The sequence below is a fragment of the Populus alba genome, chromosome 5 (genome assembly GCF_005239225.2).
Source record: "Populus alba chromosome 5, ASM523922v2, whole genome shotgun sequence".
Classification (NCBI taxonomy): Eukaryota; Viridiplantae; Streptophyta; class Magnoliopsida; order Malpighiales; family Salicaceae; genus Populus; species Populus alba.
In genome coordinates, this window is record NC_133288.1 from 2,380,112 (window position 1) to 2,513,536 (window position 133,425).

A 133,425-nucleotide genomic window follows, 5' to 3' on the forward strand; every position below is an offset into this window, starting at 1 on the left:
TTTCTTTAAAATTATTCAGAAATAAAATATTAGAGATTTTTGTTCCAAATATGTTTACAGTAGGCTTGGGAATCCTAGATTTATTTATGTTGTGCATGGTGTCATTAAATGCATCTAATCGATTTCTCCGATCTTGGTTTGGATGGTTTGTTTTTTATTGGTATAAAAGAATTGGGATTTAATTTAGCAGTGAAGACTAACTAATGCTAGTTTAAAAAATATGAGTGAAATTAAACTGACTGGAAATTAGTTCGGAAATACAGCTTTCACTATTATAAAATAACTAAAAGATATTAGTAAAATAAAAAACAAACTAAAAGGTATCCGTAAAAATACATTTTACTTTTAATTGGAACAGTGAAACGATGCTTTTATTCTTAACCAGAAAACTAAAGAAGCTGGCAACTGAGGGTATAATTGTTTTTTCCAGAGAATTTATTGCAAAATTGATGGGGCATAAATTAATCAGGAAACTTTTTTTTTTTAATTACAGTGAAATCAGAAATGACTATTTTATTTTGAAAGCTAAAAAAATTAAGCTTTCAATCAAGGTTCTTTTGTCTTCTAAAAAAAAAAAATTGCATAATAAAGTTGCAGTTACATTAATACCTCTAGGAGAAAAAAAAAAGTGAACATGCAAAAGCGTTTTTTTCATCTTTTATATTATTTTAAATAGTAAAATGATAAAATCACCCTTGAAAAAAAAAAGATTTCAAGAGTATTTTAGTTTTTTCATTCTTTTTTGTTGTAATTTTTGGATTTAGTTAGGGGTTGTTTAGTAATTTTAAATGTGACACCTCCCGCATCTTTTGGGCGGTGCGTGCAGGGCCTTATAGTTACCAAAACTCTCCATCCATAACAGTGTTGGGAGTGATACGCCATCCTCTTTTCAACAGTGTAGCGTGTGCTTCTAACGGGGGTCTAGTTGGGTTGCGGTGAAGTTTTTTTCCTTTCCTCTCTCATGCCCTTGAAATTCGCACTAGCCATTCCAAAAAACAATTGTGTCCTCCAATTTGTAATTTATCGATTTTAGCCATCATTCTTTTGATTATTATTTATTTTGCTTTTGATGTTTTTTTTAGCTTTTTTTTTTTCTTCTAAATTTTATCCATGTGCATTTTATTTCTTTTGATTTTTGTATTCAATTTGGTCCTCCTACTTTTGATTACTCTTTTTATGTGTTTTATACTTTTCTTAATTAATTTTCTTTTTTAATTTTGTTCCTTGCCATTTTATTGCTTTTTTTAAAATATAATTTTAGTTCTTATTATTTTAATTGTTATTTTCTTATCATTTTCTTGATTTATCTTTTTTTTTGTCCATCGAAAATTTATTTCATTTAGTTTTTTTCTTATCCAATTTTTGATTCTCATTCTTTCAATCATTTTTTTTTTTATCATTTTCTTAATTTACTTTGTTTTTCAATTTAGCTTTTAATTATTTTCTTTCATTTTGTTTCTATACCGAATTTGGTCCATATTGTTTGGGTTTTAAATTGTTTTACAATTTAAAATTTTACTTTATCATTTTTTCATGATTTCCTTCCTATGGAATAATCTTTGTCTCATCATTCGGGCCCGATTTAAGTTCGGTCTTATTTTGGGGTTGTTTATTAAAAATTGATTTTTTGTCAAATTCATCATTTGACATGTGGTTATTAGGCCTTTAACTTCAATATTTGTTCCACTTTTTTTTTTTTTTTGTTAAACTATCTTGGTCTCTTATCCTAGATAATAGGTTAGTCGAGTTAACCTGGACTGACTAAAATTTTTCTTCCTTGATGTTTTTTTTATGAAATTAATTTTTTCTTCTTCTAATTTCATCCTTGAACATTAAATTATTGGCCCTTGATCTTTGTGATTTTTTTGTTTTTCTTTATGTTAGGGTTTTTTTATGTGCGAGTTAGTCAAGTTAGCCCAAGTTTTCTTTTTCAATATTTTTTCTTTTTGAACCTCCTTTTTTTTGCTAGGTCCTTCTTTGAAAAGTCTATTTTTTATCCTGATCACATGTCGTGGGTGGCAGACTTGTCGAGCTAACCAAGGTTGGCTCGGTTTTTCTCCTTGACATTTTCTTATGACATTGATTTTTTTTTAGCATTAAATTATTAGCCTTTGAGCTTTGTCATTTTCTCTCATTTCTTTTTGTTAAGTTATCTTGAGAGAGGATTAGTAAAGTTAACCTAAATTAGCTTGAGGTTTTTTTTTTTTTATTATTGAACCTTGGTCTTTTTTTACAAGGTCCTTCTTTTGAAATTCTATTTTTTTTATCTCATTCTCATATTACAGGTCGTGGGTTAGTCAAGTTAACCCGGGTTGACTCGAGTTTTTTTTTGCAATGTCATATTTTTTGAAATTATTTTTTGTTTTGTTTCATCATTTGACTTTAAGTTATTAGGCCTGAAGCTTTACAATTTTTTTTTTTACAGATTATTTTGATTTCATATCTTGGATCGTGTGTTAATAATATTAACCTAGATTTGCTCAAATTATCATTGTTTGAGCGTCTTTTTTTACCTTATAAAAAAATTGACCTGATTTATGGTATAACATAGGTAACCTATCTAGGCATACCTAATCGTGATTAGATTAGTGTCGCACCCCAAAAAAATTTCAGATCTTTAGCGCGCGGCATCGGCTGGCGATTTTTCATCGTTGTGGTTGTTTGCTTGAATTTGGTTCGTTGGAGTCGCCACCTAGTAATTTATTGAAGGCTACTAGGAAACCGGATGTACTGGTCTTGTCAGAGATTCACGGGTACGGGACTGGTTGTGGTTAGGGAAGGTATTAGCACCCCTAACAAACCCTACCTGAGGTAAGCTGCTTCGCGAATTTGATGTGTGAAAGAAGTTTTAATAATTGTCTTTTCATCAGAAATTAGAAATATCACTTACGTGTAAGTTAATAATTCTTAACCGAGATCCGATCAAAATATTAAATTCTTCTTTAATATATTTGCAATTTTATCATAAAAAAATATATACAAATAAATAAAACAAAATACAAACACACACACGTACACTTCCACTATTTTTGTTTCTTTTCTTTTTTTCTTTTTTTTCTTTTCTTTTCTTTTCTTTTCTTTTACATCCATATTTACAAAATACAAATAAAATTCAATACTAAAATAAAAATATTACATTTCGAAAATTACAAAATAAAAACCCAAAAATCTACAGTAACTGCAGGGAAGCCCGGAACAGTGCTGGAAGGTTTCTGGGCACCGGAAACAGTGCTCGGGAACAGTGGCGGCGCGTGGGTTCACGCGCCGCCGCAAACCAAAAACAGGAGGTGGGTCAAGCTCGGCTTCTCTCTTCTTCCCACGCCGGCAGGGACACCCACCGTCACCTGCAAACGCACAAAAACGCAAACCACAGCAGTTGATTTTAATTTTTCTCTCCTTTACTGATCTGCGTTTTTATCTCTTCTTCTCCGTTTCGGATCGGCTTCCCTCTGGTTGCAGGTCCGGTTGAGGAGTGTTCGGTGGCGGTGCTGTGGTCGGGTCTGTGGTGTCCGTCGCTGCTGTAGCCTACGGCCGCTGGCGCTGCTGCACGGGGAGCGGATCTGCAAATGGGTCTGTTGGGTTCTCCTTCTCCTCTGCTTCAGGTGGCCGGCGTTTGTTCAAAGAACTGCTGGCGGGTTACTGGCGATGTCCTCGGTGGTGCTGGAGCTGCTGGTTGCGCCGCGGTGGGCGCTGGGTTTCCTCTTCTCCTCTGCTTCGGGTGCGGACGGCGCTGCTGGAGGCCGATCTGGTTTGGGTCCGGTGAGGGAGAAGAGAGAGAAACCGGCTGTGGTGGCTGCTCCGGTTTTGTTGGCTGGAAAAGGTGAAGAAAATGGGGGAACGGCGTGGTAAACTGTGGGATCTGAAATGGTGGGGGTCCTTGGCTCTCTGGTTCTGGGAGAGCAAAATCCAAGGACCCCCGGGGAACAAAAATTCAAAACCAGTAAGGGGGGGCGGCGCCGGCTGATTTTTTTGTGAGTGGAGAGAAAGAGTGTGTTTTTAGGGTTTTTGTGTTTTTTCTGAATGTGTCAAAATTACCCCCCTTGCAAGTGTTGGGAACCAGTATTTATAGGCAAAAAATATTACTAAGTTTTCAACATTGGTCCCTTAACTTTCTTTTTTTTGTAAAATTTGATTTTTCTTGTTTTTTTGTAATTTTTTGAAAATGAGCAATATCAACTTCGACTCGATGCGGAAAATCAATGATTTTAAAAACGACGCGTGAAAAGTCGAACGCGTTTGAAAGACCCTTAAAAATTTTAATTCCTTTTTTAGACGATGTTGAAAATGCTAAAATGACGCAAATATATTAAAAAACATATTTTTTTGGATTTTCATTGTTTTTCTCATTTTTTGGATTTTTTTGAAAATATATCAAAACATGGGTCAAAAATTGGGTAGCAACAGATGCCCCCTCTTTACAATGCTTACGAAGCAAAACTCCTCAAAATTTTGCATAGTAAGCTTTGTAAAGAAAACAAAAGGAAAATGATTTCATTATCTTGGGCGACCTGCCCACACACTCACACTGATCTATTTTCACGGGCGACCTGCCCACACATACTCACTCAAGTCTATTTTCATGGGCGACCGACCCACACGTACTCACTCAAGTCTATTTTCACGGGCGACCGACCCACACATACTCACCCTAGTCTATTTTCACGGGCGACCGACCCACACTCTCCCAATAGTCTATTTTCACGGGCGACCTGCCCACACATTGGGTTTACCTGAGATCCCATCTGGCGACCTCATTCAACTGGAACGAAAATATTGCGTAACTCGGTTAACCTGAAATCCCATCTGGCGATTCCCTTTAACCAAAGCTACATGAGATCCCATCTGGCGACCTCATTCAACTGGAACTAAACTGTGTAACTCGGTTAACCTGAAATCTCATCTGGCGATTCCCTTTAACCAAAGCTACATGAGATCCCATCTGGCGACCTCATTTAACCAAAACAAAAGAATGTGTAAAAAAATGGTCTCATTGTACGGGTGACGAACCCTAGAAAAAAGCTGGTCTCATTGTACGGGTGACGAACCCTAGAAAAAAGCTGGTCTCATTGTACGGGTGACGAACCCTGGTGCTGCTGGTCTCATTGTACGGGTGACGAACCCTAGTGCTGGTCTCATTGTACGGGTGACGAACCCTATGTTGGTCTCATTGTACGGGTGACGAACCCTATGTTGGTCTCATTGTACGGGTGACGAACCCTAGACAAATGCTGGTCTCATTGTATGGGTGACCGACCCAAATGGAAAAAATGTGAAGTGTGTGGTCTCATTGTAATGGGTGACCTACCCACGTGGAAAGAATATGAAAAGGTGGTCTCGTTGTGATGGGCGACCTACCCAAATAGAACGAATGTGATGTGCGGTCTCATTATAATGGGTGACCTACCCAAATGGAAAAAATATGATGAAGTGTGGTCTCATTGTAATGGGTGACCTACCCAGATGGAAAAAATATGATGAAGTGCGGTCTCATTGTCATGGGTGACCTACCTGAAAATGGAAAAAATATGAAGTGGGGTCTCATTGTAATGGGTGACCTACCCAGATGGAAAAAATATGATGAACGGTCTCGTTGTGATGGGCGACCTACCCAAATAGAAAGAATATGAAGTGCGGTCTCATTGTAATGGGTGACCTACCCAAAAATGGAAAAAATATGAAATGTGGTCTCATTGTAATGGGTGACCAACCCAGATGGAAAAAATATGATGAACGGTCTCGTTGTGATGGGCGACCTACCCAAATAGAAAGAATATGAAGTGCGGTCTCATTGTAATGGGTGACCTACCCAAAAATAGAAAAAATATGAAATATGGTCTCATTGTAATGGGTGACCAACCCAGCTGGAAAAAATATGATGAACGGTTTCGTTGTGATGGGCGACCTACCCAAATAGAAAGAATATGAAGTGCGGTCTCATTGTAATGGGTGACCTACCCAAAAATGGAAAAAATATGAAGTGTGGTCTCATTGTAATGGGTGACCAACCCAGATGGAAAAAATATGAAGAACGCGGTCTCATTGTCATGGGTGACCAACCCAGGTGGAAAGAATGTGAAAAAAAAAATGGTCTCATTATGATGGGTGACCTACCCAAGAAAAATGTTGGCGAGGGCTCAAAGGCGCACTCGAAATGAGGTAGGGTTAGAAAACGCGCTACCTGAGAAGTGAGGGCTCAACGGCGCACTCGAAATGAGGTAGGGTTAGAAAAAACGCACTACCCGAGATGATAGCTCAAAGGCGCACACAGAAAGAGGTGAGAGCTCAAAGGCGCACTCAAAATGAGGTAGGGTTAGAAAACCACTACCCAAAAGATGATGATGAAACACCGACCTGACAATGTTAAAAGCAATGCATTATGATCAATATGCATGTATACTTACCTGAGAAAAAAATAGGTCCCCCTTTCTTCATGATGTCTCTTCTTTTCTCAAAAGTTGGAGTGTTGGCAGTGAACTTCGATGGCTTCTTCGCTCTTGCTTACTCGAGTCATCTCTTGTGATTTTTACCTCTAGGAAAGACTTGATATCATCGTACTTCTTTGTCCTCCGCCCCTTTATCTTAAAGGTTGCCAATTTTGCTCGACATTTTCTTAGAATGGGAATCATGAAGCCAGCCCTATCATATGTTTCTTTATTGCCCCCTAGCTTGATCATGCCCCCAAGTGTGGTACTGCTTGATTCATCATGAAGGATTTTCTCTCTTGGCTTCTTCTGAGAATTATCCTCTGATTGATTGTGTGCATCATGCCAATACCCATCAAGATTGTTAATCAGTCATGAACTTGCCTCTAGTTGAAACAATACTCTTCAAGTACATGTCATCATCAGCCTTCTTGGAACTCATTCAGTCATCCAGACATGCATCTCATAGCTTGCAGTACAAAGGCTTATGGTTGTATGCTTAGTGCTCTTCTCATAGATTCCTTTCAACCCTTCTAATCAGATTGTGAAAAGAAATGTCTCAGCCTCATCAATGATGCTGCTTTTTATCCCTCATACTCATGCGGTGAAGCGCTCATCTGGCTTCAGAACAAGTTGTCCCACAATCAGTCTTCGAGGTGGGTGCCTTTCCGACATTCATTCAGTGCAGTTGTGTGATAACATTCGTCTCTAACCATGTTTCAAAGAATGACAATATGAGATTGTCCTTTAAGTGCAGCATTGTTCCACAGTCAGTCTTGGTGGTGTGCATCTTTTCACCATTCAATTACATTCATCTGTGATTGCTAGTCATGTTTCAAAAGATGATGATATGAAAGTGTCCTTCAAGTACATCCTTGTTTCTCCATTGCCGACATGGTTCACTGGAGCATGGGCCATGACATTGCCCCCAGTATGATCTGAATGTGCTCGTTCATTGATTATCTGTCTTTGAACATCATTGTCTTCAGTTCACTGATTCATCATTTAATCATTGCCTCGTAGCTGACCTAAGCACTGCTTGTTTTTCCTTTTCAAGGTCTACTGTATTGCCCCTAGCTGCTCAACTTATCAAGGAGTGTCGAGGACTTCAATGTCATTTCTATCAACGATTTTGCATACTCAGTCAATGTTCTTCTGTGTTTGATAATCTAACTTGTTCTGGAATCAACTCTCATATTTTAAAGATCATGTCTATTCAAAGTCTAGTTTGTTGAAATGAAATCAGAGATGTCTTTTTTTGAAAATCTTTTGAAAATCAAGCTTTTTGATCAAAAACCCAACACACGTTATTCGAAATACACAGTCCTTTGATTGTCTTGTAGTTCGAAAACAGAAATCGACCCGTTGTAGGAATAAAATGGCTTTTTCCCTGGTTCTTTGTATCAATTTGAATCCTTGATATTGGGTATATCATTTGATGGTCTGTGATGAGGTGACATTTTTATGAATTTCAAAAACAAGATGCTCAGGCTTTATCAAGAAAAGTTGTTTCTTTTCTTAACATTTATTTTATCAGCATGCATAATAACCAGTAGCTTAATTCATGAAGTCACGAACCTTATGGAAAAGCTCTTCAAGTTTCGAGAGCGCCATTTATCGGTTCAAGTCGCTTGCTTGATGAAAAAGGACTTTTAAAAGCACGTAATGTAGGCTATGGTTCATGGCTGTAAAAGAAAGGAATTTCAAAGGCTCAAAAGGTGTTTGAGGGTTTCAACGACTTAGGATCAACATTAACTATTCATCGATTCTCTTTCTCTTGTCGTCGTTGTAGAGAAAGTGACATATAACCTTGTTAATCTCAAATATCAGAATTCTCTTAACATAGGTCATAACACAAATCCCACTTTTTCTTTGATGAATAACCAATCTAATTTTGAAGACATTAGAGGCTTTATCCTAGACACACCGAAAGATATGAAGCATCGATTTTTCTAGTGTTGACTTTTGGCATTTATTGTCTTTTCTCAATTGAAAACTGCCTTGCCTCTTTTAGAATTGATATGCATTTTCTTTCCTTTCCATTTTTTTTTTTTTTTTTGCATAGCCTTCCTCAAAGTTTTCCTTGGATGACCCTCAATCTATGGATTTTCTTCTTCTAGCCCTTTCTCAAACATTGGACTTTTGTTCTAAGCTCCTCTTTGATCCATTGATCTTATCCGTGTCTCCAACATATTTCTCATTTGCCCCCAGTGTGGGGTGTGATCCTAGTCAGGGTTTCTTTTTGAAAGAAATATTTCACTAGGCTCAAAATGGGACTGCAAAGGATATAATTTTTAAGAAACGTGAAAGGATAACCAAGATGGCCTTTTCTCATTTCAAGCAAGGTCAGTTAGAACCGATAAATTTTGACCTCATCCAGTGTAATGATTTGGACTTGTAAGAATCATGATTCACGAGTCCATAACTACCGAATCCACTACATGTCATTATGCATACTGCTAAAACTTAGCTAAATGATGTGTGGTTCAATTTCAGGAGGTATGAGTTCAAAATTGTTTAGTCACCTCATGTCATTTTCAAGTATAGAGTCATTTCTGTAATCAAAACACTTTTAATCTTCCGGATTGATTAACCTTTATCGCATGTTGGAGTTTGATCAAAATATTTTGTCAGGATAAAATGCTAAACATTTGTTGATTTCAAAACAACAAAGAGACAAAAGCAAGGCATGTTTCGTTGAAGGATTAGAGGTGATCCCAAAACAAAATGCAGAATTCCAAAACAATATGATTGACTGTTCATCACCATTCTTGAATAAGCTTTTCTAGCAATATTTGCGTTTTGTCAAGCACTTTCGATCAACATGTCATTCTAAAGATGTTCGGGGGACAATATAGCCAGTGACCCCCTCCTTCACGGGACTTCCTTATCTCTTGCTTACCAACTTTCAGACTCAATTCTTGCAATTCTTGCAACTGTTCACTTGAAATAGTTGAGGACCCCATCATGACATCACATCTCTTATCTGGATTATACCACCGAGAAATTGGTGGTTGCATGGGATCTGTCGACGTATAGCAACAGTCTGGAATCTGGCAGATTCTGGTAAATAAACCCACATGGCCACTGCTCAATTAAAATTCTTGCAACTATTCCACTGAAATGGTCGAGGACCCCACCATCACATCGCATATGTTGTCTGGATTACGCCACATGGCAAATGAACTTCTATCTTGGCAAAGACATTGGAGTAGTCAATGATGCTTGAGCGAGACTTGACTAGGCAAAATAACTGAGGTTTCTCAATCGAGAGTCATCTTCTGATTCAACTCCCTTCGCGGTTCTGGAATCCATAACAAAACCTTCAATCCTTCACTTCTTCATAGCTCGCTCAATTCTTTCGATGATCTTCACAACATCATGTCAATCTTCCAATGTTGTTGTGGTTGGTTGAGGATTGTTAGAAAACTTTCTAACAGCTTGGTAATCTTGGCAGCGCCCAGAAACTTGTAGTATCGCCACTACCGACGTGTGGAATCACACATTGTCTCTATTGGAAGAGCACCTGATGAATCTAAAACTCCTTTGTCCCCTCTTCGATTTCTCACTGACAGTGCAGCAAACAAACACCTATAGAGGAAGTCCTGCTCTGTTAAAGTTTCAGTCTTCTTTTCAGTCTAGGCATGTCTCTTCTCTCTACTCTTGCATTTTAATACTGACACTGTTGGAGGAAAATCATAGCTGATCTGAAACTACTGTATTCCTTCTTGGATTTCCCATTTGCGGATCTACAAACAGATTCATGTCGAAAGAGCTCTGCTACGTTGAAGTTTGAAGTCTGCTCGTATTTTTCAGACCAGGTCTAGATCTTCAATGTACTAAGATGTCTCCATGCTGAAACTGATGAGAGAAATATTTGTAGCATATACAACTTATAAATCCCCTCTTGCCTTCCCAATTTGCAGAGCCATAAATTGATTTTTGTAGAGAGAGTTCTGCCACATTGAAGTTCAGTGTTTAATCATTGTTTTTCAGACCATCTTGCTGCTGAAATGGAATTAAGCTCATAATTAGGGCAGCTTCCAAGAAGACTAATGCGCCATGTACAGGAGACCGGTAGTTGTTTGGTTCCATTAGATGATGTGGAGGCGATGAACATTTAACAATGCAACTGGATAAGAACCAGAGTTGTCATTAGTTGATGACTGAAGGCGTTGTTGCTTTTGTTCATGACGAAAAACGAGAGATACAGCTTCAATTAGATATGAACAAGCAGTGTTCCCACAGAAGACTGTGCAGATATTCTCTTTCCATTTGATGCTCAACACTTGTTCGAGCAGATCTGAGTCTAGATACTTCACATTTAATGCTCTCAACCTTAATCTGATAATGAGCCTCTATCTGACATCTTTCTTCACCTCCATCATTTTTCTCCAATCACGTGCAGCACAGCTTGTATAGGGGACCTACCTTTCATTCTGGTGCATGCATGACAAATGTATGAACATGTAATCTATATGGTGAACTCACCCTTCGAGAGGTGACAATATGGTCGTAACTCTTGTATGATGGACAAGAATCGTGATTTTTGCCCAAACTCTACAATGAAAATTTTCGGAGCAACGGCCAATGTGTCACCCATAAGTCTTGAGTTCAAGATGCTTCAAGAAGAGTTTGCCCTTATGCAAAAACGATAGCACATACAACCTAAGGACAGGTTCTATTCATTATGTGAACATGGGTAGGTTTTTTATCTGGTCTCAAAAGGATCTCATATCTGCCCAGTGACGTTCTTCGTAAAGACAGTATGGGGGCGTTGCAAGGAATGGTTAAGGCACGTATACCCACCATTACCAAGCAGGCACTCAGATATGAGTTGGGTGTTTCACGCATCTGAACCCTGACCAATAGTCTTAGGGCAGATCGCTAGTTCCCCACCTAACATAGAAGTTTGTGTGTGCTTTCAAAAATAAATACAGGTGATGCATGAGACAATTCTATAAAATGCATGGAAATAAATATTAACAAAAAAGATAAAAATGCAAAATCTTAAACACATAAAATATACAAAGCTTAGTCCAATAATGTCAGAAACAGTACCTTCCCCAGCGGAGTCGCCATTCTGTCGCACCCCAAAAAAAAATTTCAGATCTTTAGCGCGCGGCATCGGCTGGCGATTTTTCATCGTTGTGGTTGTTTGCTTGAATTTGGTTCGTTGGAGTCGCCACCTAGTAATTTATTGAAGGCTACTAGGAAACCGGATGTACTGGTCTTGTCAGAGATTCACGGGTACGGGACTGGTTGTGGTTAGGGAAGGTATTAACACCCCTAACACACCCTACCTGAGGTAAGCTGCTTCGCGAATTTGATGTGTGAAAGAAGTTTTAATAATTGTCTTTTCATCGGAAATTAGAAATATCACTTACGTGTAAGTTAATAATTCTTAACCGAGATCCGATCAAAATATTAAATTCTTCTTTAATATATTTGCAATTTTATCATAAAAAAATATATACAAATAAATAAAACAAAATACAAACACACACACACGTACACTTCCACTATTTTTGTTTCTTTTTTTTTTTTTTCTTTTCTTTTCTTTTACATCCATATTTACAAAATACAAATAAAATTCAATACTAAAATAAAAATATTACATTTCGAAAATTACAAAATAAAAACCCAAAAATCTACAGTAACTGCAGGGAAGCCGGGAACAGTGCTGGAAGGTTTCTGGGCACCGGAAACAGTGCTCGGGAACAGTGGCGGCGCGTGGGTTCACGCGCCGCCGCAAACCAAAAACAGGAGGTGGGTCAAGCTCGGCTTCTCTCTTCTTCCCACGCCGGCGGGGACACCCACCGTCACCTGCAAACGCACAAAAACGCAAACCACAGCAGTTGATTTTAATTTTTCTCTCCTTTACTGATCTGCGTTTTTATCTCTTCTTCTCCGTTTCGGATCGGCTTCCCTCTGGTTGCAGGTCCGGTTGAGGAGTGTTCGGTGGCGGTGCTGTGGTCGGGTCTGTGGTGTCCGTCGCTGCTGTAGCCTACGGCCGCTGGCGCTGCTGCACGGGGAGCGGATCTGCAAATGGGTCTGTTGGGTTCTCCTTCTCCTCTGCTTCAGGTGGCCGGCGTTTGTTCAAAGAACTGCTGGCGGGTTACTGGCGATGTCCTCGGTGGTGCTGGAGCTGCTGGTTGCGCCGCGGTGGGCGCTGGGTTTCCTCTTCTCCTCTGCTTCGGGTGCGGACGGCGCTGCTGGAGGCCGATCTGGTTTGGGTCCGGTGAGGGAGAAGAAGAGAGAACCGGCTGTGGTGGCTGCTCCGGTTTTGTTGGCTGGAAAAGGTGAAGAAAATGGGGGAACGGCGTGGTAAACTGTGGGATCTGAAATGGTGGGGGTCCTTGGCTCTCTGGTTCTGGGAGAGCAAAATCCAAGGACCCCCGGGGAACAAAAATTCAAAACCAGTAAGGGGGGGGCGGCGCCGGCTGATTTTTTTGTGAGTGGAGAGAAAGAGTGTGTTTTTAGGGTTTTTGTGTTTTTTCTGAATGTGTCAAAATTACCCCCCTTGCAAGTGTTGGGAACCAGTATTTATAGGCAAAAAATATTACCAAGTTTTCAACATTGGTCCCTTAACTTTCTTTTTTTTGTAAAATTTGATTTTTCTTGTTTTTTTGTAATTTTTTGAAAATGAGCAATATCAACTTCGACTCGATGCGGAAAATCAATGATTTTAAAAACGACGCGTGAAAAGTCGAACGCGTTTGAAAGACCCTTAAAAATTTAAATTCCTTTTTTAGACGATGTTGAAAATGCTAAAATGACGCAAATATATTAAAAAACATATTTTTTTGGATTTTCATTGTTTTTCTCATTTTTTGGATTTTTTTGAAAATATATCAAAACATGGGTCAAAAATTGGGTAGCAACAATTAGTATTGATCATGAATTGTGAATCATCGCTAATCACATATCATTACAAGTCATGTTTAAGTGTTTGTTTGGACAAATACAGTAATTGTGTTTGGTGAGTATTTTATAATAGAAAGAACATATATAAGTATGGTGATGAAAACATAAAAATAAATAAGTTAATTTTGTAGTGAATTTTATTTTTTCAAAATAGAAAAACATGAAGATATATCTTATCCATCTTAATTGTCTATGTCTTTTTGTCTTGAAATTATACCCAAACATTGTCTTAAAATTCCCAAGTCAAACAAATGAGCTTGAAATCTATCCATGGGGCATTAAATGTAAAGTGATGATAATTAACATTAAAGAGATGCTTGGAATTCATGTGCATTTCATCCCAAACTAATCATTTCATCAAATTTAACTTGGTGGAAATCTTTTTCAGTTGTCACTCGGCTAAGATATGCTAGCATGGGATACAACACTGATATTGTCGGGCATGTCGAGTAATAACGGGTCTATTTCTTAAGAGGTGAGAAAAAAAAGTTTTGAATATAATTATAAAATTATAATTATAAATTTTAGAAGTCATCATCTAGTATTATGGTTACTAAAAACATATGGTCTATGAGAATTTAGGTAATATAATACATTACCCCTAGTGCATCCTACATAAGATAGACTGCATTGTTTTTTAATTGTTTTTTTTACGTCATGTTTTTATCCATTGGTTTTTTTTTTTTAAAAAAAAAGTCTAAAGTTCATCTGTTTTTCTAGAAAGTCTCTATCTTATTAGGTTAAAACTTAACTGTCCTAAAAACCCGAATGTTAAAATTGCATTTATTTTCCTAAATATAATTAATTCCTAATGTTGAACAAAATAATTGTTATGAGTTTTTTTTTATTATTTTAGTCAAATTTTAATGGATAATCATAAACTGGTTATGATATTCATTTTTGCATATTAAAAACATGAGAAAGATGTAGTTTTTTTTTTTTTTTTATAAAAATATGCTTGGAAAAATTTTAGGATTCGGCGGTTTGCACAAAGAAAAAAACATATATATATATTTTTTTATGTTTTTGAATAGAGGATATTTATTTATTTGAAAATTTTTCAAAATTTCAATTTCTTTTAAAGAAAAGTTTTGGAGAAAAACCGAGTATTTTTAATACCAAGTCTGTATTTTACAATGTAAGTCTACAATATAATATTATAAAAAATAGTTGGAAAACATATAAGAGGCCCATAAATATTTTTTAAAATGTCCTTTGAAAAATTTGAAAAAAACATTTCCTTTCCTTTTCTTTTTTAATATTATTATAAAAAATAAAAAAACTTTATTTTGATGCATTTTCAAGCGAAATTTTTTTTGAAAAGAAATGTTACTACACTCCCAAATACCCCCTTAATTTAGGGGTTTCTTCAAAGTTCAATTTGATCCTCGAACTTTTATTTTTTTTTAATTGCACCTCTAACTGGCCATAAACTCTTAATTTTATACAATTTTTCCCTTGCTGAACTTCAATGTTAGCCTCAAATTTCAATGCTTTTTTCACTTTGTTAATTGGTTTTGGATTTATGCAAATTACCTTTAATTGACAATTAAACTTTTATTTCTCTTTAATTTAACCCTTGATTTCAATCAGTTGGATCCCCGGAGTTTGACACCTTTTACAGAAAGGTTCTTGGCTGAGATTTTTTTCAATTTAACCCCCTAATTGACCTTAAATATTTGATTGTTTTTTGCAATTTTACCTTTCATTTTAATCAATTGACTTGGTAAAAATTAAATTTGATCTCCTAAAATTTCAATTTTCTCAATTAAGCCTAAATTTTGCTCCTAAACTTAGGTTTTTTTTTTACCAATTAAGCCCAAACTAAACTTAATTTAAGAATTAGTTTGACCTATTTAAAATATAATTAAGCCCTTGCACCTAATTGAATCCTTCAATTGGACCCAAATTAATTCTTAAACATAATTAAACCTTAAATTAAGCCAATGATTAAATCAAATTGGCATATTAAAAATCTAATTATGTCCATAAACTTAATTTTTTTGAATATTTGTTCAATAATAATTTAATTTGACATTGAATTTGTATTGTCTCTCTAGTTTTGGGCACAACGGGCCACTATTAGGCTTCCAACTTCGTCCAAAATTGCAACTTCATTTTATGTATACCTGAAGTCCTTTCTCAACCAGTTTTATCCACATTGTCAGTTTCCTTGCTATTATTATTTATTTTTGTTATTTTTTAAAAGGTAAATTTTAGAGAATAATCCAAATATAAATTATGACAGATATCAAATAAGATACGATGAGGCAATGAAGATCTAAACCTCGTATTTCTTGGTCAATAGCACATCATACCTTGCACCAAAGTGAAAGGTCATTGATTCCCCTGATGTAATTACCACCAATGTTTTAGCTCTTAGTCAACTTTCATCAGAAGAACATCATTGATATAATTATGGGATGTGAATGTGCTTGGATGACTTTATTTTATTGCCTTCACCTGTCCAATATTTTAAGCAATCAAGGCTGACATAATCTTGTAATTTCTAACTTGATAATTCAATTCAAAATATTTTTTTCAGCTCTCGATGAACCTTTATTAATTCTTTCTGTGATCTGTATCTTTTCCTTTGGGGTAAGTAATGATCATTTCAACAATGAAATTGATTAAATAGTAAACCGCAATGAGCTACTAGTTGTTTAGTGGTATGAGGTTCATCTTGAACGTTGGATTAAGTGCTATGGTCTCACTCAAAAAATAGATTAAAAATAGGGAGAGAGGTCAGAGATAGAGGATAAAATTTGCTGGTCATTGTGAAAAAAATGGAATGGAAATTTCAAGGGGGATAGAAAATGCAACTGTTGATGATATTGGAGGGAATCAGCTAGAGCCCATCATGAATTACCTTTGCAATAACCATCTTCCCAATTTTTTCTTCTTTTTTTGATAGCCCATTTTATGACCATGATTGTGACATAAAAGATACTTTTAAATTTTAAACTTGTTTTAACTTGATAAGTTAGCTCAGATTATGATATATGCGATAAAAAAATATTGACCAAGCAAAATCTGATTACTCTGATTATGTTTTTCATGATTTGATTGACCTGATCAAAATTGATTGAATTAATACTAATTTTTTTTTAATGAAATAATTGTTTTTTAAGAAAAATAAATGACTTGATAACCTACGAATTAGCTCAATAATCCAATGATATAGATCCCTTTTCAGGTTATTTTTGAATTGGATCTCACAACTGAAGGGAATCTATAATGGAAATTAGCTACATTTGAAAACAATATGTTTAGAATAAATTATAACAGAGTCCTTGTATTTTTAAGAAATTAATAAGTTAGTCTTGTGTTTGTGTGTCACTAAATCACATATTAATTAGTCCTTGTATTTTCGTAACCGCAGAAGTTCCTTTTCCTGAAATAGTATGAAGTGTAAACCATGATGGATATGCTAACATGACTAAACAATATTGATGTTACATATTATAGAAATAAGAATACAATAAAATGGAGTAATTGATGGTGAATTCAAAGACTAATAGATGAAAAATTAGATAATTTTCAGCACTATGCTCCAGGTTAAATTAATTTTTTATTAAATATAGAAAAATATAGTTAGGTGTTAATTAAAAATGTTATCTAGTAGGGTAAAAAAAATTATATAAAAGTTGACCTGATGTTATTTAGTTGACTTTGTAGGTCAGAGACAACACAAATTTGAACGATTGCTAAATATGTAGTTTAACTAAAAAAAAATTAAAATGATATTTAAAAAAAAATTAAGATGACAAATTTTGAATTTACTTGTATTAACTTATGTTAACCTGCCAAATCTCTTACTTAGGTCATGAGACCCTGATAATCATGTAAAAAGCAAATAAAAAAATTATTAAGCCTATTTGCATTTAATCTAATATCGAAAGATACAATTAAAAAATAAAATTCAATTAGAAAAATAAGCCAAGTTAACCTAGATTACCATATCAAACCCAAGTCATGAAACCTAGATAATTTCATAAAAAAAATAAATTATAAAGCTCAATTTTCAGTCAACATGATGTTGTAGGATAACATTGAAAAATTAATTTAAAAAAGGACATAAAAAACCATATGATTCAACCCTAATTAACCGATTAAACCCGTGACCCGAGTTATAAATCAGGATAGCCTCATAAAAAACATTAAGAAGTCTAATTTTCAATCAATTCAATATTGAAGAATGAATTTGAAAATAATAATATGAAGTTTAATTATCAATCAACCTAATATCGAATGATAAAATAGATAAAAAATCAATTTAAAAAAAGAAAAAAAGATAACCTGAGTTAACTTAGATTAACCTAACAAACTCAAGTCATGAGATCAAGATAACTCCATATAAAGTAAATCAAAGCATATTATAAAATCTAATACCTATTAAATACAATGTTAAAGTATAATTTTTTTTTAAAAAAGACTAAGTTTAAACTTAAGAAAAACTCGAGGACTAGATTAAAAAAAAACCTTAATATTTTACTATTTATTACAACAGTGAAATTCCATCGATGGATAGTGTATGTTAATTAATTTTCCATTAACAAGAAAAGTAATAGATAGATATTCTTGTGATGATGAGGATGATTTCATGGTGCATAGTGGGGCTTTACACTTCTTATATTGATCGTAGATGACAAAATCAACAAGGCAACACTAAGAAAGAAGACATGTTAAGGTATTATGTGCAGTCATGGATTGAAACATTCAGTACGAGGTTCGGCTTGATTCGCAACTAGTGAGAGAGTACCTTCGGTGGGCTGTTTTATCGTGAGCCTGAATTATTATTGTGTAAAAAATAATGTTTAGAGATTAAAATAATGTAAAAGAATAATAAAAAATTAATCATGATAAATACGTAAGAACACTAATTAGAATTAAATTAATAAGAGATATTTTTCTCTAAATATGTGACTTAGATCATGTGACTGAAATAATTGCTAAAAAAATAAAATTAATTATAAGGAGTTATTAGATCTAAAACATCCGATCTAAAAAAATTATGAAGTTAAAATTCTCAATCAATTAATTATTAAAGGATGAAATTAAAAAAAATAATAATTATACAAAATATTTTAGAAAAAATAGAAATTAAAAAGTGAGAATCAAAATAACTATTACTACTATTATTAATAAATAATATCATCATCTCCTTCATTACTATTGTCATCATAGCTATATTATCATTATCAACATAATTTGTTATTATTATCATAACCACCACCACCACTAATATTGTTGTTATTGTTAGCATTATTATTATTATTATCATTATCATCATCACTATTCCTCTGCATCAATCACTACTACTATCATAATTATTGTTGTTGTTGTTGTTATCGTTATTAATCCTATTATTTGTTTACTAATATCATAACTATTATTATTATTATTATTATTATTATTATTACTACTACTATTATCACTATTATTATTACCACAACAAATTGCAACTATCATTATCACTATTAGTATATCATCAACATCTGTTATTATTATTATTATTATTTTTATTATTATCATTGCTATCATAACTACCATTATCATTACTATTATTATCAAAATTATAACTGTTACCACTATTATTACTATCATAATAAACTACCACTATCAAAATTATAAAATAAAAACCATGAACTTGGTTTGAAGGATAAAATTAAAAATCATAAAAAAATTTGATAAAAAAGCTAAGGAAAACAATAAAAAAGAAAGAAAAAAAAAGGGACCAAATTTGAAATCATTATTATTATCATTGAAAAAACAGAACTTGATTTGAAGGATAAAATTGAAAGTCATAAAAAACTTTAACAAAAGAGCAAAGGAAAAAAAAAGAAATTTAAAAGTAGAAGGACTAAATAAAAAAAAATACTATATATACAAAATTAAAAATTAAGGGTTAAATTAAAAAAAAAAAAAAATAAAAAAAATAAAAAAATCAAAACTAAAAGGACTAAATTTGAAATACCAATAACAATGAGGACCATAATGTATTTTTGGGGGTAGGAGAGAAAAAAAAAAGAAAAAAAAAATGAATCACTCATGATAAACCAACCATGTTTGGACAACACGTGCACACCATAATAAAAGAGAAGACAACAAGGAATAAAATGAAACGATAAAAACTTATTTTTTACCATTAGGAGCAGACGCATGCGCCATCCAAAATGCTTTGGCGCCAACAACTTTTTCAAACTTAAAATATTATTTAATGATAAATAATGTTATTAGCCTCAATCAAAGTGACAATTAATAAAAAAACCCAGGCTAAAAAACCTTAATACCCTTTGATCCTAATTACTTAAATTTCTTGGATTCAAGAGCATATATAATTTTACTATTTATAAAAAATGGAAATATTGAAATACTCATGCCCCTACTGTTTTGATTTCTTTATTTTTAGTGCTATTTTTTTTATTTTATTGTTCATAAAAGTATTGAATAGACTAAAATACCTTCAAACAAATCTATAATGACTAATGCATCATATAAAATATAAAAATATCAATGGTTGAAAGATGAATTTTTTTTTAGAAGGTCATAAACACCACTTCACTATTGTAATAAATAGTGAATTGTGTTTATGGCTACATGAAAATCCCCTTCACTTTTAATTTTTTTTTTTTTATGAGATATATAGCAAGAGGTGCCATAACTTCGTCCAAAAGTAGAAACAAGACATGGTAATTAAATATAATGGTACCTAAACCTAACAAAAGATAAACTAAGGATACCTTTTAATACAAAAAGAATTGTGTTGTTTCTTCGGATGGCAATGCAATAAATTGGTATCTCTATCCCTAGTTTTTTTAAAAATCAATAAATTAATATCTCTAACTATAGTTATCAGGATCTAATATCAGTTGAGTTAAAGTATTGCTTCATTCGAGCTAAGTTTTGTTATATAACCCATTCAAAAAAATTAAACAAAAGTTATTAAACCTGTCACAAGGATTGAATAAAAAGTTGAGGTGGTTAAATCTAGTCCATTAGAATGCTATAATTTAATCTTTTTAAGAAATAAAACCAATTAAATTTTAATTGGGTTTGATCAAACTTGTTAGATCGATCCAATTAAATCTAAATTAATGTTTTTGATACTTGATCTAAACAAGAAGTCGGGTTGACCCACCACTCCAATATGTGAATGAAGCATCCCGTGCCCTATAGCAATGCAAGTGTTGCAACTTGTACGGAAACATGCAAATTGACAATTTGGAATTGAAGAAATATTACAGGAGAAATTATATGGGACACAGCAGCCTCAACATAGACAATAGTCCATAGCCATTTCATGTGCCTTATTTTTCTTAATTTTATATATACCCCAGCAGAGAATGTGACCAAAGGGTTTTTTAACAAGAAAATATTGGATGAACATGTAACTACGTAATCCAATGGCACCCACAGTTCCTTTGCACACAGATCCTCCATTTGACGACTATTCTTCGATCTTTCCTTATAAATTCCACTAGACTTTCACTACAAGTCCCAGCTCTCTCCCTCAAAGTTGAACCCTTGTAGTTGTTTTCATCTTGAAAGGGAAGTCAAGCCTATAGCAACTAAGAGAAACCATGTTTACGTCAAAGAATAAAGTGGGGTGTCTCCTGTTGATATTGCTGAGCATTTCAGCTTCTGACCATGGAGTTCTAGGAGCAAGAAATCTGAAGAAGAAAGTGGAATATACGAAGAAACCTGAAGGTTCTGTTAATATTCAAGATGCAACGGTCAGTAGAGCGGTTCCCTCTGGTCCTGACCCCATACACAACAGGTAAATCTGCAGATCAGCCAGCACATTCATCATCATAAATTATTTTCTATTGATGCTGCATGCCATACTTTAGAACATGAGTTATGAATAAGTGTGGATACCCCTACCCCAAGGGTATAAGTTTCACGCATGGTTGTTAAACTCCACTGATTTGAGAATCTCATGATCTAAAGCTTGATATATTAATGATTTGTTAAATACCGCCACACTCACTAACACCCTCTTAGCCTGTTAAGAGAAGGTCATCTGCTGAAAATACATGCATGCCTTCGTTATATGAATAAGTTGCGAGTTCAAGAAAATATTGCATCAGCAAATAACTAGTAGAATGGCCAAAGCAATAGTAATTCTTTATCAGAGTGATCGACTTTGTTTGTCGAATCTTCATTCTAGCATGCTGAAAGCGTCCTGTATGCAGGGATCTTCTGGAAAATGCCACAAAAATGTTCTAGCAAGGGTTTTTATTCGAATTTAACAAGATAAAATCTATATAGAAGCAAGAGTGCTCTTTGGTACAATAAAATGAATACACTTTATTAATTGGCTAAAAAATGTGTGGGGAAACATGAAAGAATATATAACATGACAGCAAGGACTATAACTGAACTTGTAATACAACATGAAAAAGGGAGAATAGGAGGCGGATCTAGAGAATCAAAATACCTGTATACATATACATGCCAAAATCCTACTTCTAGTTATGTGGATGTTGTATGATTCACCCATTTCACAACTAAATAACACAACAAAACAACTCTAGGCCCCAGTTGCTAAGCTAGAGCCTTGATGTAATGAATGGCAACCAATAAAGTTTTAAAACGTTGGTTTGGTACCTGACTATCAGATTGAGTTTAAAGGAGACACCATTTAGATCTTCAATCCTTCCCCGAGCAGCATCCTTGTGACAGTGCAACTGTGGCTTACGCCCTAGAAACCTCATCATGCATGAAACAATTGGAGTCAATTACAGTCTCAGCCAAACAGCTGCCACTGAACATTTCCAACCTATCCTTCCATCCTCATCATCATCCAACATGTATTCGCGGCAAATTTGGAGGGTCGCAGCTTACTAAATTTGCCCACAAATTAGCAAGTGTGAGAAAGTAGTGCTCCCCATTCCAAACCACCGTCTTCATCCCTGCTCAAGGAAATCAAGATGGTAAAAATATTTATTTGTTCAGCCTTGTTTAGAAGCTCTATGCATGCATGTCAGCATCATCTTATACTATACCAAAAAGGCCACCAACACAAACCAAGAAATAACAAAACCGCTTGCAAAACTATTACGTTCACAAAATAGCACACTTCAATTTTCTCAATTTATATAAAGAATGAAAGATGAAAATCTCTAAGATCTTCAAAATTACAGTCTGTTCAGAGGAGTTTGGGGACACTCAGAAATGAAAACTAATATCTTGGCCACCTTGCATGTCATAACTGTTATGAGAAAAATGAATCTCTCAATAGCCTAGCCTAATCCAAAAAATATATAAGGTCATACTCTGCATACCTGGCACTGCTCCTGCAGCTAAGACTGACAGTCGACAGATAGGACCTTGTCCACAAAAGACATGGTTATACAGCGTCAGAGTATCAAGATTGTGAATATTCTTAATAGACTCTATTAATGTTGTGAGACCTCGATTATAATCAGCACCAGAAGGATCAGAAATGCTTTGCAGAGCTTCTTCAAGTCCAGAACTTGACCATAGGGTGGAACACTCACTTAGAAGAGTGAACAAGCCCATGGGATCTGTAGAACTAACTAAAACCCATGGCTTATAAAGTCTGGCTGAAGACCCAATAACTTCAATGACTCTGTAAATTTCTCCAAGGGCAATGATATAGTTCTTGCCTGGAGTCACCCCAAAAAATGTCAAGTTAAAATATCAAACACAAATACAAAGCATCTGTGACCATTACCAAATCTCATGTTACACAAGAATGCCAATGTGGTACCTTGAGGCTTAGATAATATTTGATCATGGACATCTTTTTGTAATGACTGCATCCAAATTATGGCACCATGTTTCAGCTCTCTAGCACAAACGGACAGGATTTCAGACCATGTGGAAATATAACAAGATTGCTCCTCTCTTGATACCAATGTCAAAATCTTTATTGTTGATGCCACATGTTTGAGGAATTCCATTGTCATTCTCAAATCATTCTCCACCTGTCAAGATGCATGAAACCAGAACCAATAAAAAGCAAAATACTGCATTAGAAAGATCAGAAAATAAATTCGACTCCCAAATGGCTCTGTACATGACTTTGCATAAATGAACCATTAACCAACTTATCGCATTGATGCCACGAGAAAGATGATAGATTCTCAAGCCCAGAAGTCGATGGTTCTTTAATGATAAATGAAAGCAAAAAAGACTTACCAATGACAATTTACTTGATAACTGATATTCTGATTCAAACCCTTGGTACTTTGGTTCTTGCAAAACTTCAACAAATTCATTCAGGCACAATTGTTTTGGGGAGTGATTCCCTGAGTCAACTTCACCAGAAAACAAACCATCTCGGCACGGTTCATCATGAAGATTCTAGAACAGCAGGCAACAATAACACAACATGAAGTTGTCAGCACAAATATATATTTCACTCTATAAGCATTAATTTATCATTACATATCCAACATACACAATTAAATGAGTGCCAAAAGATTGAAATTTGAAAGAAAGGGGAAACAGTATTAATGCTTATTACCACATTAATTCATATTGAGGCAGGGCATATACGTAAGTGATTGTAACAGATGTTAGTTGAGTGAGAGAAGAAATACCAAAAAATAAAAAAGATTCAACAAAAGACAACAATCTTATAGAAGTATGCTCCAAAAATATAAATGATTGCAACAGATGTGAAGTGAGACTTGAGAGAGAATGAATTCCATAAAAAAAGGTGTCAGCAAAAGACAAAAAACTTATGGAAGCACGCATCAAAAAATTCCCAGATACAGATTTATCACCAGTTTTGAGGGGCCAAAGTAAATATTTTCCAAGAAAAATAGATAAACAAGCAATCAGATTATAATGCTTTTCAAATAAGTAGTTAGTTCATTGATCTTTTCTGTACAATGTATTTAAAATGGGAAACAAACCAGAGATTCAGCAGCAGCAGCAACAATAATGACACAAGTGATCAAACAAAGCCACCAACCTGTATTTCCTTTTCAAGGGCTTTTACTTCAGCATCTTCACTAGCAGCACTTTGAGCTTTCTAACAAGAAGCATATTCCAAAATTCAATGCCATTAGCAACTCAACCTTCAAGAGAAGAGAGGAGAGCAACTTAACAAGGCTACTACTAACCTTTAGATTATCAAGATGACACAGGGCAAGACAGAGCAATTCTTCCTTCAATTTACAAAAGAAATCGACATAATCATTTAGCTCTGTTTTGGAGGAATAGTCAGTATTAGCCTCTCCAAGACCAATAAAAGAGGCCTGATCTTCAGCTCTGGTCCCTGAAGAGGCAACTTTAAATTCCCAGGAATCATCATCAAAATCATCATTGTCACCTGCTAAATTAGACTCCTTTATAGCATTGATGAGGCTCAATCCATTTCCACTGGGGTTTTGGCCAGTAATAATGGCAGTATTCTGCTCAGCTTGACTGTACAAACTTGATATAAGATCATTGATAGCAAAGTTTGAATGAGGACTTTTAATGCCATCTATTGGCTTGGAATCAGGCAGCTCAGATGAAATGTCTTGATAACTCACAGGATCATTGGAATCCTCTTCTTCATCACCAAAAATGGACAAAGGCAGAGCTCCATTTTGACTGATTGACCTTGCCATGTTTCCCTGATCAAGAAGAGCAAATGATCATTATATCAGAGAGCAATATTTGCTCATGGATGCCTGCACCATTAGTGAACTTCACTCTGTCAAAGTTTCAAACATAAATCAAACTCAATCAATTTTGTAAAGATGGCGAATAAGAGAAGCAAGTATAAGCCTCCACAAAGGCATCTTAAATCTACTTAAAAAAAAAATAAATCCAGATTCACTTGTTTTATTTTTGACGCCACATGCCTTGATGCAAACCACCATTTAATAAAATCAACCACATACAGTTTTATTCAAACATGAAGCATTTGAAGTGAGGAACCACCTTGATTTCACCATCAAATGAAAATGCTTCCACAGCAGTAGAAACTTCAACAACCTCTGGCTCTTCCTATAGCCAAAAAACAAAAGGTTTCATATGTTTATGTTCTTCAAGAAGTTCAAACACTGTTGAATCGCAAAAATAAATAAATAAACTCATCACCTTATTTTTTGATCCAGTTTCTGAAAATGCATCTTTAAATTCCCAAGACTCTTCATCAGCATCAACTCCATCATCTGGGGAGGAATGCAAGCCCTTTTTGGTGTTGTTCTGCTCATTTTCAGAGGATGGATGGGACATGGTAGTGTCTTGAGCTAAAGCAGGGGTGAAATCAAATCCAAAGTCCCATTCAGTCGATTTTTGAGAGGTCTGTTGTGATGCACCAGATAAATCACCAGCACCAAGCATCCCACTACCAAATCCAAATGTGTATGTAGCTCCCTCTGAGTTTTCCACCCTTCTCCCATCACCCTTCAAACTAAAAAACGTAAGACTTGATAAACCAAATGACATGACAGAAGCAAAGCACATATCCATATTTAACAGCCCTTGTCATACAATTGTCATACAGTTTTAGCTACAGACACTAGAGGTATACAAAATTTTAGCTATTTCAAGGGCACATAATTAAGCAGCACTTATGCAAGAATGATCAAAAAGAAAAAGAAAAAGAAAAAGAAAAAGAAAAGACAAAAAAGAAACCTAAGTTGAACACACGAGTTCTGTAATGCAACCACAATTTTGTGTTAAACCAAACATCCACCAGCATGTCCTGATTTATTGATGGTTTTCAATCTTATTAACTTGAGGTTTCTAATCCCTACTACGATATGCAAAACAACACAAGCAATATTTGTACACATTATCTTCAGTTGCTGAGAAGTGAAATGCCAATCACAGATGCTTCATTGTTAATTAGGACTGACAAAACCAAACAAGACAGTTGAAATTTTAAATTTATTAAACTGAATGGAAAGCAAACTAAAATTGAAATATATCTTGTAAATCATCACAACTGTGCTACCTTAGTATTCCCATCTCCAGTCCCAAATTCTGATTCTGCAGCCTTGAAGTCCCACTCATCATCTCCACTAAAACCCTCATTTTCATCAAGTGAAATTGGATTCATCTGTTTTATATCTGAATTCACATCATTTAAGTTTGAATTTGTCAATCCATCCAAACCATTCCAGGTTGAGTTGGATCCATCATAACTCAATGTTGGCTTGATTTCAGTCTTGATCTGCTCACCCTGAACATAATGCAGAGGAATTTGTTAAACAAAGAGCAGAATAGAAAACAATAATATCCCTACTGCTAAGCTGCCAAAGCTGACACATCACTCTTTGCCAACACAAAGACACATACTCAACTGACAAAATATCAAGTAAAAATCAGAACATTTTTCGTCTATTTCCTCATTTTTTCTCAGCATGCAATGAAAAAGTTAAAACTAGATGCAACACATTAAAACTAGGTGCCACATATTCCAACTCAGATGACATGTTAAATTATTTTTCAAACTTAATCTAAGGCAACCTGAAAATATCATTGCAGCCGTCAAATCAACACCAAGACTCAAGCTATCTAATTCCCTTTCTCATATTGCAGAATTTGAAATGAATCGAAGGTGGAAAAAGTTGATCGACACATTTCACAGTTTGAAAGCCGAGTATACAAAGTTTTTTTTTCTAACTTTTCCTGACAGCTGTTTAGCTTAGACGAGGTAATATCCTGATTGTTTGGAGAGTAAAACAATCTACATCTTGAATTCAATCTCTTTAGATAATATCTTATTGGTGTACATGTCTTCATTCTTCCTCAAAATAAAATTTCTTTCTTTTATGGAAAGATCAAAGCAAAGTACATGGTTGAAAACATGCAATTCGTATGTACTCAGAGAGAAAACTATCCAGTATACAGTAAATTCAATCAATAACAAAAATTAACATTTTACCTTCTCTTTCTCATCTCTAGCCTGCATTTTGGAACCTGTTTCTTTGAACTCCCACCCATCGCTGTTACCAAGTGCTCTATTTCCATCAACCGTTCCCTTATCCAACCAATCCCTACTTGAATGATCTCCATTAACATGCGATGTCCACCCATTCAAATCCAAGCTCAAAGGGTTCCAACTTGAATTTAATCCATTAACATGCGATACCAATCCATTCTCAGTCCTCATTTCACCAGCCTGATTCCATAAATTTCCATTCAAAAGCATCAATAAAACAACTCCCACATTCAAATTCTCAAACTAAAACAACAAACAAGCACACTTTCCTAATCTAAAAAAAACTACAAATCAGCAGTTGACCCATATAAACCTAACTACTTAACTCACTTAAAATAAACAAACATACAAAACAAAATCAAAACTTTACCTTAGAAATCCCAATCTCCACAACAGTTTTACTGTCTTCACCTTCAAATTCCCACTTATCATCATCAAATCCCTCATTACCATGAACCAAACCCAAATCCACTCCATTTCCACTCAAATTCCCATCTTTCTTAATCAAATTTGATTCCATTTTATTCGAATTCAATCCATTTTCCTTCAAATCCAAACCCAACCCCTTTGAATCCAATTCCCCCTTATTTACACCATTCACATTCAATCCAGTACCATTCAAATTTCCCAAATTCAAATCCGGCCCATCAAAATTGGATCTGAACCCATTATTCCTCTCCTTCTCTTTATATAAATTAGCTATCAAATCACTCACAATGACACCTGATCCCTCTTTATTTTCATTTTTTCTAGGCTCGCCCGAACCTGATCCTTCCTCCTCCTCAATTTCTCCAAATATCGAAAGGGGCAGAGCTCCTTTTGGCTTGTCCCACTGAGTCAAGTTATTAACTAAACTCGGTGCCGATCCAGGATGAGTCAGTGACTCGATCACCTTTTGATTTTTTGTAGAGGATTCAAAATCGGCATTTGAGATTCTGGGCAGTGATAAGGCGTGGGAGTCTCCACTGGAATTGCCGCTGACAAAATTGAAATCTCCCCAATCATCGTCGTCAGTATTGTTGGTGTTGGTGAAATCTGAGCCGTTGATCATGGTGGGATTGTAATTAACGGCGTGAGCTGACGGAGCGAATATGAAGTCGCTAAATAATTCTTCTTTCTTCTTCATCGTCTTTGTTTCACTGCCAATTGCTGTTGTTTTTGAGAGCTATGTAGCGCACTGCTGGCATTTTATATTTTTAAGTGCGCATGTTAAGAGTGAGCGCACTGCGGTTTATTTTAGATTTTGATTGAAAGAGTATTATAATTGGGTGATGGCTGATTCTGCTGATAGGGACCCAACTAGTGGGATTTCTTTCTCTCTCTGTAATTTTTTTTTTGTTTTTTGAATGATTAATTTGTGCTATATTTTGATTAATTTTATATGTTTTAAATTTAATAATTATGTCTAAAATTTATGAAATTTAAAATTATTAAACTTTAAAATAATTTTAGAAAATAATCAATTGAACTTAATTGATGCATAGTGTTTGTAATGCTGGGCTATAAAATTGTTTGACATATTATGATTTTTTTTTCTCGCTCCATAATTATACCGTCTAAATATTTAGTTGATTTAGTAGATAAATTTTTATAAGTTTATCTAATTTTATTCACAAGGAAGAAAAACATTTTTATACATGTTTTAGTTAAAAAAATAAAATTAAAATAACAAAAGTTTTATAGTTTAGTTTTTATATTTTTTAAAATATAATGTATAATGGAGAACATATCCTCTCTGTCACCACCATTTCTTCTATTTCAAGATATTAATCACGCAATAAGGGATCAGAAAGCAAGTTAAAGCACACAGTTGTTGAAGCACAACTTTTATTTCATCTCTTATTTTGAACACACTTTACATGACAAAGAATGAGGAAAATGGATCATTCTGCCCACAAAACAAATCTTTGGCAGAAGAAAACAACTTATAGATCACTCTTTAACATCTTTACTCTCAAAGTAAGCAAACAACACTCAAAACGACAAACCCTAGAAGGAATAGTAAGCAGAAATCACAGAAAGGACTCACAACACTAGATGAAAAAGCATTCCCAGAAACATAGACACAACACCTGCCCCTGAAACCAAAACCATTTGTGCCTGCAGAGCTACTCCATGTTGATGTATTTCTGTTCAAAACAACCACCATCCAATAATCATTAGAGCCAACTCCTGCTCCAGTATAGCTTTTGTCCTTAATGTACTTCTTAAACGGGGGTCGAGTATAATTATGAAGCAATGGAACTGCTTCCACTTCATCCGCAGGCGCGCAAACTGGCATCACGACAGCGTCTGTGACATGGCTAGTGCCGACGGCAGTTCTTTTAATTGATCAGGGTAGCTGTCTAGTTTATATCTGGTCAACAGGAGTGTTTCGTTCACAAGGTTGATCTAGCTTGTCAGCAATCTCATTAGCAAGGCATTTTGCCTTCTTGTTCTTGGTAAGGGCTGGGATGTCCAGGAACAGTGTCCTGTAAGCATTGATGTTCTTGAAGAGTTCGTGTTTTTCATCTGCAGATAGTACAAGAGACTTGCATGGATTAATTATCAGTTTAATGCAATGGAAACTAATCTATTTAGACATGATAATTCATTAATAACATGGCATGATTGCTAGATTGCAGATCATGTAAAAACAACAGAGAAAAAGATTTGTAATCTAACAACACTTCAATGCAAGCTGATCGTTTAAGAAAACCAAAAACAGATATCAAGGGAGATAGAGAGAGAGGAGTACCGCCACAGCTCAGTACTGCAGAAGAAAACAAGAAGATTGCTTGAAAAAGCACAAAGAGGCCGATGTTAACTTGGAGAGAGGCCATAGCTAACAGGTTTAATTGCCCTTCTGAATATTACAACACAGAGAATTCTTAAGAAGATCAAAGAAGAGAAGATGCTGCAATTAATTTATATAGTGTTAGCTTCTTTATACTTGAATATTTATTCTTTCCTTGTTTGATTGTGCTTGCATTTTTCTTTAATGTGAAGGCTGCTTCCAGATTCTCCTTTATGTCTCTGTTACACAAAGGAGCTGTAGATACCAAACCATGCTTTACAAAAGCATTTGGTTTGGCTTCTATCAGGTTATACAGAAACCAAAAGGTTCTGCTCATAAAAATTTCTTGCCATGCATTTCTTGAGTTCCCTCAGCAATAAAAAAAGAGAAATTTTGAGCTCGAAGATTTATGCTCTCCTTTTTGCTTCATTACCTTCTTCTTCTCCTCCTGCATCTACCAATGTCAATCATACTACTTGATACAAAGAAAGGAAGAAGTAAATCTAAGGAAAGAAAAGAAATCAAATGGACTCCAAAAAGCTTATTCAAGAAACAGATGCAAACACAGAGAAGAGAACACAAAGGAAAAAGAAGCAGAAAGAGGCAGAGAAGCTGCAGAAAAAAAAAAAAATTTCTCAGAATTTGAGTTAGGCGAGTGGGAATCAATGGACAGCTCAGTACAAAACCTCTCCGAATCCAATGAAAGTTTCAAGATTTTGTGTAATTCAAAAATTTCAAGGTTTTTAATGTTACTTAATAAATTTTGATGATTATAAAAGTTCCAAGAATCTCTTTATCCTATAATTTCTTAAGGTATTTCAAAGAATAACTAAAATAATTATCACTTCTCAATTTCAAATTGGATCCCAAATCATGTAAACATTGGCTAAACATACACAAATGTTAAACATAAAATAAAATAAAATACTTAACAACTACTGTATTAATTCAATCAAAATAATTGTATTCATAATAAGGTTACATTAAAAATTCTAGAATAAAAGTTTATTCCATAGTTTAATTAAAGAGAAACAAACTTGAATATAATTCAAGAGTAGAGAATGGCAGTAGAATAGCTAGGTGGCTTTCAATATGCACTGAGTTTTTCCTCCGTTTTATGCTCTGTTCCTCTCTATTCTTTATGCTGCCTCCTCTTTTCTTTGTTTTTTTTTTGGTGTATTGTGGGGTCTCTCTCCATCTCCCCTTGTCACCCCTAGCTGATCCCCTGGAAGTCTTATATATATTCTGGCTTTTTATACCCCGATCGAAAGAAAGAAAGAGCGTAAGTTTCCTCCTCTGTTTTGGCTTCTTTATTCTCCGGGTATTGCGAGGCAGAATTGGGGCATTAAACGTGTGAATCCAAACTTCTCTATTTCTGAAGAAATTGTAGAAAATTGAATATTCTTTCCAGCTACACTGATCTTGAAATTTTTAGAACTCTGAGACTTGAGATATGAGCCATAACCCGAGACAACGCTTGGAGTGCAGGAAATTTAGATTTAATTCATTTCCTGTTTTTTCAACTTGATTTTTTGATTTCAAAACAGCAAAACTAAGTTTTATCCTTTCGTATATGTTTTGTAGATCTTATTTTAGATTTTCAAATGGATAATGAACACCTGAAACTGATTATATAACTTTTTTTGCAATTCAAAATCAATCGGTGTTCGGCTTTATTGTCGGATTCTGTTTATTCAATAATTTAGTATTTGAAAAATACATTAATTTTCTATGAGGTTAATAATTTAAAAAAAATTCAAAATTCTAATTAACTTGTTCAACATATCTGAAATATTTCAAAATCAAACACGTATACATGCTATAAATTCTCTTTATCACTCACCATTCGTGATTATGAAAGTGATTAAGATATTAATTACCTACTACAGGGCAGCTTTTGATTACTATTTATAGTTAGGATAGAAGGGACGAGATGGAGGTAGTGAATGTATTCTCTAACAATCTGTCTCTTTTTAAAGGAAGACAGCCCCTTAGTATATGAATCTAAAACCAAGGAAAAATCAGAATCCTTGAGAGAAAACATAAATCCGTAATTAAGCTAAAAATCCGAAATTAAATGGGAAAATAATGAAAATCATTAAAATAACATCTTACGAGTTTAATTTAAAGGTTTCTCGAAGTAAGTGGCATAGAATCTACTTTCCAAATTTAAAAACGACCCAATTACTGGATAAAATGGGATCAAGCCTCTTCTTGGTCTTGAATTTGTACTTCCAGCTCATAAACGTATCTGGTAGGCCTATCAAATATTCTAACACAACACATCGATATGCGAAACCTTCTTCATTATAATTTTTTTTTTTTTTTTTGATTTGAAGAAACTCCACCCCTCGAAAGCTACTTTGTAGGTTCAGGTGAGCAAGTAAAACCCTGACTGTTGTAGGTTCTTACAAGAAATGCACGTTCTGACTCGAACTCGAGACCTGCTGTTCAGATCTCAAGCACTTTTTACCATCACGCACAGGAACTTCGCAGAAACCAGAATTAATTAATGGCCAGAAGCACTCATGTCTTTGATATACATAAAGGTGGCCTAAACTTTGTCTTCTGTTAATGGATCACAAAGCTACTCACACAGTGCTTGAATTGCAGAACTTGCTTTTTATTTCATCTCTTATTCGCAACACACTTTACATGACAAAAAAATAATTGAAAAAAGAGGGTCATTCTGCCCATAAATGGCAACATTGGCAGAGGAAAACAATCACAAATCATAAGCACTCCTAGCACCATTCCTCACCAGGTAAGCAAACAACACTCACAATGCAAACCATTTGAGGAATAATAAACAGAAGTTACAGAAAGAACTCATGACACCAGATAAAAGAGCATCCCCAGAAACAAAGACACAACTCCATGACCAAAACCAAGCTTCGAAACCAAACCATTTGCGCTTGCAGAACTGCTCCACGTTGAGGTTTTATTGTTCAAAACAACCACCATCCAATAATCATTGGATCCAATTCCTATCCCGGTAAAATTCGGGTCTTTTATGTAATGTACATACCGGGTTCGAGTATAATTATGAAGCAATGAAACTTCATCTAGACCATCCTCAGGCAAGCAAACCGGCAATACGACACCATCTGTGGTATGGTTGGTGTCAATGCAGTTAGCTAATTGATCTGGGTACATATCTAGTTTAACCTTGTAAGCACGAGTGGTTTCATTACAAGGTTGCTCTAGCGTGGCAGCAATGTTTTTTGCGACGCATCTTGCCTTCTTATTGTTGGTCAGGGGCGGTATGTCCCAGTATGATGTCCTGTAAACATTGATGTTCTTCAAAAGCTTGAGTTCTTCACCTGCAAATAGTATAAGAAACTTACATGGATTAATCATCGTCATAATGCAATGAAAGTTTATCGATTTAGCCATAACAATTCATCAATAATGTGATATAATTGGAAAAATATTGTTTCATGGTACATTGCAGCTCACATCTAATGCATTTCAGTCCTTTGAAAACATCAGAAGAAAATTTCAAGCCCAACAACACTTGAATGCAAGTTGATCATATAGGAACACCATAAGAAGATATTCATGGAGAGAGAGAGAGAGGATTACCGCCATAGCCCAATACTTCAGAAAGAAAGCAAGAAAATGGCAATGAAAAAAGCACAAAGAGACAGATGTTAACTTTGAGAGAGGCCATAGCTAACAAGTTTAATTGCCCTTATGAATATTACAGCATAAGAGTTCTTAAGAAGATCAAAGAAGAGTAGTTGCTGGACTTAATCTGTATAGCTTCTTTATACTTGAATATTTATTCTTTCCTTGTTTAATTGTGCATGCATTTTTCTTGACTGTCAAGGCTGCTACCAGATTCTCCTTTATGTCTTTGTTACACAATGGAGCTGTGGATACCAAACCATTCTTGACAAAAGCATTTAACTGCTATCAAGTATTGAGATTCGTCTATACACAAACCGAAAGGTTCTACCTGTATAAATCTTTTACTGAGCTTTTTCAGCTTTCTTAAAAGATAAATTTTGAGCTCGAAGATTTATATTCTCTTTGTTCTACTTTTTCTTCATTGTCTTCTTTCTCTTCCCCTGCATCCATCAATGTCAAAGTTAATATTTGATAAAAAAAAGTAAGGAAATGGAAGTAAAGCTAAGGTAAGAAAAGAGAGCAAGAACAATTTAGACGATAGAAAGGCTTATTTAAGGAGTCAATGAACAGCTCAGTACATAGCCTCCTACATGAGAGAATAGAAAGGTGGATTTTAGGAAAGTTGAAAGTGGTTGAAAGATTTGTTAGCTGAAGAATTATTTTTTTTCATGATTATTAATCATGGTGAATCAAAATAATTAAATCCATTTTGTGAAACCGACTTGAAAAACCTGGGTTATTAGGTTAAACCGTAAATCACCTTATTAATTTTGGTCAACTATTTTCATCAGAATGAAAGTATTCTACTCTTTCTTACAAGAAATTGACCAAGTCAGGTTAAACTGGATTAATAACTTGTGTCCTAATTAAGTTTTGAGTTTCAAATTTTCCAAGTCAACATACTAGACCATGCCGGATTTAGCAATTATAAACTAAACCCAAACTCCAACTAAAGCTAGAAAGGTTATCGGAAAAGGAAAGCCTCGGATGCAGAGACTCCTGCCCCCCCCCCCCCCCCCCCCACAAAAAAAAAAAAAAAAAACATTCTACCCCCACAGAAAGTTTCGAAGCTAGAATGATCCTCGATGCTTTCCGTGTTTCTTTAATTTCTATCAACAAACAATAGAGAATCAAATACACCACACATTTCTAGACCATCTTCCCTGTCCTTCCCTCCACCAAATTAACCTCACTACATGATGCATCTTTCATATCCAACAGGGACAATGCAAGAATAGGTGTCAGTTGATCTCTCCACTATTAAAATATATCGCTATTACATCTACCGATAACGCCTTATTGACATTGCGTATAGAGAAAGATAACAGTTATTTTTTAAGCTTTATCTCCATTCTCCATCCTTACTTGCATGTAAGTTCAAGCGTAGCAGTTGAATTGTTATCATCAGAGGAAGAAAGAACTAGAGAAGAGATTTAAGAAACAAAACCACTGCCAAAAGCTTAAGCTATTATAATTTAATTAGATAGAATGAGAAGGGAAGATTCGAGCTCTTGATCATTTAGTATTTAAACTCTCTAACACTGAAATTCTGACAGGTGTGAGAGCGTAGTAGTTATGGATGTCAGATTGTTTGGAGAGTCAGCCTGATACTTAGCAGTATACAGACATTTTTCCCTGAGAGATGTTTCTCTTTTCCTAGTGTCTTGGAAAATTGTTATACTCTGAAAGGACACGTATCCACACCTGACAGGGCACTCTGACCTGATCCACCATCCGAACAGAAGTTCCTATTCCCCAAGTGGCGCACAGACCTTGAACATGCCAAACCAGGATAACTGTGAAATAAATAAGTGAACAGTTTTCACTGTCAGGAATGAATATTCTAATTTAGTTCCTAACCAATTTGTGGCTAGTCAACTCTTAACTCATCCTGTTCTTCCTCCTTAGCGATCGACCGACTGGATTGGCCACTTTTGTTTGTGCCACTTGTTTGTGGAAGAATCATAAAGACTTGGAATAACTTGATGAACGAACCCAGATCCACTAACCTGAGCTGAAAAATGGAGCTCAGGATGTTCTTCTATGGTGCTGCTTAGCACGTAAAAACAAATGTGGCACCGTTCCAATGCCTCTATATGATCAAAAAACACATGCAGGATGGTGGCGGCGGCAAGTTTTCTTTTGGATGAGATTCTGATGGTGGCCGCAGACTCTCGGCAGCCATCTTCTACCTTTGAGAATCCCTGATGGAGCAAGCTCGTCCAAACACACAAACTTCTATTTTTCTCCCTAGTGGAGGGTGGAGCATTGTCCAATGCCATAAGGGTTTGGGACCAAATCGGTAAAATTAATTAGTTTGGGACTAATTTGCGAACCCAGTCATACCTTCTGGGAGAAATCAACGATATGGACAGGAACATTTTCTAATGTTTTGTACAAAATCAGTAAAATTGATTAGTTTGGGATGGAACTATAATCGGGAAATACTTGAGGGGCTCAAATTTGATCAAGGAACTACAAATTAACCATGGCTAGTCAGCACTAAGAGACAACATATACAGGAACAACCTTGAATGAACCATCTAAATGTAACACATTACATCACAGCAACCGATTGTCAAGAGGATTATAATCAAACCTGCTAAATTTATTGATCTAAAACAGCACAACGCATACAATGCCAAAATCCTAATAAAAGAAACAACATGGAGTGCCATGGTTAGCACTATTTAATACAGTAGATAAACAAGAGCTCCTAGCAACAAAGTCACCAAGCAATGGCCAAGACCGACCCTGGAAACCAAACTAGTAGCCCCAGCAAAGTCCCCTCTTGGGGTGCTTGTGGTCAGGACCACCACCATCCAGTCATCTTCATGACCAAGTCCTGCTCCACTAAATCTTGAAGCATTGATGAATCTTGCATATGGGGTTCGTGTATAATTTGTTAGCAATAAAGTTGGGACCAAATGAGGCACGCAAACAGGTAATGCAACACCTTCATTAGTGTGATTAAGATCAATGCCACACTTTGATAGTAGGTCAGGATAGTCGTCTATTTGCACAGGGCTTTCCGCTCTGGCTGATGTACAAGGTTCATCCTCTAGCTTGCCAGCAATTTTATCAGCGAGGCATCCTGCATTCGTGTGCTTGACAAGGGCCGGCAGGTTTAAAGAGTGCCTATAGCTGTTGAGACCTTGAAGAAGATCATCTTCCTCGTCTGCAATAAAAAAATTAAAAATTTGCTGTCCTACATTATGATCATGTCTGGAAACATGTTAATCTCAGATATTCAAGAGGGAAAAGAAGAAGAAATAACTGTCTGCCTTTACACCTATATAATTTTCTCCAAGAAACCATTAACAAATAAAAATAATTATCCTTTCCTTCAGGTCTTTATTTTTAATTTGCTAGAACAATGATCCTTGGGAATATACACAAGCATTGCCACATTTCTTACTAAGTAACACATCAAGCACAGAGAAAACTAGAGATGCTTCAAGCCTAGTTAAGGCATGCAACATTCTCACACAAACAACTCATGAATAAGAAAGCCATAAGCAAAAATAGATAGGCGATCACTGTACCACAGTGCACTGGCGAAGAAAGCAAGAAGATGGCTTGAAGAAGCACAAAAACAAAGAGGCTAGCTTTGCGAGACACCATATTTAAATACTAACAAAGTGACAACTACTAACAATAACTCCTTGTGAAAATATAATTAGATATTAAGACGCCCTTGTGAGAGACTCTCTCACTTAATATATAAAGAGTTCAGAAGAATGAATCAAAGAGGAGAATATGGGGTGGGATGAGGCAGTTTGAATTTTGTAAATACCTGTTTCTTGATCCCTTCGTATATATGGTAGGTTTTCATGGATTTGACTTGAATGTAGAGGGTGCTTCCAAGTGTCCTGTTATGTGTTGGTTACATATATAGTAGATTTGGAGAGTTTTTCGTTGATTTGTGGGTGCAAAACTGGCAAGTATTATCTGATTGGATTAATTGAACGTGGCAGCCATGCATGCAAGTTCCTCTCCTCGACCTGTCTTTCGGGACTGAAAGAAACCATTTGTCCTGTGTTCTTCGCTGATTTTCAGTTATTTACAGACGGTTAATTCACTTGATATTATAGTAATTGGATGCAAGAAACAGTTTTTTGATAGAAGTAGGAGTTTCTTTCAGGAAAATAAAAAACAAAGTAGAATGTTTGTCGCCAGCAATATCTGATCATTATACCATGGATTGGCAAACTGCTGTCCCAAGTCGTAACTGCATGGCGATGCCATAAAATTTTCTTTCAGTTAATTTTATGATTTCGTTTTAAGAATCTAGACAACCATTTCAAGTTATAAAACCCTTAGATTAAACTAAATAAATTATTCATTCTAGATTAAAAATTATTTATTTACTAGTAACTTGTTAAATTAATCATTTAAGGTAGCGTTCATATCTTAGAACAGAAAATATAAAGATATAGTAAAAAAATAGACATGCTTTTAAATTTATATACCAATTCATTATAAAATTATCACAAAAACATATTTATTTTATGTTTTTATTCTTGTCTTTTCAGTCAAATACATTTTTGTGAAAAAAGTTTCATATTAGCCATATAATCTTCCTGTATATAACAAGGGATTATTGAAAATGAGTTAATGAGCTCAGAAACACTTGTAAGTACAATTACATGTTCGAATGATGTTCTTAGGTCTGAATTCGATCTGAGGTTAAGCATGGTCAAATTTTACGTGTCTGAAAAAATGCACTTCACCCACTTCTGAGAAGTTGGTTCAAATGCAAATGATTATATAAGGAAAGGAAATAACGAAATCTGGCAAAGTAACGTGATTATCAAAACAATGATCATATTTTATCTCTTTCAAGACCCCAGCGGTCTAGGAATTAATATCCTCAACCTATTTTAGCGGTCAGCAACCACTCTGAAAGATTTACTACTCAGCAAATTCATGACATTATACATATATTATACAATATATTAAAAGAGATCAGTGTCTTGTTACTATTTACATAAACATAAAATACTGTGGACTGAAATAGTGTGATAGTAAAGCTGCTCCTGTCACTAGAGCTGGAAAGACTGTAGAGGGTGGCATAGTATATGTACAAGAGTGATGAAACATGCTCACTTTTTTCTTGAACTAGATTATATGCTAACTGTCAGGAGTTTTGGCATGTTTCAGGGGCATCTACCTCCACTCCTTTTTCTTAGGAAAGCTCTTGACGAGCAATGGCATATTCCAGATCTAAGTAAAATTGAGCAAAGACTAAACCTGCATGACAAAACTCAAATGACCAATTAAATAGACAACAAAAATTATGCCTTGATGACATAAAAAACTCAATGAGCCTCCCATCTAGTGGACCAACCAATCAAGTTCTCATGTCTCAAGAAATACCAAATCTTGAAACTTATATACAAAAATTTGGTATGTGAAAAGACAAGAATATCTATTTTGAAGGTACAATCCTTCGGGTTGTAATTATTTTACAGGAACATCAGATTGCACTGCTAACCAACCTTCAATTGGAAATCCTGCGGAAAAGTATCTGTGCACCATATTGAGGCTGCAAGCTTATAAAGAGCATTGGAGCGTGAACATAGGTTGGGGATACTATGAAAGAGTAATGTTTGATGAGCATAGCTAGGACAATTTTTGCCTCAACAATGGCTAAATTTTGACCAACACAAATTCTGGGGCCTATCCCAAATGGGAAAAATGAAGCTAAGTGATTTCGAGACTCATTAAATCTCAAGGGATTGAATTCACTGACATCTTCTCCCCATATATCAGTATCATGATGGACAGCAGTCAAGGATAAATAGAATTGAGTGCCAGCAGGAATGTCCAGGGTCCCAAGCTTAACCTTTTTAGATGCTTGTCTCATCAACATAGTAGCTGGAGGGTAGAGCCGCAGTGTTTCATTGAGTATCAAGTTAACCTGCAAGATAAGGAACCGGGATAATAACAAAAGGAAATTTAGAATTATTATGATGTAGAAGAGCAAAACTGCACCCTTTTAAAATTCTTACAACTCTGTCAGGCTAGTATTCTAAGCTTACAATCTTGAGATCGTTTAAATTTTCTGCCACTGGAAGATCATTCCCTCCACAGACAGAAAACACTTCTTCCCTTGCTTTGTTTTGCCATTCTTGATGTACTGCTAAGAGGATAAGCGACCAAGTCAAAAGATTGGCAGTAGTTTCCTTTCCTGCAAAATAGAAGGTCTTGCATTCATCTATAATCTCCTCTACCCCTAATGTATCTTCCTTCCCTTCCTGATTTTTATATGAAGACATGAGTGAACTAAGTAGATTCCTTGAATTTTCTCTTGCTCTGCTGTTATTCTTGATCAGCATTCTTATCGCTTCACGAGTTTCATTCTCTAGTCTCCTCCTCTCTCTGTTCTTCTTAGTAGGCAAGAACCTGCACAAATAACAAAAAGAACCTATCATTCTGGTTTCTTTTAGTAGTATTATAATCTGTGGCCAAATGAAAGGATAGTAATCACCTGAACCCTGGAATGTAGACACTTCTCAGAGCTTGAGAAACTAAATGCATTTGTTGTTCCTGTAATGTAAATATGCGCTTCCCTTCTTCATAACTGCTTCCAAAAGCAGTTCTGGATATAATATCTGCTGAGAGGTCATGAAGTTCTTTATGCACATCCATCTCAAATTCATCTCTCCCTCCTCTTATTCCCTCCCATTTCTCTATTATCTTGGCAATGCTTCCCACAATTTCTGGCACCCAACCCTGTCAAATAGATTTTGGTGTCAGCAGTTTGATGAAATATGGATCATATTTGCAAAGACTATGAGGAACCATAGGGACTGCAAAAGGTTTTACATGCTTGGATGAGTGATTCTGAACCTCTAAAGGTTAGGAACTCTATTCCTAACTCTTTAAGTATTTGGGCCTAACAAGCCCAGTAGAGAACCCAAAGTATTTGGGCTAAATTTATAATAAATACTCGCAAACATGTCTACAATGACAATGAGCCCCATACAAGAATTGATGAGCTTACCTTAACTCGCTCCATGTTAAAAGCCTGGTTTGTGATCCTCCTATGTAGAGCCCATTTATCACCATCAAGCCCAACAAGCCCTCCTCCAAACAGAACTTTTGATTGCGGGTTAAACGGAATCTTCTCAAATGACCCACCCGTATTCATTAGAATCTCCTTAATCATATCTGGATTGGACATGGCCAGTCTGGGCTTGGATCCAAACCAGTAGAGGAAAGTCTTCCCATACTTGCGTGACCACTCGTAGTACAGTGGAGCCACACGGTGAAGAACATCATGGTTGATACCTGTTGACTTTGACTCTGTTGCAGCAGCAAATAAACGGCGGATCTCTGTCGAGTTGCCGAAGATGAACCTGTATTTAGGGCCAATTATGCCTTGTTTCTTGAAATGAGCTTGGATTCTTAGAGGAACCCATACCATTGAGAGAGTGAGTTTCAGGACGCAAGAAAGCAGCAAGAGGATCAGAATTAGAAGAAGAGAAGGCATGGTGAAATACTGAATCCAATCTGAAGACAGCAATGGACAGGAGAGAGAGAGAGAGAGAGAGAGAGCAGCAAGAGGATCAGAATTACAGAGCTAGTTGAGGTAGCTTATTATTTATTTCCGTAGCTGAAAATTAGAATATATTATTTTTGAATGGTATTGGTGATCAGTTTCTTAGGTGATTGTCATTGAAAAACTTGAAAACATGGGCGCGTCGATTATGGGCGGAAGGTCGGAAACTAGCAAAAATATATTGTTTAAGAGAGGCCATGCGATTAGTGGAATGCTTAGATCATGCATGCATTAATCAATCCTTAGTTAAACTAGATAGGTGGCCGGCATAAAAAAAATATCAAAATAATATAAAAAATATATTGAATTTTACTATAATATCGAATCTAAAGCTTTGAGTTGGTTTTAAATACCAAACCCAATAATAATATTTATAATATAAATAATAATATTTAACTTGTTTATTCAAATTTTTATATTTTTTTTAATTTTTAAAAAAAATTGTTTTTTTCTTCTATAGTAATAATAGTATTTTTAAAAATTTATTAATGATAATACCACCAATAACAACAATAATTTTTTAATTTTACCCTTCAAATCAAATCTAAAATTGTTTTTTCAATATTCATAATATTTTTTAAAAAAAATCATTAATTCTATTTTATAAATAATATTAATTATAATAAAAATAATAATATTTAGAAACCTAAGATCCAAGATTCTTAAAACCTGGTGCTGGATGATGCAGTACCCAAAAAAATTAGATCCGGAGACCTAACCTAAGCGAAATAGATCTTAACACTGGACCCATTAATCTTTGGTCATGATGAAATGACATATTACTCTTGGATCCTGATACTGACCAGAATTGAGTTCGGATGCTGAATCCAAGCGAGTTGAGTCCTAACATAAAACCGATTAACCTGCTCAATATCACCAACGTATCATCCATCCTTCAAAAGTCCAAAACTCTATAATGGGTTTTTTTTTTTTTTTTCTGGTTACAAATGGTTTTTATCTAACATTTTTTTTTTTTGCGTTTAAAGTATATTTAATTTTTCAAAAAAAAACATCAAAGAGATAAGTATTTTATGATAGTTTTGATATATTAATTTTTTTTAAATCATAACAAATTATTTTAAAACATTTTAAAGTCAAATAAATTTTTAAAAAGTATCCACCACACCAAAACAATATTCAAAACACAAATTTTTAGTTGACTGACCATTGCAATCTTGCCTTGAGAAAAATATGCGGTTGAATTGGACATTTTAACTGCATCCGAGTCAATTTCTAGGGAGGAAGATTCTTAAAACAGTTCGAGAGCGGGACTGTTCTTACCTTTGTCTATCTGACACTGAATTGCTGTAGCTTTGAAAGAGGTTTCACATGTGGGATCGACCTAGTTAACATATATAGATGAGAGGTGCTAAAGTTTGCCGAGCAAAATGTCAAAAATATTTAGCTGAGTGGATTCACGCAAGCATTTTACAGGGATTTTTTATAATTATAATGCAGTTAAGCCAGATGCTAATGGTAGCTCAGATTTGATATATGGAGCACAAAAGTTAGCATCGCATGAATGCTGTGTTAGCCATGGTGCCAGTAGCCGGCAATGTGAGTCTTCTAAAAGTATCGGTTTACTGGATTCAAAATCCATTAGTATGGCATCAAGAACCTGAAAAACATTAAACAGAAAAATTTTTGAAAGTGAACATTCTCATCATAAATCAAGTTTACATGCTCATGATATTTTCCATAATGCCCAGTGAGGCATGCAGATATCATGTAAAATCCATGTGTGAAAGATTGGATACTATCGTTTTGTGTACCTTTATTAAGAACGAACAAGTTCACTTACTGATGATGGGGCTTACAATAATAGCTTATGCATGGGAAAAAAAGAAAAGGTAAGCATCAACAAAGAAACCAAAGTTTTTGGAAGTTTCTTTATCTGCCACGAACATTGGCAGGAAAGAAGATGAATGATCCCAAAACATCAAAGAAGTTTAAACTAAATACCAAAAGGAAAAAGAAAACAGCAACAACCTAATGTACAGTAAACATGGATGATGATATTGAATACCAAAACATCCATTTTCAAGTTTTTATTTTGGAAATTAACATTAGAGATCAGATCTTACTCTTGGTTTATTAGCACTTCCTATCATCAGGATGAAGCACCGAAGCAAATCTCAGCACCATTCCCGCCAATTCCAGCAATCAAACACTGGAATCCGCAAGACTCCAGCTCAGAAATTACTTTATCTACAATTGTTCCTGACAGTACTGTATCATATAGTCAAGGGAGCATCTAACAAGTATGAAATGAAATTATAACTTGTCAGTCACGAAATGACTATGCTGTTTTGATTCCTTAGAGACAGTTTCCAGGATGTGACACTGTGCGTGGTTTTGTTGGTGGGTTATCTCTCTTCATGACAGTAAAACTCACAAACTTGCACTACTTAGATCATTTAACATAATATATTCATATCTTTGATCACAAACCAAGGATAAGGCTATAGAAATGATATAAAGTTTTTAGATAAAAACAAGCAGGTAAAGATACTCTAATGGCATAGAAGCACCAATGACACTCTAATGGCAATCCAACTAAAGAACTATGGCAATGGAAAACATGCACACCCCCCCCCCCCCCATTTGCCCACTTCAACTGCATAAATTATAGATGTTTATGAACAGTATAGATGCATTTTTGGAGGCAAGGTAATTTATGCAATGTATCTTAACTACATGGTCAAGGGATTCATCATATAAGAATACACACATAAACTGGTAAAAAAAAGTACTGGAGACCTACAAATGAATAACATAAATGTTAAAAAAGTAATAAAAAGGATACAGGTCGGCAACAATGTCAGCACACAGCCACCACCTCCAGCTCCAGTCAACTTAGAAGCTAACTTGTATTTCAATGTTGTTCGAAGAACAGTTTCTATAGAAGCATGGCTTACCCCCATGCATTGAAGCAAACCTTGATTCATTTCCATTAACTCTTCCAACTTCTCTTCCTTCGCATTCAGGGACAGATCATCTGGAGCAGGTGTCTGGATGACGTTAGCCAATTCCTTGCCGATGGAATCAACAGCATTAAAAACAGAATTCATGGCATCAGGGTGTCTTAAGGTTCTTTCTGAAACTCCAGCAACCAATGCTTTTGTGTTCCTCCCAACTTTTGTGTTAGTAATGAGCATTTTGAGGGGCATGCTGGACTTGATACGTGTTAAATTACCTGACCTGAACTTGATCATATTGCCTGATGCATGGGAGTAGAGGTCAGAAGATAAAAACAGCAGAGAGAGACAGAGATCCTACAGGTCAACATACGTCCTCTGCAAATCAGAAAAGTGAATACTTCAAAAAAATTGAGACATGCCATCATGAGTTCATCACCAAATTTTGCTATTCTTAATGTTACAATTTTACAGGAAGAACACTGTATCTTATCCAAGCAACACTTAACTGCAAAACCTAGTCAATAGTCACTACGATGCAGAAGACCCAGCAGTGAAATATGCAAATATAAAAAATCCAGTGCAAGAAGATGAATTTAGCAACAGTGCATGAACTTTTACCTACCATATGTGCTAACAGTGTTGTCAATCCCAGATGGCTTTCCATGAATTAGCTTTTCACCTTCAAAAGCCCATTTGTTCAATAATTCAAGCTCAGACTCCCCAACAATTAACCACCCTTGTTGTTTCATGTCCACGTTTACAGAGTCTGAGCAAGCAAGAAGAGCTGCTGAGAATGCAACACAAAGGGCAGCAGATGAACCCAGGCCAGAACCGAGTGGAAGTTCAGAAGTGACGACTACAGTGGCAGGTTTAAATCTGATGCAAGGAAGGAGCCATCTTAGAAATTGAAACAGAATAAGAAAAGAGTCAACGTTAAAGGCATTACATCATACCCTAGGATAGATGTGTATAGCCACAAAAAAGCTGTCACTCCAGAAGCAAGAGAAATTTTTGCCTCTGGAATATTTTGTTCTTCAACCAAAGCTAAAATTAATTTCATTGATGCTGTTGAGCAGGACGTGGGGGTTGAAGGGAAAGGGCCTCCTAAGCTAGATAGTGGTTCTTTGATTCTTCCAATTGGCCAAGAAAATGCTAAAGCCATATCCTTGAGCTGGAGTGTCAGTCTATCATCATTCTCTGTGGGATAAGCAAATAAATGAAAATTCATTTGATAGAAGTCGCAACATCACAGCATCAAAGAAGGGTGGAAACAAAAATAAGAAAACATGTACGTCAATAAGTGAAATCCAACAATAATAAAAGTGACCAATCCAAGTTTTCATGTTCATTCATGAGCAGATAAGAAATCGCATGGAATTGCACATGTCATAACCTTAGTAACATGCAAAATGCAGATCTGATAGATCACCATCTGATAATGAGACAGTGTTTTGTGGTAATGGCATTTTAGGAAACCTTAATTCTTCATAACAGTCATTAGCATTCTCGCAAAAACCAAGCTTGATCGTTCCTAGTTCAAATGCATATAGTTTTCATGTTTAATATTTAACCCCAGTTGATTTTTGGCATTCGTAAAAGAGTGAGGTTAAAAATATAAAACCTTAGTTAATAGTGTACAAATTTAAAAAAGAATTCTCCAAATACACAACCAATAGTATATCTATTAGTAGTAGGTTCAATATTACAAAATGTCACCAGTTCCTCATGTTGAAAAACAAACTCTAAGTATTCAATTTAAAGCATGTCAAATTAATCACAAACAACATAGCAAATAAATTGTATTGCGCTTTGTAGTTCAAGTAGTCATTCTGATTTGCAATGGCTGCTTTATCTTGATGGATTCTAAGAGCCTAGTTGTGTGAGGTTTGTGGGGGAAGAAGTAGTTTTAAAAGCATTGTTTGCCATTGACGGATCATTTACAATGGCAGCAAATCATCTTTGTGTCCAAGAAACTCAACTGACTTACTAAAAAAAACAGAAAGAAAGAAACAATGTTTAAGTCATGATACTCTTACATTGAAACAATAACCATAAAGAAAACACCAGAGGAAAACTCCATTTAGAACAGTTGGGAACAGACCTGTGACTTGAATCACAGATGAATATAACAGGGCAGTTGTCATTTCATGAATCGCTCATTGCAGAAACAAAACTCTTAATGGATCTCATTCGATCATATATGTAGACAAACTAGCAGATCTCAACAGGTTTTCTTTCACGCACTGTTTGAAGCAAAACTCAAATGACCTCAACCTCAGAAGCCTAAGCACTATAAATTTTAGGTGCAAAATAGGTAGCCATTCAAATCCACACACATTCGAATCATAATCTAGCAGAAAACAGCACACAACTTCATTGAAATGTCAAAAGATCCTGGCACAAGATAAAAGAAAAATAAAACAAAATCCACAAGGATAGCTTCCAATCAGTACTTCAATACAATCCCAATAGACAAACAATCCCAGAAAGACCAAAGAAATTAGAATCTTGCAGAAATCAGTATACACCTTCAATCAATCTCAAGTTCTCCACCTAAAAGTATAAACTTCCAAAGGGAATCTTCAAATCAACATTTCAAACAATCCCAATACAAAATCAATCCCAATTAACACCAATGAAAAGCCAAATATTCAAAGTCACAATATTCATCTTCACATAATCTCAAAGGTTATCTCTCGACCAACAATTCAAAAATCCCAATACAAAAACATGTCCAAAAAAACTACCTTCATGCATATTCAGCACAAGACAGCATCAATCAATAAAACAAAATGGAGACTAATAATTAAAGTATATATAAAAAAAAATGGAGACTAATAATTAAAGTAAATGTGTTAAAGCAGAGCTCTTTTACCAGTGGAAGGGTGAACTTGAATGGAAACATAGGTGTATAGATCAATGGATGCAGCAACAGCAGTGGATCCATGAACAACTGCATGTTCACCAGAAAGAATTATTTTTCCTGGAGCTCTTGCTTTCACTTCCATTTTGGTTTCTTCTAGAATCTTGGGCTAGCAATGACACACCATTGGCTAATTGTTATTGGTATTTTGGTTCTGTAAGAGTAACATAAGATGTGGAGATTTATAAAGATCCATTGGTTGTTTTGATTGACAAATTGAGAAAGTCAACAATAGGCATTAGCCAGTCCTTGAGTGTGGCTGCAAAGACACTAATTTATTTATTTTAGCCTAATTTATTTATTTATTTATTTTTGCTTAATCTTTCCACTAATTCAACCTTTTTTTACCAATGATTTCATAAATAAAATAATGCGGGTTCCTATGTTTATAAAATGCATAAAATAATTATTGATTGAAAAATAGTCCTTTTAGAACATTATTTTTTGCTTAAATATGATTTTTATTGTATTAATTATTATGATTTTAAAAAAATATATAGATTCAGTCATAGTCGGGATTCCATTATTTCTTATAACCCCTTTAGGGGATTTTATACTTATTGCATTTTTAGTATTTGACAAGGGTTTCAGCCTTGTTTTTTCAAATAAGATAAAGCATATGAACTCAGTATGAAAAAATCTCCAACATAAAAAAAATAAAAAAAAAAGAGTGAAATTTCAAAATTGTTCCAAAATTCCCTTTATTGTTTAAATTTTTTTATATTAATATGTTTAGTATACAGTGCATGTTATTTGTAAGAATTATTTTTTTATATAAAAATATATAAAAATAATTTTTATTATTTTTAATGGTAATTTATCAAAATTATAAAAAATACTAAAATTATTATTAATTTAAAATGTCATGGGGTGAAACAGTCTTTATAAAATATGCCGTTTATGTTGAAAAATACTAAAAAAAAAATTATTAATTTGAAATGCCATGGGTTGAAACAGACTTATGGAATATGCCATTTATGTTGAATTCAATAGAGATTTTGGTCATATTATGCTGTCTTGCTAATTTTTTATTTTTCTTTTTTTACAAGGAGACCTGCTAAAGTTGCTCTGATGATGCCGTTGTGTTTCGGACAAGGTCTAGTATTTACATTAAAAAAGTCGTCACCTTTGTATATTTTCATGGGTAAACTACATTCTAGTCCTTGAGATTTGTATACTTTACCCTATAGGCCAATATTACTCTTTGTAGTCTTAAAAAGTTTCAATTTTGTCATTTGACATGCATTACACCTATGATTTTTTAAATTAGTTAGATGGACGCAATTGCAAATTCTCTTTTAGATTTTGGCCCTGTGGAGTTAGTAAATGTTACTCTTAGTATTAAAATGTCTCAATAATTAACAAAAAAAAGAGAGACTAGTTTTAATTTTAATATTTCTTATTTTTTCCCTCTCATTTCCCCCCCAGATCTTCACAAAAACACTTAAAAATCTATATATATATATAAAAAAGCTCAAACACCAAAATAAAAGGTTGGAAGATATTGAATAGTTAGTAGTTATTAATTTTGATTCTTGTTATTTTAATTTCTTTAACAATATTTTAAAATTATACTTTATAAAATCATTCTCTGACATATATTATACACGAGAGCAGGTTCTTGTTACTTTCCTTACCCCATTTTATTAAGAGTTTCCCTCTCTTCTGTCAAAGACTCTCATTATTTATTTTCTTGAGATTTGAGCTTTTAGTCTTGGAGAGAGAGGGGGAGAGAGAGGAAGGGAGGAACCAAACATCAAGATAGAGAGGCTAACATTAGTACGTCCAGGAAGCAAATCAACAATTTTTATCAAGAATTTATCTCTTCTACATAACAAGCAAGGTATTTCATTTCAAGAAATAATGAGTTTTTTTCTTTATTTTAACGCTTCAAGCTTATGAAATGTCATAAATAAATACTATTTTGCAGATATTCTTGATAAAGTCCTACAGAGTTTCAGTAGTAGAGGCTACATTTCTCGTTTTGAATAAAAAAAAGAAGGACGTCTATTGATTGATTAAACCATCTATTTTAGCTTGATATTATTATATGTGCTTTCCTATATAGTGTTTTCAATTTCCATTTGTAAATCAGCATAAATCAGTTTAGAATTTATTTAATCCCTGGTGCCTGTTTGTGTACCACATGAGGTTGAAGTTGAGAGCTTAAAGATTGTAGACAAATCAAAGTTTTCAGTGGTGCTTTATGTGTGCAAAATATGTTGTTCAAACTAAATAATTTAAGAAGACTGACTTCCGAATCCATGTATGGTCACAGGATGGAATCAGGGAAAGATGGAATTGTGAGGTGAGAAGACAGAGTAGAGAAAATGGCAGAGTCGGCGGTGAGCCTTGTCGTTAATAAATTGCTTCCGTTGCTAACACAAGAAGTGAAACTATTGAAAGGCGTCCATGATGAATTGGTTGATGTCAAAGATGAATTGGAAGTCATTCGTGCTTTCCTGAAAGATGCAGATTCAAAGGCTGAGAAAGAAGGCATCGGTGAGGGTGTGAAAGTACTGGTAAATCAAATAAGAGACGAAGCTCATCACATTGAAGATGTCATCGATGATTACGTGTTGCATGTGGCAAGACATCCTGATCACCGACATGGACTCCTACGTCGTATTGCTTCTTTGATTAAATCACTCAGTTCGCGTCATGAGATAGCATCAGAGATTAAAGACATCAAATCAGCACTTCTAGATATCAAGAGTAGAAGTCAAACATTCCAATTCATTTCTTCAAATCAGGGAGCATCAAGCAGCAACAGCAATGCAGGAAGAGGTTTAATGGATCACCCTCGAATGAGTTCTCTTTTCATTGAAGAAGCTGAGCTTGTTGGGATTGAAACTCCAAGAGATGAATTGATAAGCTACTTATTAAGTGGAGTTTCTCAGAGGACAGTGATCGCAGTGGTTGGAATGGGAGGTGTGGGAAAAACCACAGTGGCCAGGAAAGTATATGACAGCCACAGGGTGAAAGAGCACTTCCAATACCATGCTTGGATCACTGTGTCTCAATCATATGATAACAGGGAGCTACTACGGAGCATTCTGAAGAGATTCTATGAAGTGAAAAATAAGCCTTTTCCTGATAGAATTGTTACAATGGAGGAGGAGGAGTTGATCAAGGAGATTAGAGAATATTTAGGACAAGAACGATACCTGGTTGTATTTGATGATGTATGGGAAATTAGCTTTTGGGGAAACATGGAGCATGCATTGTTAGATCATGATAATGGCAGTAGAATATTGGCCACAACAAGGAATGAGGATGTTGCTAATTTTAGCAGAGGATCTTCATTGGTTCATGTCTATCATATAGAACCTTTACCTCAAAAGGAGGCGTGGGAACTCTTCTGCAATAAAGCATTCAGGTTTGAGTTTAAAGGGCAATGTCCAAACGATCTGGAGGGATTGTCACAGGACATTGTTAGAAGATGTGGAGGATTGCCACTGGCAATTGTGGCTGTTAGTGGACTTCTAGCAACCAAAGAAAAGAGCATTCTAGAATGGAAAAAAGTTCTCAGTGGCCTTGGTGGTTCTGCAATGGTGAGTGATCCATACATTGATAGTGTCACTAAGATTCTATCTCTCAGCTATGGTGATCTGCCTTACCACCTCAAATCTTGTTTCTTATATTTTGGCATGTTTCCTGAAGATTTTTCCATTGAGCATGGAAGAATAATTCGATTATGGGTGGCTGAGGGTTTTGTAGAAAAAAAACCAGGCATGACACTAAAGGACGTTGGAGAAGAATACTTCATTGAACTCGTTCGTCGAAGTTTGGTTCAAGTGGATAAAGTTTTTCACGGAGTTCCCTCAACATGTCATGTTCATGATATGGTCCGTGACGTCATTCTTTCCAAGTCAGAGGAACTGAGTTTCTGCCATATTTCCAGCAGTTGCTCAACTTTTCAAGGCATGGCACGACATCTCTCCATAAGCAACAGAGGAAGCAACACTCCAAAGAGTAGCACCAAGTCTCAAACTCGCTCTATTATGGTCTTTGACGAAGCAAAGCTGCAGAAGGCCACAATTTCAGTGATACTTGCAAAATTCAAGCTTTTGACTACATTAGATTTTGAAAACTGTCCTATAGATCACCTTCCCAAAGAACTTGGAAATTTGCTACATCTAAGGTATTTAAACTTGAGAAAAACCAAAGTAGCAAAACTTCCAAAATCAATAAGAAAGCTGCATAACCTGGAATCTTTAGATTTGAGATATTCTTTCGTGGAAGAGTTGCCAGTTAAGATCAGTAATTTCCCTAAATTGCAACATCTTTTGGCTGAAGATAAGAAGACTCGGGCATTGAAGATAAAAGGCAGCATTAAGCATTTGAAGTTCTTAGAAACATTGTCTAAAATTAATGTGGATGACAATGTGAGCTTGATCAATGACGGCCTGCAAGTGTCAACGGAATTGAAGACATTGGGTATCAGAAATTTGAAAAGGGAACATGGGAGGTATCTATGCACTGCATTGGAGAAGATGAATCACCTGCGGTTGCTACTTGTTTGTTCAATAAATCCCACGAATGAAGTTCTTGAATTGCAATCGCTGTCTTCTCCTCCTCTTGAGCTGCGAAGTATCTGGCTTGAGGGCCAATTAGAAAGGTTACCAAATTGGATTTCCAAAATACACAATCTGGCTGAACTGAGATTGAGTTTCACAAACTTGACGGATGATTCCTTTGAAGTCCTTCAAGCTCTGCCCAATCTAAATCGTCTTGGACTCGTATGTGCATACAATGGAGAGAAGATGCATTTTGAAGGAGGAGGGTTTCAGAAACTCAAGTCTCTGTATCTTGTAGGCTTGAGTAATTTGAAGGAAATGTTAATAGACGAAGGAGCATTGCCACTTCTTGAAAAGCTACAGATGGGACCTTGCCCAAAACTGAAGGAAGTGCCTTCTGGATTTAAGTACTTGAGATATCTCAAAGATTTATCATTCACAGGGATGACAAATGAGTTCACTCAAAGGTTGTCACAGCAAGAATCAGAGAAAGTGAGCCATGTACCAATTATCCGACATGATGGTGCTTACGATCCCACTGACGAAGGATCTTATGAAGCATGGGTGGAGCGATATTTCAGACGAGTAGGAATCAAAATGACCTAATATTTTTTGAGGTTACAGGTATGCTGCATCCCTCTAGATCTTACTTCTTTAACAAGGTACCAATTTGTTTTGGCAACTGCCAAGTTGATCGATGATCTTAGAATAACGTTTGCTATTTCTCCATGTATGTTGTTGCTTGGGATCTGGACATTTTTCAGGACTTCAGACAATCAATGAACCTCAGAGCAATGCGAAGTCAGCCCTGCTATGAAAGCTGGTGAGAAGATATGAACGCGATAGATGTGTTTGTTTAATGTTTATGGGGAGACACACCTATTTAGTAAAACCTGTTTTGAGCTTGTTAATTTGTTTCGAGAGTTGATATCTGTGGCATGTAGAAGTTTAAGAAATATCTGGATATGCATGTGTTATTACCATATGGCATTTCTGAAGTTCCTGGACCTCAAATCAGGTTTGATTGTAGTGACCCACTCACCATGGCTTACCTTCAATTCATACCTATGCTTCAGATAATAATGAAATTCAGAAATCAGTAATTGATTAGAAACGGCCTCGTTCTGGTTGATTGATCAAATAACATCTTGGTTATCATTCAGGTTGATTGATCAAATCCATTCCAAGAAATTATTATGATACTCAGGCTGTAATTATCAATATTTACAGCATAGACGAGATATATCCGAGCTCATATCTTTCTCCTCTTCAAAAATTATTTTTTTAATTCTCTCTCTCTCTCTTATTTCTCTCAACTCTGTTTATCTCTCCTATATTGCACGCACTGATGATTATAACTTGAGCAACATAGAGTTTCTCGCTTGGTGAGTGATTTAGCATGTAATTTAAGTTTTAACCAGTCACGTGACCCGCACTCTATAGTCTATACCGCAGGCCGGCAAAAAAAAATTCAGCAGAAAAAAATTGAGCATCAAGAAACCGCAAGTTCATTTTTGAAAAGCAAGAAAAAATCATGATTCGACACAAAAGAAAAATTGATCCAAATAAACTCAAGTGTATTTTTTAAGATGTAATCCATGCATGATGGCGTGATAAGTTTTTAAGAAAAAAATATATTAAAATATTAAATAAAAAAAAAATCCATAAAAAAAAAAAAACAAAATCACTTGAGTTAACTTATTCAACTTGTTGTTTTTATCATGATCCAGTGTAGCCCAACCAGAAAAAATTATTATTCTTAATTTTTAATCAATCCAATATTAAATAATAAATTTAAAAAAAATATTTGACAAAAAACCTCAAGACAAAAAAGGAAATAACATTGATTGATTAAAGGGTTGAATATTTAAAATCAAACATTTTACAAAATAAAAAAAATTAAAACAAAAACCCAAAAAAAAAAAAAAGCGAAGAATATCGAATCTGAAACCAAAACAATCTGCGGTGAAATTGAATCACCATCCACCTACGCCAAATGATTCAAATGGAGAAAATGCAGAGGGTCACATAGACATGGACATATTCTATGTAAGCTTTGGAGCATCTTACACAATTGTGGTGTTGGTAATTGCAGCAGTTCTGTGCATAAATCCATACTGGCGACGCGTATAGTTTCATCCATCAAAGTGCATTAGACTTTCTACTATTTTGTCTTGGACAGCAGTCATAACCTTTCCAGCTTCAGATGGCAGTAGGGTCTGTGCACTTCATTTCCTCCTGCAATCTCCAGATGTTTTCGGAATGCTTTGACAACTAATTTGTTTGAATTGTGATTTTAAATTTTTAACTGCGTGATGCTGAAATTTGTTGAAGCAATGCAAGAAAAGACAACGGGTTCTAATCTTCTATTATCCATGAACTGCTCTCCCAGTAAACAGACATTACTGATACAGATTCATGTCACAAGTCCCCAACAAGCCTCACTCTTGGAGCTTAATGCAAAATCAACGACAAAAAATTGTTTATTTTTTATTCATTCACATGATTGATGCATTAAAGAACTCGCTTCTTGTTTTGTATATCTGGAAACCTTGAACATTTACTCAAATCCATGCCACAACATTTACTAAAAATCTATGCTATTGGGAAAGCAGTCATTTCTAGAACGAATCTCTCAATCATTTTCAGAGTCGGCATCAAAGATATACAAGTATGGAACTACAGGGTTGTGTTCAATAGATTCTCCTGCAGCCTCAGTGGTTTTTGGAGTGTTCCAACCCATTTGCTGCAGGTAGACTTCATCATAGGCTTCAATGTTCAAACCTGAAGCAAGAAACAATTCCAACTCTATCACGAATCGATCTGTTTTTGCTGTTAGAAAAGGCCTCGCTGCATTAGATACTACAGCCTTGAACTCTTCTTGTTTCATTTCAGGTGTTTTTGTTTGACGCATGTGTTCATTTCTACCAAAAACCAAGAGTTAGATTAAGTGATTTAGCTAATTGCGTGCAATAGATACAAGGACCTAGTGGCATAAAAATTACCTGCTAAAGAATGAATTGACCGTACCAAGAATATGATATAGAATGACTTCAATATCCTCTTCCTATGTACACAAAATAATAGAAGAAAAAAGTCAGCCATGATTATCAACAGACCACATAGGACTCTAAAAAGGGTTATACTAACAACTAATAATATTCCAAGTTCATAAAACAGAGACCATCATCTGTAAATGGGGTAGCTTAGACACATGGAGGTTCTCCTTTTTGTTTTTGTTTTTTTACCCTTTTCCTTTAGGCATCTTTCTACACACCGAACAATTACTGACAATAACCAAAATTTTTAATCAACAATGTTTGCAAATACCAGATTTCACAGGAAAGTGTTGCTCAGTCATATAGTCTACAATTAAGAATGTACAAATATGTCAACGGATGTACATCCAAGAAAGTATCTCCACTAATTGTTTGCCATTGACAGGTCATTTACAATGGCAGCAAATCATCTTTGTGTCCAAGAAACTCAACTGACTTATTAAAAAAAAACAGAAAGAAAGAAACAATTTTTAAGTCATGATACTCTTACATTGAAACAATAACCATAAAGAAAACACCAGAGGAAAACTCCATTTAGAAAAGTTGGGAGCAGACCTGTGACTTGAATCACAGATGAATATAACAGGGCAGTTGTCATTAATCGCTCATTGCAGAAACAAAACTCTTAATGGATCTCATTCGATCATAAATGTAGACAAACTAGCAGATCTCAACAGGTTTTCTTTCACGCACTGTTTGAAGCAAAACTCAAATGACCTCAACCTCAGAAGCCTAAGCACTATAAATTTTAGGTGCAAACTTGGTAGCCATTCAAATCCACACACATTCGAATTCCTAATCTAGCAGAAAACAGCATAAAACTTCATTGAAATGTCAAAAGATCCTGGCACAAGATAAAAGAAAATAAAACAAAATCCATAAGGATAGCTTCCAATCAGAATTCCAATACAATCCCAATAGACAAACAATCCAGAAAGACCAAAGAAATTAGAATCTTGCAGAAATCAGTATACACCTTCAATCAATCTCAAGTTCTCCACCTAAAAGTATAAACTTCCAAAGGGAATCTTCAAATCAACATTTCAAACAATCCCAATACAAAATGAATCCCAATTAACACCAATGAAAAGCCAAATATTCAAAGTCACAATACTCATCTTCACATAATCTCAAAGGGTATCTCTCGACCAACAGTTCAAAAATCCCGATACAAAAACATGTCCAAAAAAACTACCTTCATGCATATTCAGCACAAGACAACATCAATCAATAAAAAAAAAATGGAGACTAATAATTAAAGTACATAAAAAAATGGAGACTAATAATTAAAGTAAATGTATTAAAGCAGAGCTCTTTTACCAGTGGAAGGGTGAACTTGAATGGAAACATAGGTGTATAGATCAATGGATGCAGCAACAGCAGTGGATCCATGAACAACTGCATGTTCACCAGAAAGAATTATTTTTCCTGGAGCTCTTGCTTTCACTTCCATTTTGGTTTCTTCAAGAATCTTGGGCTAGCAATGATACACCATTGGCTAATTCTTATTGGTACTGTAAGAGTACCATAAGATGTGGAGATTTATAAAGATCCATTAGTTGTTTTGATTGACAAATTGAGAAAGTCAACTATAGGCATCAGCCAGTCCTTGAGTGTGGCTGCAAAGACACTAATTTATTTAAAAAACCACTAATTTATTTATTTTAGCCTTATTTATTTATTTATTTATTTATTTTTGCTTAATCTTTCCACTAATTCAACCCTTTTTTTTTCTTACCAATGATTTCATAAATAAAATAACGTGGGGTTTCTATGCTTATAAAATGCATAAAATAACTATTGATTGAAAAATAGTCCTTCTAGAGCATTATTTTTGGCTTAAATATGATTTTTATTGTATTAATTATTATGATTTTAAAAAATATATAGATTCAGCCATACTTAGGATTCCATTATTTTTTATAACCCCTTTAGGGGATTTTATACTTATTGCATTTGTAGTATTTGACAAGGGTTTCAGCCTTGTTTTTCAAATAAGATAAAGCATATGAAATCAGTATGAAAAAATCTCCAACAAAAAAAAAAAGAAAAAAAAAAGTGAAATTTCAAAATTGTTCCAAAATTCCCTTTATTGTTTAAACACAAGTTTTTATATATATTAATGTGTTTAGTGTTAATGGTAATAAGATAGATGCTCATGGAAACAATTCAACTGCAGCTGTAAGCGAGCAACGTGGAAACCAACATGGAAACGAATTAGCTCTCATGGAAACAAATCAATTGCAGCAATCAGCCAGCAACATGGAAACAAATTAAAGAGACGTTAGCTAATTAGAATCACCAGCAACAATGGAAACAAACCAACTCTCATGGTAACAAAACAACAGAAAGAGACGTAGGCTTGTTATGGAAATAAATCAACAGCAGCAGCAATGAAGTTTATGACAGGAACCAGAAAGAGAAAAAGACGTTGGATTGTTATGGAAATAGATCAGCTAAGAATTAGGCAAGTCAATGTATCCAAATTAAGCAACTTGTGATGTTATAAAAAACAGCAGCTCATATAGAATAATAAGTTGTATATGTAAATTGAAAAGAGAGAACAGAGTTTGCTGGAATGAGTTGAGTTTTATTGATCACATCACGTGTATATATATATACAAGAGCATTTACAGTCATTCCAATGGATTAGGAATCAATTGCTTACTGTCCTGCAATTTATCTTCCTAGAGAATCAGTTTTATAGTAGGAATCCTAAAGTATACATGTTACCTATTCCTAATAGGATTCTTAACACTCCCCCTCAAGTTGGAGAGTGGATATCCTGCACTCCCAACTTGTAGACCATAGGAACAAAATTTTCTTTCCCCAAGGGCTTGGTAAAGATGTCTGCCAATTGATGTTCGGAGTTTACATGTCTTGTTATCACAGAACCGTCTTGGACTTTGTCTCTAATATAATGGCAATCCATCTCGATATGTCTCGTGCGCTCATGAAAGACTGGGTTGGCTGCAATATGCAGTGCAACCTTGTTATCACAGTATAACAAAGCAGGTTCATGATGTAAAAGGCCTAAATCCCTCAAAAGGCATCGGAGCCATGTCAACTCACAACATGCTCCAGTCATCGCACGATACTCTGCTTCTGCAGAGGAGAGTGAAACTGTTTTCTGTCGTTTTGATCTCCAAGATATCAATGAAGGGCCAAGGAACACACAGTACCCTGTGGTAGATCTCCTAGTTAATGGACAGCCTGCCCAATCTGAGTCTGAATAAGCCCTCAATTTGAAATCAGTGTTTGAGGAAAAGAACAGGCCTTGACCAGGCGCACCCTTCAGGTATCGGACAACCCGAAGGGCTGCTTCCATATGGAGCTTTCGGGGTTGGTGCATAAATCTACTCAAAACATGCACAGCATAGGTGATATCTGGTCTTGAAACAGTCAAATAAATCAATCTTCCAACAAGTCTCCTAAATCGACCCGGGTCTTTGAGCAAATCACTCTTGTCCGACAATTTTAACCCACGTTCCATGGGTGTATCAACAGGGGTTGCACCCAATAACCCTGCATCCTCAATAATTTCCAATGCATACTTTCGTTGAGTAATGAAAATTCCATTTTTAGAGGCTGAAAACTCTATACCAAGGAAGTATTTTACGGGGCCAAGATCTTTAAGATTAAATTGACTGTGCAGTAATTTTTTAGTCATATCAACACTAATAGGATCATTTCCAGTTATCAAGATGTCATCAACGTATATTAAGAGGGCAGTGAATGACTTATCTCGTTGTCTGGTAAATAAAGAGTGGTCGGCCTGAGATTGTTCGAATCCAGCAGAGCAGATGGCTTTAGAGAACTTTGCAAACCATTGGCGTGATGCTTGTTTCAGCCCGTATAGGGACTTATGGAGATGGCACACTAACTGTTCCTCCCCCTGTCGAAGTAGCCCCGGCGGCGGAGACATATAGATCTCTTCTGAAAGATCACCATGTAGAAAGGCGTTATGGACATCTAATTGATGGAGTGTCCATCCTCGTGCTGCAGCCAGAGCAAGCAAGCAGCGAACAGATACAATTTTTGCAGTGGGGGAGAAGGTGTCCTGATAATCAATTCCCTCAAGTTGGGTGAAACCCTTAGCAACCAGGCGGGCTTTTAATCTCTCCACAGAGCCATCAGACTGGTGTTTGACCTTGTAGACCCACCGGCAGCCAATCAAAGTTTTGCCCGTGGGTAATGGAGTGAGGGACCAAGTACCATTTTGTTGAAGTGCCCGTAATTCAGACTGCATAGCTGTCTGCCATTCAGGATGAGTAGCAGCTTCTGAATAAGAACGAGGTTCTGTGACCTGGCTGATTGTGGCAATAAAGGAGCGATGTAGAGGTTGATATCTGTGGTATGAAACATAAGCTGCCAGTGGATAGCGGGTGCCTTTGAGTGGACCGGGTAGGGAGGAGAATGATTGGGCGGTGTAGACATTGGAGCATACATAGTCACTGAGTTTGGCCGGGGGGCCAGCATGGCGGTTAGATCGACGAGGCGGTGTAGGTGTGGGTGGTATGTTTGTGTCTATGTCATTGGAGGGGCTTGGTGTTTGAAGTGTGTCTGATTCTAGTGAGAGAGGGGTGGGTGGTGGATGTGGGTGGTTAATCGGCAGTGTTTGATGGATTGAAGGATCGATTGGCTTTGGGCGGCGGCCGTATGTGCGGAGAGAGGTGGGGGGATGGGTTGATTGCGTGTCTGATGGGTTAATTTGGGTGGTTTGTGATGGTGGTTTTGGCAGTGGAAAGGGGATAGAAAGATTATGATCGGTGGTAATTAGTGGGATGGGACCAAGGTCATAATGTTGGGAAAAAAAATTGGGTTTGGCATTTACAAATGGGAAGGTATTTTCATGAAATCGCACATCACGACTAGTAAAAACTTTTTTGTTGGATAAATCAAATAATTTGTATGCTTTTTGACCGGTAGGGTAACCGATAAAAACAGAAGGAATGGAACGAGGAGCAAATTTATGAGAAGTGTGGACATTGGTAGCATAAGCTAAACATCCAAATACGCGGAGATGAGAAAAAGAAGGTTGTTTTGAAAAAAGAATTTCAAAAGGAGTTTTGAAAGAAAGGACATGAGAAGGGAGTCGATTGATGATGTGGACAGCAGTGAGGGCACATTCACCCCAAAATTGGAGTGGGAGTTGAGCATGAAATCTCAAAGCACGAGCTACTTGTAAGATATGACGATGTTTGCGTTCCACAACCCCATTTTGTTGAGGCGTGTAAACACAAGAATGTTGAAAAAGAGCTCCTTTTTCTTGAAGGAAAGGGCGAAGTGAGAGGAATTCTCCCCCATTATCACTTCGAAGAATTTTAATGTGAATTTCAAATTGAATGAGAACATAATTGAAAAAATTCTTTAGGAGTGATTGTGCCTCATTTTTATGTTTCATTAAAAAAATCCATGTAAAACGTGTAAAATCATCAACAATAGTGAGGAAGTAATGAGCACCAGAGAGAGAAGGGTGTCGATAAGGACCCCAAATATCACAATGAATAATTGCAAAAGGTTTTGTAGAGGAAATCACACTAGGATTAAAAGGTAAACGATTTTGTTTTGCCAAAGGGCATACAGAGCAAATAGAGTTGGATTGAATGGAAAAATTTAAAAAAAATTTAGCAATAAAACGTAAGCGGGAAGGTGATGTGTGGCCTAAACGGTTATGCCAGAGATCGGTGGATGAGATGGTAAGGTGGCAGGTGGGTTGAGTGATGGTGGATGAAGGGTTGATCATATTTTGCTTTGTCGCCAGAGCCACCAAATAGTAAAGTCCGTTATGTTGTTTACCCAAACCAATCATCCTCCTCGTAACCAGATCCTGCAAAAGACACCAATAAGGGAAGAAAATTATTGAGCAATTCAGGTCTCTTGTCAAACGACTGACGGATATCAAATCTACTTTAAATGTAGGTACACATAATACATTGTGCAGATAATAGACAGAATTAAGAGGTAAAGAACCCTTTGCAACAATTTTAGCCTTTTCTCCACTAGGCAGTAGTACTGGAGGTAATGTGCATTTGTTATGCTTGTCAGAAAATATCTTAGAAGAAATGTGATTTGTCGCTCCGCTATCAATGATCCAACTGCGGGATGTGATTTCAGACAAACCTGGTTTAGATACGACATTTGCACGAGAGCTGGGTCCGTCATTTTTATTGTCTAAAAGTGATAGGAGCTGTTTCAATTGTTCCTGTGAAATCCCGATAAGTGGTTGTCCATTTTCTGGAGAGGCTTCTTTGGACACATGATTAGCTACTGGATTTTTTGTGCTGAACTGTTTTGACCCTGACCCATACCTTGTCTTTGGGTGACCCGGCGGGTACCCATGTAATTCATAACAGGTCTGTATCCAGTGACCCGCTTCTCCACAGTGTGAACAATAAGGGCGTCCTCTGCCTCCGCCAGAGCGCCGTCTGTCATGTTGAAATCGTCGTCCTCCACTGTTATTTTCTGTTGATTTTTCGTGCGATCTGAAATCATGTGATCCATATGAATGGTGGAATCGCTCCGGTCTCCCTATTCTTGCATCAAAATTGCCAGTTCTTCTACTGTTGTTGTGTTGTACTGCCATGGCGGCACTGTTACCAGAACAATCACCTGTAAGCGTTGAGCTTAGGAATCGTTGTTTCTCTTCTTGTGAGATTGAGGAGTATGCTTGACGAATTGAAGGGAGGGGATTCATTAGCAAGATCTGTCCGCGAATGACACTGTAAGAATCATTCAATCCCATTAAAAATTGCATTAATTTTTGTTGTTCTTGCTGTGTTCCCTGCATTGTGTCGTTATAGGAGGATAACTCATCCCACAATCCTTTCAATTTCGTGTAATATGTAGAGATTGAGAGTTGTTCTTGCCGGAGGCAAGCAATGTCTCGTTGAATTTCAAAGATGCGGGGTGCATTGCTTTGGGAGAATCGTTCATGTAGATCTTCCCATACTTCATTAGCAGTTGAGTAGTAGATGACACTATCTGAGATTTCTGGGTTAAGAGTATTGATGATCCAAGAATGAACCATATCGTTGCACCGAGACCATGCTGCATATTCTTCATGATTGATTTCTTCTGAGGGAGCTTTGATTGTGCCATTGACGAACCCTAATTTATTTTTGGAATTTAAGGCCAGAGTCATGGCTCTTTTCCAAGTAGAATAATTGTCTCCATTTAATGGTTTTGAAATCAGGATTAATCCTGGATGATCTGAATGGTGAGTGAAATAGGGACTTGAGATATTTGTTTTTGAAGAATCCATAGAAAACAATGGAAAGGAAAGATCGAAAGAAAAGATGCTAAGGATATTGAAAAGAGAGAAAGGAATTGCTTGGTCTGACTTTCCTTTATTTCCCTCAAACTACAGAGAGGGAGATTGAAAGAAAAAGATGCTAAGGATTGTGTATTTAGGATCTCAGCTCTGATACCATGTAAATTGAAAAGAGAGAACAGAGTTTGCTAGAATGAGTTGAGTTTTATTGATCACATCACGTGTATATATATATACAAGAGCATTTACAGTCATTCCAATGGATTAGGAATCAATTGCTTACTGTCCTGCAATTTATCTTCCTAGAGAATCAGTTTTACAGTAGGAATCCTAAAGTATACATGTTACCTATTCCTAATAGGATTCTTAACAGTATATTCACGTTAATATTCAAAGAAACAGAGAAACCTTTCTTCCATTGAAACATTCTTATCTTTCTTTAAATTTCCGCTTTTAATATACGGTGCATGTTATTTGTAAAAAATATTTTTTTATATAAAAATATCTTTTTTTTATTTTTAATATTAATATATCAAAATTGTAAAAAATACTAAAAAAATTATTAATTTAAAATGTCATGGGGTGAAATAGACTTTATAAAATATGCCGTTTATGTTGAAAAATACTAAAAATAAAATTATTAATTTGAAATGTCATGGCGTGAAACAGACTTTATAGAATATGCCGTTTATGTTGAATTCCATAGAGATTTTGGTCATATTATGGCGTCTTGCTATATTTTTTTCCTTTTTTTACAAGGGGACTTGCTAAAGTTGCTCGGATGATGCTGTTGTGTTTCGGACAAGGTCTAGAATTTACATTAAAAAAGTTCACCTTTGTATATTTTCATGGGTAAACTACATTCTAGTCCTTGAGATTTGTATACTTTACCCTATAGGCCAATATTACTCTTTGTAGTCTTAAAAAGTTTCAATTTTGTCATTTGACATGCATTACACCTATGATTTTTTAAATTAGTTAGATGGACGCAATTGCAAATTCTCTTTTAGATTGTGGCCCTGTGGAGTTAGTAAATGTTACTCTTATTAGTATTAAAATGTCTCAATAATTAACAAAAAAAAGGGACTAGTTTTAATTTTAATATTTCTCATTTTTTCCCTCTCATTACCCCCCCAGATCTTCACAAAAACACTTAGAAATCTATTAAAAAAAAAATTCAAACACCAAAATAAAAGGTAGGATATTGAATGATTCTTGTTCTTTTAATTTCTTTAACAATATTTTAAAATTATACTTTATAAAATCATTCTCTGACATATATTATACACGAGAGTAGGTTCTTGTCACTTTCCTAACCACATTTTATTAAGAGTTTCCCTCTCTTCTGTCCAAGACTCTCATTGTTTATATTCATGTGATTTGAGCTTTTCTTGGAGAGAGGGGGAGAGAGAGAGAGAGAGGAAGGGAGGAACCAAACATCAAGATAGAGAGGCTAACAGCAGTACGTCCAGGAAGCAAATCAACAATTTTTATCAAGAATTTATCTCTTCTACATAACAAGCAAGGTATTTCATTTCAAGAAATAATGAGTTTTTTTCTTTATTTTAACGCTTCAAGCTTATGAAATGTCATAAATAAATACTATTTTCCAGACATTCTTGATAAAGTCCTACAGAGTTTCAGTAGTAGAGGCTACATTTCTCTTTTTGAATAAAAAAAGAAGCACGTCTATTGATTGATTAAACCATCTATTTTAGCTTGATATTATTATATGTGCTTTCCTATATAGTGTTTTCAATTTCCATTTGTAAATCAGCATAAATCAGTTTAGAATTTATTTAATCCCTGGTGCCTGTTTGTGTACCACATGAGGTTGAAGTTGAGAGCTTAAAGATTGTAGCCAAATCAAAGTTTTCAGTGGTGCTTTATGTGTGCAAAATATGTAGTTCAAACTAAATAGTTTAAGAAGACTAACTTCCGAATCCATGTATGGTCACAGGATGGAATCAGGGAAAGATGGAATTGTGAGGTGAGAAGACAGAGTAGAGAAAATGGCAGAGTCGGCGGTGAGCCTTGTCGTTGATAAATTGATTCCGTTGCTAACACAAGAAGTGAAACTATTGAAAGGCGTCCATGATGAATTGGTTGGTGTCAAAGATGAATTGGAAGTCATTCGTGCTTTCCTGAAAGATGCAGATTCAAAGGCTGAGAAAGAAGGCATCGGTGAGGGTGTGAAAGTACTGGTAAACCAAATAAGAGAAGAAGCTCATCACATTGAAGATGTCATCGATGATTACGTGTTGCATGTGGCAAGACATCCTGATCACCGACATGGACTCCTACGTCGTATTGCTTCTTTGATTAAAACACTCAGTTCGCGTCATGAGATAGCATCAGAGATTAAAGACATCAAATCAGCACTTCTAGATATCAAGAGTAGAAGTCAAACATTCCAATTCATTTCTTCAAATCAGGGAGCATCAAGCAGCAACAGCAATGCAGGAAGAGGTTTAATGGATCACCCTCGAATGAGTTCTCTTTTCATTGAAGAAGCTGAGCTTGTTGGGATTGAATCTCCAAGAGATGAATTGATAAGCTACTTATTAAGTGGAGTTTCTCAGAGGACAGTGATCGCAGTGGTTGGAATGGGAGGTGTGGGAAAAACCACAGTGGCCAGGAAAGTATATGACAGCCACAGGGTGAAGGAGCACTTCCAATACCATGCTTGGATCACTGTGTCTCAATCATATGATAAGAGGGAGCTACTACGGAGCATTCTGAAGAGATTCTATGAAGTGAAAAATAAGCCTTTTCCTGATAGAATTGTTACAATGGAAGAGGAGGAGTTGATCAAGGAGATTAGAGAATATTTAGGACAAGAACGATACCTGGTTGTATTTGATGATGTATGGGAAATTGGCTTTTGGGGAAACATGGAGCATGCATTGTTAGATCATGATAATGGCAGTAGATTATTGGCCACAACAAGGAATGAGGATGTTGCTAATTTTAGCAGAGGATCTTCATTGGTTCATGTCTATCATATAGAACCTTTACCTCAAAAGGAGGCGTGGGAACTCTTCTGCAATAAAGCATTCAGGTTTGAGTTTAAAGGGCAATGTCCAAACGATCTCGAGGGATTGTCACAGGACATTGTTAGAAGATGTGGAGGATTGCCACTGGCGATTGTGGCTGTTAGTGGACTTCTAGCAACCAAAGAAAAGAGCATTCTAGAATGGAAAAAAGTTCTCAGTGGCCTTGGTGGTTCTGCAATGGTGAGTGATCCATACATTGATAGTGTCACTAACATTCTATCTCTCAGCTATGGTGATCTGCCTTACCACCTCAAATCTTGTTTCTTATATTTTGGCATGTTTCCTGAAGATTTTTCCATTGAGCATGGAAGAATAATTCGATTATGGGTGGCTGAGGGTTTTGTAGAAGAAAAACCAGGCATGACACTAGAGGACGTTGGAGAAGAATACTTCATTGAACTCGTTCGTCGAAGTTTGGTTCAAGTGGATGAAGTTTTTCACGGAGTTCCCTTAACATGTCATGTTCATGATATGGTCCGTGATGTCATTCTTTCCAAATCAGAGGAACTGAGTTTCTGCCATGTTTCCAGCAGTTGCTCAACTTTTCAAGGCATAGCACGACATCTCTCCATAAGCAACAGAGGAAGCAGCACTCCAAAGAGTAGCACCAAGGCTCAAACTCGCTCTATTATGGTCTTTGACGAAGCAAAGCTGCAGAAGGCCACAATTTCAGTGATATTTGCAAAATTCAAGCTTTTGACTACATTAGATTTTGAAAACTGTCCTATAGATCACCTTCCCAAAGAACTTGGAAATTTGCTACATCTAAGGTATTTAAACTTGAGAAATACCAAAGTAGCAAAACTTCCAAAATCAATAAGAAAGCTGCATAACCTGGAATCTTTAGATTTGAGATATTCTTTCGTGGAAGAGTTGCCAGTTAAGATCAGTAATTTCCCTAAATTGCAACATCTTTTGGCTGAAGATAAGAAGACTCGGGCATTGAAGATAAAAGGCAGCATTAAGCATTTGAAGTTCTTAGAAACATTGTCTAAAATTAATGTGGATGACAATGTGAGCTTGATCAATGACGGCCTGCAAGTGTCAACGGAATTGAAGACATTGGGTATCAGAAATTTGAAAAGGGAACATGGGAGGTATCTATGCACTGCATTGGAGAAGATGACTCACCTGCGGTTGCTACTTGTTTGTTCAATAAATCCCACGAATGAAGTTCTTGAATTGCAATCGATGTCTTCTCCTCCTCTTGAGCTGCGAAGTATCTGGCTTGAGGGCCAATTAGAAAGGTTACCAAATTGGATTTCCAAAATACACAATCTGGCTGAACTGAGATTGAGTTTCACAAACTTGAAGGATGATTCCTTTGAAGTCCTTCAAGCTCTGCCCAATCTAAATCGTCTTGGACTCGTATGTGCATACAATGGAGAGAAGATGCATTTTGAAGGAGGAGGGTTTCAGAAACTCAAGTCTCTGTATCTTGTAGGCTTGAGTAATTTGAAGGAAATGTTAATAGACGAAGGAGCATTGCCACTTCTTGAAAACCTACAGATGGGACCTTGCCCAAAACTGAAGGAAGTGCCTTCTGGATTTAAGTACTTGAGATATCTCAAAGATTTATCATTCACAGGGATGACAAATGAGTTCACTCAAAGATTGTCACAGCAAGAATCAGAGAAAGTGAGCCATGTACCGATTATCCGATATGATGGTACTTACGATCCCACTGACGAAGGATCTTATGAAGCATGGGTGGAGCGATATTTCAGACGCGTAGGAATCAAAATGACCTAATATTTTTCGAGGTTACAGGTATGCTACATCCCTCTAGATCTTACTTCTTCAAAAAGGTACCAATTTGTTTTGGCAAATGCCAAGTTGATCGATGATCTTAGAATAACGTTTGCTATTTCTCCATGTATGTTGTTGCTTGGGATCTGGACATTTTTCAGGACTTCAGACAATCAATGAACCTCAGAGCAATGCGAAGTCAGCCCTGCTATGAAAGCTGGTGAGAAGATATGAACGCGGTAGATGTGTTTGTTTAATGTTTATGGGGAGACGCACCTATTTAGTAAAACCTGTTTTGAGCTTGTTAATTTGTTTCGAGAGTTGATATCTGTGGCATGTAGAAGTTTAAGAAATATCTGGATGTGCATGTGTTATTACCATATGTCATTTCTGAAGTTCCTGGACCTCAAATCAGGTTTGATTGTAGTGACCCACTCACCATGGCTTACCTTCAATGCATACCTATGCTTCAGATAATAATGAAATTCAGAAATCAGCAATTGATTAGAAGCAGCCTCGTTCTGGTTGATTGATCAAATAACATCTTGGTTATCATTCAGGTTGATTGATCAAATCCATTCCAAGAAATTATTATGATACTCAGGCTGTAATTATCAATATTTACAGCATAGACGAGATATATCCGAGCTCATATCTTTCTCCTCTTCAAAAATTATTTTTTTAATTCTCTCTCTCTCTCTCTCTTATTTCTCTCAACTCTGTATATCTCTCCTATATTGCACGCACTGATGATTATAACTTGAGCAACATAGAGTTTCTCGCTTGTTGAGTGATTTAGCATGTAATTTAAGTTTTAACCAGTCACGTGACCCGCACTCTATAGTCTATACCGCAGGCCGTCAAAAACAAATTCGGCAAAAAAAAAATTAGCATTAAGAAACCGCAAGTTTATTTTTAAAAAGTAGGAAAAAATCGTGATTCGACACAAAAAAAAAATTGATACAAATAAAATCAAGTGTATTTTTTAAGATGTAATCCATGCATGATGGCGTGATAAGTTTTTAAAGAAATAATAAAAATAAAAAAGAATATAAAGTGTTGAATAATAAAACTAAAAAAAAACCCATTAAAAAAAAAAAGCTAAAAATCACTTGCGTTAATTTATCCAACTTGTTTTCTTTATCATCACCCAGTGTAACCCAACCAGAAAAAAATTACGATTCTCAATTTTTAATTAACCTAATATTAAATAATAAATTTAAAAAAAAACCCCAAGACAAAATAAAATAGTAAGATAAAAAAATGAGGCGTCAAACAAAAAATTAAGGGGAAAATAACATTGATTGATTAAAGGGTTGAATATTTAAAATCAAACATTTTACAAAAAAAAATTAAAACAAAAACAAAAAAAAAAGAGAGAAGAATATCAAATCTGAAACCAAAACAATCTGCGGTGAAATTGAATCACCATCCACCTACGCCAAATGATTCAAGTGGAGAAAATGCAGAGGGTCACATAGACATGGACATATTCTATGTAAGCTTTGGAGCATCTTACACAATTGTGGTGCGTATAGTTTCATCCATCAAAGTCTGCATTAGACTTTCTACTATTTTGTCTTGGACAGCAGTCATAACCTTTCCAGCTTCAGATGGCAGTAGGGTCTGTGCACTTCATTTCCTCCTGCAATCTCCAGATGTTTTCGGAATGCTTTGACGACAAATTTGTTTGAATTGTGATTTTAAATTTTTAACTGCGTGATGCTGAAATTTGTTGAAGCAATGCAATAAACCACAACGGGTTCTAATCTTCTATCATGCATGAACTGCTCTCCCAGTGCGTTCCATGAACACCAGTAGTAGTTTCGACTTCCAAGCAAATGTTTTGTCAACTGCGAGAACCAACACAGACAGAAAACAGTAGAGGAACAGGAGACTATTTCCCTTTCTATTTTGTTTCTAATATGAAAGAACTAAAAATGAGAATTAATTTGGAAAGTTTATTTTCCCTCGTCTCAACAAGCCTAATAAAAATACTCTCACAATGAGAAATAATAAAAATAAAACCTCTATTTGGACAAGTAAACAGACATTACTGATACAGATTCATGTCACAAGTCCCCAACAAGCCTAACTCTTGGAGCTTAATGCAAAATCAACGACAAAAAAATGTTTATTTTTTAGTCATTTACATGATTGATGCATTAAAGAACTAGATTCTTGTTTAGTATATCTGGAAACCTTAAATATTTACGCAAATCCATGTCACAACATTTACTAAAAATCTATGCTATTGGAAAAGCAGCCGTTTCTAGAACGAATCTCTCAATCGTTTTCAGAGTCGTTTTCAGAGTCGGCATCAAAGATATACAAGTATGGAACTACAGGGTTGTGTTCAATAGATTCTCCTGCAGCCTCAGTGGTTTTTGGAGTGTTCCAACCCATTTGCTGCAGGTAGACTTCATCATAGGCTTCAATGTTCAAACCTGAAGCAAGAAACAATTCCAACTCTATCACGAATCGATCTGTTTTTGCTGTTAGAAAAGGCCTCGCTGCATTAGATACTACAGCCTTGAACTCTTCTTGTTTCATTTCAGGTGTTTTTGTTTGACGCATGTGTTCATTTCTACCAAAAACCAAGAGTTAGATTAAGTGATTTAGCTAATTGCGTGCAATAGATACAAGGACCTAGTGGCATAAAAATTACCTGCTAAAGAATGAATTGACCGTACCAAGAATATGATATAGAATGACTTCAATATCCTCTTCCTATGTACACAAAATAATAGAAGAAAAAAGTCAGCCATGATTATCAACAGACCACATAGGACTCTAAAAAGGGTTATACTAACAACTAATAATATTCCAAGTTCATAAAACAGAGACCATCATCTGTAAATGGGGTAGCTTAGACACATGGAGGTTCTCCTTTTTGTTTTTGTTTTTTTACCCTTTTCCTTTAGGCATCTTTCTACACACCGAACAATTACTGACAATAACCAAAATTTTTAATTAACAACGTTTGCAAATACCAGATTTCACAGGAAGGTGTTGCTCAGTCATATAGTCTACAATTAAGAATGTACAAATATATCAACGGATGTACATCCAAGAAGGTATCTCCACTAATTTCACACATATAGTTATGATGCCATTTACTAAAGCCAATAATATGAACCTCGGAAGGAGCTGAGAAGCAATCATTTACATAAGAAGCTACAAATTTCCAAGCACTACTACTCTACAAAATGTATTTGTCTTGTTCTCGTTCTTGAACTAGGTTTAAAAATGCACAGTAAGCAAGATAATTGAATTTCAGAGAAACATCGAAGCATGTAATAAGTAAAAGTGCAAAGAATACAAATCGAAAGCAAACAGATAACTAGACAGACCTGCAGCAGAGCTTGAACTTCTCTTCTCAGCCAACTTTGCAGCCACCGATTTGGCTGAAGATACTTGCGCAACTTCCAATATCGTGATACATTAATTGTGTCATTCAGGATATCTGATTGAACACATAATGATTGAAAAATTTAAATAGGAAGCAGTTGTTTGTCAGGAAGCTTCAAAGTAAACACAAATTAAAACAATATGGCAAAAAAAAGGAGAGAGAATCAGTAAACAACCTGGTTCAGTATAGTAGCACTGTAATCTGTACTTGTGTGCTTTTGAAAAGAATGAACTGAAAAAATAAAAAAAAGAGGAACATAAAGAACAGCACCAAAAAATAACACAGAAGAGGACGGAAGATGAAATAACAGACATGTGTACCTATCCTCAAAACCCTGATTTACATAATGTCGTTGGAATGAACTTCCATCATATCCATAAATTAACGAAAAATTATCCGTCTGCAGATGTGTCAAACCAAATCATCACTGTCAACACAATCACAGAGATAGCAATGTCCATAAATAACAAAACAAACAAATGGCATTGTTGCGTGAGGTTAAAATGCATAATACATAACTGGACAATTCATCTCAGACACACAAACCTTGCATAAAGGACATTTAACAGAAGAAGGCCGCCGAGATTCCTTGCGAGAAACTACTTTAGTCCATTGTAAAATGCATTTGTAACAAAATTTATCTGCAATACAAGAATCAGTAGCAACAAATGACCAACATTTAATCACCACCCGCATACACACAAACAGAGATACATTGATTGCCATAAAGTAGCAACTTGCAACCTCAAACCAAGCACAGACAAAATTATAGTCAAATTTCTCAAACAATCCTATAAACCCAGTTTCAGCATTATGCATAACACACAACACAATCATAAAGTTTTCAACTTTAATTACTCGATCACTAAGAAAACATTAGTATAAATTAATGGGTAATCAAGAAAGTGGATACCCATCAAGAAAATTCTGACAAAAAGAGGAGATGGGTCATAACAGATAACATAAAAGTACAAAAAATGAGAGAAGAAACTGAGCTTGAGAGAGAAGAAAGTACGGAAGCAAGTGTCAAGATAGGATTCTTGAAGGAAAGGAGCAAGGCATATGGGGCATGGATTTGAGTCACTTGAAGAGCAAGATTGATTCTCTTTGTTGCTGTTGGAGTCTTGCTGGTCCATTTTTTCAATTCAATTTCATGGATTTGTTGGGTTTTTGTGTCCTAATTCATGCTTCAATGGCTGCCTTCAACTTAAGCAGATATGAATCTTTTTTTTTTTTTTTTGTCGGTTTGAAAGTTTCCTGATGTGCTGCTTAGACTCTTTATTTAATTCAATTGGTCCCTTTCCTTTAGAAATTTCTTAATGATGTCCCTCTGTTTAACTTTATTTCAGTTTACCGTTAATTCTTCACAACATATGAGAAAAAATAGACAATTTCTATCAAATTCCAAGCCAAGTATCAATCAATAATAAAGATAAATCCGATGGAAGTTGGATGAAGGGACCACGTTAAGAACATTTTGAGTAGAAGGATCAAATGAAAAAAAAGAGTATAGAGTCCATAATACGAAACCCCCCTCCCCATTGTTTCATTCCTTCTCTATTTTTCTATCGCTTATTGTCTCTTTCACTTTTTTGCAGATCAGATAAGACTATGTCCTCGGAGTAACAACTTATAGCAAGCATTGTTAAATGTGGCCATTGATATTATAAATCCTAAAATTAATAATTATTTAAATTTTTAATAACCTTAAAATTTTTAAAAATCAAATTAATAATTTTTTAAAACATAAATCTCATACCAAACCAGTTAGTTATATATTTTATACACCGGATCCCATCTTTTCTTGCTTTTGGCACATCCCAAGTGGGACCTCAAGGAGAAGACATGCATTTATAATATGCAAGCAGGTGCATTGTATGAGATATCAATAAACTATTAAAATAAATGACATACACAAGACCGATACAAATATCAACATGTTGTTAATGTTAGCTATAGTTTTTGAGCAAAGTTTTATAAATAGACTATTACTCTATTAAAATAAAAAGTATTGATTATGAAGGTTATAAATAAAGTTAAGTTATATTAATCAAATTATGGATTAATTTATCAAGTCAACTAAATTAGTTATAATTAATAACTTTTCTAATTTAAAATTAAAACTTTATTCAAATCAAACTTTAAATTACAAATTTTCATATTATATCAAGTTTGATAACTATATTTTTTTAGCTATTGATCTAGAAAAATATAAAAAATTAATAGTAACTATAATTTTATGCTTCTTTCTTTATGGTCAGGATTCCTTTGAACATTATTATTATTATTGTCGCACCCTCGCGGTGGAACGTGGCATCACAGTGACCTCGATTGATTTTAGTTTTTTTTTTTTGTTTTATAAGAGAGTCGTCATTTAGTATTTTGATCACTAGGAATTCTAACTGCTTTTTCAAAGATTCTAAGATAAGAAATTGATTGTGTAAAGGGAAAGTATTAGCACCCCTAATATACTTTATCTAAGGTAAGCTGCTTAGTGTTTAGTTTGCTTTATAATTGCTATAATGTTGATATTTTTTAATCCTATCAGTTTTTCTAGGTTTGATTCAAACTAAATTTATTAAGATAGAAATCCAAGAAGATTTTATGTACTTTTAAAGCTTATTTTTTTCTTAATATTTCAAGAGTTTGTGACTCGTAAATTATAAAAATAACAAAAATTAAAAAATTTAGAGCGCTTTAAAAATCTATTTTTATCTTAGTATTTTACACCTAACAAGGAGAGGCAGGGCAGGTGTCTTTCTGCTTGGAGAACACAATTTGCTTAGATAAAAGAGAATAAGAAGATCAAGACATGTCAGTTCTTGTGTGTCCTTCATGGAGTGTTTGTGGCACATTAGATTTTTATCAAGGTTAAATAAAAAAAAAGGATTATCCGACCTGCTGGATTCGAGCCAGCGATTTAAGGATTATAAAAAATTATTTTTAAGATTAAGTATATGAAACAATTGAAAATAATAAAAAAAAAATTCTTTTACAAAAAAAAAAAAAAAAAAAAATTTTGGGAACTTCCCAAACGGACAAATGTCTTTACAAGGCCGTCGACGCTGATCCTTTTCGAAGCAGAGTAAAGATAAACGGATATCATAAGGTCTCCTCTTCCTAGTTTTCATTTCTCACCAAATCACTAAGCTCTCTTTTGACTGACAAATGCTTTCTTCGAAATGGTTCGCCGCTTTTCCTGAATCGACCTGCTCGGAGATTATGCAAAATACTGTCAAAGATTAAGAATGTTAAACAAGGAATCTTTATAGCAGTATTTCATAAGAATCTCTTTCGCTTACTTCTCAGTCTTAAGCTGTGCAATTGCAATCTTGGTGTTTATAAAAGTGAGAAGTCAATTCTGTCAACACTTTCGTTACCAGAGCAGCACAAACCAATCTCTTGTATTAGAAGCAGCAGACTTCTTCACCTTTTATCTTCAAGGATGGAGAAATGCCATGAGTGAAACAAGAAATGGAGATTTGTAGAATAGCAAAAACTAAACTTTGCTTTATTCTCTATTGAAATTCACACTCTCCTTCTTCCCTGTGCAGTTACCGAGCATAATTTGTTCATTTGGATTAATGCTAGGTTGAGCATTTTCAATTAAAAAAAATAACCAAACTAAATTTTTATTCTTTTCAATTTAAAATTGAAATGGTTTAAACCGTTTATTTTTTGTTTGATTTTATTCAGTTGATTGAGATAAAAAACTAGAAAATTCTATATGAATTTTTTTTGGCTTTTTTATTTTTTTTTAGCTTTCTGTGACATTTAAGCTATTTTTTTTTGAGGTATTTGTAGATTTTTAACCGTGGATTTCTAATTGTAAGCTTTAGCATATCATTTACTATTTTTTTATGTTCCTTTTCTATTAATATAGTTTTTTTTTTCAAACAAAAATAAAAGAGAAAAAGCCACATTTATACGTGGATGCATTTGGTATAGTAATAGCTTTTGTGGGTGTGATTTGAAAAAACTTATTTTATGAAAAGTATTTTTGGTTGAGGTTGTTTTGATATTTATATAAGTTTAGTTAAAATTATAGTTGAAATTGAAGTTAAATAAAAAGTAATTTAATATGTTTGGTTAAATATGCTTTTCAAATTGAGATTATAAAATAACTAATATATATATAATATATATATATATATTAATATTGATGGTTTTTAATTTAAATATTGTAGATTTAACTAACACTATTACATCATTAAATAAATAATATTTTATATCAAATATTTTGTATTGTTTCATTAACTTATCTCCAATTTTATCACGTATGAAATTCATCCAATAAGGACTACAATTTTCATGGTTTTTTTAGCGTGCAATAAAATCAGAAATAAAATTGGAATTGCGATCAAATTATGCAAATACTATGTTATCATGCAATATTTTTTTAATTTATTTAGTGTGATTGAATAATATTAAACACTAATTTTTTAAGTAAAATACAATAAAAAAATTTTATCGCATCGAATGCGATCCAATAAGAAATAGAGATGCTATTCAAGTAAATAATTCACTACCAGAAACTCGCTAAATACCAATGGAATCCCCGACGGCATATTTTTGTCAGTATTTTTCAGTCGAAATTACCGACGGAATATTTCGGTCCGTAATTACTGACGGTTCGATTCCGTCGGTAATTACCGACCGAATTACGGACAAAAAGTTCAGAATTAATGAAAAAAGGGCAGGTACCTGAGGCGGAGGTTTTGGCGGGTGATTTTTCCGACAGAATCACCGACGGATTCAAAACCTGGGACCCGTACGGGTGACGTGACCGGTTCACCGTCAAAAATACTGACGGAATCACCGATGGATTTGAATGCCAGATTCGTACGGGTGACGTGACAGGTGCATCGTAAAAAAATACCGACGGAATCACCGAGGGATTTGAAAAAGCAGGTTCGTGTGGTGACGTGTCGATTCCCCGTCACAATTAGCGACGGAGTCACCGACGGTGTTATTCCATTGGTGAGTCTGTCGGAAAAAGTGAATATATGGCCGCCCTGCTGACACTCTCCTCCCCCATTTCTCCTTCTTCTTCCTAATCCTAAGTCTCCCAATCTGCAAATAACCAGCCCCCCCTTACCCCCAAACAAAAATCTTTCTCATCTCAGCAGTTGTATTTCTTGAAGTTTTGTGGTCACAGCATCCGTGTTCTGATTTACCGATGTATTTTATCAATTTTTGTAAGTAATTATATCTTTTTAAATTTTAACATTTAAATGTCAATTTTATTGTTTTTTTTAGTATATGTATTTTTATTAGTAGATGTACATGTTTTATTGTTATTTCTCAAACAAACTTGTAGTTTATGAATGTATAATTTTATACCTGTTATGGTTTGTTTTAGATTTTGTAAAATTGTATTTGTTTGTAAATTGTTAAAACTTTGTAGAATTACCGAATTACATGTTATGTTTTGAAATAATTAATAGCTTGCTTAATGGGTCCTTTTTAAGTTTTATCGATGGTATTGTAGAGTGGTAATTTCTGTTAATTTATATATATATATATATATATATATATATATATATATATATATATATATATCTATTAATTTGTATGGACGTTGATAAATGATAATGAATATTTAATATTTATGAGAAGTTGTGATTGATTTGTTGGATAATCTCGAGGTAAAGTAATATATTTACAAGTTTATTTACCTAACTTAGTTAATTAATATATACATGATGTCATCATAATTTTATAGAGGTTCGATAGAAGTCATGGATGATCGTTCATGGATGTATCTAGATTCACCCCAAGGATTGCGGAGGATGGATTATTGTAACGGGGTTCAGGGTTTTATTAATTTCACAACATCTATTCCCAGAAATTTTACTGGAGGCGGTATTAGGTGTCCATGCAGGAAGTGTCAAAATAAAAAGTATCTGCATCCAGATGTTGTAATGATGCATCTTCTACACAAAGGGTTTATGGAGGATTACAAGTGTTGGTATGCACATGGAGAGGTATTTGTTAGTAATAGGAGAATGAGAGAAACGGTGGTTGGGTCAACTTCTAGTGCTAGCAACGTGCATGAAGCGGCAAATGACAACACTAATCCTTACAGAAACATGGTTATGGATGCAATGAGAATGAATCAAGGTAATGTCAGTCAATGTCCAATTGTAGAAGAAGAACCTAATGCAGAGGCAGCTAGGTTTTTTGATTTGTTGAAAGATTCTGACGAACCATTATGGGATGGCTGCACAAACCACAGTAAATTGTCGGTCGTGGCACAGGTGTTCACCATCAAGTCAGATCACAGGCTGAGTGAGGCCGGGTATGACAAAATTATTGATTGGGCAAGAAGCATTTTACCTGAAGGGAACAGACTCAAAGAGAACTTCTATGCTGCAAAGTCCATGATGAAACCCCTCGGTTTAGGATACCAGAAAATTGACATGTGTCCTAACTTCTGCATGTTATACTACCTTGAAAATGCTGAGATGATCGAGTGCATGACATGCGGGCATTCTCGTTACAAACCCAGAACTGGCAGGGGAAAGACTAGTGGCGTATAAAAAACTTAGATATTTCCTGATCACACCTAGACTGCAGAGGTTATTCATGTCATGAAGGACTGCTGAGCACATGACATGGCACCAAACACATGATGCGGTTGATAGTGTGATGGTGCATCCTTCCGACGGTGAAGCGTGGAAACGCTTTAACAGTGTGCATCCTGACTTTTCAGCTGAATCAAGGAATGTCCGTCTTGGGTTGTGTACAGAAGGATTCAACCCATTTGGGTCATTTGCTGCTCCCTATTCTTGTTGGCCGGTCATACTCAGTTTATAACTTGCCACCGAGAATATGTATGAGGCCAGAGTTCATGTTTTTATCTACTGTCATACCCGGTCCAAGCAGTCCAGGGCGGAATATAGATGTTTGTCTTCGACTGTTGATTGATGAGCTGGTGCAGTTGTGGTCCTCCGGAGCTCTGACTTATGATATATTGAGGAAACAAAATTTCCTTATGAGGGCGGGTTTGATGTGGACTATCAATGATTTGTTATACAAACACTCATCCCATTAGCTTTTCATGATTTGTTTCCAAAGAGAATATGGGATGCACTGACGGAGATCAGTCATTTCTTCAGAGATATATGCTCCAACAAGTTGAATGTTGAGCACATTGAGAGGCTTCAAACGAATATCATCGAGACACTATGCAAACTTGAGATGATATTCCCTCCTTCATTTTTTGACTCAATGGAGCATCTCCCTATACATCTACCGTTCGAGGCAAAAGCTGGAGGACCGGTCCAGTATAGATGGATGTACCCATTCGAACGGTGAGATATTACAGTTGCAATGGAATTCATATCTAAAAGTTTTTTCTATGTTTTTCTTAATTGTAAATACTTGAATTGTAATTCAATGCAGGTACTTGTTTAATCTCAAGAAAAAGGTTAAGAACAAGGCGTATGTTGAGGCTTCGATATGTGAGGCCTATATTGTTGAAGAGATATCAACATTTATCTCGTACTATTTCGAACCTCATTTGAGAACAAGAATCAATCGCGTTCCATGGCATGACGATGGCGGTGAAGTGCCTTCCAGTGGGAACTTGTCAATATTCTCCAAAACTGGACGACCCACACCTAAAAATGCCGTACGAGGAAGATATTTGTCGGAAATAGAATTCAAACAAGCACACAACTATGTTCTATTTAATTGTGATGAGCTGAGACCATTTATTCAGTAAGTTTATATATGTGTAATACTAATTAAACTTTGTCAGTAAAATATTGGTAATTATATATTGTGAAATCATACACTTATTATCACTTGCAGGCAACATCGACAATATTTGCTCTCCAATAACTCGCAGCCGACCGACTCCCAGATCTTTCAATTACAAGATGAACAATTTGCCACATGGTTCAGAACACATGTAAGCACTATCACAAACTCATTCTAACTTGCAAAATTACTGTACGTATGCATGCCATTACGAGATTCTCGTTCATTTACCGTTTATTGATGTACATTACATGTATACAAGGTTTATCAAATGGGAAGAAGTGTGTCTAAGTCATTGTCTTCACTAAGCCTCGGGCCTGAAAGAAAAGTTAAGTGCTACAATGGGTATTTTGTCAATGGATATGTTTTCCATACTGAAGAATACTGGCAAGGAAGAAAGACATACAACTGCGGTGTTTGTGTTAAAGGATCCACAAGTAGTGAGTTAGAAGTTGACTACTATGGTAGATTAGAAGAGGTTGTCGAACTACAATATCATAGCGAGTAGAATACAGTGTTTTTATTCAAATGCTATTGATATGACACGACGGACAAAGGAATCAGAGTTGATACGCACCATGGTCTGGTCGAAATCAACTCAAAAGCTAGACTCCGCAACATAAATGATGTCTTTGTTTTCGCAAAGCAATGTCAACAAGTTTATTACACATACACCCCTTCATTTAGAAAGGATCGATCAAGAGTTGATTGGTTGTCCGTTTTAAAAACGAAACCACGGGGTCGTGTCGAGGTTGTTCAGGATGAGAACGAAGAAACAAGTGTGCGGGATGAAGTCTTTCAAGTTAGTGAGTTGGTTGAACCATATCGAGTTGCTCCTTCGATTGAATTGGAAGAAGATTCAAATTTTCATGTTTCCGATGATAGTCTTGTTGATGTTGACGTAGAGGAGTTGAACGTTGTTTTAAGCTCTAGCGGACAAGAAAATGTCGATGAAGAAGATGATATCCATATTGAAGATTGCGATGAAGGTGATGACTATTCAATTGATGACGAAGAAGAAGATAATTCTGACTAACTATCAAAACGAAGCCATGTGTAAAACCCTTTTCTTCATGTAATTTACATTATGGATGATATATTTTGAAACATGAAATATATATTTATTGTTTAAGCACTATTACTATTGTTTTGTGCGATGGACAGTTTATCATTGAATTTTTTACAGGAAGGTAAATAGAAAATACAAACACAACACCTCTTGTACATTCCATAATCATCGACGGACAACTGTCCGTCGGCATCTCACAGAGAGTTTGAAAATAATTACACCGAAATGCCACAATCACTGACGTCCATACTGACAAATAGTCGTCCGTCGGCATCTCATAGAGAGTTCGAAAATAATTACACTGAAATGCCACAATCACTGACGTCCATTGATTAGTACTTAAAAGTGCATGTTTATCAAGGTTTTATATCATCATTTTGCACTTGAAGTATCAATAACTCCTTAACTAAAGCATGTTTTATAATAACAAGTTTGATACTATAAGATACCTTGATTTATGGTAAATGCTCATCTTAAATGCAGGCCTATCACATAAATAAAAGGATTGATTGATGAGTTTAAGTATTGAAAGTGAAAGGACAAAGAGATGGCCAAACTTAGAAAAGAGATGATGGTGCAATCCAAACCGGAACATTGCTCGGTAATTGGATCATATCTGGAGCTCTAGATCTCGGATTTAGGTCCATTTTATATGGATGGAAAGGTAAGACAAAGGCCTACAACTTTCATAGGAGCCCAAGATTTAAAAAGGCCGTTTTGAAGTCCAAATTGAAGGAACAACGAAGAAGTCCGAAGCTGTCCTGCAGCCCATATCTTGAGTTCTAGAAGTCTAAATGACCTCATCTTTTTTTTTGTTGGAAAGCTGAGACAATTTCCTAGAACATTCTTGAGGATTCTGGGAAAATTATGATGTTAGCAATGATGTCTTGTTCAGACAAGAAGATAAGGATTGTCACCAAGTCAAGATGTGGCCACCCACTCATCAATTAGTCAACAAATCAATAGTTCCAAATTTTGGCCTATAAAAGGAGACACTTACCATGTATTGAGGCATCTTGGTTTCCAGATCAAGATCATGCTCTTGTTTTCTCTCTTTGTATTGCTTATGTTTTGCTTTCATTAATATCAAGTTTATGCACTTCATTTCCTTTCCTTTACTTAGTTAACTTCTTTCTCATTTATGTTCTTATCTTGTTCATCTATGTTTCTTTCTTTCATTATGTTTAGCTAAGTTAATTATGTCAAGGTGAAAAGGGTACACTAATGGTGTAAGAATAAGTATAATATAAACTTAACATGGACCTTAACGTTGGTACTAACATGTTTTATATTTGTTATCTTGTTCACTTTTAATACTTTGCTTGTTAAATGGTTAATCTAGATTTATGTTGTATAACACTTGGTACAACAAATACTTGGTACTTTCATAGCCCATACTGTATGGTATAACCGACACCTGAGCTATGAAAGGAACTTGATTTGTTGTTAACATAAGTTATAATCATGAATGCCTGCCAACATTTACAAGTATTAGCTTTATTCGAATAAGATAACTAATGTAATCATGTTAACAATTTATAATCTGATTGAAACCTCCTTTATGTGTGGCTTCCAATTGAGTAATAAGAGTTTATACTATACTTGTTTGAAGTACCATTAGTGGATCCTCTAACCTTGACATTTATTTTTATCGTTGTTTAATCCTTACATTAATCTTTCAACTCAAAGTTCTCATTAATTTCTTTCTTCTCTTCTTTATTATTGTTGTTGTTGTTGTTGTTGTTGTTGTTGTTGTTGTTGTTATTATCTGTTCATAAACTCAGTATATAGGCTGGAAACCTGTGACCCGATCTTTTAGATCATTCTCAGGTATAACAACGCCACATACTGAGTATTATTATTATTATTATTATTATTATTATTATTATTATTATTATTATTATTATTATTATTATTATTATTATTACTAGTACTCCTATTGTTATTATTATCGTTATTATTGTTATTGTTGCGTTGTTATTTATAATTTATACAATTAACCTCTCTGTAGTTCGACCCCGGTCTTGCCGGGTTATTTATTACTTCGACACTCCTGCACTTGGGAGAAGACATCAAGCTTTTGGTCGTGTCATCCATACCGATAGATAGTAGTCCGTCGGCATCTCACGGAGAGTTCGAAAATAATCACAAAAATGCCACAATCACTGACGTCCATACTGACAGATAGTCGTCCGTCGGCATCTCATAGAGAGTTCGAAAATAATTACATCGAAATGCCACAATCACCAACGTCCATACCAATGATGTTATTGATGTCCATACCGAAGGACAGCCGTCCGTCGGCATCTCATAGAGAGTTTGAAAATAATTACACCGAAATGCCACAATCATCGACGTCCATACCGACAGACAGTCGTCTATCAGCATCTCACAGAGAGTTTGAAAATAATTACACCGAAATTCCACAATCACCGATGTCCATACCGACGAACACTCGTCCGTCAGCATCTCATAGAGAGTTCGAAAATAATTACACCGAAATGCCACAATCACCGACGTCCATACCAACGACTTTATCGATGTCTATACCAACAGAATTGATCCGTCGGTAAGTTGTCGGTGGGCAAATTTTACCAACAAAAATACCGATGGAATGCGCGAATTCCAAAGGGTGTGAATTGAATGCACCTTTGACCGTGTCAGATTACCAATGGAATCACCGACGGACTGCGAAAAATTTGGAGGGCAATTAAAAAATTCGGTGTAAAATTCAAAACTTACCGACAGATTGTTGACCTGTTACCGACGGATTTAAAAAATTAATAATATTTTTTTAATATCCGTTGGTAAAGCTGCCATAGAACCTATAACTTCCAGCGCCCGCCGCTTCCCCTTATTTTTTCTTCTCCTCCGTTTTTCTTCTCCTCCGCTACCCTATAATTTTCTGTTTTTTGCTCTCAATCCTTCAAGGCTTTCACCTTGAATCTCTTGCAAGATTTGAATAAAGTTATGTGGTTTTTTCTATTTTATTTTATTTTAGTTGTAGTTGTTTTTATTTTTGTTATTTTGTTGTTTTGGTGTATTTTTTTGTAATGTAGATAAAGTTTTGAATTGGACATATTATTAAGGTATGTATATTTCATTCCTTTTCTTGATGTAGGTTTTGTTTTTTGAATTTTTTGAATATTTTTTATTGTTTTGTTGTTATAATTGGTATTAGTTAATTTATTGGATATTTGTTGTTAAAGTTGAATGTAACTTAGAATTAGTAATTGACTATGTTAGAATATTTAGTAATTTTACTCTATTATTGCATGATTTGTATTTAGTTATTTCCATTGATTTTAATTGTTAGTCTATATTTTTTTTTAATTTATTGAATATAATTTATTGTTTTATTGCCATATATAATTAGTGATTAATTTGTTGAATTAATATTGTTAATGTTGAATTTACCTTAGAATTAGTAATTGCATTTGTTGGAATAATTAGTAATTGCATATGTTTTTAATTGTTAGTTTATATTTTGTTTAAATTTATTGAATATATTTTATTGTTGTATTGCCATAATGAATATTTAATAATTTGTTGAATTAATATTGTTAATGTTGAATTTATCTTAGATTCAGTAATTGAATATGTTGGAAGAATTATTAATTTTACTCTAACTTGATGATTTGTGTTTAATTGTTTCTATTTATTTTGAATTTATAGTTTTGTTGTATTGACATAATTGACACGACCAAAAGATTGATGTCTTCTCCCAAGTGCAGGAATGTCAAAGTAATAAATAACCCGGCAAGATCGGGGTCGAACCACAGAGAGGTTAATTGTATAAATTATAAATAACAAGACAACAACAATAATAACAAAAATAACAACAACAACAACAATAATAATACTAATAATAATAATAATATTAATAATATTAATAGTAGTAATAGTAATAATAATATTAATAGTAATAATAATAATAATAGTAATAATAATATTAATAGTAATAATAATAATAATAATAATAATACTCAGTACGTGGCGTTGTTATACCTGAGAATGATCTAAAAGATCGGGTCACAGGTTTCCAGCCTATATACTGAGTTTATGAAAAAAATCAAAGAGATATATTATATTATATAAACAGATTTATGATGCGAATGAACAAGGCAAGACCAACAATATCAGGATCCTTGATCAAACACAGAGCATACTTAACGTACATAAAATATATCAAGAATGTAAATAATAATAATAATAATAATAATAATAATAGTAATAATAATAATAATAATAATACTAATAATATTAGTAATAATAATAATAATAACAATAAAAAGAAAAGCAGGAAGAAATTAATGAGAACTTTGAGATGGAAGATTAATGTAAGGATTAAACAATAATAAAGACAAATGTCAAGGTTAGAGGATCCACCAATGGTATTTCAAACAAGTATAGTATAAACTCTTATTACTCAATTTGGAAACCACACACGAAGGAGGTTCCAGTCGGATGATTTGTCATTAATAGCTCATTATAAATTATTAACATGATCATATTAATTATCTTATTTACATAACACCAAACTTTTAAATATTGTCAGGAATTCATGATGTTAACTGATGTTAACAACAAAGCAAGTACCTTTCATAGCCCCAGGTGTAGGTAATACCATACGGTTGGGTTATGAGAGTGCCAAGCATTTGTTGTACCAAGTATTATACAACACAAATTTAGATTAACCATTTAACAAGCAAGGTATTAAGAATTAGTAAGATAAAAAGATAAGACATGTTAATATTAAACATTAAGGTCCATATTGAGTTTACACCATACTTGTTCTTACACCATTAGAATGTTCAAGACGTCATTTCTAACATCATAATTTGCCCAGAATCCTCAAGAATGTTCTAGGAAATTGTCTCAGCTTTCCAACAAAAAAAAGATGAGGTCATTTGGACTTCTAGAACTCAAGATATGGGCTGAACACTAAATAGTGTTTGGGCTGCAGGACAGCTTCGGACTTCTTCGTTGTTCCTTCAATTTGGATTTCAAAACGACCTTTTCAAATCTTGGGCTCCTCATAAAAGTTGTAGGCTTTTGTCTTACCTTTCCATCCATATAAAGTGGACCTAAATCCGAAATCTAGAGCTCCAGATATGATCCAATTACCGAGCAATGTTCCGGTTTGGACTGCACCGACATCTCTTTTCTAAGTTTGGCCATCTCTTTGTCCTTTAACTTTCAATGCTTAAACTCATCAATCAATCCTTTTATTTATGTGATAGTCCTGCATTTAAAATGAGCATTTACCATAAATTAAGGTATCTTATAATATTAAACTTGTTATTATAAAACATGCTTTAGTTAAGGAGTTATTGATACTTCAAGTGCAAAATGATGATATAAAACCTTGATAAACATGCACTTTTAAGTACTAATCAAAAACGTAGATAAGTTTGGTTTCGTAGCCTCCCTAACCTAAGCAATTAAGCCTGAAGGGGTGTTTTAACACTTAATACCCTAAAGTCAACTGACTTGGGAGCTATTGGCCCAAAGCTTGTTACATGGGTTAAGGAGAAAAGCTTAAGGGAATCAAACATTGCACTATCTATGTATCAGTATCTACAACCCGAGTTGCTAAGCTCGTAGAGGTGTCTCAACACCTAATGCCCTAAGACCAACTGGTCTGGGAGTCATTAGCCTAAAGCTCGTTACATGGGTTAAAGATGCATTGTGTTTTAAGTTATATGTGTAAATAGAAAAAAAAAATAATCCCAACCCAAGAAAGTTAACCTTAAACATTAGAACATAATATTGTTTTCTTCCAACAATAGCCCCATCATATATGTTTTCATACATTGAGCACATAAAAAGAAGGTTTATTAATATCTTTTTTAAGAAATATGAAGCAGAAATGAGAGTTTGTTTATCTGGATAGATTAATGGAAGTTTAATGATGAATGCCTTGCTTTATGGAATTTGCAAATTGTTTTTCTATTTTAACACTTTGATTACTAGGGACTAGTAATAAGCTGGTTGGGGGGTGTGATTAGTACTTAAAAGTGCATGTTTATCAAGGGTTTATATCATCATTTTGCACTTAAAGTATCAATAACTCCTTAACTAAAGCATGTTTTATAATAACAAGTCTAATATTATAAAATACCCTAATATATGGTAAATGTTCATCCTAAATGCAGGCATATCACATAAATCAAAGGATTGATTGATGAATTCAACTACTGAAATTTTGAAGATAAAGAAGGGTGAAGCTTAGAAAGGAGAAGTCCGAATCTGTCCTGCAGCCCAACATTGTTCAGTGTTCAGCCCATATCTCAAGTTCTAGATATCCAAATAATCTGAAATTTTTACAGAGATTTGATAAGACATAGGCCTATAACTTTCATTGGACATCAAGATCTAAGAAGGCCGTTTTCAAGTCCAAATTATAGCAACAACAGAGAAGTCTGAAGCTGTCCTGCAGCCCAAACACTATTCAGTGTTCAACCCATATCTTGAGTTCTAGAAGTCCAAATGACCTCATCTTTTTTTTGCTGGAAAGCTAAGAGAATTTCGCAGAACTTTCATTGGACATCTAGACCCAGTTCTGATGCTAGCATTTTTGTTTTATTAAGACAAGAAGATAAAGATTTTCACCAAGTCAAAAGGTGGCCACCCACTCAACAATTAGTCATCAAATCAATAATTCCGAATTTTGGCCTATAAAAGGAGGCATTTGCCATGTATTTAGGGGCTTGGTTGTTCAGATCAAGTTCATGCTCTTTATTTCTCTCTTTATATTTTTTTGTAATTCTTAAGTTTTGCTTTCATTAATTTCTTGTTTATGCTTTTCATTTCCTTTCCTTTCCTTAGTTAACTTGTATTTTATTTATGTTCTTGTTTTATTTATTTATGTTTTTCTTCTTCATTATGTTTAGCTAAGTTTATTATGTCAAGGTGAAAAGGTTATGCTTGTTAAATGGTTAATCTAGATTTATGTTGTATAACACTTGGTACAACAAATACTTGGTACTTTCATAGCCCATACTGTATGGTATAACCGACACCTGAGCTATGAAAGGGACTTGATTTGTTGTTAACATAAGTTATAATCATGAATGCCTGCCAACATTTACAAGTATTAGCTTTATTCGAATAAGATAACTAATGTAATCATGTTAACAATTTATAATCTGATGGGAACCTCCTTTATGTGTGATTTCCAATTGAGTAATAAGAGTTTATATTATACTTGTTTGAAGTACCATTAGTGGATCCTCTAACCTTGACATTCGTTTTTATCATTGTTTAATCCTTACGTTAATCTTTTATCTCAAAGTTCTCATTAATTTCTTCATCTTCTGTTATTATTATTATTATTATTTACATTCTGTTTATATTATATAATATATATCTTTGATCTTTTCATAAAGTCAGTATATAGGCTGGAAACCTGTGACCCGATCTTTAGATCATTCTCAGGTATAACAACGCCACGTACTGAGTATTATTATTGTTGTTGTCTTGTTATTTATAATTTATACAATTAACCTCTCTGTGGTTCGACCCCGGTCTTGCCGGGTTATTTATTACTTCGACACTCCTGCACTTGGGAAGAGACATCAAGCTTTTGGTCGTGTCAAGTTTTTGGCGCCGTTGCCGGGGAGGTAAATTCTTGTATAAATTATAATATTTAATTTATTTTCTCTTTTCACTTTTCATTTTAACTATTTTTGTTTCCTTTGTTTTGTTTTGTTTCTTTTTCTTCTATTTTCTTTTCTTGCTTTTATTCTCTTCTTACACGTGCATGAGAGTTTGGTCACGTACATTAAGTGGTAGACTTTGTAGGGTATCCTCATCATTTTCAGAAAATATGGCCGAAGAAGATAATCAATCACTTCATAATGAGAATAATGAGAATAACTGCATGAGAACACTTAGAGACCACATGAATCCCACAAGAACAAGTGCACCCTCATGCATAGTTTTCCCTCCTGATGCATCTCATTTTAATTTTAAGCCAGGCATTATTCAACTTTTACCATCTTTTCATGGCTTAGACTTAGAAAATCCATACTTTCATTTAAGGGAATTTGAGGAGGTCTGTAATACCTATAATGACTCAAATTGTAGCATGAACACCATTCGATTAAAGCTTTTTCCTTTTTCATTAAAAGATAAAGCTAAAACATGGCTACAAAATTTGAGACCGGGATCCATTCGTGCTTGGGATGAAATGCAACAACAATTTTTAAAGAAGTTTTTTCCATCTCATAGAACAAACTCTTTCAAAAGACAAATCATCACTTTCACTCAAAAACCAGGAGAAACATTTTACCAATGTTGGGATAGGTATCGAGATTTACTTAATACTTGCCCACATCATGGTTTTGAAACATGGAGATTGGTTTCACATTTTTATGAGGGTTTAACACCTAGAGATAGGCAAATGGTTGAATTGATGTGCAATGGAACTTTTGAAGATAAAGACCCTAATGAAGCAATGGAGTACCTAGACTTGCTAGCTGAAAATGCTCAAAATTGGGATACCACAGGTACTTATGAGGCACCAAGTAAAACTCAACCTCATACATCTAGTGGAGGTATGCACAACCTTAGGGAAGATCATGACCTTCAAGCCAAGTTTGCATCTTTAGCTAGAAAAGTCGAGGCACTAGAATTGAAAAAGAGTGGTCAATTAAAATCTGTTCAAGACATTGTATGTCAAATCTGTGAAACAAATGAGCATGCAACAAATAATTGTCCAACTTTGCCTTCTTTTAAGGAATGCCTCCATCAACAAGCCCATGCTTTAAACAGTTTCCAAACACCCAACCATAACCCATACTCACAAACATATAACCCTGGTTGGAGAAATCACCCAAATTTTAGTTGGAAGAGTGATAGCAACAATGCACAAACTTCACATCCACCGTTTCAAGCACACCATAATTTCCAAAATTCTCATGGATATGCACCTCCTTATGCTCCACCTCCTAGAAGAAATTTTGAGGAAACATTGCATGCATTCATTGAAAAGCAGGAGACAATCAACACTCAACTTGCTCAAAGCATGACCGATTTTAAAGATGCTCTTGCAAAATTAACATCTGCTCTCAGTTTCCAAGAGAAAGGTAAGTTTCCTTCTCAACCACAGCAAAATCCAAAGGGGCAATACAATGCAAATGCAAGTAGTTCTGGAAGCCAACACATGGATCAAGTCAAATCAGTCATCACTCTTCGTAGTGGTAAGGTTATTGAAAAACCCATTCTTGAACCTTGTGAAAAAGATGATGAGTCTATCTCTGAGGGTAAGGAAGGGATTGAATCTGAACATTGCGAAGAAAAGGCTGATTCCCCGCCAGCACTTCCATTTCCTCATGCCATGACCAAACAAAGGAAAGTCAATCACAACTCTGAAATCTTTGAAATTTTCAAACAGGTAAGGATCAATATACCTTTGTTGGATGCTATTAAACAGGTTCCTTCATATGCTAAATTTTTGAAAGATCTGTGCACTGTGAAGAGAAAACTGAATGTGAAAAAGAAAGCCTTTTTAGCCGAACAAGTAAGTGCCATTCTTCAAAACAATAATGCTTTGAAATATAAAGACCCTGGTTGTCCTACAATTTCTTGCTTTATTGGAGAACATAAAATTGAAAGAGCCTTACTTGATCTTGGAGCTAGTGTGAATTTACTTCCATATTCAGTTTTTCAGAGTCTCAATCTAGGTGAGTTAAAACCAACTTCTGTAACTCTTTTACTTGCTGATAGATCGGTAAAAGTGCCTAGAGGAATAGTTGAAGATGTGTTAGTACAAGTTGATAAATTCATTTATCCTGTGGATTTTATTGTCTTGGACACGCAACCTGTTGAAGCATGTAATTCATTTCCTATTATTTTAGGACGTCCGTTTCTTGCAACTTCTAATGCATTGATTAATTGTAGGAATGGACTCATGAAGTTATCATTTGGAAACATGACATTGGAGATGAATATTTTCAACATTTGCAAGCAACCTGGAGATGATAATGATTTACAAGAAGTAGATCATATTGAAGAATTAGTTCATGATCAACTTGAATCTACTTTGAGTAAAATTGAGTTGGATGAATCTGACGATTTGCAAATGATTTATTCTCAGGAAGAAATCACGGATGAAAAAGACACTAAAAATGTTGATGCCAATCTTTTGTCAAGAATGACAGCAGATTTGACATCTGACATCCCACCAATCGATGATTACTTTCCTGAAGAATCCTTACTTTCTCTCAGTTCAATGCCTTGGTTTGCTAAAAACATCAATTTTCTTGCAACAGGAGATTTGCCAGCTCACTGGAGTACCGAAGACAAAGGAAAGTTTTTGAACGAAGTGAAGAACTTTTACTTAGATGACCCTTACTTATTCAAAAATTGTCCTGATCAAATATTTCAAAAATGCATTCCCGACAATGAGGTAAGTAATGTCATTAAACTTTGTCATTCTGAAGCATGTGGGAGTCAATTCTCATCAAGAAAGACGACTGCAAAAATCTTACAATGTGGATTTTATTGGCCCACCATGTTCAAAGACGCATATGTGTTCTGCAAAACTTGTGAAAATTGTCAAAAGTCAGGATTCATTTCAAAACATAAGGAATCTTTAGATAATCTTTTATTGACTTTTGAGGCATATCCTGGTGGAGATGTGCATTGTGCATTTCATGACTTATGACTCCATTTTCATAAAGAACATGCTCGACTTAGTCTTGGGAATCTGACTAAAAAAGACCCTGTTTGCCAGTTTTTAAGAAAACCGGATGGGAAGCCTATCCCCGACCCATAGAGGGCGTTCAAGCCGTTCTTGGACGTAAAACCAAGGGAAGATGTGAGCCACAATCACAACTACCTGTACATACATGCTTTGTCAAAATAAAGTAAAAAGCTTAGATTAGATTTGAGCCTTCATCTGTGAAACCTTGTGTCTTTTGGTTTTATTAATAGCATAGTATTTTGTTTTGTTACTTCTTATATTTGTTTAAGTGTGTTTCAGGTTTGTCATTGTTCGATGTTTCAGGTGATGTCTTCTATACTCTATCTTTCTACCTTAGGACATTGAGGACAATGTCTCGTTTTGATTAGGGGGAGAGGGTAGTCGTTAAAAAAAAAAAAAAAAAAAAAAAAAACTAACCAGCTAACTGTTTTTGCTATTATTAAAACCATTTGACAAAATTGTTATTAGGATGGCAGAGTATGGAATCAATTTTATTGACTCTAGAGACGCATCTTAGTAAGTTTCATTACCAAGGTCTATCATAATACTTCTTGAAATATTCAGGTTTACAAACTCTCACATTGTTATCACTTGATTCTGCTCATATACTCATTTAACAAGTATTATTAAACCTTCATTTTCACACACACACTTTAACATATGATTGTGGGTTGCACATTGGATTATTACAGTAATTATGTTCTTTTGTTGAAGGTAACAACTAAGGGTAAAGGATAGTATATAATTTGCAAAAAAAAGAAAAAAAAGAAGAAGAAAAAAAAAAGAAGAAGAAAAAAGAAAAAAAAGAAAAAAAAAAGATAGTATTGATGATAATAAAACGTGGATAAGTTTGGTTTCGTAGCCTCCATAACCTAAGCAATTAAGCCCGAAGGGGTGTTTTAACACCTAATACCCTAAAGTCAACTGACTTGGGAGCTATTGGCCCAAAGCTTGTTACATGGGTTAAGGAGAAAAGCTTAAGGGAATCAAACATTGCACTATTTACGTATTAGTATCTACAACCCGAGTTGTTAAGCTCGTAGGGGTGTCTCAACACCTAATGCCCTAAGACCAACTGGTCTGGGAGTCATTAGCCTAAAACTCGTTACATGGGTTAAAGATACATTGTGTTTTAAGTTGTATGTGTATATAAATAAAAAAAAAAAAAGAAGAAGAAAAAAATCCCAACCCAAGGAAGTTCACCTTAAACATTTGAACATAATATTGTTTTCTTCCAACAAAAGCCCCATCATCTATGTTTTCATTGAGCACACAAAAAGAAGGTTTATTAATATCTTGTTTACGAAGTATGAAGCAGGAATATAAATTTAATGAGAGTTTGTTTATCTGGATAGATTAATGGAAGTTGAATGATGAATGCCTTGCTTTGTGGAACTTGCAAATTGTTTCTCTATTTTAACGCTTTAGATTACTAGGGACTAGTAATAAGCTGGTTGGGGGGTGTGATTAGTACTTAAAAGTGCATGTTTATCAAGGTTTTATATCATCATTTTGCACTTGAAGTATCAATAACTCCTTAACTAAAGCATGTTTTATAATAACAAGTTTAATATTATAAGATACCTTAATTTATGGTAAATGCTCATTTTAAATGCAGGACTATCACATAAATAAAAGGATTGATTGATGAGTTTAAGCATTGAAAGTTAAAGGACAAAGAGATGGCCAAACTTAGAAAAGAGATATCGGTGCAGTCCAAACCGGAACATTGCTCGGTAATTGGATCATATCTGGAGCTCTAGATTTCGGATTTAGGTCCACTTTATATGGATGGAAAGGTAAGACAAAAGCCTACAACTTTTATGAGGAGCCCAAGATTTGAAAAGGTCGTTTTGAAGTCCAAATTGAAGGAACAACGAAGAAGTCCGAAGCTGTCCTGCAGCCCAAACACTATTTAGTGTTCAGCCCATATCTTGAGTTCTAGAAGTCCAAATGACCTCATCTTTTTTTTGTTGGAAAGCTGAGACAATTTCCTAGAACATTCTTAAGGATTCTGGGCAAATTATGATGTTAGAAATGACGTCTTGATCAGACAAGAAGATAAGGATTGTTATCTAGTCAAGATGTGGCCACCCACTCATCAATTAGTCAACAAATCAATAGTTCCAAATTTTGGCCTATAAAAGGAGGCACTTACCATGTATTGAGGCATCTTGGTTTCCAGATCAAGATCATGCTCTTGCTTTCTCTCTTTGTATTGCTTATGTTTTTCTTTCATTAATATCAAGTTTATGCACTTCATTTCCTTTCTTTTACTTAGTTAACTTCTTTCTCATTTATGTTCTTATCTTGTCTATTTATGTTTCTTTCTTTCATTATGTTTAGCTAAGTTAATTATGTCAAGGTGAAAAGGGTACACTAATGGTGTAAGAATAAGTACAATATAAACTTAACATGGACCTTAACGTTGGATACTAACATGTTTTATATTTGTTATCTTGTTCACTTTTAATACTTTGCTTGTTAAATGGTTAATCTAGATTTATGTTGTATAACACTTGGTATAACAAATACTTGGTACTTTCATAGCCCATACTGTATGGTATAACCGACACCTGAGCTATGAAAGGGACTTGATTTGTTGTTAACATAAGTTATAATCATGAATGCCTGCCAATATTTACAAGTATTAGCTTTATTCGAATAAGATAACTAATGTAATCATGTTAACAATTTATAATCTGATGGGAACCTCCTTTATGTGTGATTTCCAATTGAGTAATAAGAGTTTATATTATACTTGTTTGAAGTACCATTAGTGGATCCTCTAACCTTGACATTCGTTTTTATCATTGTTTAATCCTTACGTTAATCTTTTATCTCAAAGTTCTCATTAATTTCTTCATCTTCTGTTATTATTATTATTATCATTGTTATTATTATTATTATTATTTACATTCTGTTTATATTATATAATATATATCTTTGATCTTTTCATAAAGTCAGTATATAGGCTGGAAACCTGTGACCCGATCTTTAGATCATTCTCAGGTATAACAACGCCACGTACTGAGTATTATTATTATTGTTGTTGTTGTTGTTGTTGTTGTTGTTGTTGTTGTTGCTGTTGTTGTTGTCTTGTTATTTTATAATTTATACAATTAACCGCTCTGTGGTTCGACCCCGGTCTTGCCGGGTTATTTATTACTTCGACACTCCTGCACTTGGGAAGAGACATCAAGCTTTTGGTCGTGTCAAGTTTTTATTCATCATTAAAAAGAAAGTTTTTTTTTTTATGCAAATTATGTACTATCCCTTTCCCTTAGTTGTTACCTTTAACAAAAGAACATAAATAATGTAATAATCCAATGTGCAACCCACAATCATATGTTAAAGTGTGTGTGTGTGTGAAAATGAAGATTTAAGAATACTTGTTAAATGAGCATATGAGCAGAATCAAGTGTTAACAATATGAGAGTTTGTAAACTTAGATATTTCAAGAAGTATTATGATAGACGTTGTTAAGAATGTTTACTAAGATGCGTCTCAAGAGTCACTTTAACAAAATAACTCCTTTTACTCTGTCATCCTAGTAACAACAGTTTTGCAAATAGTTTATGAAATAGAAAACACAGTTTTTTTTTTTTTTAACTACTACCCTTTCCCCCCAACCAAAATGAGACATTGTCCTCAATGTCTTAAGGTAGAAAGATAGAGTATAGAAGACATCACCTGAAATAACGAACACTGACAAACCTGAAACACACTTACAAAAATATAAGAAACAACAAAACACAATAATAAAACCAAAAGACACAAAGTTTTTACAAACGAAGGCTCAAATCCAATTAAGCTTTTTACGGCTTTCCTTAGTTGACCAATTTATGCGACTCATGGAGGGATTAATTACAGGGATGAAAGATTGTAGTTGGTCAATCAATTGTTCAGCAGTAGCGGCAGAGATTATGATTTGTCGTGCTGAAGATGTTAGAAATTCCTGTTCCACAGCATGATCAAGAAAAGACAACAACTTATCATAAAAACCATTAACATTTAACAAACCTATGGGTTTATGGTGAATGTGCAGTTGGGCCCAAGAGGAAATATGAAAGATTTCTTCTAATGTGCCCAAACCACCTGGTAAGGCAATGAAGGCATCAACATGGTTAAACATGGCGTTCAGTCGATCAGACATTGTGGGGACTTGTAATTCCTCTCCAATTGTTTTTTCAATGATGTCCCCTTGTGCTAAAGCTTTGGGGACAACCCCCAAAACTTGACTACCTCCTAAAGATGCAGCTATTGACACTCCCCCCATTAACCCAAGGCTGCCTCCTCCATACACTAAATGAATCTTTCGCTCAGCTAGTACCTGACCAAGATGATTTGCTGATTCTAAAAACTCTTTTTCTTTCCCGGGACTGGATCCACCAAAAACACAAATTTTGTTTATGTGATTACTTGAGGAACCGGCCATTTCTACACACGTCTGTATTTGATGAATGTATGGGTTGAGTAGAAATGAAGGGAAGGAAGAGAAGAATTTATAGATTAGAAATTGAAAATGCAATCATACCACCTATATGTAGGCCAGCTGTAGTCTCTCTCTCTCACACACACACACACACACACACTCTCTCTCTCTCTTTATTAATTATTTATTTTGAAAAAGCATATGTATGTACAGGAGTTGTGATTATGGGTCACATCTTCCCTTGGTTTTACGTCCAAGAACGGCTTAAACGCCCTCTATGGGTCGGGGATAGGCTTCCCATCCAGTTTTCTTAAAAACTGGCAAACAGGGTCTTTTTTAGTCAGATTCCCATCGAGCATGTTCTTTACGGAATTGGGGCCATAAATCATAAATTGCACGATGCACATCTCCACTAGGGTGCGTCTCAAGAGTCAATAGAAAATTATCTAAAGATCCCTTACTCAGGCCATCCTTAATGAATTGTATTTTATCTTCACGGTTTACAGATACCATTCCTAAAGAATGACATGTCGCATTACAAGTCCATCTAGCACATCGGTGACAGACTTTCAGTCGTTTTGCACGACGTTTCTTTGCAAAAGTGCTTTTACCTGTTCCAGGCATGTATGAAATGAAAGAATTGGAGGACTCACCTGATAATCGGATCTTTGCTTTAATCAGCCAGCGAATATCTTCAGGAATTCCATGGTTCATTAACAACCTCAATCTTGCACATCTAGCACGGTAAATTTTTGTAATCGCATTCTGAGGCAGAGCGGGAAAATACTTTTTCAATTTTTCAAGAGTGGTGTCCATTTTCAACTGAGAATTGAGGGAGAGATTCAAAGAAAGGAGAAAGAGCAAAGAAATGCACAAATATATACACATATATCAGTTATCATGGGAAACTGAAAGAACCGACTTAAAAGTCACGGAGTACCGTTATCCGCCATTTGACCGGGGTGAGAGACTAGCAAAACAAAAGTCACACAAAAACAATGTGAGAAAAAAAAAATCAATCTTTATATACAGGATCACCCAATTCAATAGAGTCATTTTCAACTGAAAAATTGTCAAAATAAACTTTTAAACGATGGCCATTTACCTTGAAAACATTACCATTCTTTGGATTTTCGATATCACAGGCCCCATATGGATACACATGTTTCACAATAAAAGGACCACTCCATCTTGATCTTAGTTTTCCAGGAAATAAATGGAGTCGAGAATTATAAAGCAAGGCTTTTTGACCAACATTGAATGTTTTCTCAATATTTTCTTGTCATGAACTCTTTGATTCTTGCTTTATGAATTCTTGAATTTTCATATACATCATTTCTTATTTCCTCAAGCTCATTTATTTGCAATTTTCGCAGCTGACTAGCATCATCAATGTTTGAATTGAAAGCCTTAATAGTCCAATAAGCTTTATGTTCAATTTCCACAGGCAAGTGACAAGGTTTTCCATATATTAGTCTATAGGGTGACATACCTAATGATGTTTTATATGCAGTTCGATAAGCCCAAAGTGCATCATTAAGTCTTAAAGACCAGTCTTTCCGATTAGGGTTTACCATTTTCTCCAAGATCTGTTTGATCTCCCTATTAGCAAGTTCTACCTGTCCACTCGTCTGAGGGTAATAAGGGGTGGCAACTTTGTGTGTGATTCCATATTTCTTCATTAAAGATTCAAATGGCTTGTTGCAGAAATGTGTTCCACCATCACTTATCATGGCTCGAGGGATTCCGAATCGACTTAAAATGTTTTCTTTCAAAAATTTTATCACTGTTTTGTGATCATTGGTTCTACTTGGAATTGCCTCTATCCATTTTGAAACATAATCTACTGCGACCAATATATACAAGAAACCAAATGATGGAGGAAATGGACCCATAAAATCTATACCCCAACAATCAAAGATCTCAATGACAAGAATAGGATTTAAAGGCATCATGTGACGTTTTGAAATAGATCCCAACTTTTGACAATTTTCACAAGTCTTGCAGAATGCATGTGAGTCTTTGAACATAGTGGGCCAGTAAAATCCACTTTGTAAGATTTTTGCAGTTGTCTTTCTTGATGAGAAATGACCCCCATATGCCTCAGAATGACAAAATTTAATGACACTACTTACCTCATTGTCAGGAATGCATCTTCGAAATATTTGATCAGGACAATATTTGAATAAATAAGGGTCATCCCAATAAAAGTTCTTCACTTCGTTCAAGAACTTTCTTTTGTCTTGGGTACTCCAATGAGCTGGCAATTGTCCTGAAACAAGAAAATTAACAATATTAGCAAACCAAGGCATCATAGAGACAGAAAATAAAGATTCATCAGGAAAGTAGTCATCGATTGGTGTGATGTCAGATCTCGAATCGGTTGTCAATCTTGACAAATGATCTGCGACAACATTTTCGGTGCCTTTCTTGTCTTTGATTGTGATATCAAATTCTTGAAGTAACAAAATCCACCGCACCAATCTAGCCTTAGAATCTTTCTTAGAGAGAAGATATTTCAATGCTGCATGATCACTAAAAACAACAACAGGTGAGCCAACAAGATAAGATCTGAACTTGTCACATGCAAATACTACTGCAAGTAATTCTTTTTCAGTGGTGGTGTAATTCATTTGAGCACTATTTAAAGTTTTACTTGCATAGTAAATCACATAAGGTTTCTTATCTTTTCTTTTTCCCAAGACAGTACCCACGACATAATCACTAGCGTCACACATTATTTCAAAAGGTAATGACCAATCAGGAGTTTGAATGACAGGAGCAGAAGTAAGCAAGTTCTTAAGTTTAACAAAGGCTTCTTCACAATGTTCAGTCCATTCAAAAATATTATCCTTTGTTAGAAGGTTACTCAAGGGCTTAGATATTACACTAAAATCTTTGATGAACCTTCTGTAAAAACTAGCATGTCCTAAGAATGATCTAACATCTTTAATAGATTTTGGTGTTGGTAAGTTGGCAATTAACTCGATTTTAGATTTGTCAGCCTCAATTCCTTTTGATGAAACAATGTGACCAAGTACAATGTTATTTGTTACCATAAAGTGACATTTTTCCCAATTCAGTACAAGATTCTTCTCTTCACGCCTGCTCAAAACCTTTTCTAAGTTATTCAAACAATCATTAAATGAATCACCAAAAACAGAAAAATCATCCATAAAAATCTCAAGAAAACGTTCAACCATATCACTGAATATGCTAAGCATGCATCTTTGAAACGTGGTTGGTGCATTACATAATCCAAAAGGCATCCTTCGATATGCAAAAGTACCAAATGGACATGTGAAAGTAGTCTTCTCTTGATCTTCCAATGCAATTTGAATTTGATTGTAACCTGAATAGCCATCTAGGAAACAATAAAATTCATGACCTGCAACTCTTTCTAGGATTTGATCCATGAAAGGTAAAGGGAAATGATCTTTTCTAGTCATTGAATTAAGTTTCCTATAGTCAATGCACATGCGCCAACCAGTAACAGTCCTAGTTGGAATTAACTCATTTTTCTCATTTGTTATCACAGTGACTCCAGACTTTTTGGGTACAACTTGGGTAGGACTTACCCATTTGCTGTCAGAAATAGGATAAATGATTCCATTATCTAGAAGCTTAATGACTTTATTTTTCACTACTTCTTTCATATTAGTATTAAGCCTTCGTTGCATTTCTCTAGAGGGTTTAGCATTTTCCTCCAAATAAATCCTGTGTGTGCAAATCAAAGAGCTAATTCCTTTTATGTCAGCTATGGTCCATCCTAATGCATTTTTGTGCATTTTTAGAGTCTGTAATAACTTACCTTCTTGATGTGCATTAAGTTTGGAAGAGATTATTACCGGAAAAGTTTCATTTTCTCCCAAAAATGAGTATTTGAGATTAAATAGTAACGGCTTCAATTCAGGTTTTGGTGGTTGAACACTTGAAGGTATGGGCTCAATTGATCGTGGTGGCAATTCTTCAATTTGTGGCCTCCAATTGCGTGCCTTTGATTCTTCCTGAAAGTAGACCATTTGCAAATCATCGGATTCATCAATCTCAGTTTCAATAGAAGTGGTTTGAAACTGATCATGAACTAATTTTTCAATAAAGTCCACTTCCTGTAAATCATTATCATCTCCAGGTTGCTTGTAAATGTTGAAAATATTCATCTCCAATGTCATGTTTCCAAATGATAGCTTCATCAGTCCATTCCTATAATTAATCAATGCATTAGAAGTGGCAAGAAATGGACGTCTTAAAATGACAGGAATTGAATTACATGCTTCAACAGGTTGTGTATCCAAGACAACAAAATCTACAGGGTAAATGAATTTATCAACTTGTACTAACACATCCTCAACTATTCCTCTAGGCACTTTTACAGATCTATCAGCAAGTAAAAGAGTTACATAGGTTGGTTTTAACTCACCTAGATTGAGACTTTGAAAGACTGAATATGGAAGTAAATTCACACTAGCTCCAAGATCAAGTAAGGCTCTTTCAATTTTATGTTCTCCAATAAAGTAAGAAATTGTAGGACAGCCAGGGTCTTTATATTTCAAAGCATTATTGTTTTGAAGAATGGCACTTACTTGTTCGACTAAAAAGGCTTTCTTTTTCACATTCAGTTTTCTCTTCATAGTGCACAGATCTTTCAAAAATTTAGCATAGGAAGGAACCTGTTTAATAGCATCCAACAAAGGTATATTGATCCTTACCTGTTTGAAAGTTTCAAAGATTTTAGAGTTGTGATTGACTTTCCTTTATTTGGTCATGGCATGAGGAAATGGAAGTGCTGGCGGGAATCGGCCTTCTTTTTACAATGTTCAGGTTCAACCCCTTCCTTACCCTCAGAGATAAACTCATCATCTTTCTCACAAGGTTCAAGAATGGGTTTTTCAGTAACCTTACCACTACGAAGAGTGATGACTGATTTGACTTGATCCATGTGTTGGCTTCCGAAACTACTTGCATTTGCATTGTATTGCCCCTTTGGATTTTGTTGTGGTTGAGAAGGAAACTTACCTTTCTCTTGGAAACTGAGAGCAGATGTTAATTTTGCAAGAGCATCTTTAAAATCGGTCATACTTTGAGCAAGTTGAGTGTTGATTGTCTCCTACTTTTCAATGAATGCATGCAATGTTTCCTTAAAATTTCTTCTAGGAGGTGGAGCATAAGGAGGTGCATATCCATGAGAATTTTGAAAATTATGGTGTGCTTGAAATGGTGGTTGTGAAGTTTGTGCATTGTTGCTATCACTCTTCCAACTGAAATTTGGGTGATTTCTCCAACCAGGGTTATACGTTTGTGAGTATGGGTTATGGTTAGGTCTTTGGAAACTCTTTAAAGCATGGACTTGTTCATGGAGGCATTCCCTAAAAGAAGGCAAAGTTGGACAATCATTTGCTGAGTGTTCCTTGGATTCACAGATTTGACACACAATGTCTTGAACAGATTTTAATTTACCACTCTTTTTCAATTCAAGTGCTTCGACTTTTCTAGCTAAAGATGCAAACTTGGCTTGGAGGTCATGATCTTCCCTAAGGTTGTGCATACCTCCACTAGATGTATGAGGTTGAGTTTTACTTGGTGCCTCACAAGTACCTGTGGTGTCCCAATTTTGAGCATTTTCGGCTAGCAAGTTTAGGTACTCTATTGCTTCATTAGGGTCTTTATCTTCAAAAGTTCCATTGCACATCAATTCAACCATTTGCCTATGTCTAGGTGTTAACCCTTCATAAAAATGTGAAACCAATCTCCATGTTTCAAAACCATGATGAGGGCAAGTATTAAGCAAATCTCGATACCTATCCCAACATTGGTAAAATGTTTCTCCTGGCTTTTGAGTGAAAGTGATGATTTGTCTTTTGAAAGAGTTTGTTCTGTGAGACGGAAAAAACTTCTTTAAAAATTGTTGTTGCATTTCATCCCAAGCACGAATAGATCCTGGTCTCAAATTTTGTAGCCATGTTTTAGCTTTATCTTTTAATGAAAAAGAAAAAAGCTTTAATCGAATGGTATTCATGCTACAATTTGAGTCATTATAGGTATTACAGACCTCCTCAAATTCCCTTAAATGCAAGTATGGATTTTCCAAGTCTAAGCCATGAAAAGATGGTAAAACTTGAATAATACCTGGCTTAAAATTAAAATGAGATGCATCAGGAGGGAAAACTATGCATGAGGGTGCACTTGTTCTTGTGGGATTCATGTGGTCTCTAAGTGTTCTCATATGGTTATTCTCATTATTCTCATTATGAAGTGATTGATTATCTTCTTCGGCCATATTTTCTGAAAATGATGAGGATACCCTACAAAGTCGACCACTTAATGTACGTGACCAAACTCTCATGCACGTGTAAGAAGAGAATAAAAGGAAGAAAAGAAAAGAGAAGAAGAAGAAACAAAAGAAAACAAAAGAAACAAAAGTTAAATAAAATGAAAAGTGAAAAGAGAAAATAAAATAAATATTATAATTTATACAAGAATTTACCTCCCCGGCAACGGTGCCAAAAACTTGACACGACCAAAAGCTTGATGTCTTTTCCCAAGTGCAGGAGTGTCGAAGTAATAAATAACTCGGCAAGACCGGGGTCGAACCACAGAGAGGTGAATTGTATAAATTATAAATAACAATACAACAACAACAACAACAACAACAACAATAATAATAATACTCAGTACATGGCGTTGTTTATACCTGAGAATGATCTAAAAGATCGGGTCACAAGTTTCCAGCCTATATACTGAGTTTATGAAAAGATCAAAGATATATATTATATAATATAAACAGAATGTAAATAATAATAATAATAATAATAATAATAATAATAATAATAATAATAATAATAATAATAATAATAATAAAAGCAGAAGATGAAGAAATTAATGAGAACTTTGAGATGAAAGATTAACGTAAGGATTAAACAATGATAAAAACAAATGTCAAGGTTAGAGGATCCACTAATGGTACTTCAAACAAGTATAGTATAAACTCTTATTACTCAATTGGAAACCACACATAAAGGAGGTTCCAATCAGATTATAAATTGTTAAAATGATTACGTTAGTTATCTTATTCGAATAAAGCTAATACTTGTAAATGTTGGCAGGCATTCATGATTATAACTTATGTTAACAACAAATCAAGTTCCTTTCATAGCTCAAGTGTCGGTTATACCATACAGTATGGGCTATGAAAGTGCCAAGTATTTGTTGTACCAAGTGTTATACAACATAAATCTAGATTAACCATTTAACAAGCAAAGTATTAAAAGTGAACAAGATAACAAATATAAAACATGTTTGTATCCAACATTAAGGTCCATGTTAAGTTTATACTATACTTATTTTTACACCATTAGTGTGCCCTTTTCACCTTGACATAATTAACTTAGCTAAACATAATGAAAGAAAGAAACATAAATGAACAAGATAAGAACATAAATGAGAAAGAAGTTAACTAAGTAAAGGAAAGGAAATGAAGTGTATAAACTTGATATTAATGAAAGCAAAACATAAGCAATACAAAGAGAGAAAGCAAGAGCATGATCTTGATATGAACACCAAGATGCCTCAATAAATGGTAAGTGCCTCCTTTTATAGGCCAAAATTTGGAACTATTGCTTTGTTGACTAATTGATAAGTGGGTGGCCATATCTTGACTTGATAACAATCCTTATCTTCTTGTCTGAATAAGAAGTCATTGCTAACATCATAATTTGCCCAGAATCCTCAGGAATGTTCTAGGAAATTGTCTCAGCTTTCCAACAAAAAAAAAGATGAGGTCATTTGGACTTCTAGAACTCAAGATATGGGCTGAACACTAAATAGTGTCTGGGCTGCAGGACAGCTTCAGACTTCTTCGTTGTTCCTTCAATTTGGACTTCAAAATGACCTTTTTAAATCTTGGGCTCCCATAAAAGTTGTAGGCCTTTTTCTTACCTTTCCATCCATATAAAATGGACCTAAATCCAAGATCTAGAGCTCCAGATATGATCCAATTACCGAGCAATGTTCCGGTTTGGACTGCACCGGCATCTCTTTTCTAAGTTTGGCCATCTCTTTGTCCTTTCACTTTCAATACTTAAACTCATCAATCAATCCTTTCATTTATGTGATAGGTCTGCATTTAAGATGAGCATTTACCATAAATCAAGGTATCTTATAGTATCAAACTTGTTATTATAAAACATGCTTTAGTTAAGGAGTTATTGATACTTCAAGTGCAAAATGATGATATAAAACCTTGATAAACATGCACTTTTAAGTACTAATCAACTGGTCTTTCAGAGATTCTAAGGCAAGGGACTGGTTGTGTAAAGGGAAGGTATTAGCACCCCTAGTACGCCCTACCTAAGGTAAGCTGCTTGGTGTTTGGTTTGCTTTATAATTGATATGGTATTGGTGTTTTCTAATCCCATCAGTTTTTCTAGGTTTGATTCAAATAAAATTTATTAGGATAGAAATCCAAGGAGATTCCATGTGCTTTGAAAGCTCATTTTTCCCTTAGTATTTCAAGAGTTTGTGACTCGTAAATCGCAAGGAGGGACAAAAATTTAGAAATGTAGGGCGCAAAAAAAAACCTATTTTTTTTAGTATTTTATACTCTCACGACTCGTAAATCGTGGAGTAAATTTTTTTTTTGAAATGTCCTCAATTATAATCAAGGCTTCTTTCAAGGATGTGTGCAGATTTATTACTCCCAATAATATTTTGGATATTCCTCCTTTAAGGATTTCTTTATCCAAACATTAGCAGTGAATAATAGATGAATTCCCCCCAAAATAAGATTTTTATATTTTTTGGAATATTGGCCAATACCCTTTGGAGTTTTACAAACATGTTGTAAAATCCAGAAATGCAAGAAAACAAATTTTTTGGTGTTTAAGAAATCCATGCGAAAACACATTTTCAAAACTTCCAATATTTTTTGTATATATAAAAAAAACGTTCTAAAACATGGAAGGGTATTGGCCGTATGCAACACATAAGAAAACAAATTTTGATATATATGTTTATTTGTCGTAGTTGCGTCGAAAACCTGGTATTCTAAATACGAGATTGGTATATATATTTTTTACAAAATAAAAAAAGACTTTAAAAAATAAATATTCCATAAAATAAATCTATTTCTCTTTCTTTTTACTTTAAAAAAAAAAAAGAATTAGGTCCGGCCGGATCCCTTGCCTGAGCAGGGGACCCGGCTGGACACAAACTTTAAACTAACTGTTCAAGTGAATTATAATTCACTTGAATAGTAACCACAAAAAGATGCACAGTAACATGTATAATTAAAATGCAAAGCAAAGAGAAGGCATAGACTTACCTGGCGCTGAAACAGGCGAAGGAAAATGGCACTGCAGTTGCTGCACTTGGTTATTGGCTACTGGTTCTGGTGAAAAAAAACAATGGCCACGCTGGTTTTGGCCTCTTTTCCTTGCTTCTTCCTGTTTTCTTCTCTTCTCTTTTCCCTCCTTCTCTTTTCTGCTTTTTTTTTTTTCCTTTTTTTCTCTTTTCATAGTGACGAAAGAAACTCTAGTTCTCTGCGTTTTTATCTGCACGTCTTTGGCTGTTTTTCTGCTCTTTTCTCTCCATTTTTCTCTTCTTTTTCTGCTCTCTTTTTGCTATTTTCTGCTCTCTTTTTTGCTGCCCCTGTTAGGTCATTAGAGGGGCTTATATATAGTCTAAATATGTCTCTATTTAGGAAGGATTCAATGCATTAATCCTAGGATGCCAATCCCTACTGATTTGCAGAAAAAAAACACAAAAGGAAACTGCAATATTCTGATCTTGTGTTGGCGCTTTACGTTTGATTTCTTTCCAGTTTTAGAGGAGGGTGTGGCTCTTTTCTTTCCCTCAATAGGGCCAGCTGCTCCCTTTGAAATGAGGCCAGATGGTTGCAGCTCCCAAAATTAGGCATGATGATAAAGGAAAAACAACAGGAATTTGCAGCGAAAAAAAGGAAAGAAATCAGATGGAGGGTGCAGCTGCAAGGTCTCATTTTCCTTTTTGGTGTGGAAAAAATCTTGTCATTTATGATGATCCATCCCCCCTCTCCATCTTTCAATATCCTTCTTAAATTCAATCCCTCATTTTAACACTTTTCGATTCAGTCCTTGGTCCCAAAAAAATCCTTCGAATCAGCCCCGCGAACTTGGGCTATATCCTTCCCGCGACAGAATTTTCTGCCTTCATCTTAGATATTCAAATGGGAATATCTTGAGCTTATGATATCAAAATCAAGTGATTCAAGAGCCCAAATTCATCTACGCATCTAGGACTACAACTTTGATGAAGGAGTCAAAGTGAGATAAATCTTTTTATAGAACAGAAAGTGGCAGTAATCTAGTTGGTCAAAAGAGATCTCCGGGTCTAACTCAAAAACTGACGAATGTCGAGCATCCTAATATGACTAAAAGTATGAACTAAGAACAAAAATCACAAAAACTAGGCCAAAAATAGAGTTTTTTTAGTGCAGACTCGGGTCAATATCCTTCTCTCGGCAGAATTTTCTGCCTTCATGTTAGATATTCAAACGGGAACATCTTGAGCCTCTGATATCGAAATCAAGTGATTCAAAAGCTCAAATTTATCTAAGCATCTAGGACTACAACAGAAAGTGGCAGTAATCTAGTTGGTCAAAAGAGATCTCCGGGTCAAACTCAAAAACTGACGAATGCCGAGCATCCTAATATGACTAGTTTTATAGAACAGAAAGTGGCAGTAATCTAGTTGGTCAAAAGAGATCTCTGGGTCTAACTCAAAAAGTGACGAATGCCGAGCATCCTAATATGACTAAAAGTATGAAATAAGAACAAAAATCACAAAAACTAGGCCAAAAATAGAGTTTTTTTAGTGCAGACTCGGGTCAATATCCTTCTCTCGGCAGAATTTTCTGCCTTCATGTTAGATATTCAAACGGGAACATCTTGAGCCTCTGATATCGAAATCAAGTGATTCAAAAGCTCAAATTTATCTAAGCATCTAGGACTACAACTTTGATGAAGGATTCGAAGTGAGATAAAATCTTTTTACAGAACTGAAACTAGCAGTAATCTAGTTGGTCAAAAGAGATCTTCGGGTCTAACTCAAAAACTGATGAATGCCGAGAATCCTGATATGACTTAAAGTATGAACTAAGAACAAAAATCACAAAACTAGGCCAAAATAGAGTTTTGTTAGTGCAGACTCGGGTCAATATCCTTCTCGCGGCACAATTTTCTACATTTACGTTAGATATTCAAACGGGAATATCTTGAGCTTCTGCTATCAAAATCAAGCAATTCAAAGGTACAAAATCATCTACGCATCTAGGACTACAACTTTGATGAAGGAGTCAAAGTGAGATAAATTGTTTTAGAGAACAAAATCTGGCAGTAATCTAGTTGGTCAAAAAGGTTCTTGATCTGACAATGTTGAGCATCTAAATCGGACTGAGAAACTGCCCTAAGAACAATGATCCCTAGGACCTAATAAAGGTGTACATCAATTTTTCAACATGTCATGAGTGATAGAATATACCTAGGATGGTCAGATATCATACGAAACTGAGTCAGAATCAGAGCCTAAGTTGGAACAAAAAATTGTGACAGCACCAGAACCATTTTTTTTTAGTGCAAATTCTGAGGGATTTATTCAACCTTAAAGACAAGATAAAAAGAAACAAATTTAGCATTATGAAGACTCCTGATTAACCTAAGAAAACCTGATGATTTTGGTAGCAAAGAGAAGGATAAAAAAAAGCAGAAAACAGCTCAAAGAAGGCTTTTCGAAAAAAAAATATTTCTTTATGTGCTTTTGTCAATTTTTCTTGCAAACATGAGCTAAACTCCTACACTTTGTTCAAAAAAGGTATACACCGTCTCCAGCACGTGGGGGTCTAAAATTGAGTAACAACAGATGCCCCCTCTTTACAATGCTTACGAAGCACAACTTGTCAAGTGCTTTGTGTAGTGAGTGTTGAAAAGATAAAATTGTCTGATCATGCTAAAAAAACTCAGTGCTTTTCTTAAACAATGTTTTCCCTATCAGGTGATCTGCCTATCTTAAAATTTCTAGAAAACACTCCATGCTTTTCTAAGAATATGGGCCCATCATCGAGTGACCTGCTCATCCTAAAATTCTTAGAAAACTCCATGCTTTTCTAAACAATGGTCTCAAAATCAGGTGACCTGCCCACCTTAAAGTTTTTGGAAAACTTCATGATTTTCTAAGAAACGATCTCAATATTAGGTGACCGGCCCTTCTTAAAATCCTTAGAAAACTCCACGCTTTTCTAAGAAATGGTATCAATATCGGGTGACTTGCATATCCTAAAATTCTTTAGAAAAATCCACGCTTTTCTACGGAATAAATCTCAATATCGGGTGACCAGCCCATCTAAAAATTCTTAGAAAACTCCACGCTTTTCTAAGAAACGGTTTCAATATCAAGTGACTAGCCCCTATTAAAATTCTTAGAAAACACCACGCTTTTCTAAGAAATGGTATCAATATCGAGTGACTTGCCTATCCTAAAATTCTTTAGAAAACTTCACGCTTTTCTAAGGAATAAATGTCAATATCGGGTGACCGGCCCATCCAAAAATTCTTAGAAAACTCCACACTTTTCTAAGAAACAGTTTCAATATCAGGTGACCGGCCCCTCTTAAAATTCTTAGAAAACTCCACGCTTTTCTAAGAAATGGTATCAATATCAGGTGACCTGCCTATCTTAAAATTCTTAGAAAACTCCACGCTTTTCTAAGGAATAAATGTCAATATCGGGTGACCGGCCCATCTAGAAATTCTTAGAAAACTCCACGCTTTTCTAAGAAACGGTTTCCATATCAGGTGACCGGCCCCTCTTAAAATTCTTAGAAAACTCCACGCTTTTCTAAGAAATGGTCTCAATATCGGGTGACCTGCTCATCTTAAAATTCTTAGAAAACTCCACGCTTTTCAAAGAAATGGTTTCAATATCAACTGACGGGCCCCTCTTAAAATTCTTAGAAAACTCCATGCTTTTCTAAGAAATGGTCTCAATAACGGGTGACCTGCCCATCTTAAAATTCTTAGAAAACTTCATGCTTTTCTAAGGAATAAATCTCAATATGGGGTGACCGACCCATCTTAAAATTCTTAGAAAACTCCACACTTTTCTAAGAAACAGTTTAAATATCAAGCGACCGGCCCCTCTTAAAATTCTTAGAAAACTCCACGCTTTTCTAAGAAATGGTCTCAATATCGGGTGACCTGCCCATTTAGAAAACTCCATGCTTTTCTAAGGGATAAATCTCAATATCGGGTGATCAGTCCATCTTAAAATTCTTAGAAAACTCCACGCTTTTCTAAGAAATGGTCTCAATATCGGGTGACCTGCCCATCCTAAAAATTCTTAGAAACTCCACGTTTTTTTTCTAAGAAAATGGTCTCAATATCAGGTGACCGACCCATCTCAAACTTCAAAAGAAAACAACTTACCTCGAGGAAATGAAATAGTGCTGGTTCATAATTCATATTCTTTTTGTAGCTCCATTGATTTGAGATTCTATCTCTTAGTGATTCCCAAAAACTTGGAACTAATTTGGGCTTTCATCCCACCTTTCCTGCCAGGTTAGTGTTATGACAATATAGCATGCATGTTTTTGTTACCCATCTTGGAAACATAGGTCCCCCTTTCGTTGTAAACTTCTTCGAGCTCTTGTTTCCATTTATTTGTCCAACCTTTTCTCTTGAACCGAAATATAATTCATATCCTCTTGGTGAAGAAATCTCTGGTTCCTTATAGGACCCTTTCTTGCTCCATTCAGTATTGTAATTTATTATTATTTTTTAAAAAGAAAACTCGAAAGTTTTGGTTTTGTTCATGAAAACTGCAACCTTTAATGCAATTAGCAATACTCATAAAAAATTCAGAAGTTTTTATGATAATACCCTTTTGGGCTTTGGTTCACTATGGACCTCTATGTGCATTTTTCTTGCCCCTAGTGTAGTGTACAATACCTATTAGGTTTAAAATTGGTTTGGTTCCCTCCAATTGATGGAGTCATTTCCTTAGTTATGCGTAAGAAAAGAGTTTGTTTTAAGTAAATTCATGGCCAAACTTTATTTTATTGATTGGGAAATTACAAAATACATCAAGCATAATATTTCCTTACAGAGTCAGAATTCATGGCCTAACTAGATCTTCTCCATCCATTCTAGACAATAACAAAGCTCCTCCTGAGAATGCTTTCTTCACCACATAATGCCCCTTATAGTTAGCCGCCCATTTACTCTGATCTTCTCTAGGTAAAGGCAATATTTTCTTCAGTACAAGATCTCCTTTGTGGAATCCTGTAGGTCAAACCTCCTTGTCATATGATTTGGCCATCCTTCTTTGGTAGAGTTGATGATGATAGATTGCGGCTATCCTCTTTTCATTGATCAGATTCAGCTGTTCATATCTAACTTTTTCCCATTCTACCTCTTCCAGCTTAGAGTCTAACAGTACTCTCAATGATGGGATTTTCACTTCTAAAGGCATCACCGCCTCCATTCCATATACCAACATGTACGGGGTGGCTCCTATTGAGGTTCGAACTGCGGTGCGATATGCATGAAGGGCAAATGGCAACATCTCATGCCAATCCTTATAGGTGACTACCATCTTCTGAATAATCTTTTTGACATTCTTGTTAGCAGCTTTTACCATACCATTCATCTTTGGTCTATATGGCGAAGAATTGGAATGCTTGATTTTCCATTTAGTGCATAGCTCTATTATCATCTTGCCATTGAAATTTTGGGCATTATCAGTTATAATATTTTCTAGTGGACCATACCGACATATCAAATCTCTCTCAATAAATTTCTTCACCACTTTTTGCGTAACATGAGCAAATGACCCAGCTTCTACCTATTTTGTGAAGTAGTCAATAGCCATGAGAATAAACCTATGACCATTGTTGGCTTTTGGGTTTACAGGTCCAATCACATCAATTCCCCACATCGCGAGGGGCCATGGAGATGTCAAGTTAAACAGAGGAGCCGTAGGGGCATTGATTTTGTCACTGTATACTTGGCACTTATGACATTTTCGGACATAATCGATGCAATCCTTCTCTAATGTCATCCAGAAGTACCCGACTCTTTGTATCTTCCTAGCCATCACATGTCCACTAGCATGGGTTGAGCAAATCCCTTCATGGACTTCCCGTAACGTGCTTTTTGCCTCGAATTCATCCAAACATCTCAATAAAGTCCCGTCAGACGATTTCTTATACAAAATCTCCCTAACAAGATAAAAATCCATTGCCAACCTCCTCAAGGTCTTCTTGTCGATTTTGGATGCCCCCATGGGATATGCCTGGTTTTGGATGAAATTATTGATATCATAGTACCAAAGGTTTCCATCCACTTCTCTTTCGACTGAGTAGCAATGAACTAGGTTATTTCTGATATTGATGTGTACCGGCTGTACCTTGTGCCCAAAGTCTATCTTGGCCATAGATGCTAGTGTGGCAAAAGCATCTGCAAACTGGTTTCATGATGGTTTTTTAAGTGTGCAATGAAATCAGATAAAATATCATCAGAAATAAAATTGAAATTGCGATCAAATTCTGCAAATGCTATGCCATCATGAAATCTCCTTCTAATTTATGTAATGTTATTGAATAACATTAAATACTAGTTTTTTGAGTAAAATACAATAATAAAATAGATTTTTTTTACCAGATCGGACGCGATCCAATAAGCATTGGACATGCTATTCAAGTAAATAATACCGGGTAAAATTCATAGGTCCTTGCTTTTGAATCTCTGAAAGACCGTTTAAGTTTTCTAATAACCATAATACTAGGTGGCTATTCTCTTTTCACAAAACAAAGATCCCGACATTAATTATTGCTACCATGAAAAGTCGTCTCGATATCGAGTTCTTTTAAGAGTACGACAAGTGGCACTGTTTAACAGTATGAAATGAATTAATTCACTTTCATTGTTTATTTCAAGCGTATAGAGCGGATAAATTCACTCTATACGATAAAGATGAGGGAAGCAAATTGATGTTGCTTTCAGCTAAACCGCGTTTGAAATATTCATTGTAGTAAACATTTTATTTTTGTGATTGATTCAAAGACAGAAGCAAGCACGAAAGAAACAAGCTATTATATCTTTAGTTTACTCGTGGGTAGGTAGCACATCATATCACAAACGTACGCATTTTGCGCAGCAAATAAAAAAAAGTTCACTGGAGTTTGTGCTTGGTTTTGTCTCATTGTTGTTCATGTATTCGAGGAGATCGTGTGGTTTATGAAACATATACCAGTGGCGGTAACGGGGTTGCCTAGGCGGTAGTGTAGTTGGCCATAGAGAGGAAATCCAAAACCAGCACAGCAGTTCCGAGTTTCAGATTTACCACCCTAGCTTCCAAGTGTTTTCCTTTTCCTTCTCTGAGAATAGCTAAAACATAGGTTTATAGGTTTATCGAGAAAATCTAATCTAGTTGCTCCAATTTATAGATTTGATGGTGAATGGTGGTGTGAGTTTCTGTATCTCCGGGAACCGGCTGTCCTTGCTCTGCATAGAGTGGCTTCCGGGTTCATAAAGGCAAGCTATTCGAGAGGGGCCAGTTCGGAGGATTGAACTTGTTTACATGATTCAGCTGAACCATCAAAATTCAAAACTTACCCGTGTCAACTTCCAGCCACAATAACGGGGAAGGTAGAACTCAGAAAGCATTGGGTCTTGTTTGCTGGTTGATCAAGTTGTTTCTGTACTTTTGTAATTTATAAGCACTAATTTGTGAGCATAGACTGGAAAGTGTGTGTGTGTGTGTGTGTGTGTTTATAATATATACACATGACTAGGGCAAAAACTAGGAATTTGCTGCTGCCAGCTTCAAAAACAAGCTGTAATGAGTTGTTGAGGCAGAGACACTTTGATTTAATTCGCTAGTGATAGACCCTTAATACATCATCCCCTAGCTTACCATACTTTCCATTTCAGCTCTGAAATTCAAAATACGACGTCCAAATAAAGCTGTAAAGCTGTAATTCTGAGTAAGGGAAGGCAGATCCAGCGTTGTTTAGCGATTCTGTATGCAAATGATATGATAGCATTGTTTAGCGGTTCTGTAGACTTTCTTCCTGAATATCTCATGACAGAGAAACAATGCTTGCTGATATTTAAATTGCATTACTGTTTGTTTATTAACTTATCTATAATTTTATCTTGTATAAAATTTATCTGATAAGAATTATAATTTTTATGGTTTTTTAAGTGTGCAATGAAATCAGATAAAATATCATCAGAAATAAAATTGAAATTGCGATCAAATTCTGCAAATGCTATGCCATCATGAAATCTCCTTCTAATTTATGTAATGTTATTGAATAACATTAAATACTAGTTTTTTGAGTAAAATACAATAATAAAATAGATTTTTTTTTACCAGATCGGACGCGATCCAATAAGCATTGGACATGCTATTCAAGTAAATAATACCGGGTAAAATTCATAGGTCCTTGCTTTTGAATCTCTGAAAGACCGTTTAAGTTTTCTAATAACCATAATACTAGGTGGCTATTCTCTTTTCACAAAACAAAGATCCCGACATTAATTATTGCTACCATGAAAAGTCGTCTCGATATCGAGTTCTTTTAAGAGTACGACAAGTGGCACTGTTTAACAGTATGAAATGAATTAATTCACTTTCATTGTTTATTTCAAGCGTATAGAGCGGATAAATTCACTCTATACGATAAAGATGAGGGAAGCAAATTGATGTTGCTTTCAGCTAAACCGCGTTTGAAATATTCATTGTAGTAAACATTTTATTTTTGTGATTGATTCAAAGACAGAAGCAAGCACGAAAGAAACAAGCTATTATATCTTTAGTTTACTCGTGGGTAGGTAGCACATCATATCACAAACGTACGCATTTTGCGCAGCAAATAAAAAAAGTTCACTGGAGTTTGTGCTTGGTTTTGTCTCATTGTTGTTCATGTATTCGAGGAGATCGTGTGGTTTATGAAACATATACCAGTGGCGGTAACGGGGTTGCCTAGGCGGTAGTGTAGTTGGCCATAGAGAGGAAATCCAAAACCAGCACAGCAGTTCCGAGTTTCAGATTTACCACCCTAGCTTCCAAGTGTTTTCCTTTTCCTTCTCTGAGAATAGCTAAAACATAGGTTTATAGGTTTGTCGAGAAAATCTAATCTAGTTGCTCCAATTTATAGATTTGATGGTGAATGGTGGTGTGAGTTTCTGTATCTCCGGGAACCGGCTGTCCTTGCTCTGCATAGAGTGGCTTCCGGGTTCATAAAGGCAAGCTATTCGAGAGGGGCCAGTTCGGAGGATTGAACTTGTTTACATGATTCAGCTGAACCATCAAAATTCAAAACTTACCCGTGTCAACTTCCAGCCACAATAACGGGGAAGGTAGAACTCAGAAAGCATTGGGTCTTGTTTGCTGGTTGATCAAGTTGTTTCTGTACTTTTGTAATTTATAAGCACTAATTTGTGAGCATAGACTGGAAAGTGTGTGTGTGTGTGTGTGTGTGTTTATAATATATACACATGACTAGGGCAAAAACTAGGAATTTGCTGCTGCCAGCTTCAAAACAAGCTGTAATGAGTTGTTGAGGCAGAGACACTTTGATTTAATTCGCTAGTGATAGACCCTTAATACATCATCCCCTAGCTTACCATACTTTCCATTTCAGCTCTGAAATTCAAAATACGACGTCCAAATAAAGCTGTAAAGCTGTAATTCTGAGTAAGGGAAGGCAGATCCAGCGTTGTTTAGCGATTCTGTATGCAAATGATATGATAGCATTGTTTAGCGGTTCTGTAGACTTTCTTCCTGAATATCTCATGACAGAGAACAATGCTTGCTGATATTTAAATTGCATTACTGTTTGTTTATTAACTTATCTATAATTTTATCTTGTATAAAATTTATCTGATAAGAATTATAATTTTTATGGTTTTTTAAGTGTGCAATGAAATCAGATAAAATATCATCAGAAATAAAATTGAAATTGCGATCAAATTCTGCAAATGCTATGCCATCATGAAATCTCCTTCTAATTTATGTAATGTTATTGAATAACATTAAATACTAGTTTTTTGAGTAAAATACAATAATAAAATAGATTTTTTTTACCAGATCGGACGCGATCCAATAAGCATTGGACATGCTATTCAAGTAAATAATACCGGGTAAAATTCATAGGTCCTTGCTTTTGAATCTCTGAAAGACCGTTTAAGTTTTCTAATAACCATAATACTAGGTGGCTATTCTCTTTTCACAAAACAAAGATCCCGACATTAATTATTGCTACCATGAAAAGTCGTCTCGATATCGAGTTCTTTTAAGAGTACGACAAGTGGCACTGTTTAACAGTATGAAATGAATTAATTCACTTTCATTGTTTATTTCAAGCGTATAGAGCGGATAAATTCACTCTATACGATAAAGATGAGGGAAGCAAATTGATGTTGCTTTCAGCTAAACCGCGTTTGAAATATTCATTGTAGTAAACATTTTATTTTTGTGATTGATTCAAAGACAGAAGCAAGCACGAAAGAAACAAGCTATTATATCTTTAGTTTACTCGTGGGTAGGTAGCACATCATATCACAAACGTACGCATTTTGCGCAGCAAATAAAAAAAGTTCACTGGAGTTTGTGCTTGGTTTTGTCTCATTGTTGTTCATGTATTCGAGGAGATCGTGTGGTTTATGAAACATATACCAGTGGCGGTAACGGGGTTGCCTAGGCGGTAGTGTAGTTGGCCATAGAGAGGAAATCCAAAACCAGCACAGCAGTTCCGAGTTTCAGATTTACCACCCTAGCTTCCAAGTGTTTTCCTTTTCCTTCTCTGAGAATAGCTAAAACATAGGTTTATAGGTTTGTCGAGAAAATCTAATCTAGTTGCTCCAATTTATAGATTTGATGGTGAATGGTGGTGTGAGTTTCTGTATCTCCGGGAACCGGCTGTCCTTGCTCTGCATAGAGTGGCTTCCGGGTTCATAAAGGCAAGCTATTCGAGAGGGGCCAGTTCGGAGGATTGAACTTGTTTACATGATTCAGCTGAACCATCAAAATTCAAAACTTACCCGTGTCAACTTCCAGCCACAATAACGGGGAAGGTAGAACTCAGAAAGCATTGGGTCTTGTTTGCTGGTTGATCAAGTTGTTTCTGTACTTTTGTAATTTATAAGCACTAATTTGTGAGCATAGACTGGAAAGTGTGTGTGTGTGTGTGTGTGTGTGTTTATAATATATACACATGACTAGGGCAAAAACTAGGAATTTGCTGCTGCCAGCTTCAAAACAAGCTGTAATGAGTTGTTGAGGCAGAGACACTTTGATTTAATTCGCTAGTGATAGACCCTTAATACATCATCCCCTAGCTTACCATACTTTCCATTTCAGCTCTGAAATTCAAAATACGACGTCCAAATAAAGCTGTAAAGCTGTAATTCTGAGTAAGGGAAGGCAGATCCAGCGTTGTTTAGCGATTCTGTATGCAAATGATATGATAGCATTGTTTAGCGGTTCTGTAGACTTTCTTCCTGAATATCTCATGACAGAGAACAATGCTTGCTGATATTTAAATTGCATTACTGTTTGTTTATTAACTTATCTATAATTTTATCTTGTATAAAATTTATCTGATAAGAATTATAATTTTTATGGTTTTTTAAGTGTGCAATGAAATCAGATAAAATATCATCAGAAATAAAATTGAAATTGCGATCAAATTCTGCAAATGCTATGCCATCATGAAATCTCCTTCTAATTTATGTAAGGACAACTTTGACATTGAAAATTAAGACGTTTGTTGTTACAAATAATCTTATTTTTTGAGATTAACAATTGAAAGATACGTGAAGTTGGATGACCTAGTCGACGATGCCATAAATCGGCAAAGGCAAAAGTGCAGGGAGACCAATTGGCTTGAGGAACTAACATGACGGAAGACTTGGTCAAGGCATAGAGACCATCTTACTCTGACCTGAGAGAAGGACTTCATGGGTGTTGAAATCCTTGACGTAAAACACACGAGGGTGAAATTCAAAATAAACATTATTATCAAGACAAAATTTCTAAACAGAGAGCAGAGGTTTTGTGATTGCAGGAACATGAAGAACATTAGATAAGGTGAAAGAACGATGTGGTGTATATATTTTTGTATGACCAAGATGAGATATAGGAAGGCCCTTACCATCACCAACATGCAAATTATCATTACCAAGGTACGGTTCTGAAGCGATCAAGGTGGCAAGATCATGTGTGACGTGTTGATTGGCACCAGTATCTGGAAACCAATCAACAGAACCGGTTGAGGAGAGATTGCGCTGCACCAGGTTGGCAGTAGGTTGTTGGCCATAACCTCGCTGCTGGAATTGAGGGCAATGGGGAGCTGTATGGCCGAAATTCTGATACAGTTGGCAGCGTGGATTCTGCCCCCTATTACGCAGCCAAGAGCCCTGCCTATTGTTACCGAAGGAGGAGTTTTGGAAGCTGCGATGATCAGGTCTGGAGCCAGCAAATCGGTTGCCTCTGTTGTTGGACTGGTTAGGATGCCAGCCACCGTTGAAGTGGCCCCTACTACGGCCAGAATTGCCAAAAGTCTTGCACTGTGCAACAAGAGCAGAAGATGGAATGTTGGGTGTGGGCACCAGAGGAGCATGTATGGCAGCAGAAGATTTGTGAAGAAATTCATGTGTGAGGAGATGGCTGTGAAGATCTGCATATGATAAAGGTTCAGCCTTGGTAATAAGACTGGTAACTAAGTCTTTAAACTCTCCCCGAAGACCACGAAACACATATAAATTGAAATCTTCAAGTGAAACTGGCCGACCAGTAGAGGCCAATTCATCAAATAAGGCCTTCGCTTTTTGCATAAATTGAGTTATTGATTCATCACCCTGTCGAAGATCCTGAAGAGAGTCGTGAAGTTGCATAATACGAGAGTTGGAGGTGGAAGCAAGTGCTCGCTCAAGAGTGCCCCAAACTGAACAAGAACTTTAACAGCCAACAACAAGATGCAAAACTTCCATAGATAGGGAGGAAAGAAGAGCACTTAGAATGAGGTGGTCCTGTTGTTTCCAGGTTTGAAAAAGCGGATTTACCTGAAGAGAGATACCATCATGGGCAAGAACATGTGTTGATGGACATGTGTTGGAGCCATCAACAAAACCAAAAACTCCTTGGCCTAGGAGATAAGGCAGCATTTGCATACGCCAATATAAATAATTGGTGTTTGTTAATTTGAGGGAGATGACTTGATGAGTGTGAGAAAGGGAGGTAATGCTTGCGGCAGCAGAGGCAGCAAACGTGGGCTGCAAGAGAAGGCGTTCACTAGCCATGGCAGAGGAGAATCCAGGCGGTGACGTGGTAGAGGAAAGCAGAGGAGGCGCTGCAAGAGAAAAGGGTTGCACTGTCGAAGAAGAAGAAAGCTGGACTGCTAGTGCTACAGAATTTGAAGATGTATGTGGTGGTTGTTCCATTGAAGAAGGGAGGTTGGGAGGCTGTGAGAAAATTAGGTTTAATTTATTTTAAGGTTTTGTGGCTCTGATACCAAGTTGAGAATAATGGAATGTGTTGGGTTGTGCCTTAACCAGCCTTCCTATTTATATAGAGGCAGTAGAACACTGCAGTAAATATAATGATTACAACATCCTATATTAGAATCCTATTCTATAATAGAAACAACTTCAACTTTTCTTCATGATTCATCAGTGAACAAACCTCTATTCTTGCTTTTTTAAAAAACAACGGTGCAAATTGTGTTTTTTTTTAATTTTGAATTTTTTTAAAATAATAAATTAAAATCATTTTAACTTGTTAATATTATAAATAATTTTGAAAAATAAAAAAATATTATTTTATAATATTTTTAAATAAAAAACATTTTAAACCACTGTTACTACAATTTCCATCTTCCTGTCCTCTGTTCATGTGTTTTGATTCTGACAACTCAATTATCCTTTTTATTGTACTAATTTCAACTCATGCAACTTGCTTATTTTTTAGCGTAAAAATAAAGTCGTTTACTGTTTGGAACGCGGTTGAAACACTCAAACACTGCAGACGAGTACCCCTAGCCGCGTTAAACTTTCCTATTAATAACTTCGTGTTTTCCTTCTAATTCTTCATCACCGAAAAACACCTTCCTTCTCTCTAACAATGAATAAACCCCATATAACCTAATGGAAACAAGCCATAAATCTCTCTCTATAGCCGTTTCTTTCCTCTTTTTTTAAAAAAAACATCTTTACAGCTCATTTGTGTACCACATTAGATTGAAGTTGAGAGCTTAAAGATTGTAGACAAATCAAAGTTTTCAGTGTTGCTTTATGTTGTGCAAAATATGTAGTTCAAACTAAATAGTTTAAGAAGACTGACTTCCGAATCCATGCATGGTCACGGGATGGAATCAGAGAAAGAAGGAATGACGAGGTGAGAAGACAGGGTAAAGAAAATGGCAGAGTCGGCGGTGAGCCTTGTCTTTGATAAATTGCTTTCATTGGTAACACAAGAAGTGAAACTACAGAAAGGCGTCCATGATGAAGTGGTTGGTGTCAAAGATGAATTGGAAGTCATTCGTGCTGTCCTGAAAGATGCAGATTCAAAGGCTGAGAAAGAAGGCATCGGTGAGGGTGTGAAAGTACTGGTAAACCAAATAAGAGAAGAAGCTTATCGCATTGAAGATGTCATTGATGATTACGTGTTGCATGTGGCAAGACGTCCTGATTATCGATGTCAACTCCTTTGTGGAATTGATTCTTTGATTACAACATGCATTTTACGTCATGAGATAGCATCAGAGATTAAAGATATCAAATCATCACTTCTAGACCTCAAGAACAGAGGTCAAGCATTCCAATTCATTTCTTCAAATCAGGGAGCATCAAGCAGCAATGCAGGAAGAGGATTAATGCATCATCCTCGGTTGAGTTCTCTTTTCTGTGAAGAAGCCGAGCTTGTTGGGATTGAATCTCGGAGAGATGAATTGATAAGCTACTTGGTAAGTGGAGTTTCTCAAAGGAAAGTGATCGCAGTGGTTGGAATGGGAGGTGTGGGTAAAACCACACTGGCCAAGAAAGTATTCGACAGCCACAGGGTGATAGAGCACTTCCGTTACCATGCTTGGATCACCGTGTCTCAATCATATGATAAGACGGAGCTACTAAGGAGTATGCTGAAGGGATTCTATAAAGCGAAGAATGAGCCTTTTCCTGATAAAATTGTTAAAATGGAGAAGGATGAGGAGTTGATTGGGGAGATTAGAGAAATGTTACGACAAGAACGATATCTTGTTGTATTTGATGATGTATGGGAAATTGGCTTTTGGGGAAACATGGAGCTCGCGTTGTTAGATCATGACAATGGCAGTAGAATATTGGCTACAACAAGAAATGAGGCGGCTGCTAGATTTTGTAGAGGATCTTCATCGGTTCATGTCCATCGTATAGATCCTTTACCTGAAAAAGAGGCATGGGAACTCTTCTGTAAAAAAGCATTCAGGTTTCAATCTCAAGGGCAATGTCCAGAAGATCTGGAGGAATTGTCACGCGACATTGTTAAAAGATGTGGAGGATTGCCTCTAGCAATTGTGGCTGTTAGTGGACTTCTAGCAACCAAAGAGAAGAGCGTTCAAGAATGGAAAAAAGTTATCGGTGGCCTTGGTGGTTCTGCAATTGTGAGTGATCCATACATTGCTATTGTCACTAGCATTTTATCTCTCAGCTATGGTGATCTGCCGTACCACCTCAAATCTTGTTTCTTATATTTTGGCATGTTTCCTGAGGATTTTTCCATTAAACGTCGAAGAATAATTCAATTATGGGTGGCTAATGGCCTAGTAGAAGAACAACCGGGCATGACACTCGAGGAGGTTGGACAAGAATACTTCATTGAACTCATTTGTCGAAGTTTGGTTCAAGTGGATGAAGTTGGTGTCAAAGGACTTCCCAAAACATGTCGTGTTCATGACATGGTCCGTGATGTCATTCTTTCCAAGTCAGAGGAACTGAGTCTCTGCCATGTTTCCAGCAGTTGCTTAACTTTTGAAGGCATAGCACGACATCTCTCCATAAGCAACAGAGGAAGTAACCCTCCAACAAGTAGCACCAGGTCTCAAACTCGCTCTATTATGGTCTTTGACAAAGCAATGCCGCAGAAGGCCACAGTTCAAGTAACATTTGCAAAATTCAAGCTTTTGACTTCGTTAGATTTTGAAGACTGTCCTATTGATCACCTTCCCAATGAACTTGGAAATTTGCTACATCTAAGGTATTTGAACTTAAGAAATACCGATGTAGAAGAACTTCCAAGATCAATAGGAAAGCTCCAAAACCTGGAGTCCTTGGATTTGAGATTCTCTTTGGTGAAAGAGCTGCCAGTTGAGATCAGCGATTTCCCTAAATTGAAACATCTTTTGGCTCATGGTGGATACGCTACTGGATTGAAGATAAAAGGCAGCTTTAAGCATTTGGAGTTCTTACAAACATTGTTTACAATTAAAGTGGAAGATGATGTGAGCTTTCTCAATGAGGGCCTGCAAGTGTTGACGAAAACGACGAAATTTGGGATCTGCAATTTGAAAAGAGAACAAGGAGGGTATCTATGCACTGTATTAGAGAAGATGACTAGCCTGCAGTCGCTACTTGTTTATTCAGTCAATCACCAGGTTGAAATTCTTGATTTGGAATCAGAATTTTCCCCTCCAATTCAGCTGCAGAGTCTCTGGCTTGGGGGTCAATTAGACAGGTTGCCGAATTGGATTTCCAAACTGCACAATCTATCTAAACTGATATTGAGTTATTCAAACTTGATGGATGATTCCGTTGAAGTCCTTCAAGCTCTGCCCAATCTAAAATCTCTTGTACTCTTTGGGGCATACAATGGAAAGAGGTTGCATTTTGAAGGAGGAGGGTTCCAGAAACTCAAGTATCTGTACCTTGCAGGTCTGTATTATTTGAATGAAATGTTAATAGACGAAGGAGCATTGCCACTTCTTGAAAGGCTAGAAATGGGACCTTGCCCAATGCTGAAGGAGGTGCCCTCTGGACTTGAAAACTTGAGATATCTCGAGGTTTTGTCGTTCGCAGGGATGACAAAGAAATTCAATAAAAGATGGTCACAGCAAGAATCCAAGATATCAAGGCATGTACGGATTCATCGATCTGAGGGTACTTATGATCCCGATGATAAAGCATCGTTTGAAGCATGGATGAAGCGAAAGTTTGGAGAATGGAAGAAGCGAAGGTTTGAATGAAGAATCAGAATTACCCGACATTTACGAGGTTACAGGTACGCTGCATCCCTCTAGATTTTACTTCTTTAAAAAGGTACCAACTGTTTATGGCAAATGCCAAGTTAATTGATAATCTTAGAATTAACGACTTGTGCTATTTCTGCAAGGATGTTTTTGCTTGGGATCTGTACATGTTGCACGGACTCCAGGCAATCAATCAACCTCGGAGCAATGGAGGGTCAGCCCTTCTAAGAAAGTTGGCGAGAAGATTTGGTCAGCATCAGTCGGAAGGAAAGCGGTCGACGTGTCTGTTTAATGTTTCTGGAGAGACTAGAGCACCTCTTCAGTAAAACTGGTTTCGAGTCTGTGAATAACTGTGGCGTTTAGAAGCTATGAAATATCTGGGTGTGCATGTATTATTACCGACCCTTAAATAAATGATTGCGATGATGGTGTAACGTTATGCTTTTCATTTTCCAGTAAAAGTGTGTTTAAACTTATGAGGACAATGGTGTGCTTTTCATTTTCCAGTCGAAGTGTGTTTATAATTATGCTTTTTTAGCAACTATGGTGTTTGCTGGTCTTGCAAAATATGAAAAATCCTTCGGACATTGTAGGATACAAATGAATTGACCATATCTACATGGTGGTCTCCCCTTTGCATGAGAAAATGGAAAGAATACTGAAGTCTTTCAGTGGACACATCTTCGAAATAAAAAGATAGGGTTAAGGGCATCCACCAGAGAATTACTGCTAGTCTCATTAGTTCCCTTGTTGCCACTTATTCTTCTCTTTCTGACATTTTTATGCATCGGATTGGAAGTGAAGCCAGAAAATATCCGGGCTATAGAGAGCTTAATTATGCCATTTGCTGTTTGGTACTGTTTGCTATCTTGTATAAAAATAGACCGAATGAGAAGGAAAAAATTGGTGAAGTTGTTTGGTGCATTTTTTAACATAATAAAAATTAATTTTTGTGTTGTTTAAAATTGTTTTAACGAGAAAATTTTTATCTCACTAGAAGAATAGGATAAACTTGTCTATTTTTATGTACAAAGGTTAATCTGGTTTGATTCATTAACTCAGGTTAATATAAAGATAAAAATAGTTATTATCATAGTTTTAGTTGATCTAGGGTAAGACCCGGGTCATAGATCAGGTTGAACATTGACCCAAGTCAATGTATGAATAAAAATGATTATTATTATAATTTTAAAACTCAATTTAAAAATCAACTTGGGACCAATCACAGGTTAAGTTGACCATTGACCCAGATTGACGTAAATATATAAATAGTTATTAACTTAGTTTTAAAATCCGACTCAATGGTCAACCTAGGAAAAGACTCTGGTTATAGATCGAGTTAACCATTGATCTAGGTTAATATAAAGATTAAAGTAGTTATTATCATAGTTTTAAAACTTGACTTGAAAATCTACCCAAGCCAAGCCTCGAGTCATGGGTTGAGAGAGTCAACTCGAGTTAACTTAACTTTTAAAAAAGAAATCAAAGCAACCTCGTATTGACAAAAAAAATCAATAAATTTTTTACTCGTGTTTTATTTCGGATAGACCAAGGTTGTCTGTTGACTTGGGTTTTTGATCGGATCATATCAAATCAAATCTCTTTTTATTTTATTTTTAAACTCAAATCGATCTAGATCCCGAGTCATCTATATCCTATCCAGTGTACACCAAATACAAAATGAGATAAAGTATGTCCAATGCACACCAAATATAGGACATGTTAAATTACTTGTCTAGTCTAATCGGCTAATTCAATTAATATTATCCAACATACCAAACATTACCTAAGAAAATAAATATATCAAAATAAAAAATATAAATACGAGATATAAATATGTTTGATTAAAAAGATTAAAAAAAAAAAAGAGATAAGCCTGTGTCTATGACGGTTTTTGAGTGATTTTATGTTACCTGTTTATGGTTAAGGTGACAAGTGTTGTATTGAACGAATCTTTGGTTGCCTGTATAATTTCATAAAAGCAGGTTCTCTTTTTGCACAATTTCATTGATGCATGTACATTACATGAACCTTTGTAAATTTTTTAAATGCAAGGTTCATCAACTTCTGGAAGGACCTGTCTACCAATATATTGAATATGATTACCATTACATAGAAAATTTTGAGGGTTTTTCCCATCTTTTTCACCTTGTCTTTTTGTTTACATGATTTTCATGAGGTCGGCTAAACTTAAGTAGCATACACCATGCAAGATTTGGTCCTTGAATCATGCCCCGCCCAGACGGCAGTGTCATCGTCAATGATGATTCAAAATCTAATATCAATTTCTACACAAGGTAGAGTGTAGAAAATTCCTCATTGAATAAACCAGAGTTCACATACCATAACGAAAGGATGGAGTTAATGGCTCAACAATTATCAAGTACATTTGTAGGAAACGAAAAGCTATAAAATCTGATCATACAAGCCACTATTACCGAAATCTTCAGCACAAACTGTGATATCTATTGATGGTTTTTACTAGAAAAGGAGCGTATGAAAAGCATACTAATGAGAAGGCTAGAAACCTTGGCACTATCAGTTACGTGAAAGCATTCCTGTACAACATGCTCATCTGATCACCCTGGTCTTGGTCATTAGACACAAAGCAATGGTGGATAAGGTAAGGAGAGCTTACAATTCTAAAGTTACTAATGATCTGAGGGCGACTGCTGTTGCTCTGATCCTTGTGGCCACATATGCTGTGCCATATAGGGGTGAGACTGCTGGGCGTACATAGCTGGGTCCATCACATGCTTGCCCATTATCATCCCAGGAGCTCCAACCTGAGGTGCATGCGGAGGTGGCATATAGCAATAAGAGAGTGCATCAACAGGTCCTCCGACAGGCATTGTTCCTCTTGGGATTGATGCTAGCACTTCATCTTTCAGATCCTCCCTAGGCACAATGTCAACCAGGAAATCAAAGATGTCAGTCCTAGTGATTGCTGCAGCAATATCATTCTTCTGTAGTGTCCTTCTCTTGTTCTCCTCTGTGTGATTCCAAGACCGCAATGTCAACTCTAAAATAAACATTTCACATGCTCTGGAAAATATAACTGGTGCCTCAGCTGATATCATCCTCACATCCTCATCAGCCTTCATGATCTTCTTGATCCTAGCCAACGGAAGGCTATGATTTTTGAAGTCAGTAACTTTGTCAATTTCTTTATACTGATTTGCCCAAAAAGACTGAAGTTGTTGCTGGAGTTGCTGTTCCTGTTGTTGGTGGATCTGCTGATAGGCAAGTTGGTGCTGTGCAAGCTGAGCTCCCACAGGCTGACCAGTAACTGATCCAGGATTTGAGGCAGCAAGCATTTGGTTAGGCGGATACGGACTTGTTCCATATTGCAGTTGAGATGTACTACTGACTATAGCAGGGGGGTGTCCATGCCCTTGCTCCATTCTGATCCAACTAAATGCAACAATATGCAACTTAATGCCTCTGTTTTTAGCACGACAGATGAGGAAACACGGCAAACTAAGTTAAGCATTTAACTTGCGGTGTATAGATATACATATCATATGATTTCATGTTGAAAGGAAATTGCATGAAAGAAATTGGCTGAGCCATGGCAATTCTCTAAAGTGCAGAACAGGTGCAACTAAACGATGATGCAAATCCAACTTCATAATATCCAATTAGGTGTCTAAATAATTAAAAAGAAAAAAATGCTGGAAGTGCAATTCAAGATTGTTTGATTAAAAAAATAAATGAATGAACAAGTTCTCTGCAAAAAGATCCAAGAAATGGTAAAGTCAGAGCCTTAAAATGCAGAATAACAGCATCATACTTGCTTTTTATCATGGATAGAGCTATTGTGGATATTATCACTTCTATCAATGAGGGTATATCTCACCATCAGTCAATGACTTCAATGAGATTTAATTCACAAGCAAGCATAGTAATGAAATGGTTTTCTGTTTGGCACCTTTTGATAGGAATTTATCTTCTTTATGCTAGGAAAAACAAAAAAGACCACATAACCGTGATGTTTCAATGGTTAGATTCAAAAGGTACGGTGTCTAACATTTATTATGCTCACTCGGGATGGAGAAGGCCCACCCAAAAACAACAAAGTGTAATTATAGAAAGAAATTCGTTTCTAGTTGACACTATTCAGCTCCCAAACCGAAACAGAATAATATGAACTTTCCAAACCTTTTAGCAGTACATCTTTGATATGCTTCCTATTCTAGAAGTGAATCCCCAAGATATATGCAAACAGCTACCTCTTCAACAGCAGGGTTCAGACAAAATACATTGATGCTAAAACGAAAATACAAAGAAAAGGGTAAGAACCCCGAAACCATTACCAAAAGTAACTCCATAATCACTACAATATTAACAGAGATTTCAATCATCTTCCTTGTTTTTTCTTTATGTTTAAATGAAACGAGTTTGATTTACTTGCAACAGCTCTTCCAGTGTTTCATTATGCCTACAGGCAATCAACTATGGGCCCAAAACAAACTAGTGATGATCTTGATCTTCTACTGGTAATTTTTTGGCACACACCAAAAGGTAAAGCAAATTACAAACACTCTTCCTAAATAAACAAACAAAAATTGCAATCCATTTACAGTACCACAAGCAGCATCACATCACATAGAAATCTGAGCTTAAAACAAAACTCAATTGATGAAAAAGAAAGGGAAAAAAGATACACACACCAACTCCATAAATCCAAAAAGCCTCATACCTGCTTGGATTTCTAACCAAACAAAACAAAACCTTCCTAAAATCACATGAAAAGCAAAACCCATCTATCTTTACGGTTTCTAATTCTCAAGATCGATGAGCAAAACAAAAACACACAGTATGTGACATGCATATGTTTGTATATGTGTGTACATGAAAGATAAGAGATTGTGTGGTTACCTTTCCCTTCTGCAGAGCTTGTACTCTCTGCTTGCAAGATCAAGAACCTAAAGAAAAGAATAAAAAGCAGAACTTTTAGCAAGAAAAGAAATATGGGATCTACTTCATGTAAATTCGGTGTCCATATATTTATTTATATTTAAGGGTTTGATTATGGATCAGCAAAGTTGCAGTCATGAGTTATGACGGTTTTTAATATATGACGATGAGCTAATGTTTCATAGGAACAAACCTAAGATTGGAAACAAAAGCTGCTTGTGATGTGCTTTGTCTTGTGTTCCCTTCTGACTCCGTATATATATTCAGAAGTTTGCCCTTTAGTGGCTTCTGTCTCTTTTGTTACTTTTTGACGAAATTACCCTTTACGTCAATTACCTTTTTAATGTCAAATCAGAACTTGGATTTGTTCTGTCCAGTTTTATCTGTGTATGCTAGTGTATTATTTTAGATTTTTTAAAAAATATTTTATTTAAAAATAAATTAAAATAATATTTTTTAATTTTTTAAAAAAATATTTTTTCCATTAACATATCAAAACAAAAATTAAAACATAATTTACAGCTATAGCTATAGAAACTACACAATATCAAAAAAAATTTTCCAAATAACAAGTTTCAATTTTTCTTTAAACTAGCACAGTTATAAAAAATATATGTGAGAATAATACATGGCTGGGTTGCGTTATTAGTAACAACACAATTTATTTATTTTTTAATTTAAATATATAGGTTATATTATTGTGAATAGCTCAACTAAAAAAAAATTGCGGAGTTGCGCCACTTCCCCAAGCAAGTGCTGTGAGCCCAAGGAGAGATGGGAGCACTTCAAGAACTATCCCAAGAGCTTTCAGGCAGTTTAGTAGTTCTCCAGCAACAGTGGATGTCCAAACGACACCCATTACAAATGACACAAGCACCAGCAATATCTGCTCGGTCTCTGGGGGTTCCTTTTCGAGTGTAAAGTGCAGAACTGCGAGCAAAGAGCTTGAGAAAAGCACTACGAACCAGAGTGGGAATGAGTGGTAAACGGAATACAATGGGATGATCTAATGGCATGGACGAGTTGCAAGCATACAAAAAGGCTACAGGGAAAAGAGCAATGTTCGCAGATAGGTAGAACCTGTTCCATTCCAGAGATGCAGTTCGAGGAATTGTGAGCTTCAGAGCAAAAGAGACAGGGAACTCCCACACTTTTCAGATCTGTATACATGACAAACTCAAATAAGAAAAGATGACTTCTAACACTTATCTTATATAAAATTATCTAAATATAAATATAAATAGGTAAATTCTCAATCAAAAAGAAAAGGAACAAAGAAAATTGAGTAGTTGCAATCTTTTGGCAGGGTATCTCTTCTGTCAAAAGTCTTAAACCTCATCGTGAATGAAGGGACATATGTACGGGAAATTAAAGAGTCTCATCATTAAACATTTCTTGCATGAGGTGACTGAGCTTAACACTTAAGCCTTCACCCCTTGGTTGCAAGACTGGGACATTTTACCATGAGCAATGGCCCCTTGGAATCTAGAATGACTTGTTCAATTTGATTGTGCATGCCTAGAGGCCCATTGGTATTCTATTCTAACATCTAACAGAACAAAACGAGGTTTCTCAGAAGTGAAAGAAACGTTACAAGTTTCCTTCACAAGTGACTGTCAAAGTAAACTTCACAGAAACGTTGTCACGTCTTCTTTCTACTAGAGCGGCACATGTCCACGGCGGTGGAGTGGTTTTTCAATAAGGGATTGTGTGAGTCAGTTTGACGATGCCTTGACTAGACTCAATGATACTTCTTTGGCAATGGAGGTTGGAGCTACCGGGGATAAGAAGATGTTGATCTTGGAAAAAGTCAACAACATATAGACATGGATTAGTTCTGCGATGACAGATCAAGATAATTGCATAGAGGGTGTGAATTGAAAATTAAATCAGGGGTGAAATTGAATATTGATATACATGCAGGGTTCAAAGAAGTTGTTTTTGCCTGTTTGAAAAAATAAAAAAGAATAAAGAATGCATGGCCTGGGAAGCCATTGCTGTACACAATGAGCAAGACAGAACCTCTCTGTCTGTCTTTGTTGAATATTTGCAAGAGCCTGACAACTTTCAAACAAATCCACGCCAATGTTCTCAAACTCGGCCTTGAATCTGACCCTTTCATCGCAGGAAAGCTACTGCACCATTGTGCGATTTCGCTCTCTGATTCTCTGGACTATGCTTGCCGCCTCTTTCGCTACACTCCAAACCCAGATGTTTTCATGCACAACACTCTCATCAGAGGACTTTATGAGTCAGATAGACCCCAGGATTCACTTCTTAAGTTCATTGAAATGAGGAGGAACTCTTTATCTCATCCTGACAGTTTCTCTTTCGCTTTTATTGTCAAAGCGGCGGCGAATTTGAGGTCTGTGAGAGTTGGAATCCAGTTGCATTGTCAAGCATTGGTTCATGGGCTTGATACCCATCTTTTTGTTGGGACGACTTTGATTAGTATGTATGGGGAATGCGGGTTTGTTGGGTTTGCGAGGAAGGTATTTGATGAAATGCCTGAGCCAAATGCGATTGCCTGGAATGCGATGGTCACTGCGTGTTGTAGGGTTGGTGATATGAAGGGTGGAAGAGAATTGTTTGACTTGATGCCTGTTAGGAACTTGATGTCGTGGAATGTTATGCTTGCTGGGTACACGAAAGCTGGGGAGCTGGAACTGGCAAGGGAGATGTTTTTGGAGATGCCAATGAAGGATGATGTCTCGTGGAGTACCATGATTGTTGGTTTTTCTCATAATGGGTATTTTGAAGAGGCTTTTAGTTTTTTCAGAGAGCTGCAGAGGAAGGGGATGAGGCCGAATGAGACAAGCTTAACTGGGGTGCTTTCAGCGTGTGCACAGGCAGGTGCACTTGAGTTTGGCAAAATATTACATGGCTTTATTGAGAAATCTGGGTTGGCTTGGATTGTATCAGTTAACAATGCATTATTGGATACTTATTCCAAGTGTGGGAATGTACATATGGCTCAACTAGTTTTCGAGCGAATAATGAATGAAAGAAACATTGTTTCTTGGACTTCGATGATGTCTGCGCTCGCAATGCATGGTCATGGAGAAGAAGCAATAGGGATATTTCATAAGATGGAAGAGTCTGGAATTAGACCTGACGAGATAGCCTTTATTTCACTTTTATATGCTTGTAGTCATGCTGGATTGGTCGAACAAGGATGTGAATATTTTTATAAGATGAAAGGCATGTACAATATAGAACCATCCATTGAGCATTATGGTTGCATGGTTGATCTATATGGTCGGGCTGGTCAACTTCATAAGGCCTATGAATTTGTTTGTCAAATGCCAATTCCATGTACTGCAATTATTTGGCGGACACTTCTTGGGGCTTGCAGCATGCATGGTGATGTTAAGTTGGCGGAACAAGTGAAAGAAAGACTTTCAGAGCTAGACCCCAACAACTCTAGTGACCATGTTCTGCTGTCAAATGCTTATGCAGTTGCAGGGAAATGGAAGGATGCAGCTTCTGTGAGAAGATCAATGACTGAACAGAGAATCACCAAAACTCCTGGTTGGAGCATGATTGAGGTTGACAAAATCATGTATACTTTCTTGGCAGGCAGAAAACAATGTAAGATTGCAGAAGAGGCTTACAAGAAGCTAAAGGAGATTATAAGGAGGCTTAGGGTTGAAGGGGGTTATGTTCCAGAGATTGGAAGGGTTTTACATGACATAGAAGAGGAAGAAAAGGAAGGTTCAGTGTCAGTGCATAGCGAAAAGCTTGCTGTAGCTTTTGGTATTGCAAGGTTGTGCAAGGGGAGGACTATAAGAATAGTCAAGAATTTGAGGATTTGCAGGGACTGTCATGCAGTGATGAAGCTTATTTCTCAGATTTATAAAGTGGAGATCGTGGTGAGAGATAGAAGCCGCTTTCACTCTTTCAAGGATGGTTATTGTTCATGCAGAGATTACTGGTAAATGCTGATTACTTAATGTTAAAGCAAACGAAATAGAAAAAATCCACATGATCAGGATAACAATCTCTTGGAAGGAGTATGCTTTACAAATGATAATCACAGTTGCTAAGTCGGACATGCTATCTGTAAAGCTTTTTAAATAGCCATTTGCTTCGCTGATTAACTTCCATTGCCGCAAATATCTTGGCGTTTTCCTCATTTTCTAAAAGTTTACAAGCTTCCAAGAAGATCTCGTCATCCATGTCTGCTATAGCTTGAAGTGCATCAACAATGACTTCGATTGACAGGTTTCTTCTTCGTGCTCCTCCATAACTACCATTGGTTTCTGACCAAGTGCTTCTTGAGCCTCTCCTTTCCCGTGTCTGCCAACTTTCCTTGAAGACACCACCACTGAGGAAGAAAGAGACTTTCGTTTCTGCCTTTGGTCAGATATTTCAAGTTCTGATATGGTGCATCTCCAAAAACACCATCAATCCCCATATCGAATTCATTGTTGTCAAACCCCATTTTTACACCCATACGACTTTCTCTTCCCACTGCCATGCTATTACCATATAGTACACAAAGATCATTATAACTTTCCAGGATTCTGTCTGCACCTGGGTGTTCCTGCAGAAAAAAATCATAAAATGAGAAGCTAATAAATTTTTTGGTTAAATGGTATTGAAGGCCTGCCATACCTAGGGGAGTTCAAACTGTAAGCCATGAGGACATGTTTATGTTTGAGAAGGAAACATACCTTGATATACGCATACCAGTCATCATCATCAGCTATCTCCATCTGCTCTGTTTCTTCCCATGCACAACCCTTCTGACTGAGAATATTTGCAATGTTCCCATACTCTTTCATCAATCTTAATTACCAGCTTTCAACAGCGTCTCTGTCTCAGAGTCCAAATTTTTCATTGAATGCTGCAATTATCCAGGCCCAAGCTTGCTCATTGAAAGTCTCATGGTTTTTATTGCATATGTAAACACTAAAATTTCTACAAGTAAACCCAAACAAATTAAATGAACTTGGTGTGGGTCTAAATTAAATTTATTAAGTTTGTATTCAAAATAAATTAAAAAACTTGGTATAAATATATTTTATGGTTCTTACTTTAATATTCTTATAACTAAAAGTATTTTGAGTAATTTTATATCATTTTTTCTAAAATATGCTTTCCATAAATGATATTTGAGATAAGTTGCATCTGACATGTCTATAAATAGACAATAAAATCAGCAAATCAAGCAAGAAATTAGGCAGCTCTGGCATCAAACTTGCTCCTGTTGGACTGACCAACATGTTCAATAGTGATGGCACAATTCAAGAAGTGGCCTATTTTGATTCTGAAGAAGCTGAGACTTGGGTGAAGGTTGAGATTGAAGGAGAAGGGAATTTCTTATCCTACTCAAATGTATGTCCAATTAAGTGCTTGTTGAATGGAGCTGGGGCTGGTTTTGAGCGGGTAGATAATGGAAAGCTGACCTTGAATCTCCCTTGGACTGAAGAAACTTGTGGCATATCTTCTGTTGCTTTTGTTTTCTGAAGTCACTAGTGAATTTTTTTTCCATCAATGTCACTAGTCTGAGAGTTAATTTCATGAATTAAATACCCTCTTTTATTATTTTATCAATTTAATAGACTAGTTAATAACTCTTTTTTTTTTCCTTTGATGTTTAGAATCTTGCTACCGTGAAGAGACGTCGTTTTATCGCCATCATTTTTGCAAAGGAAAATCTTCTTATCGAAGATGCATGCATGGAAACTATCAAAAGTTACGTTTAATTTGTTTCATGTAAGAAGAAGGATACGATGAACAATGTAAATGCATGAATGATCCATCCCCTTTGGAAATAAATTAATTTTCCATTAATGGTATACTAAACTATCCTCCAATCACAGGTTAACCATTCTATATATGTTGGATTCATGAGATATCAAGAATCATGTCAGTGGTTTAATTTAAAACACACATATAAACCCAGTTACATGCACTAATTCTTCACAAATTCATCAGAAGAACAAAAGATATTCAGATCTATATGCAGATTTGGTCAATAATGGGCAGCACCAGTACTTCTTCACCACCCCATGTAGTGATTTTCCCATTCATGGCTCAAGGTCACACTCTTCCATTACTAGACTTGTCCAAGGCATTAGCCAGCCGTGGCACAAGAGTAACCATCATCACCACCCCAGCAAATGCTCCATTTATTCTTTCCAAAAACTCTACCCGCCCAACAATCTCTTTGTCCATAATCCCTTTTCCAAAAGTTGAAGAATTACCAGAAGGTTGTGAGAATGTTAGCCATCTCCCTTCTCCGGATCTCTTTGTCCCTTTTATAAATGCCACCAAACTACTCCAACAGCCTTTTTGAAGATGTCCTTAAAGAGTTGTGGATTCTGATAGCACTATTCCCAATTTGTGTTATCTCTGACATGTTTTTGCCTTGGACAGTTGATTCATGTTGCCTGTTCGATATTCCTAGGATTGTCTTTAGTGGGCATGGGTGTGTTGCCTACGGTAATTGAAAGAAATGTCTCGTTGCATGTCCATGCATTTCTAGTTTGCTCCACTCTGAGCCTATAAATTTTGCCATCAGTTCCATTTCCATTAAACAAAACTGACTTCCCTGATCACTCTTGCTTGGGCGTGGTGATGAAAAGCATCCAATGCTGCCAATTATTTTCAGAGATCGAACAGGCAGAGCATAATAGTTGGGGTTACGTAGTTAACAGTTTTGAAGAGCTTGAAGGACCATGTTGCTGCCTTTGCAAATCACATATGAGACCAAAGCAAAATGGCTTGTGGGTCCACTTCTGCTTCATGATCAAAGCAAACAAGATTTGCATGAATTCAGGGTCCAAAGACGTTGATCAAAAGCAATTTAGATCCGTACCATCAAGTGGCTGACCAGAAAATGGAAGGAGTGGGTCCAGGTAATGTGATCTATGTGGCATTCGGTTCACAATCATATATGACAGATTTCACAAATGGGGAGAATTGCTCCTTGGGTTGGAGATGGCAGGACAGCCGTTCATTTGGGTGGTTCAGATCAAGAACATGGGTCCCACCAGTCGGGTGGGAAGACAGGGTCAAGGAGAGAGGGTTGCATACGTGATTGGGTAGACCAGAGGGGTATACTAGAACACCCAGCGATTGGTGGGACTTTTCTGACTCATTGTGGATGGAATTTCAGTGTTTGGAGGGCTTGTCAAATGGGTGTGCCACTGTTGGCTTGGCCTATGGGAGCAGAGCAAGGATTGAACGCTAGGTAACGGCAATGGGGCTAAAAGCAGGGATCTCATGGTCCTTCAAGAACGTGATGCAAAAGATGACCCCTATGACCGTTCAACGTAATGTGATTTGTGATTCAGTGAAGGAGTTGATGAGAGGTGACCAAGGGAAGAAGGCTAGGGAAAGGGCACAGGAGTTGGGGAGAAAGGCAAGGCAAGCTGTGGAAAAAGGTGGATCGTCTGAGAAGAAATTGGATGAACTAATTGAATGCCTGACTCTAAAGACAAGAATTCAAGGACGACCAGCTGATCCAAAAGGTTAAGAAGAACACCATTTGCTAGTTTTATAAGGTTCTAAAAGTCATAGTTTACAGATTCCGGATAACATTGAAGTGCTCAATGTTATACTAATCAACATAAAATTAATTCATAATCCGCATTTGATTGCAAAGATTTGTCTTTATATTCTGTCCAAGTTAATAGAACGCATTGACGGTGCATGAATTGTGTTTTTGTAGCCATTCGATCAGCACCGTTCATGAAAAGAAACTGCAAGGATACTGAATTTCTCACCTAATGGCTAACTCACCATCTCAAGTAACAAATACAATGGCAAGCCAAGCCAAGCAAACCTCACTTCAAAATCCAACTTACCAGGAGTCCTTATGATATACAAGGCAGGAGCTACAACCAAGGAAAACAAAATCGGTGCTGATTTTCGAGCTCTAGCACGTAAACATGTTTGAATTGCAGAAATTATTGAAAGTGTTTCAGATGAGTGGAAGAGACATTAGTTAATCCATGCCGTGAAAATTGCTTTCGAACGCTTACAGGGAGAAAACATGCCAAATTTGAATATAAAAGAGAAGTTAATTTAATAGGAAAATATTTCAGGCCCCTTACATGTAGTAAGAATTATGCAGCCAAAAAGTGTCAAGCGAAAGTTC

General features: G+C 35.6%; 13 protein-coding genes and 1 pseudogene across 18 annotated transcripts; 4 read left to right on the forward strand and 10 right to left on the reverse strand.

The window, feature by feature from the left end:
• Positions 1 to 21,637: 21,637 nt before the first annotated feature.
• LOC118044967 (uncharacterized) lies at positions 21,638 to 28,400 on the reverse strand. Its single transcript, XM_035053438.2, has 11 exons — positions 27,641 to 28,400; positions 27,214 to 27,450; positions 26,281 to 26,508; positions 25,419 to 25,727; positions 25,260 to 25,325; positions 24,452 to 24,949; positions 24,301 to 24,360; positions 23,520 to 23,684; positions 23,089 to 23,305; positions 22,640 to 22,984; positions 21,638 to 22,267 (listed from the first exon to the last, which is right to left on the reverse strand). The coding sequence occupies exons 1-11, from the start codon at positions 28,394 to 28,396 to the stop codon at positions 22,155 to 22,157; spliced, it is 2,994 nt and encodes a 997-aa protein (XP_034909329.1). The 5' UTR covers positions 28,397 to 28,400; the 3' UTR covers positions 21,638 to 22,154.
• Positions 28,401 to 29,080: 680 nt separating this feature from the next.
• Positions 29,081 to 30,177, reverse strand: LOC118044958 (uncharacterized GPI-anchored protein At3g06035-like; annotated as a pseudogene).
• Positions 30,178 to 32,653: 2,476 nt separating this feature from the next.
• LOC118044948 (uncharacterized GPI-anchored protein At5g19250) lies at positions 32,654 to 33,798 on the reverse strand. The gene is made up of 2 exons (XM_035053419.2): positions 33,632 to 33,798; positions 32,654 to 33,369 (listed from the first exon to the last, which is right to left on the reverse strand). Exons 1-2 carry the CDS (start codon positions 33,717 to 33,719, stop codon positions 32,876 to 32,878), a joined length of 582 nt encoding a protein of 193 aa, XP_034909310.1. The 5' UTR covers positions 33,720 to 33,798; the 3' UTR covers positions 32,654 to 32,875.
• A 2,571-nt stretch (positions 33,799 to 36,369) lies between these two features.
• LOC118045201 (uncharacterized GPI-anchored protein At5g19250) lies at positions 36,370 to 37,303 on the reverse strand. Its single transcript, XM_035053775.1, has 2 exons — positions 37,225 to 37,303; positions 36,370 to 36,857 (listed from the first exon to the last, which is right to left on the reverse strand). The coding sequence occupies exons 1-2, from the start codon at positions 37,301 to 37,303 to the stop codon at positions 36,370 to 36,372; spliced, it is 567 nt and encodes a 188-aa protein (XP_034909666.1).
• Positions 37,304 to 38,456: 1,153 nt separating this feature from the next.
• LOC118044929 (cytochrome P450 734A1) lies at positions 38,457 to 41,552 on the reverse strand. 2 transcript variants are annotated; one of them, XM_035053411.2, is made up of 5 exons: positions 40,689 to 41,552; positions 40,173 to 40,417; positions 39,724 to 40,087; positions 39,181 to 39,602; positions 38,457 to 38,932 (listed from the first exon to the last, which is right to left on the reverse strand). In XM_035053411.2, the coding sequence occupies exons 1-4, from the start codon at positions 41,175 to 41,177 to the stop codon at positions 39,183 to 39,185; spliced, it is 1,518 nt and encodes a 505-aa protein (XP_034909302.1). In that variant the 5' UTR covers positions 41,178 to 41,552; the 3' UTR covers positions 38,457 to 38,932; positions 39,181 to 39,182. The 2 variants fall into 2 exon arrangements, with proteins under 2 accessions (XP_034909302.1, XP_034909297.1); XM_035053406.2 differs by lacking the exon at positions 38,457 to 38,932 and having other exon boundaries at positions 39,018 to 39,602.
• Positions 41,553 to 43,097: 1,545 nt separating this feature from the next.
• LOC118044920 (mevalonate kinase) lies at positions 43,098 to 47,268 on the reverse strand. The gene is made up of 5 exons (XM_035053399.2): positions 47,043 to 47,268; positions 45,121 to 45,364; positions 44,790 to 45,043; positions 44,053 to 44,466; positions 43,098 to 43,475 (listed from the first exon to the last, which is right to left on the reverse strand). Exons 1-5 carry the CDS (start codon positions 47,173 to 47,175, stop codon positions 43,357 to 43,359), a joined length of 1,164 nt encoding a protein of 387 aa, XP_034909290.1. The 5' UTR covers positions 47,176 to 47,268; the 3' UTR covers positions 43,098 to 43,356.
• Positions 47,269 to 48,743: 1,475 nt separating this feature from the next.
• On the forward strand, positions 48,744 to 52,724 carry LOC118044888 (disease resistance protein RPM1). The gene is made up of 3 exons (XM_035053372.2): positions 48,744 to 48,933; positions 49,369 to 52,234; positions 52,375 to 52,724. The coding sequence occupies exon 2, from the start codon at positions 49,421 to 49,423 to the stop codon at positions 52,214 to 52,216; it is 2,796 nt and encodes a 931-aa protein (XP_034909263.1). The 5' UTR covers positions 48,744 to 48,933; positions 49,369 to 49,420; the 3' UTR covers positions 52,217 to 52,234; positions 52,375 to 52,724.
• Positions 52,725 to 54,080: 1,356 nt separating this feature from the next.
• Positions 54,081 to 56,196, reverse strand: LOC118044900 (uncharacterized). Its single transcript, XM_035053388.2, has 3 exons — positions 55,990 to 56,196; positions 54,616 to 54,677; positions 54,081 to 54,534 (listed from the first exon to the last, which is right to left on the reverse strand). The coding sequence occupies exons 1-3, from the start codon at positions 56,071 to 56,073 to the stop codon at positions 54,246 to 54,248; spliced, it is 435 nt and encodes a 144-aa protein (XP_034909279.1). The 5' UTR covers positions 56,074 to 56,196; the 3' UTR covers positions 54,081 to 54,245.
• Positions 56,197 to 57,433: 1,237 nt separating this feature from the next.
• LOC140955592 (uncharacterized) lies at positions 57,434 to 61,813 on the reverse strand. Its single transcript, XM_073409216.1, has 5 exons — positions 60,605 to 61,813; positions 60,310 to 60,499; positions 58,550 to 59,196; positions 58,132 to 58,486; positions 57,434 to 57,882 (listed from the first exon to the last, which is right to left on the reverse strand). Exons 1-5 carry the CDS (start codon positions 61,811 to 61,813, stop codon positions 57,434 to 57,436), a joined length of 2,850 nt encoding a protein of 949 aa, XP_073265317.1.
• A 1,497-nt stretch (positions 61,814 to 63,310) lies between these two features.
• On the forward strand, positions 63,311 to 67,129 carry LOC118044878 (disease resistance protein RPM1). The gene is made up of 3 exons (XM_035053361.2): positions 63,311 to 63,468; positions 63,903 to 66,768; positions 66,909 to 67,129. Exon 2 carries the CDS (start codon positions 63,955 to 63,957, stop codon positions 66,748 to 66,750), a length of 2,796 nt encoding a protein of 931 aa, XP_034909252.1. The 5' UTR covers positions 63,311 to 63,468; positions 63,903 to 63,954; the 3' UTR covers positions 66,751 to 66,768; positions 66,909 to 67,129.
• Positions 67,130 to 68,030: 901 nt separating this feature from the next.
• On the reverse strand, positions 68,031 to 71,374 carry LOC118044862 (uncharacterized). 2 transcript variants are annotated; one of them, XM_035053349.2, is made up of 7 exons: positions 71,175 to 71,374; positions 70,706 to 70,800; positions 70,480 to 70,559; positions 70,335 to 70,390; positions 70,101 to 70,213; positions 69,416 to 69,477; positions 68,031 to 69,334 (listed from the first exon to the last, which is right to left on the reverse strand). In XM_035053349.2, the coding sequence occupies exons 1-7, from the start codon at positions 71,293 to 71,295 to the stop codon at positions 69,034 to 69,036; spliced, it is 828 nt and encodes a 275-aa protein (XP_034909240.1). In that variant the 5' UTR covers positions 71,296 to 71,374; the 3' UTR covers positions 68,031 to 69,033. The 2 variants fall into 2 exon arrangements, with proteins under 2 accessions (XP_034909240.1, XP_034909233.1); XM_035053342.2 differs by lacking the exon at positions 71,175 to 71,374 and having other exon boundaries at positions 70,706 to 71,099.
• Positions 71,375 to 117,277: 45,903 nt separating this feature from the next.
• On the forward strand, positions 117,278 to 120,901 carry LOC118045182 (disease resistance protein RPM1). Of its 2 annotated transcripts, none has more exons than XM_035053745.2 (2): positions 117,278 to 120,427; positions 120,539 to 120,901. In XM_035053745.2, the coding sequence occupies exon 1, from the start codon at positions 117,594 to 117,596 to the stop codon at positions 120,390 to 120,392; it is 2,799 nt and encodes a 932-aa protein (XP_034909636.1). In that variant the 5' UTR covers positions 117,278 to 117,593; the 3' UTR covers positions 120,393 to 120,427; positions 120,539 to 120,901. The 2 variants fall into 2 exon arrangements, with proteins under 2 accessions (XP_034909636.1, XP_034909644.1); XM_035053753.2 differs by having other exon boundaries at positions 120,581 to 120,901.
• A 1,813-nt stretch (positions 120,902 to 122,714) lies between these two features.
• Positions 122,715 to 125,585, reverse strand: LOC118045158 (nuclear transcription factor Y subunit C-3). 3 transcript variants are annotated; one of them, XM_073409073.1, is made up of 4 exons: positions 125,509 to 125,525; positions 125,277 to 125,323; positions 124,557 to 124,664; positions 122,715 to 123,839 (listed from the first exon to the last, which is right to left on the reverse strand). In XM_073409073.1, the coding sequence occupies exon 4, from the start codon at positions 123,797 to 123,799 to the stop codon at positions 123,047 to 123,049; it is 753 nt and encodes a 250-aa protein (XP_073265174.1). In that variant the 5' UTR covers positions 123,800 to 123,839; positions 124,557 to 124,664; positions 125,277 to 125,323; positions 125,509 to 125,525; the 3' UTR covers positions 122,715 to 123,046. The 3 variants fall into 3 exon arrangements, with proteins under 3 accessions (XP_073265174.1, XP_034909606.1, XP_073265175.1); XM_035053715.2 differs by lacking the exon at positions 124,557 to 124,664 and having other exon boundaries at positions 125,509 to 125,585; XM_073409074.1 differs by lacking the exon at positions 124,557 to 124,664 and having other exon boundaries at positions 122,715 to 123,809; positions 125,509 to 125,539.
• Positions 125,586 to 126,952: 1,367 nt separating this feature from the next.
• Positions 126,953 to 130,244, forward strand: LOC118045173 (pentatricopeptide repeat-containing protein At1g74630). Its single transcript, XM_035053732.2, has one exon. It carries the CDS (start codon positions 127,322 to 127,324, stop codon positions 129,251 to 129,253), a length of 1,932 nt encoding a protein of 643 aa, XP_034909623.1. The 5' UTR covers positions 126,953 to 127,321; the 3' UTR covers positions 129,254 to 130,244.
• The last annotated feature ends 3,181 nt before the right edge of the window (positions 130,245 to 133,425 follow it).

What these genes read in the sequence shown, in the direction of transcription:
- LOC118044900 (XM_035053388.2), bottom strand. Translation starts at nt 56,073, where the DNA reads ATGCAGTTGTTCATGGATCCACTGCTGTTGCTGCATCCATTGATCTAT. An exon ending in TCAAGTTCACCCTTCCACTG is followed by an intron (nt 54,678 to 55,989) that starts GTAAAAGAGCTC and finishes TTGTGTACATAG; the next exon opens with GAAGAGGATATTGAAGTCAT. An exon ending in GTCAATTCATTCTTTAGCAG is followed by an intron (nt 54,535 to 54,615) that starts GTAATTTTTATG and finishes GGTTTTTGGTAG; the next exon opens with AAATGAACACATGCGTCAAA.
- LOC118045182 (XM_035053745.2), top strand. Translation starts at nt 117,594, where the DNA reads ATGGCAGAGTCGGCGGTGAGCCTTGTCTTTGATAAATTGCTTTCATTG.
- LOC118044878 (XM_035053361.2), top strand. Translation starts at nt 63,955, where the DNA reads ATGGCAGAGTCGGCGGTGAGCCTTGTCGTTGATAAATTGATTCCGTTG.
- LOC118044948 (XM_035053419.2), bottom strand. Translation starts at nt 33,719, where the DNA reads ATGGCCTCTCTCAAAGTTAACATCTGTCTCTTTGTGCTTTTTTCATTG. An exon ending in TGAAGTATTGGGCTATGGCG is followed by an intron (nt 33,370 to 33,631) that starts GTAATCCTCTCT and finishes TACTATTTGCAG; the next exon opens with GTGAAGAACTCAAGCTTTTG.
- LOC140955592 (XM_073409216.1), bottom strand. Translation starts at nt 61,813, where the DNA reads ATGACTCTGGCCTTAAATTCCAAAAATAAATTAGGGTTCGTCAATGGC. An exon ending in CACATCACCTTCCCGCTTAC is followed by an intron (nt 59,197 to 60,309) that starts GTTTTATTGCTA and finishes CCAATGACATAG; the next exon opens with ACACAAACATACCACCCACA. An exon ending in GTTAAAATTGTCGGACAAGA is followed by an intron (nt 57,883 to 58,131) that starts GTGATTTGCTCA and finishes CAGATTGGGCAG; the next exon opens with GCTGTCCATTAACTAGGAGA.
- LOC118044929 (XM_035053411.2), bottom strand. Translation starts at nt 41,177, where the DNA reads ATGCCTTCTCTTCTTCTAATTCTGATCCTCTTGCTGCTTTCTTGCGTC. An exon ending in GTCTACATTCCAGGGTTCAG is followed by an intron (nt 40,088 to 40,172) that starts GTGATTACTATC and finishes TTATTTGTGCAG; the next exon opens with GTTCTTGCCTACTAAGAAGA. An exon ending in ATTTAAACGATCTCAAGATT is followed by an intron (nt 39,603 to 39,723) that starts GTAAGCTTAGAA and finishes CTTATCTTGCAG; the next exon opens with GTTAACTTGATACTCAATGA.
- LOC118044862 (XM_035053342.2), bottom strand. Translation starts at nt 70,996, where the DNA reads ATGATTGTGTTGTGTGTTATGCATAATGCTGAAACTGGGTTTATAGGA. An exon ending in GTGCTACTATACTGAACCAG is followed by an intron (nt 70,214 to 70,334) that starts GTTGTTTACTGA and finishes GTGTTCAATCAG; the next exon opens with ATATCCTGAATGACACAATT. An exon ending in AAGTTCAAGCTCTGCTGCAG is followed by an intron (nt 69,478 to 70,100) that starts GTCTGTCTAGTT and finishes TTGTGTACATAG; the next exon opens with GAAGAGGATATTGAAGTCAT.
- LOC118044967 (XM_035053438.2), bottom strand. Translation starts at nt 28,396, where the DNA reads ATGAAGAAGAAAGAAGAATTATTTAGCGACTTCATATTCGCTCCGTCA. An exon ending in CTAGAGATGAGAAAGAGAAG is followed by an intron (nt 26,509 to 27,213) that starts GTAAAATGTTAA and finishes CATTATGTTCAG; the next exon opens with GGTGAGCAGATCAAGACTGA. An exon ending in CTGGAGATGGGAATACTAAG is followed by an intron (nt 25,728 to 26,280) that starts GTAGCACAGTTG and finishes TTTAGTTTGAAG; the next exon opens with GGTGATGGGAGAAGGGTGGA.
- LOC118045158 (XM_035053715.2), bottom strand. Translation starts at nt 123,799, where the DNA reads ATGGAGCAAGGGCATGGACACCCCCCTGCTATAGTCAGTAGTACATCT.
- LOC118045173 (XM_035053732.2), top strand. Translation starts at nt 127,322, where the DNA reads ATGAGCAAGACAGAACCTCTCTGTCTGTCTTTGTTGAATATTTGCAAG.
- LOC118045201 (XM_035053775.1), bottom strand. Translation starts at nt 37,303, where the DNA reads ATGGTGTCTCGCAAAGCTAGCCTCTTTGTTTTTGTGCTTCTTCAAGCC. An exon ending in TTCTTCGCCAGTGCACTGTG is followed by an intron (nt 36,858 to 37,224) that starts GTACAGTGATCG and finishes TTTTTATTGCAG; the next exon opens with ACGAGGAAGATGATCTTCTT.
- LOC118044920 (XM_035053399.2), bottom strand. Translation starts at nt 47,175, where the DNA reads ATGGAAGTGAAAGCAAGAGCTCCAGGAAAAATAATTCTTTCTGGTGAA. An exon ending in TCAAGTTCACCCTTCCACTG is followed by an intron (nt 45,365 to 47,042) that starts GTAAAAGAGCTC and finishes CTTATCCCACAG; the next exon opens with AGAATGATGATAGACTGACA. An exon ending in CTATACACATCTATCCTAGG is followed by an intron (nt 45,044 to 45,120) that starts GTATGATGTAAT and finishes TCCTTGCATCAG; the next exon opens with ATTTAAACCTGCCACTGTAG.
- LOC118044888 (XM_035053372.2), top strand. Translation starts at nt 49,421, where the DNA reads ATGGCAGAGTCGGCGGTGAGCCTTGTCGTTAATAAATTGCTTCCGTTG.